At 49.2% G+C, this 144179-nt stretch overlaps 1 protein-coding gene across 2 annotated transcripts; it reads left to right on the top strand.

Annotated features, from left to right (window-relative positions):
- The first annotated feature begins 30911 nt into the window (after window positions 1–30911).
- loxl3b (lysyl oxidase-like 3b) lies at window positions 30912–139808 on the top strand. 2 transcript variants are annotated; one of them, XM_041197875.1, is made up of 11 exons: window positions 30912–30954; window positions 35167–35368; window positions 36850–37030; window positions 87460–87614; window positions 96502–96657; window positions 98409–98574; window positions 102072–102315; window positions 105408–105523; window positions 107600–107736; window positions 110962–111073; window positions 139502–139808. In XM_041197875.1, the coding sequence occupies exons 2-11, from the start codon at window positions 35168–35170 to the stop codon at window positions 139573–139575; spliced, it is 1542 nt and encodes a 513-aa protein (XP_041053809.1). In that variant the 5' UTR covers window positions 30912–30954; window position 35167; the 3' UTR covers window positions 139576–139808. The 2 variants fall into 2 exon arrangements, with proteins under 2 accessions (XP_041053809.1, XP_041053800.1); XM_041197866.1 differs by lacking the exon at window positions 96502–96657 and adding an exon at window positions 95661–95831.
- Window positions 139809–144179: the final 4371 nt, after the last annotated feature.

Genomic DNA, 144179 nt, shown 5'->3' with positions numbered 1-144179 from the left:
GTGAGTAACTGGATCCTCACCCTAAGTCTGTGAGTAACTGGATCCTCACCCTCAGTCTGTAGTAACTGGATCCTCACCCTCAACCTGTGAGTAACTGGATCTTCAACTTCAATCTGTGAGTAACTTTACCCTCACCCTCAGTCTGTGAATAACTGGATCCTCACCCTCAGTCCTAGAGTAACTGGATCCTCACCCTCAGTCTGTTAATAACTGGATCCTCACCGTCAGTCTATAGTAACTGGATCCTCACCCTCAGTCTGTGAGTAACTGGATCCTCACCCTCAGCCTGCAGTAACTGGATCCTCACCCTCAGTCTGTGAGTAACTGGATCCTCACCCTCAGTCTGAGAGTAACTGGACCCTCACCCTCAGTCTGTTGTAACTGGATCCTCACCCTCAGTCTGTAGTAACTGGATCCTCACCCTCAGTCTGTAGTAACTGGATCCTCACCCTCAGTCTGTGAGTAACTGGATCCGCACCCTCAGACTGTGAATAACTGGATCCTCACCCTCAGTCTGTAGTAACTGGATCCTCACCCTCAGTCTGTAGCAAATGGACCCTCACCCTCAGTATTTTAGTAACTGGACCCTCACGCTCAGTCTGTGAGTAACTGGATCCTCACCCTCAGTGTGTGAGTAACTGGATTCTCACCCTCAGTCTGTAGTAACTGGATCCTCACCCTCAGTCTGTAGTAAATGGATCCTCACCCTCAGTCTGAGAGTAACTGGATCCTCACCCTCAGTCTGTAGTAAATGGCCCCTCACCCTCAGTCTGTGAGTAACTGGACCCTCACCCTCAGTCTGTAGTAACTGGATCCTCACCCTCAGTCTGTAGTAACTGGATCCTCACCCTCAGCCTGTGAGTAACTGGATCTTCAACTTCAATCTGTGAGTAACTTTACCCTCACCCTCAGTCTGTGAATAACTGGTTCCTCACCCTCAGTCTGAGAGTAACTGGATTCTCACCCTCAATCTGTTAGTAACTGGATCCTCACCGTCAGTCTATAGTAACTGGATCCTCACCCTCAGTCTGTGAGTAACTGGATCCTCACCCTCAGTCTGTAGTAACTGGATCCTCACCCTCAGTCTGTAGTAAGTGGATCCTCACCCTCAGTCTGTGAGTAACTGGATCCTCACCCTCAGTCTGAGAGTAACTGGACCCTCACCCTCAGTCTGTAGTAACTGGATCCTCACCCTCAGTCTGTAGTAACTGGACCCTCACCCTCAGTCTGTAGTAACTGGATCCTTACCCTCAGTCTGTGAGTAACTGGACCCTCACCCTCAGTCTGTGATTAAGTGGATCCTCACCCTCAGTCTGTGAGTAACTGCACCCTCACCCTCAGTCTGAGAGTAACTGGATCCTCACCCTCAGTCTGTGAGTAACTGGATCCTCACCCTCAGTCTGTGAGTAACTGGATCCTCACCGTCAGTCTGTGAGTAACTGGATCTCTAACTGCAGACCCTGCGTCATTGGATCCTCACCCTCAGTCTGTGAGTAACTGGATCCTCACCCTCAGTCTGTAGTAACTGGATCTTCGCCCTCAGTCTGTGAGTAACTGGATACTCACCCTCAGTCTGTGAGTAACTGGATCCTCACCCTCAGTCTGTAGTAACTGGATCCTCACCCTCAGTCTGAGAGTAACTGGACCCTCACGCTCAGTCTGTGAGTAACTGGACCCTCACCCTCAGTCTGTAGTAACTGGATCCTCACCCTCAGTCTGTGAGTAACTGGACCCTCACCCTCAGCCTGTAGTAACTGGAACCTCACCCTCAGTCTGAGAGTAACTGGATCCTCGCCCTCAGTCTGTGAGTAACTGGACCCTCGCCCTCAGTTTGAGTGTAACTGGATCCTCACCCTCAGTCTGAGAGTAACTGGATCCTCACCCTCAGTCTGTAGTAACTGGAACCTCACCCTCAGTCTGAGAGTAACTGGATCCTCACCCTCAGTCTGAGTAACTGGATCCTCACCCTCAGTCTGTAGTAACTGCATCCTCACCCTCAGTCTGAGAGTAACTGGATCCTCACCCTCAGTCTGTAGTAACTGGATCCTCACCCTCAGTCTGTAGTAACTGGATCCTCACCCTGAGCCTGTGATTAACTGGATCCTCACCCTCAGTCTGTAGTAACTGGATCCTCACCCTGAGCCTGTGATTAACTGGATCCTCACCCTCAGTCTGTAGTTACTGGATCCTCATCCTCAGTCCGTAGTAACTGGATCCTCACCCTGAGTCTGTGATTAACTGGATCCTCACCCTCAGTCTGAGAGTAACTGGATCCTCACCCTGAGTCTGTGATTAACTGGATCCTCAGCATGAGTCTGTTGTAACTGGACCCTCCCCCTCAGTCTGTGAGTAACTGGATCCTCACCCTCAGTCTGTAGTAACTGGATCCTCATCCTCAGTCTGTGAGTAACTGGATGCTCACCCTCAGTCTGTGAGTAACTGGATCCTCAACCTCAGTCTATAGTAACTGGATCCTCACCGTCAGTCTGAGAGTAACTGGACCCTCACGCTCAGTCTGTGAGTAACTGGACCCTCACCCTCAGTTTGTCATAACTGGATCCTCACCCTCAGTCTGTGAGTAACTGGACACTCACCCTCAGTCTGTGAGTAAGTGGATCCTCACCCTCAGTCTGTGAGTAACTGGATCCTCACCCTCAGTCTGTGAGTAACTGGATCCTCACCCTCAGTCTGTGAGTAACTGGATCCTTACCGTCAGTCTGTGAGTCACTGGATCTCTAACTGCAGACCCTGCATCATTGGATCCTCACCCTCAGTCTGTGAGTAACTGGATCCTCACTCTCAGTCTGTGAGTAACTGGATCTCTAACTGCAGTCCATGAGAAACTGGATCCTCACCCTCAGTCTGTGAGTAACTGGATCCTCACCTTCAGTCTGTGAGTAACTGGATCCTCACCCTCAGTCTGTGAGTAACTGGATCCTCACTGTCAGTCTGAGAGTAACTGGATCCTCACCCTCAATCGAGAGTAACTGGATCCTCACCCTCAGTCTGTGAGTAACTGAATCCTCACCCTCAGTCTGTAGTGAATGGATCCTCACCCTCAGTCTGTGAGTAACTGGATCCTCACCCTCAGTCTGTGAGTAACTGGATCCTCACCCTCAGTCTGTAGTAACTGGATCCTCACCCTCACTCTGTGAGTAACTGGATCTTCAACTTCAATCTGTGAGTAACTGTACCCTCACCCTCAGTCTGTGAGTACCTGGATCCTCACCCTCAGTCTGTAGTAATTGGATCCTCACCCTCACTCTGTGAGTAACTGGATCTTCAACTTCAATCTGTGAGTAACTGTACCCTCACCCTCAGTCTGTGAGTAACTGGATCCTCACCCTCAGTCTGTAGTGAATGGATCCTCACCCTCAGTCTGTGAGTAACTGGATCCTCACCCTCAGTCTGTGAGTAACTGGATCCTCACCCTCAGTCTGTAGTAACTGGATCCTCACCCTCACTCTGTGAGTAACTGGATCTTCAACTTCAATCTGTGAGTAACTGTACCCTCACCCTCAGTCTGTGAGTAACTGGATCCTCACCCTCAGTCTGTAGTAATTGGATCCTCACCCTCAGTCTTTGAATAACTGGATCCTCACCCTCAGTCTGAGAGTAACTGGATCCTCATCCTCAGTCTGTGAGTAACTGGATCCTCACCCTCAGTCTGTAGTAACTGGATCCTCACCCTCAGTCTGTGAGTAACTGGATCCTCACCCTCAGTCTGAGAGTAACTGGACCCTCACCCTCAGTCTGTAGTAACTGGATCCTCACCCTCAGTCTGTGAGCAACTGGATCCTTACCCCCAGTCTGTGAGTAACTGGATCCTCACCCTCAGTCTGTGAGTAACTGGATCCTCACTGTCAGTCTGAGAGTAACTGGATCCGCACCCTCAGTCTGAGAGTAACTGGATCCTCACCCTCAGTCTGAGAGTAACTGGATCCTCACCCTCAGTCTGTGAGTAACTGGATCCTCACCCTCAGGCTGTAGTGAATGGATCCTCACCCTCAGTCTGTGAGTAACTGGATCCTCACCCTAAGTCTGTGAGTAACTGGATCCTCACTCTCAGTCTGTAGTAACTGGATCCTCACCCTCAGCCTGTGAGTAACTGGATCTTCAACTTCAATCTGTGAGTAACTTTACCCTCACCCTCAGTCTGTGAATAACTGGATCCTCACCCTCAGTCTGAGAGTAACTGGATCCTCACCCTCAATCTGTTAGTAACTGGATCCTCACCGTCAGTCTATAGTAACTGGATCCTCACCCTCAGTCTGTGAGTAACTGGATCCTCACCCTCAGTCTGTAGTAACTGGATCCTCACCCTCAGTCTGTGAGTAACTGGATCCTCACCCTCAGTCTGAGAGTAACTGGACCCTCACCCTCAGTCTGTAGTAACTGGATCCTCACCCTTAGTCTGTAGTAACTGGACCCTCACCTTCAGTCTGTAGTAACTGGATCCTTACCCTCAGTCTGTGAGTAACTGGACCCTCACCCTCAGTCTGTGATTAAGTGGATCCTCACCCTCAGTCTGTGAGTAACTGCACCCTCACCCTCAGTCTGAGAGTAACTGGATCCTCACCCTCAGTCTGTGAGTAACTGGATCCTCACCCTCAATCTGTGAGTAACTGGATCCTCACCGTCAGTCTGTGAGTAACTGGATCTCTAACTGCAGACCCTGCGTCATTGGATCCTCACCCTCAGTCTGTGAGTAACTGGATCCTCACTCTCAGTCTGTGAGTAACTGGATCTCTAACTGCAGTCCATGAGTAATTGGATTCTCACCCTCAATCTGTGAATCACTGGATTCTCACCCTCAGCCTGAGAGTAACTGGAACCTCACCCTCAGTCTGTGAGTAACTGGAACCTCTCTCTCATTCTGTGAGTAACTGGATCCTCACTCTCAGTCTGTGAGTAACTGGATCCTCACCCTCAGTCTGTGAGTAACTGGATCCTCACTGTCAGTCTGAGAGTAACTGGATCCTCACCCTCAATCGAGAGTAACTGGATCCTTACCCTCAGTCTGTGAGTAACTGAATCCTCACCCTCAGTCTGTAGTGAATGGAACCTCATCCTCAGTCTGTGAGTAACTGGATCCTCACCCTCAGTCTGTGAGTAACTGGATCCTCACTCTCAGTCTGTAGTAACTGGATCCTCACCCTCACTCTGTGAGTAACTGGATCTTCAACTTCAATCTGTGAGTAACTGTACCCTCACCCTCAGTCTGTGAGTAACTGGATCCTCACCCTCAGTCTGTAGTAATTGGATCCTCACCCTCAGTCTGTGAATAACTGGATCCTCACCCTCAGTCTGAGAGTAACTGGATCCTCACCCTCAGTCTGTTAGTAAGTGGATCCTCACCCTCAGTCTATAGTAACTGGATCCTCACCCTCAGTCTGTGAGTAACTGGACCCTCACCCTCAGTCTGTAGTAACTGGATCCTCACCCTCAGTCTGTGAGTAACTGGATCCTCACCCTCAGTCTGTGGGTAACTGGATCCTCACCCTCAGTCTGTGAGTAACTGGATCCTCACTGTCAGTCTGAGAGTAACTGGATCCGCACCCTCAGTCTGAGAGTAACTGGATCCTCATCCTCAGTCTGAGAGTAACTGGATCCTCACCCTCAGTCTGTGAGTAACTGGATCCTCACCCTCAGGCTGTAGTGAATGGATCCTCACCCTCAGTCTGTGAGTAACTGGATCCTCACCCTAAGTCTGTGAGTAACTGGATCCTCACCCTCAGTCTGTAGTAACTGGATCCTCACCCTCAACCTGTGAGTAACTGGATCTTCAACTTCAATCTGTGAGTAACTTTACCCTCACCCTCAGTCTGTGAATAACTGGATCCTCACCCTCAGTCCTAGAGTAACTGGATCCTCACCCTCAGTCTGTTAATAACTGGATCCTCACCGTCAGTCTATAGTAACTGGATCCTCACCCTGAGTCTGTGAGTAACTGGATCCTCACCCTCAGCCTGCAGTAACTGGATCCTCACCCTCAGTCTGTGAGTAACTGGATCCTCACCCTCAGTCTGAGAGTAACTGGACCCTCACCCTCAGTCTGTTGTAACTGGATCCTCACCCTCAGTCTGTAGTAACTGGATCCTCACCCTCAGTCTGTAGTAACTGGATCCTCACCCTCAGTCTGTGAGTAACTGGATCCGCACCCTCAGACTGTGAATAACTGGATCCTCACCCATCAGTCTGAGAGTAACTGGATCCTCAGCCTCAGTCTGTGAGTAACTGGATCCTCACCCTCAGTCTGTAGTAACTGGACGCTCACCCTCAGTCTGTGAGTAACTGGACCCTCACCCTCAGTCTGTGAGTAACTGGATCCTCACCCTCAGTCTGTAGTAACTGGATCCTCACCCTCAGTCTGAGTAACTGGACCCTCACCCTCAGTCTGTGAGTAACTGGATCCTCACCCTCGGTCTGTGAGTAACTGGATCCTCACCCTCAGTCTGTAGTAACTGGATCCTCACCCTCAGTCTGTAGCAAATGGACCCTCACCCTCAGTATTTTAGTAACTGGACCCTCACGCTCAGTCTGTGAGTAACTGGACCCTCACGCTCAGTCTGTGAGTAACTGGATCCTCACCCTCAGTGTGTGAGTAACTGGATTCTCACCCTCAGTCTGTAGTAACTGGATCCTCACCCTCAGTCTGTAGTAAATGGATCCTCACCCTCAGTCTGAGAGTAACTGGATCCTCACCCTCAGTCTGTAGTAAATGGCCCCTCACCCTCAGTCTGTGAGTAACTGGACCCTCACCCTCAGCCTTAGAGTAACTGGATCCACACCCTCAGCCTTAGAGTAACTGGATCCTCACCCTCAGTCTGTGAGTAACTGGATCCTCACCCTCAGTCTGTGAGTAACTGGATCCTCACCCTCAGTTTGTAGTAATTGGATCCTCACCCTCAGTCTGTGAATAACTGGATCCTCACCCTCAGTCTGAGAGTAACTGGATCCTCACCCTCAGTCTGTTAGTTACTGGATCCTCACCCTCAGTCTATTGTAACTGGATCCTCACCCTCAGTCTGTGAGTAACTGGACCCTCACCCTCAGTCTGTGAGTAACTGGATCCTCACCCTCAGTCTGTAGTAACTGGATCCTCACCCTCAGTCTGTGAGTAACTGGATCCTCACCCTCAGTCTGAGAGTAACTGGACCCTCACCCTCAGTCTGTAGTAACTGGATCCTCACCCTCAGTCTGTGAGCAACTGGATCCTTACCCCCAGTCTGTGAGTAACTGGATCCTCAACCTCAGTCTGTGAGTAACTGGATCCTCACTGTCAGTCTGAGAGTAACTGGATCCGCACCCTCAGTCTGAGAGTAACTGGATCCTCACCCTCAGTCTGAGAGTAACTGGATCCTCACCCTCAGTCTGTGAGTAACTGGATCCTCACCCTCAGGCTGTAGTGAATGGATCCTCACCCTCAGTCTGTGAGTAACTGGATCCTCACCCTAAGTCTGTGAGTAACTGGATCCTCACCCTCAGTCTGTAGTAACTGGATCCTCACCCTCAGCCTGTGAGTAACTGGATCTTCAACTTCAATCTGTGAGTAACTTTACCCTCACCCTCAGTCTGTGAATAACTGGATCCTCACCCTCAGTCCTAGAGTAACTGGATCCTCACCCTCAATCTGTTAGTAACTGGATCCTCACCGTCAGTCTATAGTAACTGGATCCTCACCCTCAGTCTGTGAGTAACTGGATCCTCACCCTCAGTCTGTAGTAACTGGATCCTCACCCTCAGTCTGTGAGTAACTGGATCCTCACCCTCAGTCTGAGAGTAACTGGACCCTCACCCTCAGTCTGTAGTAACTGGATCCTCACCCTCAGTCTGTAGTAACTGGACCCTCACCCTCAGTCTGTAGTAACTGGATCCTTACCCTCAGTCTGTGAGTAACTGGACCCTCACCCTCAGTCTGTGATTAAGTGGATCCTCACCCTCAGTCTGTGAGTAACTGCACCCTCACCCTCAGTCTGAGAGTAACTGGATCCTCACCCTCAGTCTGTGAGTAACTGGATCCTCACCCTCAGTCTGTGAGTAACTGGATCCTCACCGTCAGTCTGTGAGTAACTGGATCTCTAACTGCAGACCCAGCGTCATTGGATCCTCACCCTCAGTCTGTGAGTAACTGGATCCTCACTCTCAGTCTGTGAGTAACTGGATCTCTAACTGCAGTCCATGAGTAATTGGATTCTCACCATCAATCTGTGAATCACTGGATTCTCACCCTCAGCCTGAGAGTAACTGGATCCTCACCCTCAGTCTGTGAGTAACTGGATCCTCACTGTCAGTCTGAGAGTAACTGGATCCGCACCCTCAGTCTGAGAGTAACTGGATCCTCATCCTCAGTCTGAGAGTAACTGGATCCTCACCCTCAGTCTGTGAGTAACTGGATCCTCACCCTCAGGCTGTAGTGAATGGATCCTCACCCTCAGTCTGTGAGTAACTGGATCCTCACCCTAAGTCTGTGAGTAACTGGATCCTCACCCTCAGTCTGTAGTAACTGGATCCTCACCCTCAACCTGTGAGTAACTGGATCTTCAACTTCAATCTGTGAGTAACTTTACCCTCACCCTCAGTCTGTGAATAACTGGATCCTCACCCTCAGTCCTAGAGTAACTGGATCCTCACACTCAGTCTGTTAATAACTGGATCCTCACCGTCAGTCTATAGTAACTGGACCCTCACCCTCAGTCTGTGAGTAACTGGATCCTCACCCTCAGCCTGCAGTAACTGGATCCTCACCCTCAGTCTGTGAGTAACTGAATCCTCACCCTCAGTCTGAGAGTAACTGGACCCTCACCCTCAGTCTGTTGTAACTGGATCCTCACCCTCAGTCTGTAGTAACTGGATCCTCACCCTCAGTCTGTAGTAACTGGATCCTCACCCTCAGTCTGTGAGTAACTGGATCCGCACCCTCAGTCTGTGAATAACTGGATCCTCACCCATCAGTCTGAGAGTAACTGGATCCTCACCCTCAGTCTGTGAGTAACTGGATCCTCACCCTCAGTCTGTAGTAACTGGACGCTCACCCTCAGTCTGTGAGTAACTGGACCCTCACCCTCAGTCTGTGAGTAACTGGATCCTCACCCTCAGTCTGTATTAACTGGATCCTCACCCTCAGTCTGAGTAACTGGACCCTCACCCTCAGTCTGTGAGTAACTGGATCCTCACCCTCAGTCTGTGAGTAACTGGATCCTCACCCTCAGTCTGTAGTAACTGGATCCTCACCCTCAGTCTGTAGCAAATGGACCCTCACCCTCAGTATTTTAGTAACTGGACCCTCACGCTCAGTCTGTGAGTAACTGGATCCTCACCCTCAGTGTGTGAGTAACTGGATTCTCACCCTCAGTCTGTAGTAACTGGATCCTCACCCTCAGTCTGTAGTAAATGGATCCTCACCCTCAGTCTGAGAGTAACTGGATCCTCACCCTCAGTCTGTAGTAAATGGCCCCTCACCCTCAGTCTGTGAGTAACTGGACCCTCACCCTCAGTCTGTGAGTAACTGGATCCACACCCTCAGCCTTAGAGTAACTGGATCCTCACCCTCAGTCTGTGAGTAACTGGATCCTCACCCTCAGTCTGTGAGTAACTGGATCCTCACCCTCAGTCTGTAGTAATTGGATCCTCACCCTCAGTCTGTGAATAACTGGATCCTCACCCTCAGTCTGAGAGTAACTGGATCCTCACCCTCAGTCTGTTAGTTACTGGATCCTCACCCTCAGTCTATTGTAACTGGATCCTCACCCTCAGTCTGTGAGTAACTGGACCCTCACCCTCAGTCTGTGAGTAACTGGATCCTCACCCTCAGTCTGAGAGTAACTGGACCCTCACCCTCAGTCTGTAGTAACTGGATCCTCACCCTCAGTCTGTGAGCAACTGGATCCTTACCCCCAGTCTGTGAGTAACTGGATCCTCACCCTCAGTCTGTGAGTAACTGGATCCTCACTGTCAGTCTGAGAGTAACTGGATCCGCACCCTCAGTCTGAGAGTAACTGGATCCTCACCCTCAGTCTGAGAGTAACTGGATCCTCACCCTCAGTCTGTGAGTAACTGGATCCTCACCCTCAGGCTGTAGTGAATGGATCCTCACCCTCAGTCTGTGAGTAACTGGATCTTCAACTTCAATCTGTGAGTAAATGTACCCTCACCCTCAGTCTGTGAGTAACTGGATCCTCACCCTCAGTCTGTAGTAATTGGATCCTCACCCTCAGTCTGTGAATAACTGGATCCTCACCCTCAGTCTGAGAGTAACTGGATCCTCACCCTCAGTCTGTAGTAACTGGATCCTCACCCTCAGCCTGTGAGTAACTGGATCTTCAACTTCAATCTGTGAGTAACTTTACCCTCACCCTCAGTCTGTGAATAACTGGAACCTCACCCTCAGTCCTAGAGTAACTGGATCCTCACCCTCAATCTGTTAGTAACTGGATCCTCACCGTCAGTCTATAGTAACTGGATCCTCACCCTCAGTCTGTGAGTAACTGGATCCTCACCCTCAGTCTGTAGTAACTGGATCCTCACCCTCAGTCTGTGAGTAACTGGATCCTCACCCTCAGTCTGAGAGTAACTGGACCCTCACCCTCAGTCTGTAGTAACTGGATCCTCACCCTCAGTCTGTAGTAACTGGACCCTCACCCTCAGTCTGTAGTAACTGGATCCTTACCCTCAGTCTGTGAGTAACTGGACCCTCACCCTCAGTCTGTGATTAAGTGGATCCTCACCCTCAGTCTGTGAGTAACTGCACCCTCACCCTCAGTCTGAGAGTAACTGGATCCTCACCCTCAGTCTGTGAGTAACTGGATCCTCACCCTCAGTCTGTGAGTAACTGGATCCTCACCGTCAGTCTGTGAGTAACTGGATCTCTAACTGCAGACCCTGCGTCATTGGATCCTCACCCTCAGTCTGTGAGTAACTGGATCCTCACTCTCAGTCTGTGAGTAACTGGATCTCTAACTGCAGTCCATGAGTAATTGGATTCTCACCCTCAATCTGTGAATCACTGGATTCTCACCCTCAGCCTGAGAGTAACTGGATCCTCACCCTCAGTCTGTGAGTAACTGGAACCTCACTCTCATTCTGTGAGTAACTGGATCCTCACTCTCAGTCTGTGAGTAACTGGATCCTCACCCTCAGTCTGTGAGTAACTGGATCCTCACTGTCAGTCTGAGAGTAACTGGATCCTCACCCTCAATCGAGAGTAACTGGATCCTCACCCTCAGTCTGTGAGTAACTGAATCCTCACCCTCAGTCTGTAGTGAATGGATCCTCACCCTCAGTCTGTGAGTAACTGGATCCTCACCCTCAGTCTGTGAGTAACTGGATCCTCACTCTCAGTCTGTAGTAACTGGATCCTCACCCTCACTCTGTGAGTAAATGGATCTTCAACTTCAATCTGTGAGTAACTGTACCCTCACCCTCAGTCTGTGAGTAACTGGATCCTCACCCTCAGTCTGTAGTAATTGGACCCTCACCCTCAGTCTGTGAATAACTGGATCCTCACCCTCAGTCTGAGAGTAACTGGATCCTCACCCTCAGTCTGTTAGTAAGTGTTTCCTCACCCTCAGTCTATAGTAACTGGATCCTCACCCTCAGTCTGTGAGTAACTGGATCCTCACCCTCAGTCTGTAGTAACTGGATCCTCACCCTCAGTCTGTGAGTAACTGGATCCTCACCCTCAGTCTGAGAGTAACTGGATCCTCACCCTCAGTCTGTAGTAACTGGATCCTCACCCTCGGTCTGTGAGTAACTGGATCCTCACCCTCAGTCTGTGAGTAACTGGATCCTCACCCTCAGTCTGTGAGTAACTGGATCCTCACTGTCAGTCTGAGAGTAACTGGGTCCGCACCCTCAGTCTGAGAGTAACTGGATCCTCATCCTCAGTCTGAGAGTAACTGGATCCTCACCCTCAGTCTGTGAGTAACTGGATCCTCACCCTCAGGCTGTAGTGAATGGATCCTCACCCTCAGTCTGTGAGTAACTGGATCCTCACCCTAAGTCTGTGAGTAACTGGATCCTCACCCTCAGTCTGTAATAACTGGATCCTCACCCTCAGCCTGTGAGTAACTGGATCTTCAACTTCAATCTGTGAGTAACTTTACCCTCACCCTCAGTCTGTGAATAACTGGATCCTCACCCTCAGTCCTAGAGTAACTGGATCCTCACCCTCAGTCTGTTAATAACTGGATCCTCACCGTCAGTCTATAGTAACTGGATCCTCACCCTCAGTCTGTGAGTAACTGGATCCTCACCCTCAGCCTGCAGTAACTGGATCCTCACCCTCAGTCTGTGAGTAACTGGATCCTCACCCTCAGTCTGAGAGTAACTGGACCCTCACCCTCAGTCTGTTGTAACTGGATCCTCACCCTCAGTCTGTAGTAACTGGATCCTCACCCTCAGTCTGTAGTAACTGGATCCTCACCCTCAGTCTGTGAGTAACTGGATCCGCACCCTCAGTCTGTGAATAACTGGATCCTCACCCAACAGTCTGAGAGTAACTGGATCCTCACCCTCAGTCTGTGAGTAACTGGATCCTCACCCTCAGTCTGTAGTAACTGGACGCTCACCCTCAGTCTGTGAGTAACTGGACCCTCACCCTCAGTCTGTGAGTAACTGGATCCTCACCCTCAGTCTGTAGTAACTGGATCCTCACCCTCAGTCTGAGTAACTGGACCCTCACACTCAGTCTGTGAGTAACTGGATCCTCACCCTCAGTCTGTGAGTAACTGGATCCTCACCCTCAGTCTGTAGTAACTGGATCCTCACCCTCAGTCTGTAGCAAATGGACCCTCACCCTCAGTATTTTAGTAACTGGACCCTCACGCTCAGTCTGTGAGTAACTGGATCCTCACCCTCAGTCTGTAGTAAATGGATCCTCACCCTCAGTCTGAGAGTAACTGGATCCTCACCCTCAGTCTGTAGTAAATGGCCCCTCACCCTCAGTCTGTGACTAACTGGACCCTCACCCTCAGTCTGTAGTAACTGGATCCTCACCCTCAGTCTGTGAGCAACTGGATCCTTACCCCCAGTCTGTGAGTAACTGGATCCTCACCCTCAGTCTGTGCGTAACTGGATCCTCACTGTCAGTCTGAGAGTAACTGGATCCGCACCCTCAGTCTGAGAGTAACTGGATCCTCACCCTCAGTCTGAGAGTAACTGGATCCTCACCCTCAGTCTGTGAGTAACTGGATGCTCACCCTCAGGCTGTAGTGAATGGATCCTCACCCTCAGTCTGTGAGTAACTGGATCCTCACCCTAAGTCTGTGAGTAACTGGATCCTCACCCTCAGTCTGTAGTAACTGGATCCTCACCCTCAGCCTGTGAGTAACTGGAGCTTCAACTTCAATCTGTGAGTAACTTTACCCTCACCCTCAGTCTGTGAATAACTGGATCCTCACCCTCAGTCCTAGAGTAACTGGATCCTCACCCTCAATCTGTTAGTAACTGGATCCTCACCGTCAGTCTATAGTAACTGGATCCTCACCCTCAGTCTGTGAGTAACTGGATCCTCACCCTCAGTCTGTAGTAACTGGATCCTCACCCTCAGTCTGTGAGTAACTGGATCCTCACCCTCAGTCTGAGAGTAACTGGACCCTCACCCTCAGTCTGTAGTAACTGGATCCTCACCCTCAGTCTGTAGTAACTGGACCCTCACCCTCAGTCTGTAGTAACTGGATCCTTACCCTCAGTCTGTGAGTAACTGGACCCTCACCCTCAGTCTGTGATTAAGTGGATCCTCACCCTCAGTCTGTGAGTAACTGCACCCTCACCCTCAGTCTGAGAGTAACTGGATCCTCACCCTCAGTCTGTGAGTAACTGGATCCTCACCCTCAGTCTGTGAGTAACTGGATCCTCACCGTCAGTCTGTGAGTAACTGGATCTCTAACTGCAGACCCTGCGTCATTGGATCCTCACCCTCAGTCTGTGAGTAACTGGATCCTCACTCTCAGTCTGTGAGTAACTGGATCTCTAACTGCAGTCCATGAGTAATTGGATTCTCACCCTCAATCTGTGAATCACTGGATTCTCACCCTCAGCCTGAGAGTAACTGGATCCTCACCCTCAGTCTGTGAGTAACTGGAACCTCACTCTCATTCTGTGAGTAACTGGATCCTCACTCTCAGTCTGTGAGTAACTGGATCCTCACCCTCAGTCTGTGAGTAACTGGATCCTCACTGTCAGTCTGAGAGTAACTGGATCCTCACCCTCAATCAAGAGTAACTGGATCCTCACCCTCAGTCTGTGAGTAACTGAATCCTCACCCTCAGTTTGTAGTGAATGGATCCTCACCCTCAGTCTGTGAGTAACTGGATCCTCACCCTCAGTCTGTGAGTAACTGGATCCTCACCCTCAGTCTGTAGTAACTGGATCCTCACCCTCACTCTGTGAGTAAATGGATCTTCAACTTCAATCTGTGAGTAACTGTACCCTCACCCTCAGTCTGTGAGTAACTGGATCCTCACCCTCAGTCTGTAGTAATTGGATCCTCACCCTCAGTCTGTGAATAACTGGATCCTCACCCTCAGTCTGAGAGTAACTGGATCCTCACCCTCAGTCTGTTAGTAAGTGTTTCCTCACCCTCAGTCTATAGTAACTGGATCCTCACCCTCAGTCTGTGAGTAACTGGACCCTCACCCTCAGTCTGTGAGTAACTGGATCCTCACCCTCAGTCTGTAGTAACTGGATCCTCACCCTCAGTCTGTGAGTAACTGGATCCTCACCCTCAGTCTGAGAGTAACTGGATCCTCACCCTCAGTCTGTAGTAACTGGATCCTCACCCTCGGTCTGTGAGTAACTGGATCCTCACCCTCAGTCTGTGAGTAACTGGATCCTCACCCTCAGTCTGTGAGTAACTGGATCCTCACTGTCAGTCTGAGAGTAACTGGATCCGCACCCTCAGTCTGAGAGTAACTGGATCCTCATCCTCAGTCTGAGAGTAACTGGATCCTCACCCTCAGTCTGTGAGTAACTGGATCCTCACCCTCAGGCTGTAGTGAATGGATCCTCACCCTCAGTCTGTGAGTAACTGGATCCTCACCCTAAGTCTGTGAGTAACTGGATCCTCACCCTCAGTCTGTAATAACTGGATCCTCACCCTCAGCCTGTGAGTAACTGGATCTTCAACTTCAATCTGTGAGTAACTTTACCCTCACCCTCAGTCTGTGAATAACTGGATCCTCACCCTCAGTCCTAGAGTAACTGGATCCTCACCCTCAGTCTGTTAATAACTGGATCCTCACCGTCAGTCTATAGTAACTGGATCCTCACCCTCAGTCTGTGAGTAACTGGATCCTCACCCTCAGCCTGCAGTAACTGGATCCTCACCCTCAGTCTGTGAGTAACTGGATCCTCACCCTCAGTCTGAGAGTAACTGGACCCTCACCCTCAGTCTGTTGTAACTGGATCCTCACCCTCAGTCTGTAGTAACTGGATCCTCACCCTCAGTCTGTAGTAACTGGATCCTCACCCTCAGTCTGTGAGTAACTGGATCCGCACCCTCAGTCTGTGAATAACTGGATCCTCACCCATCAGTCTGAGAGTAACTGGATCCTCACCCTCAGTCTGTGAGTAACTGGATCCTCACCCTCAGTCTGTAGTAACTGGACGCTCACCCTCAGTCTGTGAGTAACTGGACCCTCACCCTCAGTCTGTGAGTAACTGGATCCTCACCCTCAGTCTGTAGTAACTGGATCCTCACCCTCAGTCTGAGTAACTGGACCCTCACACTCAGTCTGTGAGTAACTGGATCCTCACCCTCAGTCTGTGAGTAACTGGATCCTCACCCTCAGTCTGTAGTAACTGGATCCTCACCCTCAGTCTGTAGCAAATGGACCCTCACCCTCAGTATTTTAGTAACTGGACCCTCACGCTCAGTCTGTGAGTAACTGGATCCTCACCCTCAGTGTGTGAGTAACTGGATTCTCACCCTCAGTCTGTAGTAACTGGATCCTCACCCTCAGTCTGTAGTAAATGGATCCTCACCCTCAGTCTGAGAGTAACTGGATCCTCACCCTCAGTCTGTAGTAAATGGCCCCTCACCCTCAGTCTGTGAGTAACTGGACCCTCACCCTCAGTCTGTGAGTAACTGGATCCACACCCTCAGTCTGAGAGTAACTGGACCCTCACCCTCAGTCTGTAGTAACTGGATCCTCACCCTCAGTCTGTGAGCAACTGGATCCTTACCCCCAGTCTGTGAGTAACTGGATCCTCACCCTCAGTCTGTGCGTAACTGGATCCTCACTGTCAGTCTGAGAGTAACTGGATCCGCACCCTCAGTCTGAGAGTAACTGGATCCTCACCCTCAGTCTGAGAGTAACTGGATCCTCACCCTCAGTCTGTGAGTAACTGGATCCTCACCCTCAGGCTGTAGTGAATGGATCCTCACCCTCAGCCTGTGAGTAACTGGATCCTCACCCTAAGTCTGTGAGTAACTGGATCCTCACCCTCAGTCTGTAGTAACTGGATCCTCACCCTCAGCCTGTGAGTAACTGGATCTTCAACTTCAATCTGTGAGTAACTTTACCCTCACCCTCAGTCTGTGAATAACTGGATCCTCACCCTCAGTCCTAGAGTAACTGGATCCTCACCCTCAATCTGTTAGTAACTGGATCCTCACCGTCAGTCTATAGTAACTGGATCCTCACCCTCAGTCTGTGAGTAACTGGATCCTCACCCTCAGTCTGTAGTAACTGGATCCTCACCCTCAGTCTGTGAGTAACTGGATCCTCACCCTCAGTCTGAGAGTAACTGGACCCTCACCCTCAGTCTGTAGTAACTGGATCCTCACCCTCAGTCTGTAGTAACTGGACCCTCACCCTCAGTCTGTAGTAACTGGATCCTTACCCTCAGTCTGTGAGTAACTGGACCCTCACCCTCAGTCTGTGATTAAGTGGATCCTCACCCTCAGTCTGTGAGTAACTGCACCCTCACCCTCAGTCTGAGAGTAACTGGATCCTCACCCTCAGTCTGTGAGTAACTGGATCCTCACCCTCAGTCTGTGAGTAACTGGATCCTCACCGTCAGTCTGTGAGTAACTGGATCTCTAACTGCAGACCCTGCGTTATTGGATCCTCACCCTCAGTCTGTGAGTAACTGGATCCTCACTCTCAGTCTGTGAGTAACTGGATCTCTAACTGCAGTCCATGAGTAATTGGATTCTCACCCTCAATCTGTGAATCACTGGATTCTCACCCTCAGCCTGAGAGTAACTGGATCCTCACCCTCAGTCTGTGAGTAACTGGAACCTCACTCTCATTCTGTGAGTAACTGGATCCTCACTCTCAGTCTGTGAGTAACTGGATCCTCACCCTCAGTCTGTGAGTAACTGGATCCTCACTGTCAGTCTGAGAGTAACTGGATCCTCACCCTCAATCGAGAGTAACTGGATCCTCACCCTCAGTCTGTGAGTAACTGAATCCTCACCCTCAGTCTGTAGTGAATGGATCCTCACCCTCAGTCTGTGAGAAACTGGATCCTCACCCTCAGTCTGTGAGTAACTGGATCCTCACCCTCAGTCTGTTGTAACTGGATCCTCACCCTCACTCTGTGAGTAACTGGATCTTCAACTTCAATCTGTGAGTAACTGTACCCTCACCCTCAGTCTGTGAGTAACTGGATCCTCACCCTCAGTCTGTAGTAATTGGATCCTCACCCTCAGTCTGTGAATAACGGATCCTCACCCTCAGTCTGAGAGTAACTGGATCCTCACCCTCAGTCTGTTAGTAAGTGGATCCTCACCCTCAGTCTATAGTAACTGGATCCTCACCCTCAGTCTGAGAGTAACTGGATCCTCATCCTCAGTCTGAGAGTAACTGGATCCTCACCCTCAGTCTGTGAGTAACTGGATCCTCACCCTCAGGCTGTAGTGAATGGATCCTCACCCTCAGTCTGTGAGTAACTGGATCCTCACCCTAAGTCTGTGAGTAACTGGATCCTCACCCTCAGTCTGTAGTAACTGGATCCTCACCCTCAGCCTGTGAGTAACTGGATCTTCAACTTCAATCTGTGAGTAACTTTACCCTCACCCTCAGTCTGTGAATAACTGGATCCTCACCCTCAGTCCTAGAGTAACTGGATCCTCACCCTCAGTCTGTTAATAACTGGATCCTCACCGTCAGTCTATAGTAACTGGATCCTCACCCTCAGTCTGTGAGTAACTGGATCCTCACCCTCAGCCTGCAGTAACTGGATCCTCATCCTCAGTCTGTGAGTAACTGGATCCTCACCCTCAGTCTGAGAGTAACTGGACCCTCACCCTCAGTCCTAGAGTAACTGGATCCTCACCCTCAGTCTGTTAATAACTGGATCCTCACCGTCAGTCTATAGTAACTGGATCCTCACCCTCAGTCTGTGAGTAACTGGATCCTCACCCTCAGCCTGCAGTAACTGGATCCTCATCCTCAGTCTGTGAGTAACTGGATCCTCACCCTCAGTCTGAGAGTAACTGGACCCTCACCCTCAGTCTGTTGTAACTGGATCCTCACCCTCAGTCTGTAGTAACTGGATCCTCACCCTCAGTCTGTAGTAACTGGATCCTCACCCTCAGTCTGTGAGTAACTGGATCCGCACCCTCAGTCTGTGAATAACTGGATCCTCACCCATCAGTCTGAGAGTAACTGGATCCTCACCCTCAGTCTGTGAGTAACTGGATCCTCACCCTCAGTCTGTAGTAACTGGACGCTCACCCTCAGTCTGTGAGTAACTGGACCCTCACCCTCAGTCTGTGAGTAACTGGATCCTCACCCTCAGTCTGTAGTAACTGGATCCTCACCCTCAGTCTGAGTAACTGGACCCTCACCCTCAGTCTGTGAGTAACTGGATCCTCACCCTCAGTCTGTGAGTAACTGGATCCTCACCCTCAGTCTGTAGTAACTGGATCCTCACCCTCAGTCTGTAGCAAATGGACCCTCACCCTCAGTATTTTAGTAACTGGACCCTCACGCTCAGTCTGTGAGTAACTGGATCCTCACCCTCAGTGTGTGAGTAACTGGATTCTCACCCTCAGTCTGTAATAACTGGATCCTCACCCTCAGTCTGTAGTAAATGGATCCTCACCCTCAGTCTGAGAGTAACTGGATCCTCACCCTCAGTCTGTAGTAAATGGCCCCTCACCCTCAGTCTGAGAGTAACTGGACCCTCAGCCTCAGTCTGTGAGTAACTGGATCCACACCCTCAGCCTTAGAGTAACTGGATCCTCACCCTCAGTTTGTGAGTAACTGGATCCTCACCCTCAGTCTGTGAGTAACTGGATCCTCACCCTCAGTCTGTAGTAAATTAACCCTCACCCTCAGTACGTGAGTAACTGGACCCTCACCCTCAGTCTGTGAGTTTCTGGATCCTCACCCTCAGTGTGTGAGTAACTGGATCTTCACCCTCAATCTGTGAGTAACTGGATCCTCACCCTCAGTCTGTGAGTAACTGGATCCTCACCCTCAGTCTATGAGTAACTGGATCCTCACCCTCAGTCTTTGAGTAACTGGCTCCTCACCCTCAGTCTGTGATTAACTGGATCCTCACTCTCAGTCTGTGAGTAACTGGATCCTCACCCTCAGTCTGTAGTAACTGGATCCTCACCCTCAGTCTGTAGTAACTGGATCCTCACCCTCAGTCTGTGAGCAACTGGATCCTCACCCTCAGTCTGAGAGTAACTGGACTTTCACCCTCAGTCTGTAGTAACTGGATCCTCACCCTCAGTCTGTGAGTAACTGGATGCTCACCTTCATTCTGTAGTAACTGGATCCTCACCCTCAGTCTGTGAGTAACTGGATCCTCACCCTCAGTCTGTAGTAACTGGATCCTCGCCCTCAGTCTGTGAGTAACTGGATCCTCACCCTCAGTCTGTGAGTAACTGGATCCTCACCCTCAGTCTGTGAGTAACTGGATCCTCACCCTCGGTCTGCAGTAACTGGATCCTCACCCTCGGTCTGTGAGTAACTGGATCCTCACCCTGAGTCTGTGAGTAACTGGATCATCACCCTCAGTCTGTAGTAAATGGACTCTCACCCTCAGAATGTGAGTAACTGGACCCTCACCCTCAGTCTGTGAGTAACTGGATCCTCACCCTCAGTGTGTGAGTAACTGGATCCTCACCCTCAGTCTGTAGTAACTGGATCCTCACCCTCAGTCTGTGAGTAACTGGATACTCACCCTCAGTGTGTGAGTAACTGGATCTTCACCCTCAATCTGTGAGTAACTGGATCCTCACCCTCAGTCTGTGAGTAACTGGACCCTCACCCTCAGTCTGTGAGTAACTGGATCCTCACCCTCAGTCTGTAGTAACTGGATCCTCACCCTCAGTCTGTGAGTAACTGGATCCTCACCCTCAGTCTGAGAGTAACTGGACCCTCACCTTCAGTCTTTAGTAACTGGATCCTCACCCTCAGTCTGTGAGTAACTGGATCCTCACCCTCAGTCTGTGAGTAACTGGATCCTCACCCTCAGTCTGTGAGTTACTGGATCCTCCCCCTCAGTCTGTGAGTAACTGGATCCTCGCCCTCAGTCTGTGAGTAACTGGATCCTCGCCCTCAGTTTGAGAGTAACTGGATCCTCACCCTCAATCTGAGAGTAACTGGATCCTCACCCTCAGTCTGTAGTAACTGGAACCTCACCCTCAGTCTGAGAGTAACTGGATCCTCACCCTCAGTCTGTGAGTAACTGGATCCCCACCCTCAGTCTGAGTGTAACTGGATCCTCACCCTCAGTCTGTAGTAACTGTATCCTCACCCTCAGTCTGAGAGTAACTGGATCCTCACCCTCAGTCTGTAGTAACTGGATCCTCACCCTCAGTCTGAGAGTAAATGGATCCTCACCCTCAGTCTGAGAGTAACTGGATCCTCACCCTCAGTCTGTAGTAACTGGATCCTCACCCTCAGTCTGAGAGTAACTGGATCCTCCTCCTCTAGCAGTAACCCCTGAGATTTGATGCTGTGTCTCGATATTGGGTCAGTTGTGATGCCCTGCTGGGTCAAACAGGTTGTCCCCGTTGGCTGTGTCGGCATGGGTATGGATGGTGAATGCCATCCTGTCTCTGCCGTCTGTAGAGCCCACATATTCCTGTCTATATTTATTGGTGGTTCTGACTGCGAGAGAGTGCCAAGGACCCACGGGCTGTCCTGGGCGATGGAGATGAGCTGGTGAGTAACGTTCACCTTAGATGACACAATGACTCCTCAGCTCAAATAACACGGCCAGTCATGAAGCTTCAGCCATCACTTCCTGCCATCGCTGTTCCTTAGCTATTGCAAGAACTTGGCCGCTGTGCATGACAGGCTCTCGCTGGTTTGAGCAGCTGTCTCTTTTCCTCTGGGATTGGCACTGAATTGCACTAGGATTCCTTTCACATTCACTGTCTTTAAGGATTCAGGGCTGTAACATTGAGGCGACACTAAAGTTACTGAATGCAACAGGGAAACAGTGCCCCACGGAGTTTGACCATTCTCCAGCACCTCATCCGAGTGAGCTGTCTCCAGCTGGTAGTTACAACTTGAGTGTTGACAGGAATCAACCCTAAGCAGCATCCCATTCCCACCCCAACACCCTCCCCCATCCCTCTCTTACCTTGTTCACCTTCTCCCTTCTAATCTCCACCCCATCCCCCAATCACTTTCACCTCAATCCCCCCCTTCCTCCTCAATCCTCCCTCTCCAATCCCTCCTTCCCCCCAATTCCTCCCTCTCCAATTCCCCTTTCCCCCCAATCCTCCCTCTGTGATCCCCCTTCCCCCAATCCCCCTCCCCAATCCCCACTTGCCCCCAATCCTCCCTCTCCAATCCCCAGTCCCTCAGTCCTCCGTCCCCAATCCCTCCTTCCCTCAATCCTCCCTCCCCAATCCCCTCTTCCCTCAATCCTCCCCCCCAATCCCCCTTCCCACCCCTCCTTCCCTGAATCCTCCCTCCCCAATCCCCCCTTCCCCAATCATCCCTCCCCAATCCCCCCTTGCCCCAAATCCTCCCTTTCCAATTGCACCTCCCCAATCGTCCCTCCCCAATACCCCCTTTCCTCCAATCCTCCCTCTCCAATCCTACTTTCCCCCAACCCTCTCTCTCCATTCCCCCTTCCACTTCTCACTCCAACACTTCCACCCAATTCCCTCATCCCATTTCTCCCCCCAATCCTCCCCTCCCCAATACCTCCACCCCTAATCTCCCCAACTCACCAACCCACTCTTCCTCTTCAATTCACCCCTCCCCAACCGCGCCACCCCATTCCCCCTCTCCAATCCCCCCAGCGCCCGTTCACTCCGATCCTCCTACCACCCCCCATCCTCCAGGCAGACTGTATGATAGGCGAGGATGTATATGGACTGTGGGATAAGATTGAAACACTTGCCTCTGAGCTGCTCCCATTGATCCTGCATTTTACTCTGTTCCTGAACAAGCACCCTCCTTCTTGGGATACTTTCGTATATTCTCTACTGATCCCTCACTTCCCCATCTGAACTGGAGCAGTGAGAGCTGGATTTCCCAGTCAATGTGCCTGGATGATGAATCTAGTTGCTATTTCAAATCGCAGTTGGTATTCCCCGCTCCAGTTGGTATTCCGATGATCGAAATGGGTCAAAAATACCACCAAGCTGAAGGTACATCTGGCACATTCTGACCTCAATCCCACCCTCATTGACCCTCACCAGAAGTCTGCTACACAGCAACCTTGCCATTCCTGGCTGAGCTAGCCCTACTCCAGGATATTGACGTACCTCCATAGCTTACACAGGCCTTATCCAGATACTGAGATACCTCCATATCTTACACACGCTTTATCCACGATGCTGAGATACCTCCATGTCTTACACACGCTTTATCCACGATGCTGAGATACCTCCATATCTTACACAGGCTCTATCTGAGATACCTCCATATCTTATACAGGGTTTATCCAGGATACTGAGATACCTCCATATCTTATACAGGCTTTATCCAAGATACTGAGATACCTCCATATCTTATACAGGCTTTATTCCGGATACTGAGATACCTTCATATCTTACACAGGCTTTATCCAGGATACTGAGATACCTCCATATCTTACACAGGCTTTATCCAGGATACTGAAATACCTCCATATCTTACACAGGCTTTATCCAGGATACTGAGATACCTCCATATCTTATACAGGCTTTATCCAAGATACTGAGATACCTCCATATCTTATACAGGCTTTATTCAGGATACTGAGATACCTCCATATCTTACACAGGCTTTATCCAGGATACTGAGATACCTCCATATCTTACACAGGCTTTATCCAGGATACTGAAATACCTCCATATCTTACACAGGCTTTATCCAGGATACTGAGATACCTCCATATCTTATACAGGCTTTATTCAGGATACTGAGATACCTCCATATCTTACACAGGCTTCATCCAGGATACTGAGATATCTCCATATCTTACACAGGCTTTATCCAGTATACTGAGATACCCCCATATCTTACACAGGCTTCATCCAGGATACTGAGATATCTCCATATCTTACACAGGCTATTATGTCACAGCTGATGGCAAAGGCTGTATTCAAATCCCAGAGGGAAACTTGAAACAACTGTCACAACCAATCTTTGCAATTTGTAAATTTTGAGAGGCAGGATTTGAGTTCAGTATTAATAAGTCTCAAGAGGTGTTTTATAAAACTAAATTAAACATTTATTAATACAAGAAAGACTGTAAGCACATATGTAAGTCTACAAAATTATATAATATAATTCCTATAATAGCTACAAAAATCCTCTAATTAATCTGACTCCTGGTTATACTTCCGTTAAGGCAACAGTAAAACACATAGATTTAAACAGACCCCTGGCAAAGCACACGTTGGACAGTCACATTCAAAATGAGTTTCTTTCAGCTCTGGGTCCTTACAGACAGCGGCTTGAGGCTTACAGGCTGGAGGCTTTAGATCTTAGAATCCTTCTGCTTTTTACCAAGAGCCTTCTCTTCCTTTATATATATTTTCCTCTTTGAATGCAAATTTTCATTGTATCACTATGTCTTTTGAACATTATCTCTTCTAAAAATAAGACTCTTTCGTAATGCACTTTATTAGTAATCCTTGGGAAAAATAAACAAACACACTGTTTCTGAGCTTCACCTGGCTACGTGTAATATTTCATCCCCTCTCTGTGAATCCAGATTACACTAGGAGAGAGGGAGACAGTCACTGAGAAAGGAGATATGGCTGTGAATGCGGGTTTTAGTAAACACCTTGTCAAACACCAGGAAAGAAGGAGTTACACTGTTAGAGTATTACACTACACTATTATTGGAGTTATACTACCAAATTTCACTAGTTTGTTTAAAGAAAAAATGCAAATTGCCCCATGTTTACCTAATTAACATTTCAAACTCTTCTATACATCAAAGCCTCTAGACCAGCTGGTCTTAACCCAATTAAGACACACACACATATACACAGACACCACTAAACTCTATTTCAAAATAATTTCCAATAACATTATAGACATTATATCTTCTTGACAAGGCTTTAACCAGAATACAGAGGTATCTTCATATCTTACACAGGCTTTATCGGAGATACCTCCATATCTTACACAGGCTTTATCCAGGATACTGAGATACCTCCATATTTTACACTGGCTTTATCCAGGATACTGAGATACCTCCATATCTTACACAGGCTTTATCCAGGATACTGAGATACCTCCATATATTACACAGGCTTTATCCAGGATACTGAGATACCTCCATATCTTACACAGGCTTTATCCAGGATACTGAGATACCTCCAAATCTTACACAGGCTTTATCCAGGATACTGAGATACCTCCATATCTTACACAGGCTTTATCCAGGATATTGAGATACCTCCATGTCTTACACAGGCTTTATCCAGGATATTGAGATACCTCCATATCTTACACAGGCTTTATCCAGGATACTGAGATACCTCCGTATCTTACACAGGCTTTATCCAAGATACTGAGATACCTCCATATATTACACAGGCTTTATCCAGGATACTGAGATACCTCCATATCTTACACAGGCTTTATCCAGGATGCTGAGATACCTCCATATCTTACACAGGCTTTATCCAAGATACTGAGATACCTCCATTTCTTACATAGGCTTTATCCAGGATACTGAGCTACCTCCATATCTTACACAGGCTTTATCCAGGATATTGAGATACCTCCATATCTTACACTGGCTTTATCCAGGATATTGACGTACCTCCATATCTTACACAAGCTTCATCCACGATGCTGAGATATCTCCATCTTACACAGGCTTTATCCAGGATACTGAGATACCTCCATATCTTACACAAGCTTCATCCACGATGCTGAGCTACCTCCATATCTTACACAGGCTTTATTCAGGATACTGAGATACCTCCATATCTTACGTAGGCTTTATCCAGGATACTGAGATACCTCCATAACTTATACAGCCTTTATCCAGGATACTGAGATACCTCCAAATCTTACACAGGCTTTATCCACGATGCTGAGATACCTCCATATCTTACACAGGCTTTATCCATGATGACTAATAAGTTAATAAAGAGGGAGAAAATTGATTATGGAAGTAAATTGGCAAGAAATATAAAAACAAACAGCAAGAGCTTCTATGGGTATATAAAAAGAAAGGGAGTGTCTAAAGTGTGTGTGGAACCCTTGGAGGATGTGACTGGAGAATTTTGCATCGGTCTTCATGGTGGAGGACACGATAAACATCCCAAAGATATCAGATAAGCAAGGAGCTAATGGGAGGAAAGATCTTTTAACAGATTTGTGACATGGGTGATTTTAATCAGATTGGCAGCAGTAGTCTGGACGAGGAGTTCATAGAATAGTTTTGAGATAGTTTCTTAGAGCAGCATGATCTGGAACTAACTAGAGAGCAGGTATTGTGTAATGTGACAGGATTAATAAATGACCTCATCCCTAAAACCATTCTCCTGAATCTTTTCTTCACTCTCGTAAATGCCTACACATCCTTCCTGAAGTGTGGTGCCCAGACCTGGATGCAATACTCCAACTGAGGCTGAATTATGTTTTATACCAAACATGTTCGAGATTCTTGCTCCGTGTATGGACGAGAGCGGGGACTGTAGGAAGGATGAACAAACTGACCATAGCTCTGTGGTATAGGGAGCCATTCAAGTGGGGGGAGAAAAGAGAAATGTATTTGTAATCGGAGATGGTTTTAGTTCGGGGAATAGATACTGTTCTTTGTACCCAGGATCGAGAGTCCCGAAGGCTGTGTTGCCTACCTGGTGCCAGGGTTAAGGAGATCTCATCAGGGTTGTGGAGGAACTGGAGTTGGAGGGGAAAGATCTAGTTGTCATGGTCCACGTAGGTACCAACAATATAGGTAGAAGAAGGAAAGAGGTTCCGCTGAAGGAATACGAGCAACTAGGGGCTAAATTAAAAAGCAGAACCAAAAAGGTAATAATCTCCGGATTACTACCTGAGCCACGAGCTAATTGGCACAGGGTCAATAAGGTTAAAGAGGTAAATGCGTGGCTCAAAGATTGGTGTGGGAGAAATGGGTTCGAGTTCATGGGACATTGGCACCAGTACAGGGGAAAGAGGGAACTATTCCGTTCGGACAGGCCCCATTTGAATCATGCTGGGACCAGTGTCCTGGCGAATCACAAACTAAATCGTGGGGGGGAGGGTTCAGTTGCATGGAAATACAAAAAATCCAAGTTTAAGGAGAGGGGAAGAGTGCAGGTTAGTGACGAGGCTGATTGCTATCAAAAAGTGAAAGGAAGCGACAGAGTGTGTGAACACCATATTGCACCAAAGAATCATATAAGAGTAGGGAAAATTGACAATAGGTCAAACTTAAAGGCTTTGTATCTGAATGCACATACATTCGGAATAAAACTAATGAGTTAACAGCGCAAATAGAGATAAATAGGTATGATTTGGTGGTGATTACTGAGATGTGGTTACAGGGAGAACAGGTTTGGGAGTTGAATATCCAAGGGTACTCAGTGTTTCGGAAGGATAGGCAGGAAAGAAAAGGAGGTGGTGTAGCTTTGTTAGTAAAGGAAGAGATCAATGCTATACTGAGGAATGATATAGGCACTGGAGAGCAAGATGTAGAGTCAGTCTGGGTAGAAATAAGAAATAGCAAGGGAAAGAAGTCCCTGGTGGGAGTAACCTATAGGTCCCCAAACAGGAGTTTAGCAGTCGGGCACAGTATAAACCAGGAAATACTGGGAGCATGTAAGAAAGGCACGGCAATAATCATGGGTGATCTTAATATGCATATAGACTGGACTAGTCAAATTGGCAAGGGTAGCCTTGAGGGAGAATTCGTAGAATGTATTAGAGATTGTTTCTTGGAGCAATATGTTGTGGAACCAACCAGGGAGCAGGCTATTGTGGACTTGGTTTTGTTTAATGAGTTGGGATTAATTAATGATCTCATAGTAAAGGATCCTCTAGGGAAGAGTGATCATAGCATGATAGAATTTCAAGTTCAGTTTGAGAGCGAGAAACCTGAGTCCCACACTAGTGTTCTGGAGTTAAACAAAGGTAACTACATAGGTATGAGGGCAGATTTGGCCCTAGTGAGCTGGGCAGGAAGACTACAAGGTAGGATAGTTGATGAACAGTGGCAGATATTTAAGGAGATATTCAATTCCTCCCAAGTAAAGTATATTCCAAAGAAGAACAAAGATGGTGTGAGGGGGAAAAAGCATCCATGGCTAAGCAAGGAAGTTAAAGATAACTTAAAGGCAAAAACTAAGGCATACCAAATTGCAAAGGTCAGTGGCAGGCTGGAAGACTGGGAAACTTTTAAAGATCAACAAAGGGTTACTAAAAAAATATTAACAAGAGCAAAGGTAAATTATGAAAGAAAACTAATGTAAAATGTAAAAACTGATAGCAAAAGCTTCGACAAGTATATGAAAGGAAAGAGAGTAGCTAAAGTTGGTCCCTTGGAGGATGAGACTGGGGAGTTAATAGTTGGGAACGCAGAAATGGCAGAGACGCTTAATCAATATTTTGCCTCAGTTTTCACAGTGGAGGATACTAGTACCACCCCAATATTAACAGGTAGAGTAGAGGGTATAGAGAAGGGGGAACTTAGAACAATCACCATCACTAGAGAAAAAGTACTGAGCAAACTATTGGGATTAAAGGGTGACAAGTCCCCAGGACCTGATGGCTACATCCCAGGGTCTTAAAGGACGTGGCAGTGGAGATTGTGGATGCATTGGTAATAATATTCCAAACTTCCCTGGATTCTGGAAAGGTTCCAATGGATTGGAAAAATGCTAATATATATCACCCTTATTCAAAAAGGGGGGGAGGCAGAAAGTAGGAAACTATAGACCAGTTAACTTAACATCTGTTGTTGGGAAATTGTTGGAATCCATTATTAAGGAGGTAGTAATGGGGCATTTGGAAAGTCAAATTGCAGTTCATCAGAGTCAGCACGGTTTTATGTAGAGTAAATCATGTTTGACTAATTTGCTAGAGTTCTTTGAAGATGTGACAAGCAAAGTGGATAATGGGGATCCTGTAAATGTAGTACATCTGGACTTCCAGAAGGCCTTTGATAAGGTGCTGCACAAAAGATTAATATACATCGCACGGATCTAGGGGTAGTATATAATCTTGGATAGAGGACTGGCTAACCGACAGAAAGCAGAGACAAATGGGTCTTTTTCTGGATGGCAAGCTGTAACTTGTGGGCTACCACAGGGTTTGGTCCTTGTGCCCCAACTATTTACAATCCATATTGATGACTTGGATTCAGGGATAGAAGGTACTATAGCTAAATTTGCAGATGACACCAAAATAGGTGGGAAAGTAATTTCCAATGAAGAAATAAGAAATTTACAAATTGATATGGTTAGGTGAATGGGCCAAAATTTGGCAGATGGAGTTTGACGTGGATAAGTGTGAGGTTATCCATTTTGGTCGGAAGAATAAAAAGGCAACTTATTATTTAAATGGAGAGAAACTTCAGAATGCTTCAGTGCAGAGGGATCTGGGTGTCCTCATGCATGAATCGCTGAAAACTAGTATGCAGATAACAGCAGGTAATTAGGAAGGCAAATGGAATTTTGGCATTTATTGCTAAAGGAATAGAGTATGAAAATAGGGAAGTGTTGTTGCAACTGTACAAGGCATTGGTGAGATCCCACCTGGTGTACTGTGCACAGTTTTGGCCCCCTTACTTGAGGAAGGATATAATTGCATTGGAGGCAGTTCAGAGGAGGTTCACTAAATTGATTCCAGAGATCCGGGGCTTGTCTTGTGAGGAGAGATTGAGTAGTTTAGGCCTATACTAGCTGGAGTTTAGAAGGATGAGAGGAGATCTAATTGAGGTACATAAGATGCTAAAGGGGATAGATAAAGTAGATGTGGAGCAGATGTTTCCCCTGTGGGGCATTATAGAATGAGAGGCCATAGTTTTAGGCTAAGGGGTGGTAGATTTAAATCAGAGATGAGGAGGATATACTTTTCTCAAAGGGTCATGAATCTGTGGACTTCACTACCTCAGAGTGCAGTGGATGCCGGGACGCTGAATAAATTTAAGAAGGAGATAGGCAGGTTTTTAATTACTAACAGGTTGAAAGGTTATGGGGAGAGGGCGGGAAATTGGAGTTGAGACCGAAATGAGATCAGCCATGATGGTATTGAATGGTGGAGCAGACTCGAGGGGCTGAGTTGCCGACTCCTGCTCCTAGTTCTTATGATCTTATACAGGTTTAACATAACTCCTGTTCTGGAGACGAGTGATGTTCAATTCAAAACATTAACTCTGTTTATCTCTCTACATATGGCGCCAGACCTGCTGAGTATTTCCAGCACTTTCTGTTGCTATTTAACATACTTCCTTGCTCCTGTACTCCATATCCCTATTAATAAAGCCCAGGATAGTGTGTACTTTATTAATTGCTCCCTCCACCTGCCCTGCCACCTTCAATGATTTATGCACATATACACCAAGATCCCTTTGCTCCTGCTGCCCCTTTAGAGTTGTGCCCTTTATTTTACGTTGTCTCCCCACACTCTTGCTACCAAAATGAATCAATTCACACGTCGCTGCATTGAATTTCATCTGCTACCTTCCGTCCATTCCACCAACTTGTCTATGTCCTTTTGAAGTTCTATATTATCCTCCTCACACTCCACACTTCCAAGTTTTGTAATGCCCTCAAATTTTGAAATTGTCCCCTGTACACCAAGGTCTAACCATTAATATATATCAGGACGAGCAAGGGTTCCAATACCGACCCCATGGGGAACTCCACTACAAACCTTCCGGCAGCCCAGAAAACAACCACTAACCACGACCCTCGGTTTCCTGTCACTCAGCCAGTTTGTACCCATCTTGCTCCTGTCCCTTTTATTCCATGAGCGATAAGTTTTCTCACAGTCTGTTGGGTGTGGCACCGTATCAATGCCTTGTGGAAGTCTGTGTGCATTGCATCAACAGCATTGGCCTCATCAATTCCACCCCCACCCCCTTCAAAAAACTCCAGCAAGTTAGTTAAACACAGTTTGCTCTTAACAAGTCCATGCTGGATTTCCTTAATCGATCCGCATTTGCCCAACCGTTAATTTAGTCTCAAATTATTGTTTCTAGAAGACTCCCCGCCGCTGAGAATAAACTCACTGGTCTGCAGTTGCTGGGCTTATCTTTACGCCCTTTTTTGAACAAGGGGTTCACTTGCAACTCTCCAGCCCCCCTGGCACCACCCCTGCTTTTAAGGAAAACTGAAAACTTATGACCAGTGCCACAGCGATTTCCACCCTGATTTCCCTCAGTGAGAGGGAGGAAGTGAAGAGACTTGTGAGGGGGAGGGGAGGCGAGGGGGATTGTGTTGGGGGGAGCTGGGCACAATGTTTGCTCTGAGACAGTCTCTCCATGACACCACTTTTCTGACCTTTCTTTCCACAGGCGTTTAAGGAAGCGAAGAGCGAGCATTAAAAGAACCAGGAGATCTGCTCCAAGGTAATTGGGGAAGGTGGAGAATGGTTGGTCATTCTCACACTTCCCCACGGAGCCCTCCCCAGTGTACCCAGCTCTGAAACGATTCTATCGCTGCAGAATAAGGATGTTTCAAAAGCTCAGGCTGGGATTGCTGATACAGTGCTGTAACACGGGTCACTGTTACCATCCTGAAACCTGCTGTGACAGTGCTGTAACTGCGTAAAGGGAACTTTATTCTGTATCTGTTCTGTGCCCGCGTTGGGAGTGTTTGATGGGGACGGTGTAGAGGGAGCTTTACTCTGTATCTAACTCCGTGCTGTACCTGTCCTGGGAGTGTTTGATGGGGACAGTGTAGAGGGAGCTTTACTCTGTATCTAACTCCGTGCTGTACCTGTCCTGGGAGTGTTTGATGGGGACGGTGTAGAGGCAGCTTTACTCTGTATCTAACTCCGTGCTGTACCTGTCCTGGGAGTGTTTGATGGGGACGGTGTAGAGGGAGCTTTACTCTGTATCTAACTCCGTGCTGTACCTGTCCTGGGAGTGTTTGATGGGGACGGTGTAGAGGGAGCTTTACTCTGTATCTTACTCCGTGCTGTACCTGTCCTGGGAGTGTTTGATGGGGTCATTGTAGAGGCAGCTTTACTCTGTATCTAACCCCGTGCTGTACCTGTTCTGGGAGTGTTTGATGTGGACAGTGTAGAGGGAGCTTTACTCTGTATCTAACCCCGTGCTGTACCTGTCCTGGGAGTGTTTGATGGGGACAGTGTAGAGGAAGCTTTATTCTGTATCTAACCCCGTGCTGTACCTGTCCTGGGAGTGTTTGATGGGGACAGTGTAGAGGGAGCTTTACTCTGTATCTAACCCCGTGCTGTACCTGTCCTGGGAGTGTTTGATGGGGACAGTGTAGAGGGAGCTTTACTCTGTATCTAACCCCATGCTGTACCTGTCCTGGGAGTGTTTGATGGGGACAGTGTAGAGGGAGATTTACTCTGTATCTAACCCCGTGCTGTACCTGTCTGGGAGTGTTTGATGGGGACAGTGTAGAGGGAGCTTTACTCTGTATCTAACCCCGTGCTGTACCTGTCCTGGGAGTGTTTGATGGGGACAGTGTAGAGACAGCTTTACTCTGTATCTAACCCCGTGCTGTACCTGCCCTGGGAGTGTTTGATGGGGACAGTGTAGAGGGAGATTTACTCTGTATCTAACCCCGTGCTGTACCTGTCCTGGGAGTGTTTGATGGGGACAGTGTAGAGGGAGATTTACTCTGTATCTAACCCCGTGCTGTACCTGTCCTGGGAGTGTTTGATGGGGACAGTGTAGAGGGAGCTTTACTCTGTATCTATCCCTGTGCTGTACCTGTCCTGGGAGTGTTTGATGGGGACAGTGTAGAGAGAGCTTTACTCGGTATCTAACCCCGTGCTGTACCTGTCCCTGGGAGTGTTTGATGGGGACAGTGTAGAGGCAGCTTTACTCTGTATCTAACCCTGTGCTGTACCTGCCCTGGGAGTGTTTGACGGGGACAGTGTAGAGGGAGCTTTACTCTGTATCTAACCCCGTGCTGTACCTGTCCTGGGAGTGTTTGATGGGGACCGTGTAGAGGCAGCTTTACTCTGTATCTAACCCCGTGCTGTACCTGTCCTGGGAGTGTTTGATGAGGACAGTGTAGAGGGAGCTTTACTCTGTATCTAACCCCGTGCTGTACCTGTCCTGGGAGTGTTTGATGGGGACAGTGTAGAGGGAGCTTTACTCTGTATCTAACCCCGTGCTGTACCTGTCCTGGGAGTGTTTGATGGGGACAGTGTAGAGGGAGCTGGTTGTTGTTGTGGAATGTCAGTCATCTCAGCTCCGGGACATCACTGCAGAAGTTCCTTAGGGCAATGTCCTAGGCCCAACCATCTTTAGCTGCTTCATCAATGACCTTCCTTCTGTCATAAGGTCAAAAGTGGGGATGTTCGCTGATGATTGCACAAAGTTCAGCACCATTCACGACTCCTCAGATACTGAAGCAGTCCATGTCCAAATGCAGCAAGACCTGGACAATATCCAGACTTGGGCTGACAAGCGGCAAGTATCATTTGCGCCACACAAGTGTCAGGCAATGACCATCTCCAACAAGAGAGAATCCGACCATCGTCCCTCGATGTTCAATGGCATTACCATCACTGAATCCCCACACTATCAACATCCGAGGAGTTACCATTGACCAGAAGATGAACTGGACCAGCCATATAAATACTGTGGTTATAAGAGCAGGTCAGAGGCTGGGAATCCTGTGGCAAGTAACTCATCTCCTGACTCCCCAAAGCCTGTCCATCATCTACAAGGCACAAGTCAGGAGTGTGATGGAATACTCCCCACTTGCCTGGATGAGTGCAGCTCCCACAACACTCAAGAAGCTTGACACCGTCCAGGACAAAGCAGCCCACTTGATTGGCACCCCATCCACAAACATTCACTCCCTCCATCACCGACACACAGTAACAGCAGTGTGTGTACCATCCAAAAGATGCACTGCAGGAATTCACCAAGACTCCTTAGACATCACCTTCCAAACCCATGACCACTACCATCTAGAAGGACAAGGGCAACAGATAGATGGGGACACCACCACCTGGAAGTTCCCATCTAAGTCACTCACCATCCTGACTTGGAAATATATCGCCGTTCCTTCACTGTCGCTGGGTCAAGACCCTGGAACACCCACCCCTAACAACACTGTGGGTGTACCTGCACCACATGGACTGCAGCGGTTCAAGAAGGCAGCTCACCACCACCTTCTCAAAGGCAACTAGGGACAGGCAATAAATGCTGGGCCCAGCCAGCGATGCCCACATCTCGTGAATGAATAAAAAAAACACTGTCCTTTCACACTCTGGGACAGTGGGTCACACACTGTCCTTTCACACTCTGGGACAGTGGGTGTCACAGTGTCCGTTCACACTCTGGGACAGTGGGTGTCACACTGTCCGTTCACACTCTGGGCCAGTGGGTCACACACTGTCCTTTCACACTCTGGGACAGTGGGTCACACACTGTCCTTTCACACTCTGGGACAGTGGGTGTCACAGTGTCCGTTCACACAGTGGGTCAGTGACAGTGCTGGGGTAGACACGGCTGGTCTTCCTGCATAGTTTTCCTTTGTTTGACAGGGAAAGTGCCAAAGGTTGGGTTCCAGGAGATTTGCGATTTTTCCACGTTACCTGCAGTTCTGGCTATTGAGAGTGTGGCCCTGGAAGTTGTGATTGCATACAGGATTGGAGCTGGTCTGAATGCTCCTTTTGACTGTCGATGGAAGGGGCTGGGAGGTGTCTGTATCCTGCCGAGTCGGGGTGAGGAGTTTGGTTGGAGGCTGCTTTACTGATGGACTGTAGGTTTGTGACCCTCGGTTCTCCAACCTGCACTGGATGCTCGCCAGAATGGGCATTGCTTCCCCTCCTCATTGAACCCACAATGGAGTAAATCGGTTAACCTGATTCCTGTATCAGGCCTCCCCACTGAGACAGAGGGCAGGTACCCACTGTCCCAGACAAACTCACCACTGCTGTGTCCCCATGACACTGTGGGCAAATATCAGGAGGAAATGAGTGAGGGACACAATATCTCTGACTGTTGTTGTCTGGTTTCTAAGGAGATGAAGATGGGGGCATGGCCGGCCAATCAGCGACCAGTTCATGAGCTGGTCAGGGCTTCCTGCTGTCCTATCCCATTATGGATGTGGGGGGTTGGGGGGGGTTCTCCAAACGCATAGCATCCCAAGGGGACTGCCCCCATCCCCTTATCCTCCCTCCCCCCCCCAGCCCCTCAACACAGGACCCAAGAGGTAAATCAAGCTCAAAACAAATATTATTGCCTATTCCTCCAGCATGTTGGTGAAGGACTGGGTAAGGAGTCAGGTTTCCTTCTCTGAAGAATATGCCTGATCCAGTTGTGTTTTTACAACAATCTGGCACCAACTGTGCTCCCCTTCTGGTGCCAGACAATTAGTTATGAGATTGATTGGTACCTTGCCTGCTGATATTTAAACTGATGACCCCAACACGAGATACTCACTCATACTTGTAGAACCTTTGGTAAGAGAATGTGAGACGCTCCGTACTCCTGCTCGTTCCCCGCCCCCCCACCACCCCCCCCCACCCCCACCGCCAACCCTCTCCATTCCCTTTATCCCCACACCCCCACCGCACCCCACACTGATTACTGAAGCTCCATCAACAATCTCTCTCTTCCTTTCAGGATGGTGTCGGAACGTCAGCAGTCAACGTACCGAGCGCACTCGGTGACCTGCGCAGGGACCGAGGCCCACTTCTCCCTCTGCCAGTTTGAACTGGTGAAAGGCAACGGCACGACCCAGTGTCACGGAGGGATGCCAGCTGCTGTCAGCTGTGTCTCCGGACCCATGTTCAGCAAGGGCCGCAAGCGGATGAAGCAGCCCGAGGTGAGAGTCAACCACAGAGGGTGCAGGAAAGGGAGGGAGGGAGGGGAGGTAATGGTGGGTGGGTTGGGCAGCATCGGGGGAGGGATGATCAGAGCCGCCAGACAATCCAGAGAGGTGGCAGGCTCGATTGATGTTGGTCCAGTTTTCTCGACTTCCTGTGTATAAGATTGACTTTCCACCTTCACTGTGACTCCCCTCCATTCCTCATCCTGTCCTGACTCTGCCTGACATTCATGGGCACACTTCCAACACAGATTCCTGCAAGAGGAATTTGCCACTCCCTGAGTCTCTGCCTCCCTTGGTCTACGCCTCGCTCAGTCTACCCCTCTTTTAGTCTCTGCCTCCCTCAATTTACCCCTCTGTCAGGCTACCCCGCCTTCAGTCTATCCCTCCCTTAGTCAGCCCATCCCTCAGAATCACTGTCCCTCAGTCTCTCCCTCCTTCAGTTTACCCCTCCCTCAGTCTCACTGTCCCTCAGTCTCTCCCTCCTTTAGTCAGCCCATCCCTCAGAATCACTGTCCCTCAGTCTGTCCCTCCTTCAGTTTACTTCTCCCTCAGTCTCACTGTCCCTCAGTCTCTCCCTCCTTCAGTCTACCCCTTCCTCAGTCTCACTGTCCCTCAGTCTCTCCCTCCTTCAGTCTACCCCTCCCTCAGTCTCACTGTCCATCAGTCTATCCCTCCCTCAGTCTATCCCTCCCTCAGTCTCAGTGTCCCTCAGTCTCTCCCTCCTTCAGTCTACCCCTCCCTCAGTCTCACTGTCCCTCAGTCTCTTCCTCCTTCAGTCTACCCCTCCCTCAGCGAACATCCCCACTTCTGACCTTATGATGGAAGGAAGGTCATTGATGAAGCAGCTGAAGATGGTTGGGCCGAGGACACTACCCTGAGGAACTCCTGCAGTGATGTCCTGGAGCTGAGATGACTGACCTCCAACAACCACAACCATCTTCCTTTGTGCTGGGTATGACTCCAACCAGCAGAGAGTTTTCCCCCTGATTCCCATTGACTCCAGTTTTGCTACACTTGCCACACTTAGTCAAATGCTGCCTTGATTGTCAAGGGCAGTCACTCTCACCTCACCTCTTCAGCTCTTGTGTCCATGTTTGGACCAAGGCTGTAATAAGGGCAGAAGCTGAATGGCTTTGGCAAAACCCAAACTGAGATGGGTATGGTGGTGGTATGGAGGTTGATTGGATGGGTTTGGTGATCAGTCTCCCCTCATTTCCTCACCTACCTCAGTTTCCCCTACCTCGCTCACCCCTTCCCTCATTCTCTCAACCCTCAATCGGTCAGGCAGTAGATCCACCACATATTCTCAGGACACCCTGGGAGGGTCAATCAATCAACACTGGTGTTGTGAACCTTGCTACCTCCCCACTGTCCGTGCCAGCCTTGTACTCCCTGTTTGGTAGTGGCAGCTCTGATCTCTGCACCTCAGGCTCACTGATGCCATTTTCTATCCCCCTTACCCACCCGGGTTTCAGCCATCTGTGCGACTGAAGGCCGGTGCGAGGATTGGAGAAGGTCGAGTGGAAATTCTCAAAGACAATGAGTGGGGCACTATCTGTGATGACCGCTGGAATGCCCTGTCTGCCAGTGTGGTCTGCCGTGAGCTCGGATTCGGCAGCGCCAAGGAGGCGCTGACCGGGGCACGGATGGGAAAAGGTAAGCACCAGATGGAGCTGGTGGCGAGGGGCAGACGATCTGTAGGGGACCACAGAACAACTGGGGAAAAGGATCGATGGGAGAGAAGCAATGGGAGAGATGGGGCAATGGGAGAGATGGGGCAATGGGAGAGATGGGGCAATGGGAGAGATGAGGCAATGGGAGTGAAGGGGCAATGGGAGAGATGTCGCAATAGGAGAGATGGGGCAATGGGAGTGAAGGGACAATGGGAGAGATGTGGCAATAGGAGAGATGGGGCAATGGGAGTGAAGGGACAATGGGAGAGATGTGGCAATAGGAGAGATGTGGCAATGGGAGAGATGGGGCAATGGGAGACAACGGGCAATGAGAGACAAGGGGCAATGGGAGTGAAGGGGTTTTGGGAGAGCTGGGGCAATGGGAGAGAAGAGGCAATGGGAGAGATGGGGCAATGGGAGAGATGGGGCAATGGGAGTGAAGGGGCATTGGGAGAGAAGAGGCAATGGGAGAGATGTGGCAATGGGAGAGAAGAGGCAATAGGAGAGATGGGGCAATAGGAGAGAAGAGGCAATGGGAGAGATGAGGCAATGGGAGAGATGGGGCATTGGGAGAGATGGGGCAATGGGAGTGAAGGGGCAATGGGAGTGAAGGGGCATTGGGAGAGAAGAGGCAATGGGAGAGATGGGGCAATGGGAGAGAAGAGGCAATGGGAGAGATGGGGCAATGGGAGAGACGGGGCAATGGGAGTGAAGGGGCAATGGGAGAGATGTGGCAATGGGAGTGAAAGGGCAATGGGAGTGAAGTAGCAATGGGAGAGAAGGGGCAATGGGAGAGATGTGGCAATAGGAGAGATGGGGCAATGGGAGAGCTGGGGCAATGGAAGAGCTGGGGCAATGGGAGAGATGAAGCAATGGGAGTGAAGGGGCAAGGGGAGAGATGTGGCAATATGAGAGATGTGGCAATAGGAGAGGTGGGGCAATGGGAGTGAAGGGACAATGGGAGAGATGTGGCAATGGGAGAGATGGGGCAATGGGAGAGATGGGGCAAAGGGAGACAACGGGCAATGAGAGACAAGGGGCAATGGGAGAGATGTGGCAATGGGAGTGAAGGGGTTTTGGGAGAGCTAGGGCAATGGGAGAGAAGAGGCAATGAGAGAGAAGGGGCATTGGCAGAGATGGGGCTAAGGGAGTGAAGTGGCATTGGAGTGAAGTGGCATTGGAGTGAAGTGGCATTGGAGTGAAGTGGCATTGGAGTGAAGTGGCATTGGAGTGAAGTGGCATTGGGAGTGAAGGGGCAATGGGAGAGATGGGGCAATGGGAGTGAAGGGACAATGGGAGAGATGAGGCAATGGGAGTGAAGGGTCAATGGGAGAGATGGGGCAATGGGAGTGAAGGGGCAATGGAAGAGATGAGGCAATGGGAGAGATGTGGCAATGGGAGAGATGTGGCAATGGGAGTGAAGGGACAATGGACGAGATGTGGCAATGGGAGTGAAGGGGCAGTGGGAGAGCTGGAGCAATGGGAGAGAAGGGGCAATGGGAGTGAAGGGACAATGGGAGAGATGGGGCAATAGGAGTGAAGGGGCAATGGAAGAGGTGGGGCAGTGGGAGTGAAGGGACAGTGGGAGAGATGTGGCAATAGGAGAGATGTGGCAATGGGAGAGATGGGGCAATGGGAGAGATGGGGCAATGGGAGAGATGGGGCAATGGGACTGAAGGGACAATGGAAGAGATGGGGCAATGGGAGAGAAGGGGCATTGGCAGAGATGGGGCTAAAGGAGAGAAGTGACAATGGAGAGAAGTGACAATGGAGGGAATTGACAATGGAGAGAAGTGGCAATGGGAGCGAAGTGGCAATGGGAGCGAAGTTTCAATGGGAGAAATGGGGCAATGGGAGAGAAGGGGCATTGGTAGAGATGGGGCTAAGGGAGTGAAGTGACAATGGAGAGAAGTGACAATGGAGAGAAGTGGCAATGGGGGAAATGGGGCAATGGGAGAAATGGGGCAATGGGAGAGATGGGGCAATGGGTGTGAATAGACAATGGAAGAGATGGGGTAATGGGAGAGAAGGGGCAATGGGAGAGAAGGGACAATGGGAGAGATGGGACAATGGGCGAGATGGGGCAATGGGAGAGATGTAATAGGAGAGATGGGGCAATGGGAGTGAAGGGACAATGGGAGAGATGTGACAATGGGAAAGATGGGACAATGGGAGGGATGGGGCATTGGGAGAGATTTGGCAATGGGAGTGAAGGGGCAGTGGGAGAGATGCGGCAATGGGAGTGAAGGGGCAATGGGAGAGATGGCAACGGGAGTGAAGGGGCAATGGGAGAGATGAGGCAATGGGAGGGAAGGGGCAATGGGAGTGAAGGGGCAGTGGGAGAGATGGGTCAATGGGAGAGGAGGGGCAATGGGAGAGGAAGGACAATGGGAGAAAAGGGAAAATGCGAGAGATGGGGCATTTGCAGAGATGTGGCAATGGGAGTGAAGGGGCAATGGGAGTGAAGGGGCAATGGGAGAGATGAGGCAATGGGAGTGAAGGGGCAATATTAGTGAAGGGGCAGTGGAAGAGATGGGGCAATGGGAGAGGAGGGGCAATGGGAGAGGAAGGACAATGGGAGAAAAGGGAAAATGCGAGAGATGGGGCATTTGCAGAGGTGTGGCAATGGGAGTGAAGAGGCAGTGGGAGAGATGGAGCAATGGGAGAGATGGGGCAGTGGGAGAGATGGGGCAGTGGGAGAGATGGGGCAATGGGAGAGATGGGGCAATGGGAGAGATGGGGCAATGGGAGAGATGGGGCAATGGGAGTGAAGAGGAAATGGGAGTGATGTGGCAATGGGAGAGAAGGGGCACTGGGAGAGAAGGGGCAATGGGAGAGATGTGGCAATGGGATTGAAGGGGAAATGGGAGAGAAGGGGCAATGGGAGAGAAGGGGCAATGGGAGAGAAGGGGCAATGGGAGAGATGTGGCAGTGGGAGAAAAGGGGCAATGGGAGAGATGTGGCAATAGGAGAGATGGGGCAATGGGAGAGATGGGGCAATGGGAGAGATGGGGCAATGGAAGAGATGGGGCAATGGGAGTGAAGGGACAGTGGGAGAGATGAGGCATTGGGAGTGAAGGGGCAATGGGAGAGATGAGGCAATGGGAGAGCTGGAGCCAATAGGAGAGCTGGGACAGTCGGAGAGCTGGAGCAATGGGAGAACTTGGGCAATGGGGGTTAAGGGGCAATGGTAGTGAAGGGGCAGTGGGAGAGATGGGACAATGGGAGAGATGGGACAATGGGAGAGATGGGGCAATGGGAGAGATGGGGCAATGGGAGAGAAGGGGCAATGGGTGAGATGTGGGAATGGGAGTGAAGGGACAATGGGAGAGATGTGATAATGGAGAGATGGAATAATGGGAGAGAAGGAGTAATAGGGCAATGGGGGGAAAGGGACAAGGTGAGAGATAGGTCAGTGGGAGAGAAGGAGCAACAGGGTTGAAGACCTTTGTGAATTCCTGCAGTACATCTTGGAGATGGTACACACTGCTGGCACTGTACGTTGGTGGTGGAGGGAATGAATGTTTGTGGATGTGGTGACCATTAAGCAGATGCTTTGTCCTGGACAGTGTCAAGCTTCTTGAGTGTTGTTGAAGCTGCACTCATCCAGGCAAGTGGGGAGTATTCCATCATTCTCCTGAATTTTGCCTTGATTGTATAGAGACTCTGGGGAGTCAGGAGGTGAGTTACTCGCTGCAGGGTTCCTAGTCTCTGAGCAGCTCTTGCAGCCACAGGATTTATATGACTAGTCCAGTTCAGTTTCTAATCAATGGTAACCCCCAGGATGTTGATAGTGGGGGATTCATGATTGGTGATGCCATTGAATGTCAAGGGGCAATATTTAGATTCTCTCTTGTTGGAGATGGTCATTGTCTGGCACTTGTGTAGCACGAAGTTTGCCACTTATCAGCCCAAGCCCAAATATTGTCCAGGTCTTGCTGCATTTGGACGTAGACTGCTTCAGTATCTGAGGAGTTGTGAATGGTGCTGAACATTGTGCAATCATCAGCGAACATCCCCACTTCTGACCTTATGATGGAAGGAAGGTCATTGACTGTTTTTGTTGGAGCAGAGAAGACTGAGGGGGCGACCTGATCAAGGTGTACAAGATTATGAGGGGCATGGACAGGGTGGATAGGGAGCAGCTGTTCCCCTTAGTTGAAGGGTCAGTCACAAGGGGACATAAGTTCAAGATGTGGGGCAGGAGGTTTAGGGGGGATGTGAGAAAAAACTTTTTTACCCAGAGGGTGGTGAGGGTCTGGAATGCGCTGCCTGGGAGGGTGGTGGAGGCGGGGTTGCCTCACATCCTTTAAAAAGTACCTGGATGAGCACTTGGCACATCATAACATTCAAGGCTATGGGCCAAGTGCTGGTAAGTGGGATTAGGTGGTTACGTCTACTGTTTCTCACGTGTTGGTGCAGACTCGATGGGCCGAAGGGCCTCTTCTGTACTGTGTGATTCTGTGATGAAGCAACTGAAGATGGTTGGGCCTAGGACACTACCCTGAGGAACTCCTGTAGTGATGTCCTGGAACTGAGATGATTGACTTCCAACAACAGGAGTGTGATGGAATACTCCCCACTTGCCTGGATGAGTGCAGCTCCCACAACAACCAAGAAGCTTGACACCGTCCAGGACAAAGCAGCCCACTTGATTGGCACCACATCCACAAACATTCACTCCCTCCACCACCGACGCACAGTAACAGCAGTGTGTGTACCATCTACAAGATGCACTGCAGGAATTCACCAAGGCTCCTTCGACAGCACCTTCCAAACCCACAACCACTACCATCTAGAAGGACAAGGGCAGCAGATAGATGGGAAAACCTCCACCTGGAAGTTCCCCTCCAAGTCACTCACCATCCTGACTTGGAAATATATCACCATTCCTTCACTGTCGCTGGGTCAAAATCCTGGAACTCCCTCCCTAACAGCACTATGGGTGTACCTACACCACATGGACTGCAGCGGGTCAAGAAGGCAGCTCACCACCACCTTCTCAAGGGCAACTAGGGAGACAGTAAATGCTGGCCCAGCCAGCGAAACCCACATCCCGTGAATGAATAAAAAAAAACCATGACCATCTTCCTTTGTGCTAGCTATGACTCCAACCAGTGGAGAGTTTTACCCCTGATTCCCATTGATTCCAGCTAGGGCTCTTTGATACCACTTAATACCTATCAAATGCGGCCTTGATGTCAAGGGCAGTCACTCTCACCTCACCTTGGGAGTTCAGCTCTTTTGTCCATGTTTGAACCAAGGCTGTAATGAGGTCAGGAGCTGAGTGGCCCTGGCGGAACCCAAACTGGGCGTCAGTGAGCAGGTTATTGCTAAGCAAGTGCCGCTTGATAGCACTGTTGATGACCCTTTCCATTACTTTACTGATGATGGAGAGTAGACCGATAGGGCAGTAATTGGCTAGGATGTATTTGTCTTGCTTTTTGTGTACAGGACATACCTGGGCAATTTTCCCCATAGCCGGGTAGATGCCAGTGTTGTAGTTGTTCTTGAAAAGCTTGACTAGAGGTGCGGCAAGTTCTGGAGCACAAGTCACCAGTGCTGTTGCCGGAATATTGTCAGGGCCCATAGCCTTTGCAGTATCCATTGCCTTTAGCTGTTTCTTGATATCATGTGGAGTGAGGTGAATAGGTTGAAGACTGGCATCTTTGATTCTGGGGACCTCTGGAGGCCAAGATTTATCACCTGGCTAAAGATTGTTGTGAATGCTTCAGCCTTATCTTTTGTACTGATGTGCTGGGCCCCTCCATCATTGAGGATGGGGATATTTGTGGAGCCTCCTCCTCCAGTGAGTTGTTCAGTTGTCCACCGCCTTTCATGACTGGATGTGACAGGACTGCAGAGCTTAGATCTGACCCATTCATTGTGGAATCGTTTAGCTCTGTCTATCACTTGCTGCTAATGCTGTTTGGTGCGCAAGTTGTCCTGTGTTGTAGCTTCACCAGGTTGACACCTCATTTTTAGGTATGTCTGGTGCTGCTCCTGGCATGCCCTCCTGCACTCTTCATTGAATCAGGGTCGCTCCCCTGGCTTGATGGTAATGGTAGAGTGGGGGATATGCTGGGCCATGAGGTTACAGATTGTGTTTGAGTACAATTCTGCTGCTGCTGATGGCCCACAGCACCTCATGGATGCCCAGTCTTGAGTTGCTAGATCTGTTCAAGATCTATCCTATTTAATTCCGTGGTAGTGCCACACAGCATTATGGAGGGTATCCTCAATGTGATGATGTGTCTTCGTCTCCACAATGCCTGTGTGGTGGTCACTCCTACCAATACTGTCATGGACAGATGCATCTGCAGCAGGCAGGTTGGTGAGGATGAGTTCAAGTATGTTTTTCCCTCTTGTTGGTTCCTTCACCACCTGCCACAGACCCAGTCTAGCAGCTATGTCATTTAGGACTCAACCAACTTGGTCAGTAGTGGTGCTACTGAGACATTCAGTGATGGGCATTGAGGTCCCCCACCCAGAGTACATTCTGCACCCTCGCCACCCTCAGTGCTTCCTTCAAGTGGTGTTCAACATGGAGGAGCCCTGATTCATCAGCAGGAGGTTTCCTTGCCTGTGTTTGACCTGAGGCCATGAGACTTCATGGGATCTGGAGTCGATGTTGAGGATTCCCAGTCAACTCCCTCCTGACTGTATACCACTGTGCCCCCACCTCTGCTGGGTCTGTCCTGCTGGTGGGACAGGACATACCCAGGGATGGTGATGATGGTGTCTGGGACATTATCTGTCAGGTATGATTCTGTGAGGATGACTATGTTAGGCTGTTGCTTGACTAGCCTATGAGACTGCTCTCCCAATTTTGGCACTAGCTCCCAGTTGTTAGTAAGGAGGACTTTGCAGGCTCGACAGGGCTGAGATTGCCGTTGTCGTTTCCAGTGCCTAGGTTGATGCCAGGCTTCATTCGTTTGAGACATCCACATTGCTGTGGGTCTGGAGTCACATGTAGGCCAGACCAGGTTAGGACAGCAGATTTCCTTCCCTAAAGGGCATTAGTGAACCAGATGGGTTTTTGCAACAATCGACAATGGTTTCATGGTCATCATCAGACTTTTAACTGAATTGAAATTTCACCATCTGTCGTGGTGGGATTCAACCCTGGATTCCCTGGATCACCCTCAGTCTCTGGGTTATAATACCGCACTGCAACAATATCATCCTTGTAAATCATTTTTGCACCTTCTTCAGTACCTTTGTACACTTTAATAGTGTAGGTGCCAAGAAAGACCATGAAGATGGTTCGAGTTCCCAGGGTGTATTAAGGTCTTCAATATCAGATAGTCTCTATTAGATCCAACAGGAGATCCACCTTACCTAGAGAGTGGTGAAAATGTGGAACTTGCTATCACAGCGAAGAGGAGAATAGCCCAGATACATTTTAGGGGAAGCTAAATAAACAAGAGAGAGAAATGAAAGAGACTATGATCATAGGGTGAGATGAAGTAAGTGGGAGGAGTATCATGCGGAGCACAAACAGCAGCACCATCCAGCAAGAATGGAATGGTCTGAAGGTGTATAATTCTAGGTGTTACACTGTGAATTTACCAGAGGTTGTTACAGTGTAGGATATACTGAGAGTGTTACAGTGTGGGATATACTGAGAGCGTTACAGTGTGGGATATGCCAGACAGTGTTACTGTGTAGGATATACTGAGAGTGTTACAGTGTGGAATATGCCAGACAGTGTTACAGTGTGGGATATACTAGAGAGTGTTACAGTGTGGGATATGCCTCAGAGTCTTACAGTGTGGGATATACTGGAGAGTGTTACAGTGTGGGATATGCCAGTGTTACAGTGTAGGATATACTGAGAGTGTTACAGTGCAGGATATACTAGAGAGTGTTACAGTGTGGGATATGCCAGAGAGTGTTACAATGTGGGATATACTGAGAGCGTTACAGTGAGGATATATCAGAGAGTTTTACAGTGTGGGATATATCAAGAATGTTACAGTGTGGGATATACTGGACAATGTTACAGTATGGGACATACCAGACAGTGTTACAGTGTGGGATATACCAGAGAGTGTTACAGTGTGATATAATAGAGAGTGTTACATTGTGGGATACACTAGAGATGTTACACTGCAGGACCTACAGCCTCACCTGTCTATTTTCCTGCACAATGACTTTCCCATTCCTACACTGATATTTCAGGTGTTACAGGCTGTAATAGTTGCTCGTTGAGCCACTCGGTGGAGGGGTGTGGGATATATCAGAGTAGTACAATGAGTGGTATGGGATATATCAGTGTTACACTGAGGGGTGTGGGATATATCAGAGTGTTACAGTGAGGGATATGGGATATATCAGAGTGTTACAGTGAGGAGTGTGGGATATATCAGTGTTACAATGAGGTGTTTGGGGTATATCAGAGTGTTACAGTGTGGGATATGGGATATATCAGAGTGTTACAGTGAGGGGTGTGGGACATATCAGAGTGTTACAGTGAGGGGTGTTGGATATATCAGAGTGTTACAGTGAGGGGTGTGGGATATATCAGAGTGTTACAATGAGGGGTGTGGGATATATCAGAGTGTTACAGTGACGGGTGTGGGGTATATCAGAGTGTTACAGTGAGGGGTGTGGGGTATATCAGTGTTACACTGAGGGGTGTGGGATATATCAGAGTGTTACAGTGAGGGATATGGGATATATCAGAGTGTTACAGTGAGGGGTGTGGGATATATCAGTGTTACAGTGAGGGATGTGGGATATATCAGTGTTACAGTGATGGGTGTGGGGTATATCAAAGTTACAATGAGGGATGTGGGATATATCTGTGTTACAGTGAGGGGTGTGGGGTATATCAGTGTTACAGTGAGGGATGTGGGATATATCAGTGTTACAGTGAGGGGTGTGGGGTATATCAGTGTTACAGTGAGGGGTGTGGGATATATCAGTGTTACAGTGAGGGGTGGGTGTGGGGTATATCAGTGTTACAGTGAGGGATGTGGGATATATCAGTGTTACAGTGAGGGGTGTGGGGTATATCAGTGTTAAAGTGAGAGATGTGGGATATATCAGTGTTACAGTGAGGGGTGTGGGATATATCAGTGTTACAGTGAGGGGTGTGTGGTATATCAGAGTGTTACAGTGAGGGGTGTGGGGTATATCAGAGTGTTACAGTGAGGGGTGTGGGATATATCAGAGTGTTACAGTGAGGGGTGTGGGGTATATCAGAGTGTTACAGTGAGGGGTGTGGGATATATCAGAGTGTTACAGTGAGGGGTGTGGGATATATCAGTGTTACAGTGAGTGGTGTGGGATATATCAGTATTACAGTGAGGGGTGTGGGATATATCAGAGTGTTACAGTGAGTGGTGTGGGATATATCAGAGTGTTACAGTGAGGGGTGTGGGATATATCAGTATTACAGTGAGGGGTGTGGGATATATCAATGTTACAGTGAGGGGTGTGGGATATATCAGTATTACAGTGAGGGGTGTGGGATATATCAGAGTGTTACAGTGAGGGGTGTAGGATATATCAGTATTACAGTGAGGGGTGTGGGATATATCAGTGTGTTACAGTGAGGGGTGTGGGATATATCAGTATTACAGTGAGGGGTGTGGGATATATCAGTGTTACAGTGAGGGGTGTGGGATATATCGGTATTACAGTGAGGGGTGTGGGATATATAAGTATTACAGTGAGGGGTGTGGGATATATCAGTATTACAGTGAGGGGTGTGGGATATATCAGTATTACAGTGAGGGGTGTGGGATATATCAGTATTACAGTGAGGGGTGTGGGATATATCAGTATTACAGTGAGGGGTGTGGGATATATCAGTATTACAGTGAGGGGTGTGGGATATATCAGTATTACAGTGAGGGGTGTGGGATATATCAGTATTACAGTGAGGGGTGTGGGATATATCAGTATTACAGTGAGGGGTGTGGGATATATCAATGTTACAGTGAGGGGTGTGGGATATATCAGAGTGTTACAGTGAGGGGTGTGGGATATATCAGAGTGTTACAGTGAGGGGTGTGGGATATATCAGTATTACAGTGAGGGGTGTGGGATATATCAGTGTGTTACAGTGAGGGGTGTGGGATATATCAGTATTACAGTGTGGCGTGTGGGATATATCAGTGTTACAGTGAGGGGTGTGGGATATATCAGTATTACAGTGAGGGGTGTGGGATATATAAGTATTACAGTGAGGGGTGTGGGATATATCAGTATTACAGTGAGGGGTGTGGGATATATCAGTATTACAGTGAGGGGTGTGGGATATATCAGTATTACAGTGAGGGGTGTGGGATATATCAATGTTACAGTGAGGGGTGTGGGATATATCAGAGTGTTACAGTGAGGGGTGTGGGATATATCAGAGTGTTACAGTGAGGGGTGTGGGATATATCAGTATTACAGTGAGGGGTGTGGGATATATCAGTGTGTTACAGTGAGGGGTGTGGGATATATCAGTATTACAGTGTGGCGTGTGGGATATATCAGTGTTACAGTGAGGGGTGTGGGATATATTAGTATTATAGTGAGGGGTGTGGGATATATAAGTATTACAGTGAGGGGTGTGGGATATATCAGTATTACAGTGAGGGGTGTGGGATATATCAGTATTACAGTGAGGGGTGTGGGATCTATCAGTATTACAGTGAGGGGTGTGGGATATATCAGTATTACAGTGAGGGGTGTGGGATATATCAGTATTACAGTGAGGGGTGTGGGATATATCAGTGTTACAGTGAGGGGTGTGGGATATGTCAGTGTTACAGTGAGGGGTGTGGGATATATCAGTATTACAGTGAGGGGTGTGGGATATATCAGTATTACAGTGAGGGGTGTGGGATATATCAGTATTACAGTGAGGGGTGTGGGATATATCAGTATTACAGTGAGGGGTGTGGGATATATCAGTATTACAGTGAGGGGTGTGGGATATATCAGTATTACAGTGAGGGGTGTGGGATATATCAGTATTACAGTGAGGGGTGTGGGATATATCAGTATTACAGTGAGGGGTGTGGGATATATCAGTATTACAGTGAGGGGTGTGAATTACTGTGTGTGATTCACTCCTCCCAGACAGGGTCCTTTTCCTGGTTTTGACTGCACCATGTCTAGCCTGGCTGAACTCACAATAAACCTTCTCTTCAGAAAGAGACTCTGTCTGATTCTAAAATACTTGCGATCCTGGCACCGACCTCTCTCATTGGCTGCATTCCTGAGGCTGGAAAATTCATTTAATTCTTTTTCCTTCATGAACCTCTCATTCTTGGCAGGTTGTTTTAACGCTGCCAGCTTGTTCATAACATAAGCATGATTCCCATTCACAGACTCCAGTGTCAGTTGTGTGCTGGGCTGTGAGACTGCAGGCCTGTCCAGAATGCTCACAAAGCAGAAAAGAAAGAATTCAGACTTTTACAGCCCCTCTCACTGCCCAGAGCACTGTCCAGATGAGCAGGTACTGTTCTGAAGGGTAGTGACTGCTCTAAGTGTAGGAAAGGCAGCAGTCAGAGCAATGTCCCTCAAACCACAATGTGATCATCGGATTTAATGATAATGTTGAGGGGTTCCTATTGCCTTAGGACATGGGGAGAAATCATCTGCGCTACTTTCAAATGTGTCCGTGGGATATTTTACATATTTCAAAAGACTTAAGGGTCTTAACTTAAACTCTGAACAGATTGTTACAGTGAGGGGTGTGGGGTATATCAGAGTGTTACAGTGAGGGGTGTATATCAGAGAGTGTTACAGTGAGGTGTGTGGGGTATATCTGTGTGTTGCAGTGAGGCTTGTGGGGTATATCAGAGAGTGTTACCGCGAGGCGTGTGGGGTATATCAGAGAGTGTTACAGTGCGGAGTGTTGGGTATATTAGAGACTGTTGCATTGTGGGGTATATCAGAGAGTGTTACAGTGCGGGGTGTGGGGTATTTCAGAGAGTGTCACACTGAGGGGTGTGGGGTATATCAGAGAGTGTTACAGTGAGGGTTGCGGGGTATATCAGAGAGTGTCACACTGAGTGGTGTGGGGTATATCAGGGAGTGTTACAGTGAGAGGTGCGGGGTATGTCAGAGAGTGTCACACTGAGTGGTGTGGGGTATATCAGGGAGTGTTACAATGAGGGGTGTGGGGTATATCAGAGAGTGTTACAGTGAGGAGTATGGGATATATCAGAGGGTGTTACAGTGAGGAGTGTGGGGTATATCAGAGTGTTACAGTGAGGGCTGTGGGATATATCAGAGAATGTTACAGTGAGGGGTGTGGGGTATATCAGAGTGTTACAGTGAGGAGTGTGGGGGATATCAGAGTGTTACAGTGAGGGGTGTGGAGTAAAACAGAGAGTGTTACAATGAGGGGTGTGGGGTATATCAGAGTGTTACAGTGAGGGCTGTGGGATATATCAGAGAGTGTTACAGTTAGGAGTGTGGGGTTTATCAGAGTGTTACAATGAGGAGTGTGGGGTATATCAGAGTGTTCCAGTGAGGGGTGTGGGGTATATCAGAGTGTTACAGTGAGGGGGTATATCAGTGTGTTACAGGGAGGGGTGTGGGGTATATCAGAGTGTTACAGTGAGGGGTGTGTGGGTATATCAGAGTGTTACAGTGAGGAGTGTGGGGTATATCAGAGAGTGTTACAGTGAGGAGTGTGGGGTATATCAGAGAGTGTTACAGTGAGGAGTGTGGGTTAAATCAGAGTGTTACAGTGAGGGGTGTGCGATATATGAGAGAGTGTTAGAGTGAGGAGTGTGGGGTATATCAGAGTGTTACAGTGAGGAGTGTGGTGTATATCAGAGTGTTACAGTGAGGGTTGTGAGATATATTAGAGTGTGTTGCGTGAGGGGTGTGGGATATATCAGAGTGTTACTGTAAGGCGTGGTTGGTATATCAGCGAGTGTTACAGTGAGGAGTGTGGGGTTTATCAGAGTGTTACAGTGAGGGGTGTGGGTTGTTTCAGTGTGTTGCAGTGAGGCTTGTGGGGTTTATCAGAGAGTGTTACAGTGAGGGATGTGGGGTATATTAGAGTGTGTTGCTGTGAGGGGTGTGGGATATATCAGAGTGTTACACTGAGGGGTGTGGGGTATATCAGAGTGTTTCAGTGAGGGGTGTGGGGGATCTCAGAGTGTTGCATTGAGGCGTGTGGGGTGTATCAGAGAGTTTTACAGTGAGGAGTGTGGGCTATATCAGAGAGTGTTACAGTGAGGGGTGTGGGGTATATCAGTGTGTTGCTGTGAGGCGTGTCGGGTATATCAGAGAGTGTTACAGTGAGGAGTGTGGGGTATTTCAGAGAGTGTTACAGTGAGGAGTGTGGGGTATATCAGAGAGTGTCACAGTGAGGGGGTATATCAGTGTGTTGCAGGGAGGGGTGTGGGAAATATCACTTTGTTGCTGTGAGGGGTGTGGGATATATCAGAGTGTTACAGTGAGGGGTGTGCGATATATGATAGAGTGTTAGAGTGAGGAGTGTGGGGTATATCAGAGTGTTACAGTGAGGAGTGTGGTGTATATCAGAGTGTTACAGTGAGGGTTGTGAGATATATTAGAGTGTGTTACACTGAGGGGTGTGGGGTATTTCTGAGTTATAGTGAAGGGCGTGGGGTACATCAGAGTGTTACTGTGAGGGGTGTGGGTATATCAGAGTGTTACAGTGAGGATTGTGGGGTATATCAGAGTGTGTTACAGTGAGGGGTGTGGGGTATATCAGAGTGTTACATTGAGGGGTGTGTGTGTATATCAGAGTGTTACAGTGAGGAGTGTGGGGTATATCAGAGAGTGTTACAGTGAGGAGTGTGGGGTATATCAGAGAGTGTTACAGTGAGGAGTGTGGGTTACATCAGAGTGTTACAGTGAGGGGTGTGCGATATATGAGAGAGTGTTAGAGTGAGGAGTGTGGGGTATATCAGAGTGTTACAATGAGGAGTGTGGTGTATATCAGAGTGTTACAGTGAGGGTTGTGAGATATATTAGAGTGTGTTGCGTGAGGGGTGTGGGATATATCAGAGTGTTATAGTGAGGCGTGGTTGGTATATCAGCGAGTGTTACAGTGAGGAGTGTGGGGTATATCAGAGTGTTACAGTGAGGGGTGTGGGGTATTTCAGTGTGTTGCAGCGAGGCTTGTGGGGTTTATCAGAGAGTGTTACAGTGAGGGATGTGGGGTATATCAGAGTGTGTTACATTGAGGGTGTGGGGTATATCAGTGTGTATCAGTGAGGGGTGTGGGATATATCAGAGTGTTACACTGAGGGGTGTGGGGTATATCAGAGTTACAGTGAGGGTTGTGGGGTATATCAGAGTGTTACAGTGAGGGGTGTGCGATATATCAGCGTGTTACAGTGAGGAGTGTGGGATATATCAGAGAGTTTACAGTGAGGGCTGTGGGGTATATCAGAGTGTTACAGTGAGGGGGTATATCAGTGTGTTACAGGGAGGGGTGTGGGGTATATCAGAGTGTTACAGTGAGGGGTGTGTGGGTATATCAGAGTGTTACAGTGAGGAGTGTGGGGTATATCAGAGAGTTGTACAGTGAGGAGTGTGGGGTATATCAGAGAGTGTTACAGTGAGGAGTGTGGGGTATTTCAGAGAGTGTTACAGTGAGGAGTGTGGGGTATATCAGAGAGTGTTACAGTGAGGAGTGTGGGGTATATCAGAGAGTGTTACAGTGAGGAGTGTGGGGTATATCAGAGAGTGTTACAGTGAGGAGTGTGGGGTATATCAGAGAGTGTTATAGTGAGGAGTGTGGGTTATATCAGAGTGTTACAGTGAGGGGTGTGCGATATATGAGAGCGTGTTAGAGTGAGGAGTTTGGGGTATATCAGAGTGTTACAGTGAGGAGTGTGGTGTATATCAGAGTGTTACAGTGAGGGTTGTGAGATATATTAGAGTGTGATGCGTGAGGGGTGTGGGATATATCAGAGTGTTACAATGAGGCGTGGTTGGTATATCAGCGAGTGTTACAGTGAGGAGTGTGGGGTATATCAGAGTGTTACAGTGAGGGGTGTAGGGTATTTCAGTGTGTTGCAGTGAGACTTGTGGGGTTTATCAGAGAGTGTTACAGTGAGGGATGTGGGGTATATCAGAGTGTTACAGTGAGGGGTGTGGGGTATATCAGAGTGTTACAGTGAGGGGTGTGTAGGTATATCAGAGTGTTACAGGGAAGCGTGTGGGGTATATCAGAGTGTTTCAGTGAGGGGCGTGGGGGATATCAGAGTGCTACCGTGAGGTGTGTGGAGTATATCATATATTGTTACAATGCGTGGTGTGGGGTATATCAGAGAGTTACACTGAGGGGTGTGGGGTATATCAGAGTTACAGTGAGGGGTGTGGGGTATATCAGAGTGTTACAGTGAGCGGTGAGTGATATATCAGCATGTTACAGTGAGGAGCGTGGGATATATCAGAGAGTTTACAGTGAGGGGTGTGGGGTATATCAGAGTGTTACAGTGAGGGGGTATATCAAAGTGTTACAGGGAGAGGTGTGGGGTATATCAGAGTGTTTCAGTGAGGGGTGTGGGGGATATCAGAGTGTTGCATTGAGGCGTGTGGGGTATATCAGAGAGTTTTACAGTGAGGAGTGTGGGCTATATCAGAAAGTGTTACAGTGAGGTGTATGGGGTATATCAGTGTGTTGCTGTGAGGCGTGTCGGGTATATCAGAGAGTGTTACAGTGAGGAGTGTGGGGTATAACAGAGCGTGTTAGAGTGAGGGGTGTGGTGTATATTAGAGTGTTAGAGTGAGGGGTGTGGGGTATATCAGAGTGTTACAGTGAGGGGTGTGTGGGTATATCAGAGTGTTACAGTGAGGGATGTGGGGTATATCAGTGTGTTTCAGTGAGGGGTTTGTGGGTATATCAGAGTGTTACAGTGAGGGGTGTGTGGGTATATCAGAGTGTTACAGTGAGGATTGTGGGGTATATCAGAGAGTGTTCCAGTGAGGGGTGTGGGGTATATCAGAGTGTTACAGTGAGGGGTGTGTGGGTGTATCAGAGTGTTTCAGTGAGGGGCGTGTGGGATATCAGAGTGCTACCGTGAGGGGTGTGGAGTATATCATATATTGTTACAATGAGTGGTGTGGGGTATATCAGAGAGTGTTTGACTGAGGAGTGTGGGGCATATCAGATCGTTAGAGTGAGGAGTGTGGGGTATATCAGAGTGTTACAGTGAGGGTTGTGAGATATATCAGAGTGTGTTGTGTGACGGGTGTGGGATATATCAGAGTGTTACAGTGAGGAGAGTAGGGTATTTCAGAGAGTGTTACAGTGAGGAGTGTGGGGTATATCAGAGAGTGTTACAGTGAGGAGTGTGGGGTACATCAGAGAGTGTTACAGTGAGGAGTGTGGGGTACATCAGAGAGTGTTACAGTGAGGAGTGTGGGGTATATCAGAGAGTGTTACAGTGAGGAGTGTGGGGTATATCAGAGAGTGTTATAGTGAGGAGTGTGGGTTATATCAGAGTGTTACAGTGAGGGGTGTGCGATATATGAGAGAGTGTTAGAGTGAGGAGTTTGGGGTATATCAGAGTGTTACAGTGAGGAGTGTGGTGTATATCAGAGTGTTACAGTGAGGGTTGTGAGATATATTAGAGTGTGTTGCGTGAGGGGTGTGGGATATATCAGAGTGTTACAGTGAGGCGTGGTTGGTATATCAGCGAGTGTTACAGTGAGGAGTGTGGGGTATATCAGTGTTACAGTGAGGGGTGTGGGGTATTTCAGTGTGTTGCAGTGAGGCTTGTGGGGTTTATCAGAGAGTGTTACAGTGAGGGATGTGGGGTATATCAGAGTGTTACAGTGAGGGGTGTGGGGTATATCAGAGTGTTACAGTGAGGGGTGTGTAGGTATATCTGAGTGTTACAGGGAAGGGTGTGGGGTATATCAGAGTGTTTCAGTGAGGGGCGTGGGGGATATCAGAGTGCTACCGTGAGGTGTGTGGAGTATATCATATATTGTTACAATGAGTGGTGTGGGGTATATCAGAGAGTGTTTCACTGAGGAGTGTGGGGCATATCAGAGCGTTAGCGTGAGGAGTGTGGGGTATATCAGAGTGTTACAGTGAGGGTTGTGAGTTATATCAGAGTGTGTTGTGTGACGGGTGTGGGATATATCAGAGTGTTACAGTGAGGAGTGTGGGGTATTTCAGAGAGTGTTACAGTGAGGAGTGTGGGGTATATCAGAGAGTGTTACAGTGAGGAGTGTGGGGTATATCAGAGATTGTTACAGTGAGGAGTGTGGGGTATATCAGAGAGTGTTATAGTGAGGAGTGTGGGTTATATCAGAGTGTTACAGTGAGGGGTGTGCGATATATGAGAGAGTGTTAGAGTGAGGAGTGTGGGGTATATCAGAGTGTTACAGTGAGGAGTGTGGTGTATATCAGAGTGTTACAGTGAGGGTTGTGAGATATATTAGAGTGTGTTGCGTGAGGGGTGTGGGATATATCAGAGTGTTACAGTGAGGCGTGGTTGGTATATCAGCAAGTGTTACAGTGAGGAGTGTGGGGTATATCAGAGTGTTACAGTGAGGGGTGTGGGGTATATCAGAGAGTGTTCCAGTGAGGAGTGTGGAGTATATCAGTGAGTGTTACAGTGAGGAGTGTGGGGCATATCAGAGCGTTAGAGTGAGGAGTGTGGCGTATATCAGAGTGTTACAGTGAGGGTTGTGAGATATGTCAGAGTGTGTTACAGTGAGGAGTGTGGGGTATTTCAGAGAGTGTTACAGTGAGGAGTGTGGGGTATATCAGCGAGTGTTACAGTGAGGAGTGTGGGGTATATCAGAGAGTGTTACATTGAGGAGTGTGGGGTAAATCAGAGAGTGTTACAGTGAGGAGTGTGGGGTATATCAGAGAGTGTTACAGTAAGGAGTGTGGGTTATATCAGAGTGTTACAGTGAGGGGTGTGCGATATATGAGAGAGTGTTAGAGTGAGGATTGTGGGGTATATCAGAGTGTTACAGTGAGGAGTGTGGTGTATATCAGAGTGTTACAGTGAGGGTTGTGAGATATATTAGAGTGTGTTGCGTGAGGGGTGTGGGATATATCAGAGTGTTACAGTGAGGCGTGGTTGGTATATCAGCGAGTGTTACAGTGAGGAGTGTGGTGTATATCAGAGTGTTACAGTGAGGGGTGCAGGGTATTTCAGTGTGTTGCAGTGAGACTTGTGGGGTTTATCAGAGAGTGTTACAGTGAGGGATGTGGGGTATATCAGAGTGTTACAGTGAGGGGTGTGGGGTATATCAGAGTGTTACAGTGAGGGGTGTGTAGGTATATCAGAGTGTTACAGGGAAGGGTGTGGGGTATATCAGAGTGTTTCAGTGAGGGGCGTGGGGGATATCAGAGTGCTACCGTGAGGTGTGTGGAGTATATCATATATTGTTACAATGCGTGGTGTGGGGTATATCAGAGAGTTACACTGAGGGGTGTGGGGTATATCAGAGTTACAGTGAGTGGTGTGGGGTATATCAGAGTGTTACAGTGAGCGGTGAGTGATATATCAGCATGTTACAGTGAGGAGCGTGGGATATATCAGAGAGTTTACAGTGAGGGGTGTGGGGTATATCAGAGTGTTACAATGAGGGGGTATATCAGAGTGTTACAGGGAGAGGTGTGGGGTATATCAGAGTGTTTCAGTGAGGGGTGTGGGGGATATCAGAGTGTTGCATTGAGGCGTGTGGGGTATATCAGAGAGTTTTACAGTGAGGAGTGTGGGCTATATCAGAAAGTGTTACAGTGAGGTGTGTGGGGTATATCAGTGTGTTGCTGTGAGGCGTGTCGGGTATATCAGAGAGTGTTACAGTGAGGAGTGTGGGGTATAACAGAGCGTGTTAGAGTGAGGGGTGTGGTGTATATTAGAGTGTTAGAGTGAGGGGTGTGTGGGTATATCAGAGTGTTACAGTGAGGGATGTGGGGTATATCAGTGTGTTTCAGTGAGGGGTTTGTGGGTATATCAGAGTGTTACAGTGAGGGGTGTGTGGGTATATCAGAGTGTTACAGTGAGGATTGTGGGGTATATCAGAGAGTGTTCCAGTGAGGGGTGTGGGGTATATCAGAGTGTTACAGTGAGGGGTGTGTGGGTGTATCAGAGTGTTTCAGTGAGGGGCGTGTGGGATATCAGAGTGCCACCGTGAGGGGTGTGGAGTATATCATATATTGTTACAATGAGTGGTGTGGGGTATATCAGAGAGTGTTTGACTGAGGAGTGTGGGGCATATCAGATCGTTAGAGTGAGGAGTGTGGGGTATATCAGAGTGTTACAGTGAGGGGTGTAGGGTATTTCAGAGAGTGTTACAGTGAGGAGTGTGGGGTATATCAGAGAGTGTTACAGTGAGGAGTGTGGGGTACATCAGAGAGTGTTACAGTGAGGAGTGTGGGGTACATCAGAGAGTGTTACAGTGAGGAGTGTGGGGTATATCAGAGAGTGTTACAGTGAGGAGTGTGGGGTATATCAGAGAGTGTTATAGTGAGGCGTGTGGGTTATATCAGAGTGTTACAGTGAGGGGTGTGCGATATATGAGAGAGTGTTAGAGTGAGGAGTTTGGGGTATATCAGAGTGTTACAGTGAGGAGTGTGGTGTATATCAGTGTGTTACAGTGAGGGTTGTGAGATATATTAGAGTGTGTTGCGTGAGGGGTGTGGGATATATCAGAGTGTTACAGTGAGGCGTGGTTGGTATATCAGTGAGTGTTACAGTGAGGAGTGTGGGGCATATCAGAGCGTTAGAGTGAGGAGTGTGGCGTATATCAGAGTGTTACAGTGAGGGTTGTGAGATATGTCAGAGTGTGTTACAGTGAGGAGTGTGGGGTATTTCAGAGAGTGTTACAGTGAGGAGTGTGGGGTATATCAGCGAGTGTTACAGTGAGGAGTGTGGGGTATATCAGAGAGTGTTACATTGAGGAGTGTGGGGTATATCAGAGAGTGTTACAGTGAGGAGTGTGGGGTATATCAGAGAGTGTTACAGTAAGGAGTGTGGGGTATATCAGAGTGTTACAGTGAGGGGTGTGGGGTATATCAGAGTGTTACAGTGAGGGGTGTGTAGGTATATCAGAGTGTTACAGGGAAGGGTGTGGGGTATATCAGAGTGTTTCAGTGAGGGGCGTGGGGGATATCAGAGTGCTACCGTGAGGTGTGTGGAGTATATCATATATTGTTACAATGAGTGGTGTGGGGTATATCAGAGAGTGTTTCACTGAGGAGTGTGGGGCATATCAGAGCGTTAGCGTGAGGAGTGTGGGGTATATCAGAGTGTTACAGTGAGGGTTGTGAGATATATCAGAGTGTGTTGTGTGACGGGTGTGGGATATATCAGAGTGTTACAGTGAGGAGTGTGGGGTATTTCAGAGAGTGTTACAGTGAGGAGTGTGGGGTATATCAGAGAGTGTTACAGTGAGGAGTGTGGGGTATATCAGAGATTGTTACAGTGAGGAGTGTGGGGTATATCAGAGAGTGTTATAGTGAGGAGTGTGGGTTATATCAGAGTGTTACAGTGAGGGGTGTGCGATATATGAGAGAGTGTTAGAGTGAGGAGTGTGGGGTATATCAGAGTGTTACAGTGAGGAGTGTGGTGTATATCAGAGTGTTACAGTGAGGGTTGTGAGATATATTAGAGTGTGTTGCGTGAGGGGTGTGGGATATATCAGAGTGTTACAGTGAGGCGTGGTTGGTATATCAGCAAGTGTTACAGTGAGGAGTGTGGGGTATATCAGAGTGTTACAGTGAGGGGTGTGGGGTATATCAGAGAGTGTTCCAGTGAGGAGTGTGGAGTATATCAGTGAGTGTTACAGTGAGGAGTGTGGGGCATATCAGAGCGTTAGAGTGAGGAGTGTGGCGTATATCAGAGTGTTACAGTGAGGGTTGTGAGATATGTCAGAGTGTGTTACAGTGAGGAGTGTGGGGTATTTCAGAGAGTGTTACAGTGAGGAGTGTGGGGTATATCAGCGAGTGTTACAGTGAGGAGTGTGGGGTATATCAGAGAGTGTTACATTGAGGAGTGTGAGGTATATCAGAGAGTGTTACAGTGAGGAGTGTGGGGTATATCAGAGAGTGTTACAGTAAGGAGTGTGGGTGATATCAGAGTGTTACAGTGAGGCGTGTGGGTTGTTTCAGTGTGTTGCAGTGAGGCTTGTGGGGTTTATCAGAGAGTGTTACAGTGAGGGATGTGGGGTATATTAGAGTGTGTTGCTGTGAGGGGTGTGGGATATATCAGAGTGTTACACTGATTGGTGTGGGGTATATCAGAGTGTTTCAGTGAGGGGTGTGGGGGATCTCAGAGTGTTGCATTGAGGCGTGTGGGGTGTATCAGAGAGTTTTACAGTGAGGAGTGTGGGCTATATCAGAGAGTGTTACAGTGAGGGGTGTGGGGTATATCAGTGTGTTGCTGTGAGGCGTGTCAGGTATATCAGAGAGTGTTACAGTGAGGAGTGTGGGGTATTTCAGAGAGTGTTACAGTGAGGAGTGTGGGGTATATCAGAGAGTGTCACAGTGAGGGGGTATATCAGTGTGTTACAGGGAGGGGTGTGGGATATACCAGTGTGTTGCTGTGAGGGGTGTGGGATATATCTGAGTGTTACACTGAGGGGTGTGGGGTATATCTGAGTTACAGTGAAGGGTGTGGGGTACATCAGAGTGTTACTGTGAGGGGTGTGTGGGTATATCGGAGTGTTACAGTGAGGGGTGTGGGGTATATCAGTGTGTTTCAGTGAGGGGTGTGTGGGTATATCAGAGTGTTACAGTGAGGGATGTGTGGGTATATCAGAGTGTTACAGTGAGGAGTGTGGGGTATATCAGAGAGTGTTACAGTGAGGGGTGTGGGGTATATCAGAGTGGTACAGTGAGGGGTGTGTGTGTATATCAGAGTGTTACAGTGAGGGGTGTGGGGTATATCAGTGTTTTTCAGTGAGGGGCGTGGGGGATATCAGAGTGCTAAGGTGAGGGTTGTGTGGTATATCAGAGGGTTACAGTGAGGGGTGGTGGATATATCAGAGTGTTCCAGTGATGGGTGTTGGGTATATCAGCAGGTGTTACAGTGAGGGTTGTGAGATATGTCAGAGTGCGTTGCGTGAGGGGTGTGGGATATATCAGAGTGTTACAGTGAGGGGTGTGGTATATATCGGAGTGTTACAGTGAGTGGTGTGGGGTATATCAGAGTGTTACAGTGAGGGGTGTGGGATATATCAGAGTGTTACAGTGATGGGTGTTGGGTATATCAGAGGGTTACAGTGAGGGGTGTTGGATATATCAGAGTGTTCCAGTGATGGGTGTTGGGTATATCAGCAGGTGTTACAGTGAGTGGTGTGGGGTATATCAGAGTGTTACAGTGAGGGGTGTGGGATTTATCAGCGAGTGTTACAGTGAGGAGTGTGGGGTATATCAGAGCGTGTTAGAGTGAGGGGTGTGGGGTATATCAGAGTGTTACAGTGAGGGGTGTGCTATATATCAGTGTGTTGCAGTGAGGGGTGTGGGATATATCAGAGTGTTACACTGAGGGGTGTGGGGTATATCAGAGTTACAGTGAGGGTTGTGGGGTATATCAGAGTGTTACAGTGAGGGATGTGCGATATATCAGCGTGTTACAGTGAGGAGTGTGGGATATATCAGAGAGTTTACAGTGAGGGGTGTGGGGTATATAAGAGTGTTACAGTGAGGGGGTTTATCAGAGTGTTACAGGGAGGGGTGTGGGGTATATCAGAGTGTTACAGTGAGGAGTGTGGGGTATATCAGAGAGTGTTACAGTGAGGAGTGTGGGTTAAATCAGAGTGTTACAGTGAGGGGTGTGCGATATATGAGAGAGTGTTAGTGTGAGGAGTGTGGGGTATATCAGAGTGTTACAGTGAGGAGTGTGGTGTATATCAGAGTGTTACAGTGAGGGTTGTGAGATATATTAGAGTGTGTTGCGTGAGGGGTGTGGGATATATCAGAGTGTTACTGTAAGGCGTGGTTGGTATATCAGCGAGTGTTACAGTGAGGAGTGTGGGGTATATCAGGGTGTTACAGTGATGGGTGTGCGATATATGAGAGAGTGTTAGAGTGAGGAGTGTGGGGTATATCAGAGTGTTACAGTGAGGAGTGTGGTGTATATCAGAGTGTTACAGTGAGGGTTGTGAGATATATTAGAGTGTGTTACACTGAGGGGTGTGGGGTATTTCTGAGTTACAGTGAAGGGCGTGGGGTACATCAGAGTGTTACTGTGAGGGGTGTGGGTATATCAGAGTGTTACAGTGAGGATTGTGGGGTATATCAGAGTGTGTTACAGTGAGGGGTGTGGGGTATATCAGAGTGTTACATTGAGGGGTGTGTGGGTATATCAGAGTGTTACAGTGAGGAGTGTGGGGTATATCAGAGAGTGTTACAGTGAGGAGTGTGGGGTATATCAGAAAGTGTTAGAGTGAGGGGTGTGAGTATATCAGAGTGTTACTGTGAGAGGTGTGTGGGTATATCAGAGTGTTACAGGGAGGGGTGTGGGGTATATCAGAGTGTTTCAGTGAGGGGTGTGGGTGATATCAGAGTGTTACAGTGAGGGGTGTGGAGTATATCAGAGTGTTACAATGAGCGGTGTGGGGTATATCAATGTGTTGCGGTGAGGCGTGTGGGGTAGATCAGCGAGTGTAACAGTGAGGCGTGTGGGGTATATCAGAATGTGACAGTGAGGGGTGTGGGGTATTTCAGTGTGTTGCAGTGAGGCGTGTGGGGTTTATCAGAGAGTGTTACAGTGAGGGGTGTGGGGTATATCAGATTGTGTTACAGTGAGGGGTGTGGGGTATATCAGAGCGTTACAGTGAGGGGTGTGGGGTATATCAGAGAGTGTTACAGTGAGGGGTGTGGGGTATATCAGATTGTGTTACAGTGAGGGGTGTGGGATATATCAGAGTGTTACAGTGAGGGGTGTGGGGTATATCAGAGTGTTACAGTGTGGGGGTATAGCAGAGTGTTACAGGGAGGGGTGTGGGCTATATCAGAGTGTTGCAGTGACTCGTGTGGGGTATTTCAGAGAGTGTTACAGTGAGGAGTGTGGGGTCTATCGGAGAGTGTTACAGTGAGGCGTGTGGGGTATATCAGTGTGCTGCAGTGAGGCGTGTCGGGTATATCAGAGAGTGTTACAGTGAGGAGTGTGGGGTATTTCAGAGAGTGTTACAGTGAGGAGTGTGGGGTATATCAGAAAGTGTCACAGTGAGGAGTGTGGGGTATATCAGAGAGTGTTACAGTGAGGAGTGCGGGGTATATCAGAGAGTGTTACAGTGAGGGGTGTGGGGTATATCAGTGTGTTGCTGTGAGGGGTGTGGGATATATCAGAGTGTTACACTGAGGGGTGTGGGGTAAAACAGAATTACAGTGAGGGGTGTGGGGTATATCAGAGTGTTACAGTGAGGGGTGTGGATATATCAGAGTGTTACAGTGAGGAGTGTGGGGTATATCAGAGAGTGTTACAGTGAGGGGTGTGGTGTATTTCAGAGTGTTACAGTGAGGGGTGTGTGGGTATATGAGTGTTACAGGGAGGGGTGTGGGGTATATCAGTGTGTTGCAGTGAGGCGTGTCGGGTATATCAGAGACTTTTACAGTGAGGAGTGTGGGGTGTACCAGAGAGTATCACAGTGAGGTGTATGGGGTATATCAGAGAGTGTTACAGTGCGTGGTGTGGGGTGTATCAGTGTGTTGCAGTGAAGCGTGTGGGGTATATCAGAGCATGTTACAGTGAGGGGTGTGAGGTATACCTGAGTTTTACAGTGAGGGGTGTGGGGTATATCAGAGTGTTACAGTAAGGGGTGTGGGGTATATCAGAGTGTTACAGTGTGGGGGTATAGCAGAGTGTTACAGGGAGGGGTGTGGGCTATATCAGAGTGTTGCAGTGATGCGTGTGGGGTATTTCAGAGAGTGTTACAGTGAGGAGTGTGGGGTCTATCGGAGAGTGTTACAGTGAGGCGTGTGGGGTATATCAGTGTGCTGCAGTGAGGCGTGTCGGGTATATCAGAGAGTGTTACAGTGAGGAGTGTGGGGTATTTCAGAGAGTGTTACAGTGAGGAGTGTGGGGTATATCAGAAAGTGTCACAGTGAGGAGTGTGGGGTATATCAGAGAGTGTTACAGTGAGGAGTGCGGGGTATATCAGAGAGTGTTACAGTGAGGGGTGTGGGGTATATCAGTGTGTTGCTGTGAGGGGTGTGGGATATATCAGAGTGTTACACTGAGGGGTGTGGGGTAAAACAGAATTACAGTGAGGGGTGTGGGGTATATCAGAGTGTTACAGTGAGGGGTGTGGATATATCAGAGTGTTACAGTGAGGAGTGTGGGGTATATCAGAGAGTGTTACAGTGAGGGGTGTGTGGGTATATCAGAGTGTTACAGGGAGGGGTGTGGGGTATATCAGTGTGTTGCAGTGAGGCGTGTCGGGTATATCAGAGACTTTTACAGTGAGGAGTGTGGGGTGTATCAGAGAGTATCACAGTGAGGTGTATGGGGTATATCAGAGAGTGTTACAGTGCGTGGTGTGGGGTGTATCAGTGTGTTGCAGTGAAGCGTGTGGGGTATATCATAGCATGTTACAGTGAGGGGTGTGAGGTATACCTGAGTTTTACAGTGAGGGGTGTGGGGTATATCAGAGTGTTACAGTAAGGGGTGTGGGGTATATCAGAGTGTTACACTATGGGGTGTGGGGTATATCAGAGTGTTATAGTGAGGGGTGTGGGGGATATCAGAGAGTGTTACAGTGAGGAGTGTGCGGTCTATCAGAGAGCGTTACAGTGAGGGGTGTGGAGTATATTAGAGAGTGTTACAGTGAGAGGTGTGGCATATATCAGAGAGTGTCTCAATGAAGGCTGTGGTGTATATCAGAAAGTTTTACAGTGAGGAGTGTGGTGTATATCAGTGTGTTGCAGTGAGGCGTGTGGGGTATATCAGAGAGTGTTACAGTGAGGGGTGTGAGGTATATCAGAGTGTTTCAGTGAGGGGTGTGGGTGATATCAGTGTTACAGTGAGGCATGTTGGGTATATCAGAGAGTGTTACAGTGAGGGGTGTGGGGTATATCAGAGTGTTACAGTGAGGGGTGTGTCCGTATATCAGAGAGCGTTACAGTGAGGAGTGTGGTGTATATGAGAGTGTTACAGTGAGGGGTGTGGGGTATATCAGAGTGTTACGGTGAGGGTTGTGAGATCTATCAGAGTGTGTTTCGTGAGGGGTGTGGGATATATCAGAGTGTTACAGTGAGGGGTGTGAGGTATATCAGAGTGTTACAGTTAGAGGTGTGGGGTATATCAGTGTGTTGCAGTGAGACGGGTCGTGTAAATCAGAGTGTGTTACAGTGATGGGTGTGAGGTATATCAGAGTGTTACAGTGAGGAGTGTGGGGTACATCAGTGTGTTGCAGTGAGGCGTGTCGGGTATATCAGAGACTGTTACAGTGAGGAGTGTGGGGTGTATCAGAGAGTGTTACAGTGCGTAGTGTGGGGTGTATCAGTGTGTTGCAGTGAAGCGTGTGGTGTATATCAGAGTGTTACAGTGAGGAGTGTGGGGTATTTCAGAGATGTTACAGTGAGGAGTGTGGGGTATATCAGAGAGTGTTACAGTGAGGAGTGTGGGGAATATCAGAGAGTGTTACAGTGAGGAGTGTGGGGTATATCAGAGAGTGTTACAGTGAGGAGTGTGGGGTATATCAGAGAGTGTTACAGTGAGGAGTGTGGGTTATATCAGAGTGTTACAGTGAGGGGTGTGCGATATATGAGAGAGTGTTAGAGTGAGGAGTGTGGGGTATATCAGAGTGTTACAGTGAGGAGTGTGGTGTATATCTGAGTGTTACAGTGAGGGTTGTGGGGTATATCAGAGTTACAGTGAGGGGTGTGGGATATATCAGAATGTGACAGTGAGGGGTGTGGGGTATTTCAGTGTGTTGCAGCGAGGCGTGTGGGGTAGATCAGCGAGTGTTACAGTGAGGCGTGTGGGGTATATCAGAATGTGACAGTGAAAGGTGTGGGGTATTTCAGTGTGTTGCAGTGAGGCGTGTGGGGTTTATCAGAGAGTGTTACAGTGAGGGGTGTGGGGTATATCAGATTGTGTTACAGTGAGGGGTGTGGGGTATATCAGAGTGTTACAGTGAGGGGTGTGGGATATATCAGAGTGTTACAGTGTGGAGTGTGGGGTATATCAGAGAGTGTTACAGTGAGGGGTGTGGGGTATATCAGAGTGTTACAGTGTGGGGGTATAGCAGAGTGTTACAGGGAGGGGTGTGGGCTATATCAGATTGGTGCAGTGATGCGTGTGGGGTATTTCAGAGAGTGTTACAGTGAGGAGTGTGGGGTCTATCGGAGAGTGTTACAGTGAGGGGTGTGGGGTATATCAGATTGTGTTACAGTGAGGGGTGTGGGGTATATCAGAGTGTTTCAGTGAGGGGTGTGGGTGCTATCAGTGTGTTGCAGTGAGGCGTGTGGGGTATATCAGAGAGTGTTACAGTGAGGGGTGTGGGATATATCAGTGTGTTGCAGTGAGGCGTGTGGGGTTTATCAGAGAGTGTTACAGTGAGGGGTGTGGGGTATATCAGAGTGTTACAGTGTGGGGGTATAGCAGAGTGTTACAGGGAGGGGTGTGGGCTATATCAGAGTGTTGCAGTGATGCGTGTGGGGTATTTCAGAGAGTGTTACAGTGAGGAGTGTGCGGTATATCAGAGAGCGTTACAGTGAGGGGTGTGGAGTATATTAGAGAGTGTTACAGTGAGAGGTGTGGCATATATCAGAGAGTGTTTCAATGAAGGGTGTGGTGTATATCAGAAAGTTTTACAGTGAGGAGTGTGGTGTATATCAGTGTGTTGCAGTGAGGCGTGTGGGGTATATCAGAGAGTGTTACAGTGAGGGGTGTGGGATATATCAGTGTGTTGCAGTGAGGCGTGTGGGGTTTATCAGAGAGTGTTACAGTGAGGGGTGTGGGGTATATCAGAGTGTTACAGTGTGGGGGTATAGCAGAGTGTTACAGGGAGGGGTGTGGGCTATATCAGAGTGTTGCAGTGATGCGTGTGGGGTATTTCAGAGAGTGTTACAGTGATGAGTGTGCGGTATATCAGAGAGCGTTACAGTGAGGGGTGTGGAGTATATTAGAGAGTGTTACAGTGAGAGGTGTGGCATATATCAGAGAGTGTTTCAATGAAGGGTGTGGTGTATATCAGAAAGTTTTACAGTGAGGAGTGTGGTGTATATCAGTGTGTTGCAGTGAGGCGTGTGGGGTTTATCAGAGAGTGTTACAGTGAGCGGTGTGGGGTATATCAGATTGTGTTACAGTGAGGGGTGTGGGGTATATCAGAGTGTTACAGTGAGGGGTGTGGGATATATCAGAGTGTTACAGTGTGGAGTGTGGGGTATATCAGAGAGTGTTACAGTGAGGGGTGTGGGGTATATCAGAGTGTTACAGTGTGGGGGTATAGCAGAGTGTTACAGGGAGGGGTGTGGGCTATATCAGAGTGTTGCAGTGATGCGTGTGGGGTATTTCAGAGAGTGTTACAGTGAGGAGTGTGCGGTATATCAGAGAGTGTTACAATGAGGGGTGTGGGGTATATCAGAGAGTGTTACAGTGAGGGGTGTGAGGTATATCAGAGTGTTTCAGTGAGGGGTGTGGGTGATATCAGTGTGTTGCAGTGAGGCGTGTGGGGTATATCAGAGAGTGTTACAGTGAGGGGTGTGGGATATATCAGTGTGTTGCAGTGAGGCGTGTGGGGTTTATCAGAGAGTGTTACAGTGAGGGGTGTGGGGTATATCAGATTGTGTTACAGTGAGGGGTGTGGGGTATATCAGAGTGTTACAGTGAGGGGTGTGGGATATATCAGAGTGTTACAGTGTGGAGTGTGGGGTATATCAGTGAGTGTTACAGTGAGGGGTGTGGGATATATCAGTGTGTTGCAGTGAGATGTGTCGGGTATGTCAAAGAGTGTTACAGTGAAGTGTGTGCGGTATATCAGAGAGTGTTACAATGAGGGGTGTGGGGTATATCAGAGAGTGTTGCAGTGAGGGGTGTGAGGTATATCAGAGTGTTTCAGTGAGGGGTGTGGGTGATATCAGAGTGTTGCAGTGAGGAGTGTGGGGTATATCAGGGAGTGTTACAATGAGGAGTGTGGTGTATATCAGAGAGTGTTACCGTGAGGAGTGTGGGGTATATCAGAGAGTGTTACAGTGAGGGGTGTGGGATATATCAGTGTGTTACAGTGTGGAGTGTGGGGTATATCAGTGAGTGTTACAGTGAGGGGTGTGGGATATATCAGTGTGTTGCAGTGAGGTGTGTCGGGTATGTCAAAGAGTGTTACACTGAAGTGTGTGCGGTATATCAGAGAGTGTTACATTGAGGGGTGTGGGGTATATCAGAGAGTGTTTCAGTGAGGGGTGTGAGGTATATGAGAGTGTTTCAGTGAGGGGTGTGGGTGATATCAGAGTGTTGCAGTGAGGAGTGTGGGGTATATCAGGGAGTGTTACAGTGAGGAGTGTGGTGTATATCAGAGAGTGTTACCGTGAGGAGTGTGGGGTATATCAGAGAGTGTTATAGTGAGTGGTTTGGGGTATATCAGAGAGTGTTACAGTGAGGAGTGTGCGGTATATCAGTGTTACAGTGAGGGGTGTGGGGTATATCAGAGTGTTACAGTGAGGAGTGTGGGGCATATCAGAGTGTTTCAGTGAGGGGTGTGGGGTATATTAGAGAGTGTTACAGTGAGGGGTGTGGGGTATATTAGAGAGTGTTACAGTGACAGGTGTGTGATACATCAGAGAGTGTTACAGTGAGGGGTGTGGGGTATACTATTGTGTTGCTGTGAGTCGTGTGGGGTATATCAGAGAGTGTTACTGTAAGGAGTGTGGACTATATCAGAGAGTGTTACAGTGATGGGTGTGAGGTATATCAGAGTGTTACAGTGAGGAGTGTGGGGTACATCAGTGTGTTGCAGTGAGGCGTGTCGGGTATATCAGAGACTGTTACAGTGAGGAGTGTGGGGTGTATCAGAGAGTGTTACAGTGCGTAGTGTGGGGTGTATCAGTGTGTTGCAGTGAAGCGTGTGGTGTATATCAGAGTGTTACAGTGAGGAGTGTGGGGTATTTCAGAGATGTTACAGTGAGGAGTGTGGGGTATATCAGAGAGTGTTACAGTGAGGAGTGTGGGGAATATCAGAGAGTGTTACAGTGAGGAGTGTGGGGTATATCAGAGAGTGTTACAGTGAGGAGTGTGGGGTATATCAGAGAGTGTTACAGTGAGGAGTGTGGGTTATATCAGAGTGTTACAGTGAGGGGTGTGCGATATATGAGAGAGTGTTAGAGTGAGGAGTGTGGGGTATATCAGAGTGTTACAGTGAGGAGTGTGGTGTATATCTGAGTGTTACAGTGAGGGTTGTGGGGTATATCAGAGTTACAGTGAGGGGTGTGGGATATATCAGAATGTGACAGTGAGGGGTGTGGGGTATTTCAGTGTGTTGCAGCGAGGCGTGTGGGGTAGATCAGCGAGTGTTACAGTGAGGCGTGTGGGGTATATCAGAATGTGACAGTGAAAGGTGTGGGGTATTTCAGTGTGTTGCAGTGAGGCGTGTGGGGTTTATCAGAGAGTGTTACAGTGAGGGGTGTGGGGTATATCAGATTGTGTTACAGTGAGGGGTGTGGGGTATATCAGAGTGTTACAGTGAGGGGTGTGGGATATATCAGAGTGTTACAGTGTGGAGTGTGGGGTATATCAGAGAGTGTTACAGTGAGGGGTGTGGGGTATATCAGAGTGTTACAGTGTGGGGGTATAGCAGAGTGTTACAGGGAGGGGTGTGGGCTATATCAGATTGGTGCAGTGATGCGTGTGGGGTATTTCAGAGAGTGTTACAGTGAGGAGTGTGGGGTCTATCGGAGAGTGTTACAGTGAGGGGTGTGGGGTATATCAGATTGTGTTACAGTGAGGGGTGTGGGGTATATCAGAGTGTTTCAGTGAGGGGTGTGGGTGCTATCAGTGTGTTGCAGTGAGGCGTGTGGGGTATATCAGAGAGTGTTACAGTGAGGGGTGTGGGATATATCAGTGTGTTGCAGTGAGGCGTGTGGGGTTTATCAGAGAGTGTTACAGTGAGGGGTGTGGGGTATATCAGAGTGTTACAGTGTGGGGGTATAGCAGAGTGTTACAGGGAGGGGTGTGGGCTATATCAGAGTGTTGCAGTGATGCGTGTGGGGTATTTCAGAGAGTGTTACAGTGAGGAGTGTGCGGTATATCAGAGAGCGTTACAGTGAGGGGTGTGGAGTATATTAGAGAGTGTTACAGTGAGAGGTGTGGCATATATCAGAGAGTGTTTCAATGAAGGGTGTGGTGTATATCAGAAAGTTTTACAGTGAGGAGTGTGGTGTATATCAGTGTGTTGCAGTGAGGCGTGTGGGGTATATCAGAGAGTGTTACAGTGAGGGGTGTGGGATATATCAGTGTGTTGCAGTGAGGCGTGTGGGGTTTATCAGAGAGTGTTACAGTGAGGGGTGTGGGGTATATCAGAGTGTTACAGTGTGGGGGTATAGCAGAGTGTTACAGGGAGGGGTGTGGGCTATATCAGAGTGTTGCAGTGATGCGTGTGGGGTATTTCAGAGAGTGTTACAGTGATGAGTGTGCGGTATATCAGAGAGCGTTACAGTGAGGGGTGTGGAGTATATTAGAGAGTGTTACAGTGAGAGGTGTGGCATATATCAGAGAGTGTTTCAATGAAGGGTGTGGTGTATATCAGAAAGTTTTACAGTGAGGAGTGTGGTGTATATCAGTGTGTTGCAGTGAGGCGTGTGGGGTTTATCAGAGAGTGTTACAGTGAGCGGTGTGGGGTATATCAGATTGTGTTACAGTGAGGGGTGTGGGGTATATCAGAGTGTTACAGTGAGGGGTGTGGGATATATCAGAGTGTTACAGTGTGGAGTGTGGGGTATATCAGAGAGTGTTACAGTGAGGGGTGTGGGGTATATCAGAGTGTTACAGTGTGGGGGTATAGCAGAGTGTTACAGGGAGGGGTGTGGGCTATATCAGAGTGTTGCAGTGATGCGTGTGGGGTATTTCAGAGAGTGTTACAGTGAGGAGTGTGCGGTATATCAGAGAGTGTTACAATGAGGGGTGTGGGGTATATCAGAGAGTGTTACAGTGAGGGGTGTGAGGTATATCAGAGTGTTTCAGTGAGGGGTGTGGGTGATATCAGTGTGTTGCAGTGAGGCGTGTGGGGGTATATCAGAGAGTGTTACAGTGAGGGGTGTGGGATATATCAGTGTGTTGCAGTGAGGCGTGTGGGGTTTATCAGAGAGTGTTACAGTGAGGGGTGTGGGGTATATCAGAGTGTTACAGTGTGGGGGTATAGCAGAGTGTTACAGGGAGGGGTGTGGGCTATATCAGAGTGTTGCAGTGATGCGTGTGGGGTATTTCAGAGAGTGTTACAGTGATGAGTGTGCGGTATATCAGAGAGCGTTACAGTGAGGGGTGTGGAGTATATTAGAGAGTGTTACAGTGAGAGGTGTGGCATATATCAGAGAGTGTTTCAATGAAGGGTGTGGTGTATATCAGAAAGTTTTACAGTGAGGAGTGTGGTGTATATCAGTGTGTTGCAGTGAGGCGTGTGGGGTATATCAGAGAGTGTTACAGTGAGGGGTGTGGGATATATCAGTGTGTTGCAGTGAGGCGTGTGGGGTTTATCAGAGAGTGTTACAGTGAGGGGTGTGGGGTATATCAGAGTGTTACAGTGTGAGGGTATAGCAGAGTGTTACAGGGAGGGGTGTGGGCTATATCAGAGTGTTGCAGTGATGCGTGTGGGGTATTTCAGAGAGTGTTACAGTGATGAGTGTGCGGTATATCAGAGAGCGTTACAGTGAGGGGTGTGGAGTATATTAGAGAGTGTTACAGTGAGAGGTGTGGCATATATCAGAGAGTGTTTCAATGAAGGGTGTGGTGTATATCAGAAAGTTTTACAGTGAGGAGTGTGGTGTATATCAGTGTGTTGCAGTGAGGCGTGTGGGGTTTATCAGAGAGTGTTACAGTGAGCGGTGTGGGGTATATCAGATTGTGTTACAGTGAGGGGTGTGGGGTATATCAGAGTGTTACAGTGAGGGGTGTGGGATATATCAGAGTGTTACAGTGTGGAGTGTGGGGTATATCAGAGAGTGTTACAGTGAGGGGTGTGGGGTATATCAGAGTGTTACAGTGTGGGGGTATAGCAGAGTGTTACAGGGAGGGGTGTGGGCTATATCAGAGTGTTGCAGTGATGCGTGTGGGGTATTTCAGAGAGTGTTACAGTGAGGAGTGTGCGGTATATCAGAGAGTGTTACAATGAGGGGTGTGGGGTATATCAGAGAGTGTTACAGTGAGGGGTGTGAGGTATATCAGAGTGTTTCAGTGAGGGGTGTGGGTGATATCAGTGTGTTGCAGTGAGGCGTGTGGGGTATATCAGAGAGTGTTACAGTGAGGGGTGTGGGATATATCAGTGTGTTGCAGTGAGGCGTGTGGGGTTTATCAGAGAGTGTTACAGTGAGGGGTGTGGGGTATATCAGATTGTGTTACAGTGAGGGGTGTGGGGTATATCAGAGTGTTACAGTGAGGGGTGTGGGATATATCAGAGTGTTACAGTGTGGAGTGTGGGGTATATCAGTGAGTGTTACAGTGAGGGGTGTGGGATATATCAGTGTGTTGCAGTGAGATGTGTCGGGTATGTCAAAGAGTGTTACAGTGAAGTGTGTGCGGTATATCAGAGAGTGTTACAATGAGGGGTGTGGGGTATATCAGAGAGTGTTGCAGTGAGGGGTGTGAGGTATATCAGAGTGTTTCAGTGAGGGGTGTGGGTGATATCAGAGTGTTGCAGTGAGGAGTGTGGGGTATATCAGGGAGTGTTACAATGAGGAGTGTGGTGTATATCAGAGAGTGTTACCGTGAGGAGTGTGGGGTATATCAGAGAGTGTTACAGTGAGGGGTGTGGGATATATCAGTGTGTTACAGTGTGGAGTGTGGGGTATATCAGTGAGTGTTACAGTGAGGGGTGTGGGATATATCAGTGTGTTGCAGTGAGGTGTGTCGGGTATGTCAAAGAGTGTTACACTGAAGTGTGTGCGGTATATCAGAGAGTGTTACATTGAGGGGTGTGGGGTATATCAGAGAGTGTTGCAGTGAGGGGTGTGAGGTATATCAGAGTGTTTCAGTGAGGGGTGTGGGTGATATCAGAGTGTTGCAGTGAGGAGTGTGGGGTATATCAGGGAGTGTTACAGTGAGGAGTGTGGTGTATATCAGAGAGTGTTACCGTGAGGAGTGTGGGGTATATCAGAGAGTGTTATAGTGAGTGGTTTGGGGTATATCAGAGAGTGTTACAGTGAGGAGTGTGCGGTATATCAGTGTTACAGTGAGGGGTGTGGGGTATATCAGAGTGTTACAGTGAGGAGTGTGGGGCATATCAGAGTGTTTCAGTGAGGGGTGTGGGGTATATTAGAGAGTGTTACAGTGAGGGGTGTGGGGTATATTAGAGAGTGTTACAGTGACAGGTGTGTGATACATCAGAGAGTGTTACAGTGAGGGGTGTGGGGTATACTATTGTGTTGCTGTGAGTCGTGTGGGGTATATCAGAGAGTGTTACTGTAAGGAGTGTGGACTATATCAGAGAGTGTTACAGTGAGGGGTGTGGGGTATATCAGTGTGTTGCAGTGCACCGTGTGGGGTATATCAGAGAGTGTTACAGTGAGGAGTGTGGGGTATATCAGAGTGTTACTCTGAGGGGTGTGGGGTATATCAGAGTTACAGTGAGTGGTGTGGAATATATCATAGTGTTACAGTGAGAAGTGTGGGGTATATCAGAGTGTTACAGTGAGGGGTGTGGGGTATATCAGAGAGTGTTAGAGTGAGGGGTGTGGGGTATATCAGAGTGTTACTGTGAGGGGTGTGTGGGTATATCAGAGTGTTACAGGGAGGGGTGTGGGGTATATCAGAGTGTTTCAGTGAGGGGTGTGGGTGATATCAGAGTGTTACAGTGAGGGGTGTGGAGTATATCAGAGTGTTACAATGAGCGGTGTGGGGTATATCAATGTGTTGCAGCGAGGCGTGTGGGGTAGATCAGCGAGTGTAACAGTGAGGCGTGTGGGGTATATCAGAATGTGACAGTGAGGGGTGTGGGGTATTTCAGTGTGTTGCAGTGAGGCGTGTGGGGTTTATCAGAGAGTGTTACAGTGAGGGGTGTGGGGTATATCAGAGTTTTACAGTGTGGGGGTATAGCAGAGTGTTACAGGGAGAAGTGTGGGCTATATCAGAGTGTTGCAGTGATGCGTGTGGGGTATATCAGTGTGCTGCAGTGAGGTGTGTCGGGTATATCAGAGAGTGTTACAGTGAGGAGTGTGGGGTATTTCAGAGAGTGTTACAGTGAGGAGTGTGGGGTATATCAGAAAGTGTCACAGTGAGGAGTGTGGGGTATATCAGAGAGTGTTACGGTGAGGGGTGTGGGGTATATCAGTGTGTTGCTGTGAGGGGCGTGGGATATATCAGAGTGTTACACTGAGGGGTGTGGGGTAAAACAGAATTACAGTGAGGGGTGTGGGGTATATCAGAGTGTTACAGTGAGGGGTGTGGATATATCAGAGTGTTACAGTGAGGAGTGTGGGGTATATCAGAGAGTGTTAAAGTGAGGGGTGTGGTGTATATCAGAGTGTTACAGTGAGGGGTGTGTGGGTATATCAGAGTGTTACAGGGAGGGGTGTGGGGTCTATCGGAGAGTGTTACAGTGAGGGGTGTGGGGTATATCAGTGTGTTGCAGTGAGGCGTGTCGGGTATATCAGAGACTTTTACAGTGAGGAGTGTGGGGTGTATCAGAGAGTATCACAGTGAGGTGTATGGGGTATATCAGAGAGTGTTACAGTGCGTGGTGTTGGGTGTATCAGTGTGTTGCAGTGAAGCGTGTGGGGTATATCAGAGCGTGTTACAGTAAAGGGTGTGGGGTATATCAGAGTGTTACACTATGGGGTGTTGGGTATATCAGAGTGTTATAGTGAGGGGTGTGGGGGATATCAGAGAGTGTTACAGTGAGGAGTGTGCGGTATATCAGAGAGCGTTACAGTGAGGGGTGTGGAGTATATTAGAGAGTGTTACAGTGAGAGGTGTGGCATATATCAGAGAGTGTTTCAATGAAGGGTGTGGTGTATATCAGAAAGTTTTACAGTGAGGAGTGTGGTGTATATCAGTGTGTTGCAGTGAGGCGTGTGGGGTTTATCAGAGAGTGTTACAGTGAGCGGTGTGGGGTATATCAGATTGTGTTACAGTGAGGGGTGTGGGGTATATCAGAGTGTTACAGTGAGGGGTGTGGGATATATCAGAGTGTTACAGTGTGGAGTGTGGGGTATATCAGTGAGTGTTACAGTGAGGGGTGTGGAATATATCAGTGTGTTGCAGTGAGGCGTGTCGGGTATATCAAAGAGTGTTACAGTGAAGTGTGTGCGGTATATCAGAGAGTGTTACAATGAGGGGTGTGGGGTATATCAGAGAGTGTTACAGTGAGGGGTGTGAGGTATATCAGAGTGTTTCAGTGAGGGGTGTGGGTGATATCAGAGTGTTGCAGTGAGGAGTGTGGGGTATATCAGGGAGTGTTACAGTGAGGAGTGTGGTGTATATCAGAGAGTGTTACCGTGAGGAGTGTGGGGTATATCAGAGAGTGTTACAGTGAGGGGTGTGGTGTATAGCAGTGTGTTGCAGTGAGGCGTGTGGCCGTATATCAGAGAGTGTTACAGTGAGGGGTGTGGGGTATATCAGAGTGTTACAGTGAGGGGCGTGGGGTATATCAGAGTGTTACGGTGAGGGTTGTGAGATCTATCAGAGTGTGTTGCGTGAGGGGTGTGGGATATATCAGAGTGTTACAGTGAGGAGTGTGGGGTATATCAGTGTGTTGCAGTGCAGCGTGTGGGGTATATCAGAGAGTGTTACAGTGAGGAGTGTGGGGTATTTCAGAGAGTGTTACAGTGAGGGGTGCGGTGTATAGCAGTGCGTTGCAGTGAGGAGTGTGGTGTATATCAGAGAGTGTTACCGTGAGGAGTGTGGGGTATATCAGAGAGTGTTACGGTGAGGGGTGTGGTGTATAGCAGTGTGTTGCAGTGAGGCGTGTGGCCGTATATCAGAGAGTGTTACAGTGAGGGGTGTGGGGTATATCAGAGTGTTACAGTGAGGGGCGTGGGGTATATCAGAGTGTTACAGTGAGGAGTGTGGGGCATATCAGAGTGTTTCAGTGAGGGGTGTGGGGTATATTATTGTGTTGCTGTGAATCGTGTGGGGTATATCAGAGAGTGTTACTGTAAGGAGTGTGGACTATATCAGAGAGTGTTACAGTGAGGGCTGTGGGGTATATCAGAGTGTTACAGTGAGGGGTGTGGCCGTATATCAGAGAGCGTTACAGTGAGGAGTGTGGTGTATATGAGAGTGTTACAGTGAGGGATGTGGGGGATATCAGAGAGTGTTACACTGAGGTGTGTGGGGTATATCAGAGCGTTACAGTGAGGTGTGTGGTGTATATGAGAGTGTTACAGTGAGGTGTGTGGGATATATCAGAGTGTTACAGTGAGGGGTGTGGGGTATATCAGAGTGTTTCAGTGAGGGGTGTGGGGTATATCTGAGTGTTACAGTGAGAGGTGTGTGATATATCAGAGATTGTTACAGTGAGGGGTGTGGGGTATATTATTGTGTTGCTGTGAGTAATGTGGGGTATATCAGAGAGTGTTACTGTAAGGAGTGTGGACTATATCAGAGAGTGTTACAGTGAGGAGTGTGGGGTATATCAGAGTGTTACAGTGAGGTGTGTGGGGTATGTCAGAGAGTGTTAGAGTGAGGGGTGTGGGGTAGATCAGAGTGTTACTGTGAGGGGTGTGTGGGTATATCAGAGTGTTACAGGGAGGGGTGTGGGGTATATCAGTGTGTTTCAGTGAGGGGTGTGGGTAATATCAGAGTGTTACAGTGAGGGGTATGGAGTATATCAGAGTGTTACAATGAGCGGTGTGGGGTATATCAATGTGTTGCAGCGAGGCGTGTGGGGTATATCAGCGAGTGTAACAGTGAGGCGTGTGGGGTATATCAGAATGTGACAGTGAGGGGTGTGGGGTATTTCAGTGTGTTGCAGTGAGACGTGTGTGGTTTATCAGAGTGTTACAGTGAGGAATGTGGGGTATATCAGATTGTGTTACAGTGAGGGGTGTGGGGTATATCAGAGTGTTACAGTGTGGGGGTATAGCAGAGTGTTACAGGGAGGGGTGTGGGCTATATCAGAGTGTTGCAGTGAGGCGTGTGGGGTATTTCAGAGAGTGTTACAGTGAGGAGTGTGGGGTCTTTCAGAGAGTGTTACAGTGAGGCGTGTGGGGTATATCAGTGTGTTGCTGTGAGGGGTGTGGGATATATCAGAGTGTTACACTGAGGGGTGTGGGGTATTTTAGAGAGTGTTACAGTGATGCGTGTGGGGTATTTCAGAGAGTGTTACAGTGAGGAGAGTGGGGTCTATCGGAGAGTGTTACAGTGAGGCGTCTGGGGTATATCAGTGTGTTTCAGTGAGGGGTGTGGGGTATATCTGAGTGTTACAGTGAGAGGTGTGTGATATATCAGAGATTGTTACAGTGAGGGGTGTGGGGTATATTATTGTGTTGCTGTGAGTCATGTGGGGTATATCAGAGAGTGTTACTGTAAGGAGTGTGGACTATATCAGAGAGTGTTACAGTGAGGGGTGTGGGGTATATCAGTGTGTTACAGTGAGGTGTGTGGGGTATGTCAGAGAGTGTTAGAGTGAGGGGTGTGGGGTAGATCAGAGTGTTACTGTGAGGGGTGTGTGGGTATATCAGAGTGTTACAGGGAGGGGTGTGGGGTATATCAGAGTGTTTCAGTGAGGGGTGTGGGTAATATCAGAGATTGTTACAGTGAGGGGTATGGGGTATATTATTGTGTTGCTGTGAATCATGTGGGATATATCAGAGAGTGTTACTGTAAGGAGTGTGGACTATATCAGAGAGTGTTACAGTGAGGAGTGTGGGGTATATCAGAGTGTTACAGTGAGGTGTATGGGGTATGTCAGAGAGTGTTAGAGTGAGGGGTGTGGGGTAGAACAGAGTGTTACTGTGAGGGGTGTGTGGGTATATCAGAGTGTTACAGGGAGGGGTGTGGGGTATATCAGAGTGTTTCAGTGAGGGGTGTGGGTAATATCAGAGTGTTACAGTGAGGGGTGTGGAGTATATCAGAGTGTTACAATGAGCGGTGTGGGGTATATCAATGTGTTGCAGCGAGGCGTGTGGGGTATATCAGCGAGTGTAACAGTGAGGCGTGTGGGGTATATCAGAATGTGACAGTGAGGGGTGTGGGGTATTTCAGTGTGTTGCAGTGAAACGTGTGTGGTTTATCAGAGTGTTACAGTGAGGAGTGTGGGGTATATCAGATTGTGTTACAGTGAGGGGTGTGGGGTATATCAGAGTGTTAGAGTGAGGGGTGTGGGATATATCAGAGTGTTACAGTGCGGAGTGTGGGGTATATCAGAGAGTGTTACAGTGAGGGGTGTGGGGTATATCAGAGTGTTACAGTGTGGGGGTATAGCAGAGTGTTACAGGGAGGGGTGTGGGCTATATCAGAGTGTTGCAGTGAGGCGTGTGGGGTATTTCAGAGAGTGTTACAGTGAGGAGTGTGGGGTCTATCAGAGAGTGTTACAGTGAGGCGTGTGGGGTATATCAGTGTGTTGCTGTGAGGGGTGTAGGATATATCAGAGTGTTACACTGAGGGGTGTGGGGTAAAACAGAATTACAGTGAGGGGTGTGGGGTATATCAGAGTGTTACAGTGAGGGGTGTGGGGTATAGCAGAGTGTTACAGTGAGGAGTGTGGGGTATATCACAGAGTGTTACAGTGAGGGGTGTGGTGTATATCAGAGTGTTACAGTGAGGGGTGTGTGGGTATATCAGTGTTACAGGGACGGGTGTGGGGTCTATCGGAGAGTGTTACAGTGAGGGGTGTGGGGTATATCAGTGTGTTGCAGTGAGGCGTGTCGGGTATGTCAGAGACTGTTACAGTGAGGAGTGTGGGGTGTATCAGAGAGTATTACAGTGAGGTGTATGGGGTATATCAGAGAGTGTTACAGTGCGTGGTGTGGGGTGTATCAGTGTGTTGCAGTTAAGCGTGTGGGGTATATCAGAGCATGTTACAGTGAGGGGTGTGAGGTATACCAGAGTTTTACCGTGAGGGGTGTGGGGTATATCAGAGTGTTACAGTAAGGGGTGTGAGGTATATCAGAGTGTTACACTATGGGGTGTGGGGTATATCAGAGTGTTATAGTGAGGGGTGTGGGGGATATCAGAGTGTTACAGTGAGGGGTATGGAATATATCAGAGAGTGTTACAGTGAGGCGTGTCGGGTATATCAGAGTGTGTTACAGTGATGGGTGTGAGGTATATCAGAGTGTTACAGTTAGGGGTGTGGGGTGTATAAGTGTGTTGCAGTGAGGCATGTTGGGTATATCAGAGTGTTTTACAGTGATGGGTGTGAGGTATATCAGTATGTTACACTGAGGGGTGTGGGGTATATCAGTGTGTTGCAGTGAGGTGTGTCGGGTATATCAGAGTGTGTTACAGTGATGGGTGTGAGGTATATCAGAGTGTTACAGTGAGGAGTGTGGGGTATATCAGTGTGTTGCAGTGAGGCGTGTTGGGTATATCAGAGACTGTTACAGTGAGGAGTGTAGGGTGTATCAGAGAGTGTTACAGTGAGGAGTATGGGGTATATCTGAGAGTGTTACAGTGCGTGTTGTGGGGTGTATCAGTGTGTTGCAGTGAAGCGTGTGGTGTATATCAGAGTGTTACATTGAGGGGTGTGTGGGTATATCAGAGTGTTACAGTGAGGGGTGTGCGACATATCAGAGAGTGTTAGAGTGAGGAAAGTGGGGTATATTAGAATGTTACAGTGAGGAGTGTGGGGTATTTCGGAGAGTGTTACAGTGAGGAGTGTGGGGTATATCAGGGTTACAGTGAGGGGTGTGGGGTATATCAGTGTGTTGCTGTGAGCGGTGTGGGATATATCAGAGTGTTACACTGAGGGGTGTGGGGTATATCAGAATTACAGTGAGGGGTGTTGGGTATATCAGAGTGTTACAGTGTGGGGTGTGGCCGTATATCAGAGAGTGTTACAGTGAGGGGTGTGGTGTATAGCAGTGTGTTGCAGTGAGGCGTGTGGCCGTATATCAGAGAGTGTTACAGTGAGGGGTGTGGGGTATATCAGAGTGTTACAGTGAGGGGTGTGGCCGTATATCAGAGAGTGTTACAGTGAGGAATGTGGTGTATATGAGAGTGTTACAGTGAGGGGCGTGGGGTATATCAGAGTGTTACGGTGAGGGTTGTGAGATCTATCAGAGTGTGTTGCGTGAGGGGTGTGGGATATATCAGAGTGTTACAGTGAGGGGTGTGGGGTATATCAGAGTGTTACAGTGAGGAGTGTGGGGCATATCAGAGTGTTTCAGTGAGGGGTGTGGGGTATATCAGAGTGTTACAGTGAGGGATGTGGGGTATATTAGAGAGTGTTACAGTGAGGGGTGTGCGGTATTTTAGAGAGTGTTACAGTGACAGGTGTGTGATATATCAGAGAGTGTTACAGTGAGGGGTGTGGGGTATATTATTGTGTTGCTGTGAATCGTGTGGGGTATATCAGAGAGTGTTACTGTAAGGAGTGTGGACTATATCAGAGAGTGTTACAGTGAGGGCTGTGGGGTATATCAGAGTGTTACAGTGAGGGGTGTGGCCGTATATCAGAGAGCGTTACAGTGAGGAGTGTGGTGTATATGAGAGTGTTACAGTGAGGGATGTGGGGGATATCAGAGAGTGTTACACTGAGGTGTGTGGGGTATATCAGAGCGTTACAGTGAGGTGTGTGGTGTATGAGAGTGTTACAGTGAGGTGTGTGGGATATATCAGAGTGTTACAGTGAGGGATGTGGGGTATATCAGAGTGTTTCAGTGAGGGGTGTGGGTATATCTGAGTGTTACAGTGAGAGGTGTGTGATATATCAGAGATTGTTACAGTGAGGGGTGTGGGGTATATTATTGTGTTGCTGTGAGTCATGTGGGGTATATCAGAGAGTGTTACTGTAAGGAGTGTGGACTATATCAGAGAGTGTTACAGTGAGGGGTGTGGGGTATATCAGTGTGTTACAGTGAGGTGTGTGGGGTATGTCAGAGAGTGTTAGAGTGAGGGGTGTGGGGTAGATCAGAGTGTTACTGTGAGGGGTGTGTGGGTATATCAGAGTGTTACAGGGAGGGGTGTGGGGTATATCAGAGTGTTTCAGTGAGGGGTGTGGGTAATATCAGAGATTGTTACAGTGAGGGGTGTGGGGTATATTATTGTGTTGCTGTGAGTCATGTGGGGTATATCAGAGAGTGTTACTGTAAGGAGTGTGGACTATATCAGAGAGTGTTACAGTGAGGAGTGTGGGGTATATCAGAGTGTTACAGTGAGGTGTGTGGGGTATGTCAGAGAGTGTTAGAGTGAGGGGTGTGGGGTAGATCAGAGTGTTACTGTGAGGGGTGTGTGGGTATATCAGAGTGTTACAGGGAGGGGTGTGGGGTATATCAGTGTGTTTCAGTGAGGGGTGTGGGTAATATCAGAGTGTTACAGTGAGGGGTATGGAGTATATCAGAGTGTTACAATGAGCGGTGTGGGGTATATCAATGTGTTGCAGCGAGGCGTGTGGGGTATATCAGCGAGTGTAACAGTGAGGCGTGTGGGGTATATCAGAATGTGACAGTGAGGGGTGTGGGGTATTTCAGTGTGTTGCAGTGAGACGTGTGTGGTTTATCAGAGTGTTACAGTGAGGAGTGTGGGGTATATCAGATTGTGTTACAGTGAGGGGTGTGGGGTATATCAGAGTGTTAGAGTGAGGGGCGTGGGATATATCAGAGTGTTACAGTGTGGGGGTATAGCAGAGTGTTACAGGGAGGGGTGTGGGCTATATCAGAGTGTTGCAGTGAGGCGTGTGGGGTATTTCAGAGAGTGTTACAGTGAGGAGTGTGGGGTCTTTCAGAGAGTGTTACAGTGAGGCGTGTGGGGTATATCAGTGTGTTGCTGTGAGGGGTGTGGGATATATCAGAGTGTTACACTGAGGGGTGTGGGGTAAAACAGAATTACAGTGAGGGGTGTGGGGTATATCAGAGTGTTACAGTGAGGAGTGTGGGGTATATCACAGAGTGTTACAGTGAGGGGTGTGGTGTATATCAGAGTGTTACAGTGAGGGGTGTGTGGGTATATCAGTGTTACAGGGACGGGTGTGGGGTCTATCGGAGAGTGTTACAGTGAGGGGTGTGGGGTATATCAGTGTGTTGCAGTGAGGCGTGTCGGGTATGTCAGAGACTGTTACAGTGAGGAGTGTGGGGTGTATCAGAGAGTATTACAGTGAGGTGTATGGGGTATATCAGAGAGTGTTACAGTGCGTGGTGTGGGGTGTATCAGTGTGTTGCAGTTAAGCGTGTGGGGTATATCAGAGCATGTTACAGTGAGGGGTGTGAGGTATACCAGAGTTTTACCGTGAGGGGTGTGGGGTATATCAGAGTGTTACAGTAAGGGGTGTGAGGTATATCAGAGTGTTACACTATGGGGTGTGGGGTATATCAGAGTGTTATAGTGAGGGGTGTGGGGGATATCAGAGTGTTACAGTGAGGGGTGTGGAATATATCAGAGAGTGTTACAGTGAGGCGTGTCGGGTATATCAGAGTGTGTTACAGTGATGGGTGTGAGGTATATCAGAGTGTTACAGTTAGGGGTGTGGGGTGTATAAGTGTGTTGCAGTGAGGCATGTTGGGTATATCAGAGTGTTTTACAGTGATGGGTGTGAGGTATATCAGTATGTTACACTGAGGGGTGTGGGGTATATCAGTGTGTTGCAGTGAGGTGTGTCGGGTATATCAGAGTGTGTTACAGTGATGGGTGTGAGGTATATCAGAGTGTTACAGTGAGGAGTGTGGGGTATATCAGTGTGTTGCAGTGAGGCGTGTTGGGTATATCAGAGACTGTTACAGTGAGGAGTGTAGGGTGTATCAGAGAGTGTTACAGTGAGGAGTATGGGGTATATCTGAGAGTGTTACAGTGCGTGTTGTGGGGTGTATCAGTGTGTTGCAGTGAAGCGTGTGGTGTATATCAGAGTGTTACATTGAGGGGTGTGTGGGTATATCAGAGTGTTACAGTGAGGGGTGTGCGACATATCAGAGAGTGTTAGAGTGAGGAAAGTGGGGTATATTAGAATGTTACAGTGAGGAGTGTGGGGTATTTCGGAGAGTGTTACAGTGAGGAGTGTGGGGTATATCAGGGTTACAGTGAGGGGTGTGGGGTATATCAGTGTGTTGCTGTGAGCGGTGTGGGATATATCAGAGTGTTACACTGAGGGGTGTGGGGTATATCAGAATTACAGTGAGGGGTGTTGGGTATATCAAAGTGTTACAGTGAGGGGTGTGGATATATCAGAGTGTTACAGTGAGGGGTGTGGTGTATATCAGAGTGTTACAGTGAGGGGTGTGTGGATATATCAGAGTGTTACAGTGAGGGGTGTGGGGTATATCAGAGTGTTTCAGTGAGGGGCGTTGGGTATATCAGAGAGTGTTTCACTGAGGAGTGTGGGGTATATCAGAGCGTTCGAGTGTGGAGTGTGTGGTTTATCAGAGTGTTACAGTGAGGGTTGTGAGATATATCAGAGTGTGTTGTGTGAGGGGTGTGGGATATATCAGAGTGTTACAGTGGGGGCTGTTGGGTATATCAACGAGTGTTACAGTGAGGGGTGTGGGGTATATCAGAGTTTTACGGTGTGGGGTGTATCAGAGTGTTGCAATGAGGGGTGTGGGGTATATCAGAGACTGTTACACTGAGGAGTGTGGGGTACATAAGAGTGTTACAGTGAGGGGTGTGGAGTATATCAGAGAGTGTTACAATGAGGGGTGTGGGGTATATCAGAGAGTGTTACACTGAGGAGTGTGGGGTATATAAGAGTGTTACAGTGAGGGTTGTGAGATATATCAGAGTGTGTTGCGTGAGGGGTATGGGATATATCAGAGTGTTACAGTGAGGGGTGTGGGGTATATCAGAGTGTTACAGTGAGGAGTGTGGGGTATATCAGAGTGTTTCAGTGAGGGGTGTGAGGTATATCAGAGTGTTACAGTGAGGGGTGTGGGGTATATCAGAGTGTTACAGTGAGGAGTGTGGGGTATATCAGAGTGTTACAGTGAGGTGTGTGGGGTATATTAGAGAGTGTTACAGTGAGAGATGTGGGGTATATCAGTGTTACAGTGAGGGTTGTGGGGTATATTATTGTGTTGCTGTGAGGCGTGTGGGCTGCATCAGAGAGTGTTACTGCAAGGAATGTGGACTATATCAGAGAGTGTTACAGTGAGGAGTGTGGGGTATATCAGAGTGTTATTCTGAGGGGTGTGGGGTATATCAGAGTTACAGTGAGGGGTGTGGGATATATCATAGTGTTACAGTGAGAAGTGTGGGGTATATCAGAGTGTTACAGTCATGGGTGTGGGGTATATCAGAGAGTGTTAGAGTGAGGTGTGTGGGGTATATTAGAGTGTTACTGTGAGGGGTGTGGAGGTACATCAGAGTGTTACAGGGAGGGGTGTGGGGTATATCAGAGTGTTACACTGAGGTGTGTGGGGTATATCAGAATTACTGTGAGGGGTGTGGGGGTATATCAGAGTGTTACAGGGAGGGGTGTGGGGTATATCAGAGTGTTTCAGTGAGGGGTGTGGGGGATATCGGAGTGTTACAGTGAGGGGTATGGAGTATATCAGATAGTGTTACAGTGAGGGGTGTGGGGTATATAAGAGCGTTAGCGTGAGGAGTGTGGGGTATATCAGAGTGTTACAGTGTGGAGTTGGGGTATATCAGAGTGTTGCAATGAGGGTTGTGAGATATATCAGAGTGTGTTGCGTGAGGTGTGTGGGATATATCAGAGTGTTACAGTGAGGCATGTGGGGTATATCAGAATGTTACAGTGAGGGGTGTGGGGTTTTTCAGTGTGTTGCAGTGAGGCGTGTGGGGTTTATCAGGGAGTGTTACAGTGAGGGGTGTGGGGTATATCAGAGTGTGTTACAGTGAGGGGTGTGGGGTATATCAGAGTGTTACAGTGAGGGCCGTGGGATATATTAGAGTGTTACAGTGAGGAGTGTGGGGTATATCAGAGAGTGTTACACTGAGGGATGTGGAGTATATCAGAGTGTTACAGGGAGGGGTGTGGGGTATATCAGAGTGTTACAGTGAGGAGTGTGGGGTATATCAGAGTGTTACAGTGAGGTGTGTGGGGTATATTAGAGAGTGTTACAGTGAGAGATGTGGGGTATATCAGTTTTACAGTGAGGGGTGTGGGGTATATTATTGTGTTGCTGTGAGGCGTGTGGGCTGCATCAGAGAGTGTTACTGCAAGGAGTGTGGACTATCTCAGAGAGTGTTACAGTGAGGAGTGTGGGGTATATCAGAGTGTTATTCTGAGGGGTGTGGGGTATATCAGAGTTACAGTGAGGGGTGTGGGATATATCATAGTGTTACAGTGAGAAGTGTGGGGTATATCAGAGTGTTACAGTGAGGGGTGTGGGGTATATCAGAGAGTGTTAGAGTGAGGGGTGTGGGGTATATCAGAGTGTTACTGTGAGGGGTGTGGAGGTATATCAGAGTGTTACAGGGAGGGGTGTGGGGTATATCAGAGTGTTACACTGAGGGGTGTGGGGTATATCAGAATTACTGTGAGGGGTGTTGGGTATATCAGAGTGTTACAGTGAGGGGTGTGGATATATCAGAGTGTTACAGTGAGGAGTGTGGGGTATATCAGAGAGTGTTACAGTGAGGGGTGTGGTGTATATCAGAGGGTTACAGTGAGGGCTGTGGGGTATATCAAAGTGTGACAGTGAGGGTTGTGAGATATATTAGAGTGTGTTGCGTGAGGGGTGTGAGATATATCAGTATTACAGTGAGGGTTGTGGGGTATATCAGCGAGTGTTACAGTGAGGAGTGTGGGGTATATCAGAGTGTTACAGTGAGGGGTGTGGGGTATATCAGAGAGTGTTACAGTGAGGGGTGTGGGGTATATTAAAGAGTGTTGCAGTGAGGAGTGTGGAGTATATCAGAGAGTGTTACCGTGAGAGGTTTGGGGTATATCAGAGAGTGTTACAGTGAGGGGTGTGCGGTATATCAGAGAGTGTTACAGTGAGGGGTGTGGGGTATATCAGAGAGTGTTACAGTGAGGTGTGTGGGGTATTTTAGAGAGTGTTACAGTGAGGAGTTTGGAGTATATCGGAGTGTGTTACAATGAGGGGTGTGGGATACATCAGAGAGTGTTACAGTGAGGGGTGTGGGGTATATTAGAGAGTGTTACAGTGTGAGGTGTGGCATATATCAGAGAGTGTTACAATGAGGGGTGTGGTGTATGTCAGAACATGTTACAGTGAGGAGTGTGGCGTATATCAGTGTGTTGCAGTGAGGCGTGTCGGGTATATCAGAGAGTGTTACAGTGAAGCGTGTGGTGTATATCAGAGAGTGTCACAGTGAGGAGTGTTGGGTAGATCAGAGAGTGTTACAGTGAGGGGTGTGGGGTATATCAGTGTGTTGCAGTGAGGGGTGTGGGGTATATCAGAGTTACAGTGAGGGGTGTGGAGTATATCAGAGTGTTACAGTGAGGGGTGTGGCCGTATATCAGAGAGTGTTACAGTGAGGGGTGTGGGGTATATCAGAGAGTGTTACACTGAGGAGTGTGGGGTATATCAGAGCGTTACAGTGAGGAGTGTGGTGTATATCAGAGTGTTACAATGAGGGGTGTGGGGTATATCAGAGTGTTACAGTGAGGAGTGTGGGGTATATCAGAGTGTTATTCTGAGGGGTGTGGGGTATATCAGAGTTACAGTGAGGGGTGTGGGATATATCATAGTGTTACAGTGAGAAGTGTGGGGTATATCAGAGTGTTACAGTGTCGGGTGTGGGGTATATCAGAGAGTGTTAGTGTGAGGGGTGTGGGGTATATCAGAGTGTTACTGTGAGGGGTGTGGGGGTATATCAGAGTGTTACAGGGAGGGGTGTGGGGTATATCAGAGTGTTTCAGTGAGGGGTGTGGGGGATATCGGAGTGTTACAGTGAGGGGTATGGAGTATATCAGATAGTGTTACAGTGAGGGGTGTGGGGTATATAAGAGCGTTAGCGTGAGGAGTGTGGGGTATATCAGAGTGTTACAGTGTGGAGTTGGGGTATATCAGAGTGTTGCAATGAGGGTTGTGAGATATATCAGAGTGTGTTGCGTGAGGCGTGTGGGATATATCAGAGTGTTACAGTGAGGGGTTTAGGGTATATCAGCGAGTGTTACAGTGAGGAGTGTGGGGTATATCAGAGTGTTACAGTGAGGCGTGTGGGGTATATCAGAGTGTTACAGTGAGGCGTGTGGGGTATATCAGAATGTTACAGTGAGGGATGTGAGATATATCAGAGTGTGTTGCGTGAGGGGTGTGGGATATGTCAGAGTGTTACAGTGAGGGGTGTGGGGTATATCAGAGTGTTACAGTGAGGCGTGTGGGGTATATCAGAATGTTACAGTGAGGGATGTGAGATATATCAGAGTGTGTTGCGTGAGGGGTGTGGGATATGTCAGAGTGTTACAGTGAGGGGTGTGGGGTATATCAGAGTGTTACAGTGAGGCGTGTGGGGTATATCAGAATGTTACAGTGAGCGGTGTGGGGTATTTCAGTGTGTTGCAGTGAGGCGTGTGTGGTTTATCAGAGAGTGTTACAGTGAGGGGTGTGGGGTATATCAGAGTGTGTTACAGTGAGGGGTGTGGGGTATATCAGTGTGTTGCAGTGAGGGGTGTGTGATTTATCAGAGTGTTACACTGAGGGGTGTGGGGTATATCAGATGTACAGCGAGGGGTGTGGGGTATATCAGAGTGTTACAGTGAGGGCTGTGGGATATATCAGAGTGTTACAGTGAGGAGTGTGGGGTATATCAGAGAGTGTTACAGTGAGGGATGTGGGGTATATCAGAGTGTTACAGGGAGAGGTGTGGGGGATATCAGAGTGTTACAGTGAGGTTTGTGGAGTATATCAGATAGTGTTACAATGAGGGGTGTCTGCTTTAGCAGAGAGTGTTACACTGAGGAGTGTGGGGTATATCAGAGCGTTACAGTGACGAGTGTGGGGTATATCTGAGTGTTACAATGGGGGTTGTGAGATACATCAGAGTGTGTTGCATGAGGGGTGTGGGATATATCAGAGTGTTACAATGAGGGGTGTGGGGTGTATCAGAGAGTGTTACAGTGAGGTGTGTGGGGTATATCAGAGAGTGTTACAGTGAGGGGTTTGGGGTATATCTGTGTGTTACAGTGAGGCGTGTAGACTATTTCAGAGAGTGTTACTGTGAGGAGTGTGGACTATATCAGAAAGTATTACAGTGAGGCGTGTGGGTATATCAGAGTGTTACAGTGTGGGGTGTGATGTATATCAGAGTGTTACAGTGACGGGTGTGGGGTATATCAGAGTGTTACAGTGAGGGGTGTGGGGTATATCAGAGTGTTACAGTGAGGGGTGTGGGGTATATCAGAGTGTTACAGTGTGGGGTGCGTGGTATATTATAGAGGGTTACAGTGAGGGGCGTGGGGTATATCAGAGAGTGTTACAGTGAGGGGTGTGGGATATATCAGAGAGTGTTACAGTGAGGAGTGTGGGGTTTATCAGAGTGTTACAGTGCGGTATGTGTGGTATATTAGAGGGGGTTAAAGTGAGGTGTGTGGGGTATATCAGAATGTTACAGTGAGGGGTGTGGGGTATATCAGAGAGTGTTACAGTGAGGGGTGTGGGGTATATCAGAGAGTGTTACAGTGAGGAGTGTGGGGTATATTAGAGTGTTACAGTGAGGGGTGTGGGGTATATCAGTGTGTTGCAGTGATGAGTGTGGGGTATATCAGAAAGTGTTACAATGAGGGGTGTGTGATATTTTCCTAGTGTTACTGTGAAGTGTTTACATGGGCTTAGCTCATGTATACAGCAGAGAACGAGGCCATTCAGCCCAAGCAGTAAGCTTGTTCTATCTCTGTGATAAATTAAGTAATGATTGAATCTATCTGCCACACTCCACCGTTGGTATTTTCCTATCTAACCCTTAATTCCCATCACAGCATTCATTTTTTTATTTATTTGCCTGTGAGATGGTTTGACTGGTTTGTTTCTTGATTTTTAATTTCGGACTCTGTCTTTGCCTTCCTAATGTTTTTTTTGCCTTTTCCCCTACTGTCTGTGCTTTCCCTTAGTCTGCACTCCTCTACTCTCCATGTGTTTAATGCTGCCTCTTTCCTAACCTTCAACTCTTCCCTATTGTCTTTGTTCATCCATGAATCTCACTAGCGTTTAGTTTGTTAATTTCCTCTGGCTGAATATCTTTCTCCTGCACTCGGACTTTCTGTTGTGGGTTCCAGTGAGTTGTGTTTGCTGTCGCTCTGAGTGTATCCCACTAACCTCGCACTGTTTTGCAGGGATGGGCCCAATCTATCTCAACGAGGTGAAGTGTACAGGCTTCGAAAAGTCGATCTGGGATTGTGCAGCGAAGAATATTTCAGAGGACGACTGCAAACACACTGAAGATGCAGCCGTTCGCTGCAATGTCCCCTATATGGGCTTTGAGACCACGGTCAGGCACTTCTGTTCAATGACCTATATTGAGCGTGTGTGTGAGTGTCTGTTTCTGTGTGTGTGTGTCTGAGTGTGTCTGTGTGTGTCTGAGTGTGTGTGTGTGTCTGTGTGTGTGTGTGTGTGTGTCTGTGTGTATCTGAGTGTATGTCTGTCTGAGTGTGTGTGTGTGTGTGTCTGAGTGTGTGTGTGTGTCTGTGTGGGTGTGTGTGTGTGTGAGTGTGTGTGTGTGTCTGAATGTGTGTGTGTCTGACTGTGTGAGTGTGTGTGTGTCTGAGTGTGTGTGTGTCTGAGTGTGTGTGTGTCTGACTGTATGAGTGTGTGTGTATCTGAGTGTGTGTGTGTGTGTGTGTGTGTGTGTGTGTGTCTGAGTGTGTGTGTGTCTGAGTGTGTGTGTGCCTGAGTGAGTGTGTGTGTGTGTGTGTGTGTGTGTCTGAGTGTGTGTGACTGAGTGTTGGTGTGTGTGTGTGAGTGTGTGTGTGTGTCTGACTGTGTGTGTGTCTGAGTGTGTGTGTGTGTCTGACTGTATGAGTGTGTGTGTATCTGAGTGTGTGTGTATCTGAGTGTGTGTGTGTCTGACTGTGTGTGTGTCTGATTGTGTGTGTGTCTGAGTGTGTGTGTGTCTGACTGTGTGTGTGCGCCGCGCGCGTGTTTGGGTGTCAGAGTGTGAGACGGGGGGAGAGGTGGAAGGGGACGGGAGGTGAGGCAAAGGGGAAAGGTGGAGGGGGTGAGGAGGAGGAATGGTCCGGAGGAAAGGTGATGGAGAGAGAGGAGGGAGACAAGAGGGAGAAGGTGGAGGGGGGCAAGAGAGAGAGATAGACGGAAGGTGATAAGGAAGAAGGGGGTGAGGGAGAGGGAGGAGGGGAGAGATGGAGGGTGAAGGGTGTGGCAGGGAGAGTTGAAGAGGGAGGGGAGAAGTGGAGGGGAGAGAAAGGAGAGGAGGGTGTGGGGAGTAGATGAGGGCAGGGGGCAGAGAAAGTGAGAGGGGATGGGGAGAGGGAGAGGGAGAGGGGAGGGGGGAGAATGGGAGGGAGGGGGGAGAGTGGGAGGTGAGGGGAGGGGGGAGAGTGGGAAGTGAGGGGAGGGGGGAGAATGGGAGGGAGGGGGGAGAGTGGGAGGTGAGGGGAGGGGGGAGAGTGGGAGTGAGGGGAGGGGGGAGAGTGGGAGTGAGGGGAGGGGGAGACTAAGAGTGAGGGGAGGGGGGAGAGTGGGAGTGAGGGGAGGGGGGAGAGTGGGAGTGAGGGGAGGGGGGAGAGTGGGAGTGAGGGGAGGGGGAGACTAAGAGTGAGGGGAGGGGGGAGAGTGGGAGTGAGGGGAGGGGGGGAGAGTGGGAGTGAGGGGAGGGGGGAGAGTGGGAGTGAGGGGAGGGGGAGACTAAGAGTGAGGGGAGGGGGGAGAGTGGGAGTGAGGGGAGGGGGGAGAGTGGGAGTGAGGGGAGGGGGAGAGTGGGAGGTGAGGGGAGGGGGAGAGTGGGAGGTGAGGGGAGGGGGGAGAGTGGGAGTGAGGGGAGGGGGGAGAGTGGGAGTGAGGGGAGGGGGGAGAGTGGGAGTGAGGGGAGGGGGGAGAGTGGGAGTGAGGGGAGGGGGGAGAGTGGGAGGTGAGGGGAGGGGGAGAGTGGGAGTGAGGGGAGGGGGAGAGTGGGAGTGAGGGGAGGGGGGAGAGTGGGAGTGAGGGGAGGGGGGAGAGTGGGAGTGAGGGGAGGGGGAGAGTGGGAGTGAGGGGAGGGGGAGAGTGGGAGTGAGGGGAGGGGGGAGAGTGGGAGTGAGGGGAGGGGGAGACTAAGAGTGAGGGGAGGGGGGAGAGTGGGAGGTGATGGGAGGGGGGAGACTGGGAGTGAGGGGAGGGGGAGACTGGGCGTGAGGGGAGGGGGAGACTGGGCGTGAGTGGAGGGGGGAGACTGGGAGTGAGTGGAGGGGGGAGACTGGGAGTGAGGGGAGGGGGAGACTGGGCGTGAGGGGAGGGGGAGACTGGGCGTGAGGGGAGGGGGGAGAGTGGGAGGTGAGGGGAGGGGGGAGAGTGGGAGTGAGGGGAGGGAGGAGAGTGGGAGGTGAGTGGAGGGGGGAGACTGGGAGGTGAGTGGAGGGGGGAGACTGGGAGTGAGTGGAGGGGGGAGACTGGGAGTGAGGGGAGGGGGGAGACTGGGAGTGAGTGGAGGGGGGAGACTGGGAGTGAGTGGAGGGGGGAGACTGGGAGTGAGTGGAGGGGGGAGACTGGGAGTGAGTGGAGGGGGGAGACTGGGAGTGAGTGGAGGGGGGAGACTGGGAGTGAGTGGAGGGGGGAGACTGGGAGTGAGTGGAGGGGGGAGACTGGGAGTGAGTGGAGGGGGGAGACTGGGAGTGAGTGGAGGGGGGAGACTGGGAGTGAGTGGAGGGGGGAGACTGGGAGTGAGTGGAGGGGGGAGACTGGGAGTGAGTGGAGGGGGGAGACTGGGAGTGAGGGGAGGGGGGAGACTGGGAGTGAGTGGAGGGGGGAGACTGGGAGTGAGGGGAGGGGGGAGACTGGGAGTGAGTGGAGGGCAGTAATGCAGCCTCACCATAGAACTCTTTAAAAAAGGAACTTTCCAAATATCTGGGCCAAAGTCAAATAGCAGAGAACCAGCCGCAGATAGAGTTAGGATTCGGATCCAGACATCTGCTTGCTATGTCTAACCATTAACTCCTACATCACAGAGCTCACCATTCCCACAACACTCAGTGATTCAAACAGAGTTCGTAACAGAATCCAGCTCCTCGGGGTAAGGAGAGTTGAGGAATTATGCAGCTAGCAGAAACAGGCCGGTGGGGAGGGTGTGTTAGACAACAGCTCATCACCAATTATCCAACCACATCAACAGGTTGGAAGTCAGTGTAGAGACAGCTTTACTCTGTATCTAACCCCGTGCTGTACCTGTCCTGGGTGTGTTTGATGGGGACAGTGTAGAGGGAGCTTTACTCTGTATCTAACCCCGTGCTGTACCTGTCCTGGGAGAGTTTGATGGGGACAGTGTAGAGACAGCTTTACTCTGTATCTAACCCCGTGCTGTACCTGTCCTGGGAGTGTTTGATGGGGACAGTGTAGAGACAGCTTTACTCTGTATCTAACCCCGTGCTGTACCTGTCCTGGGAGTGTTTGATGTGGACAGTGTAGAGGGACCTTTACTCTGTATCTAACCCCGTGCTGTACCTGTCCTGGGAGTGTTTGATGGGGACAGTGTAGAGACAGCTTTACTCTGTATCTAACCCCGTGCTGTACCTGTCCTGGGAGTGTTTGATGGGTACAGTGTAGAGGGTGCTTTACTCTGTATCTAACCCCGTGCTGTACCTGTCCTGGGAGTGTTTGATGGGGACAGTGTAGAGGGAGCTTTACTCTGTATCTAACCCCGTGCTGTACCTGTCCTGGGAGTGTTTGACGGGGACAGTGTAGAAGGAGCTTTACTCTGTATCTAACCCCGTGCTGTACCTGTCCTGGGAGTGTTTGATGGGGACAGTGTAGAGACAGCTTTACTCTGTATCTAACCCCGTGCTGTACCTGCCCTGGGAGTGTTTGATGGGGACAGTGTAGAGGGAGCTTTACTCTGTATCTAACCCCGTGCTGTACCTGTCCTGGGAGTGTTTGATGGGGACAGTGTAGAGGGACATTTACTCTGTACCTAACCCTGTGCTGTACCTGTCCTGGGAGTGTTTGATGGGGACAGTGTAGAGACAGTTTTACTCTGTATCTAACCCCGTGCTGTACCTGTCCTGGGAGTGTTTGATGGGGACAGTGTAGAGGGAGTTTTACCCTGTATCTAACCCTGTGCTGTACCTGCCCTGGGAGTGTTTGATGGGGACAGTGTAGAGACAGTTTTACTCTGTATCTAACCCCGTGCTGTACCTGTCCTGGGAGTGTTTGATGTGGACAGTGTAGAGGGAGTTTTACTCTGTATCTAACCCCATGCTGTACCTGTCCTGGGAGTGTTTGATGGGGACAGTGTAGAGACAGCTTTACTCTGTATCTAACCCTGTGCTGTACCTGCCCTGGGAGTGTTTGATGGGGACAGTGTAGAGGGACATTTACTCTGTATCGAACCCCGTGCTGTACCTGTCCTGGGAGTGTTTGATGGGGCAGTGTAGATTGAGTAGGATATAGCATTTGCAAGCTCCACGAGATGAATGAATGTTGCGTGTCACTGTGGTATGTATGAGCTCCATTGAGTTGTGGATTCTTGTGAGGGTTAAATATTTGCTAATGAACTGATGGGTACGATCGTTAACACTACAGAATCCAATGCCCTTGAACTCGAGGGTAGTTTACAATTGAAATTGTGTGTCCTGATACACCAGTTTGACATCAATGAGTCAGAGAGAGAGATATGAAATGTACACTTGATAACACTGTGCTCTGAGGTGTACACTCTCGGTTACACTGTACGTTCTGAGGTGTACACACTCGGTTACACTGTATGTTCTGAGGTGTACACTCGGTTACACTGTACGTTCTGAGGTGTACACTCTCGGTTACACTGTACGTTCTGAGGTGTACACTCGGTTACACTGTATGTTCTGAGGTGTACACTCTCGGTTACACTGTATGTTCTGAGGTGTACACTCAGTTACACTGTACGTTCTGAGGTGTACACTCTCGGTTACACTGTACGTTCTGAGGTGTACACTCTCGGTTACACTGTACGTGCTGAGCTGTACACTCTCGGTTACACTGTACGTTCTGAGGTGTACACTCTCGGTTACACAGTACGTGCTGAGGCGTACACTCTCGGTTACACTGTATGTGCTGAGGCGTACACTCTCGGTTACACTGTATGTTCTGAGGCATACACTCTCGGTTACACTACGTTCTGAGGCATACACTCTCGGTTACACTGTGCTCTGAGGTGTACACTCTCGGTTACGCTGTACGTTCTGAGGTGTACACTCTCGGTTACACTGTACTTTCCGAGGTGTGCACTCTCGGTTTCACTGTACGTTCCGAGTTGTGCACTCTCGGTTACACTGTACGTTCCGAGGTGTACACTCTCGGTTACATTTTGCGCTCTTGCTTAACCTCTGGTTCTGTCCCTCAAGCTTTGTGTCACTGCAGCCCAATGATCACCAGCAGCTTCAAGAACTAAAGTTGTGACTGGTTACTTTAGTGACCTAAGGTAGTGTCCTTTCTCGCTGGCCGCTTGAGTGACGAGGGTTGGTTGGGGTTGGGGTGGGAGGGGTTTGGGATGTTTGACCTCAGAAGTTACGCCTTAAGGAGTGATGAGTCTGATAGTGGGAGAGCTGAACGCAAGTTCCCAGTTATTCATTCGATGGTTTTCCCAGCCCAGTTCAGGGACTGCCAGAGGCAAAATCAGCTCACCCACCTGGTTAGATCCAGTAATTCCTCTTCGTCCCAACTTATCCCATCGAGGGGGGATCCCACTGTCAAGATTCCCTCAATAATGGGATTCCCTTTTCCATGGTGGAGGGGGGGGGGTTCCACTAATGGGATTTCCTCTTGGGACTTATTCTCCCAGAACCTTCCCGGTAATGAGGACCCCCCATGATACCCACACCAGTAAGAGTAACACAGGGTGACAGCACACGTTTACACTTGTGTAAGGCCAACGAGAGTGGATTCTTCCTTGGAACTCAGTGTGGAAAACAAACAGCACAGCATGGAACCACGCAGAGTGATCACAGTGCATGGTCACCTCAACAGGGCTCATTCATACCTGGGCAACAAGCACAGCACAGGAGCCTTTATACAAAGAATGGAATAATCACTGTCAGTGGCTCTTCAGACAAATTCACCCCAGTATCTATTTCCCTTTGTAACTCACTCCCAGTATCTAGAATTCACTCTTACTCCCAGTATCTAGTAATCACTGTTACTCATTCCCAGATCTATTACCTTCTGTTACTCACTTCCAGTATCTGTTACCCTCTGTTACTTACTCCTATATCTATTACCCTCTATTACTCACTCCCATATCTTTTACCCTGTTACTCACTCCCATATCTATTACCCTCTGTTACTCATTCCTATATCTTTTACCCTCTGTTACTCACTCCCATATCTTTTACCCTCTGTTACTCACTCCTATATCTATTACCCTCTATTACTCACTCCCATATCTTTTACCCTGTTACTCACTCCCATATCTATTACCCTCTGTTACTCATTCCCATATCTTTTACCCTCTATTACTCACTCCCATATCTTTTACCCTGTTACTCACTTCCATATCTTTTACCCTCTGTTACTCACTCCTATATCTATTACCCTCTGTTACGCACTCCCATATCTTTTACCCTCTGTTACTCACTCCCGTACCTATTACCCTCTGTTACTCCCAGTATCTATTACCCTATGTTACTCACTGCCAGTGTCTATTACCCTCTGTTACTCACTCCCAGTATCTATTACCCTCTGTTACTCACTCCCAGTATCTATTACCCTCTGTTACTCACTCCCAGTATCTATTACCTTCTGTTATTCACTCCTAGTTTTGGTTGCTGACCCTCCCTATTACTCACTTGTAGAGCCCTTACTGCTGTTATTCTTTGTGGAAGCTGTTTTTTTTCCCTCTGGTTGTTTATATTTTGTTTACCTTTGCTGGTTTGGTTTCTCTAATGCTGTAGTAGTATTGTGTAGTATTGTAAATGGGTGATCAACTTTGCAGTCCAGTATCCTCATGTGATACTGGGTATCTACAGAGCTTACTCAGTGCTTGTTTGTGTATAATATGTACTGTGCCCCACCCTCTAAACCACACAGCTGTCCTGTGGCTAGTGGACCTGCCTGTTGAGTAACACGTTGCCAGTGACCCCTGACCCTTGTGGCCCATCTAGAATTGTTACTGTGCAAGGGCAGGGTCTCAGCTGACTGGCCCAGCCCTCAGGGTGGGTAGCTGCTTTGCTGCTGATGGGAGTTTAGTTGAGGTCCCATCCTCATTCAACAACCCTTATTCCAGTCGTTATAACTTATAACTGTGGCATTGGCCCCATTTGCCGCCCCTGGATGTTTCTGGAAGCTGAGGGAATCTCTTTAGAGCTTTGTCTCTGTGGAGTCCATAAGACCATAAGACATAGGAGCAGAAATTAGGCCATTCGACCCATCAAGTCTGCTCCGCCATTCAATCATGGCTGATAAGTTTCTCAGCCCCATTCTCCCGCCTTCTCCCCGTAACCTTTGATCCTCTTACCAATCAAGAACCTATCTATCTCGGTCTTAAATACATTCAATGACCTGGCCTCCACAGCCTTCTGTGGCAATGAATTCCATAGATTCACCACCCTCTGGCTAAAGAAATTTCTCCTCATCTCTGTTCTAAAAGGTCTTCCCTTTACTCTGAGGCTGTGCCCTCGGGTCCTAGTCTCTCCTACTAATGGAAACATCTTCCCCACGTCCACTCTATCCAGGCCCAAGCTGGTGTTAGTTAGCTGGACATTACAAAGACTGTGCAGCACAGAAAAGGCCATTTGGCCCCTTTGGTCCTTACCAGTGTCCAGTGTTTCTGCTCCAAACAAGTCTTCTCCCACTCCACCACCCCCCTCCACACCCAACCCACTTCCTCTCACTCCATTAAAATATCCTTCAATTCCTTTCTCCCCCTCATGTGTTCATCCAACTTCCCTGTAACTGTATCTCTGCTGTTTGCCTCCACCACTCTCTGAGGTAGCGGGGGTCCCGTATTCTCCCCATTCTTTGGGTAAAGGAGTTTCTCCTGGATTCCCAATTGATTTATTAGTGACTATTTCATATCGATGACCCCTGATTCTGGTCTTCCCCACAAGTGGGAACATCTTCTCTACGCCTACCCCTCGAACCCTTTCCTAATCTTAAACATCACTAACCAGGTCACCCACCAGCCCCCTCTATCAGCCTGATAGATATCCCCTCTCATTCTGACACCGTTCTATAGACCGTCTTTGTGAAACTTCTCCAGTGCCCTCCATGTCCTTTTTCTGATCTGAAGTGAAGTGTGCCCAGGTCTCTGAGTGTGGCTATTATACACAACACTGCCTCTGCCTTTGCGGTACTCTGCCCAGTGACCCAGCCTTTGGCCTGCAGCTTAACATCTTAATCCGCCTAACGCTCGCAGATCCGGATCAGTGGAGGACGGACTCGTTTCGAGGGCAGAGTGGAGGTTCTGACAACAATAGCTAATGGAACTCAGCAGTGGGGCCTGCTATGCGGAGAAGGCTGGGGGACTCTGGAGGCCATGGTGGCTTGTCGGCAGCTGGGCATTGGATACGCCAACCATGGTGTCCAAGTATGTACGTCTTGACCCTCCTGCTCACACCCCCACACCCCAGAACCTGTGCAGGTCACGATGTAGCGAGCTCTCCGCTAACCTGGTTCAGTCCTCTTAGACCCACACTTCACCTGCACTGTTGTAGGCCAATCATTTAAACTAGTGGAGCCGGGGCAGGTCAGAGGTTAAACACTAAATGGAGTGGGCAGGGTGGGGCAAAGAGAGAGGGAGTGGGGGGGGGGTGGGGGGAAAGGAGAGAGAGTTTGAGGGGGGAGAGGAAAGGAGAGGGAGACAGAGGAGGGAGTGCAGGGGAGAAGAAAGGAGAGAGAGGAGAGAGAGAGGGGGAAAGAAAGGAGAGGGAAGGGAATGGAGTGAGTGAGGGGAGTGACAGAGGTTGGGAGATAATGAGGGGGTGAGAATGATAGAGGGCTGGGGGGTGGAGGGAGGCTGAGAGATAGAGAATGCAAGTGTGTGTGAGTGTGGGAAGGAACTGAGAGAGAGAGAGAGAGAGAGCAAGATTAGAGAGATTGAAGATGAGAGAGGGAGTGAGAGAGGGGTGAGACACAGAAGGGAGGGAGTGAGAGAGAGTGAGAGACGGATGGAAGGAGAACGAGAGACAGAGAGAAAGGAGGGTGCACAGGGTTGGGGCAGGGACCTGCATGCTGACAACGGTGAGAATTTTCCACAGATCCGGATCGTCGGTGGGAGAACGACCTACGAGGGTCGTGTGGAAATTCTGCACGACAAAAAGTGGGGGATAATATGCAGTGACAGGTGGACCACGAATGAAGCGATGGTGGCGTGTCGACAGTTGGGTCTAGGCTATTCCCTGCATGCAGTCACGGTATGTACAACCCAGGGAAGCCAGCGGAGCAAGCAGGAACAGTGCGAATGTAGATGTGCATTAGGGGAGGGAGGTTATTTATGCCTTCCTCAAGTCCCCACTGGTTTCTGGTGCCCTGTGCCCCATGGAGTAGCGTGTGATTAGGAGAGTTTGCAGGCTGATGAACCGGGCGACAGGATTTTCTGTGAACCAAGGTTCGTATCCTTTCACCCTGTCACCATGGAAGTGTGCGTAGCTAGCAGCCGCTAGCACAGGGCCTGGGAGGGGACGGTTTTTTTTTATGGGTTCAATTAGGGGCCCCTCACAAGGATCGTCAAGAGACAAGGATCCCCCCTCCCCCCCCCCCCGGGTTTCCGAGCTGAATTCCACTTCTCTGTCCTTAGTGGATCTCAAGACCTGAATCCCTGGAGGTGCAGGAAAGGGTTGGGTGGGGGGTGGGGGGAATGTCACCACGTGGGTCGCAGGCCGGCTGAGGAGTGATTGAAAACCAGAAGCAGTGACCCTGAGCTCAGCCGTGAGATAACCCTGAGGGACTGAGGCCGTGAGCCTCTGGGCAGTGTGGCCTTCTCCTTGCTGGGAACCCCTGGCCAGGCCTGCTCCTAATTGCCCACACTCACCTACTGTGGGTTTGCAGACACACGTGGGTCCAGACTGGGCGAGGGGAGGACAGCAGATTCCCGTTCCCTGTAAGACATTTAATCAAGCGAGTGGCATAGCTTCACGTTCTGGGGCTGGTCCACAAATTACCGGCTTCACTGAATTCACTTTCAGCCCCGGTGGGATTTGAACTCTCCGCCCCCCGGTTACTGGTTCAGTGTTTGCACTTCAAGGCTAAGGTACCCAATATCAACTGAGTGAGCGACCCTCTTCCCAACAGGTTTCCCCTTTCCCCTTTCCCCTTTCAGTCCCCACTTCTGCCCTCTGCAGATACCATGGAATGAGCAGTTCACCTATCGCGGCATTACGCCTGAGAAATATTAGTCGAGACCGTGGCCCTACCTTTGCTTTCCGGGCCCCACATTGCAAACACACGCGGGTGTGTCAGTTGTCTGCTTTGGGGGTGTTTCCCACAGGGTTGGCTGCATTCGTCCCAGTGAGCCAGGAGGGCAGGCACATGGCTGGTCTCCTTCGGCCTCAATCTTCCTGTTTTCTTCACGCTGGTCTCCAGTAAGGAAGGGAAATCTCAGAGCCCCCTCTGCAAGAACATAGGATACCAGAGGGGGAGGCTATTCGGCCCCTCAGTCCTGTTCTGCCATTCTTTAAGGTGGTGGATGATCTTCTGCCTCAACCCTACTTTCCTGCCTGCTCCCCCATATCCCTTCGAGATCAAAAATCTACCCCAGCCTTGAATATACTCAATGACTGAGGGTCCACAGCCCCCCCGGAGTAGAGAGTTCCAAAGATTCACTAGCCTCTGCGTGAAGAAATTTCTCCCCATTTCAGTCCTAAATGGCCGACCCTTTGTCCTGAGACTGTGACCCCCTAGCTCGAGACTCTAGACAGCAAGTTTGAATTGAATATCCAGTTCCCCTGCACTCAATTGATGAAACTACAGCCTAACACCAGGGTATTAGAATCATAGAATTCCACAGCACTGGTAGAGGCCAATTGGCCGATTGTACCTGTGCCTAGGTTGCTGAATAAGCGCATCCACGTCTCATTTACCTTCTAGATTCTTGTGTTGGGAACTAGGGCTGATGAATGTTAGCACACTTAACCTTTGACCCCCCCCTCCCCCCATTGTTTCCAAGGAAACCTGGTACTGGGATGCCGACACTGGTGCCAAAGAGATGGTTCTGAGCGGAGTGAAGTGTACTGGAAATGAGATGACGCTAAGCCAGTGTCAGAACCATGGAGCCAATGTGAAATGCAAGAAGACTGGGGCACGTTTTGCTGCTGGAGTGATATGTTCTGAGAGTAAGGATCCTCCTGTGTCTCTGTCTTGTGATTGGGGGGGGGGGGTGGGATGGCTCTTCCTTGTTTTCAAATCGCTCCATGCCCTACCCTCGGGGCCCCACAACCCTCCGAGATCTCCCTGCTCCTCTACTTCTGGCATCTTGACCATCCTTAATTTTAATCGCTCCACCATTGGCAATGGTGCCGTCAGCCGCCTGGGCCCCAAGCTCTGGAATTCCCTCCCTAAACCTCTCCGCCTCTCTGCCCCGCTCTTCTCCTCGAAGACATTGTTAAAACCTACCTCTTCGACCAAGCTTTTCCTTACTTGGCTCGGTGTCATATTATGTTCGATAATCGCTCCTGTGAGCTGCCCTGAGTTGTTTTCATCTTTAAAGGGGCTATAAAAATGCAAGTTGTTGTTGTACCACTGCTACAGACACCACCCAATGCCTCCCCCCCCCCCCACTCCGCCCATCGCAGGAAGTAGTTTCTCTCTAACCACACAAAAGTTAAAATCCTTCAATCTTAAACCCCCTCAATTACGCCACCCCTTAATCTTCTAATGCAGGCCGAGTCTATGTAACTCACCCTCATAATCTATTAATTTTGTTTATATTTATTACTTCACGGGATGTGGGTGTCACCGGAGAGGCCAGCATTTATTACCGTCCCTAACTGCCCTTTGAGGGCCATTAAGAGCCAACCGCATTGCTGTGGGTCTGGAGTCAGATGTAGGCCAGACCAGGTGATGACAGCAGATTTCCTTCTCTGAAGGACATTAGCGAGACAGATGGGATTTTACAACAATCGATAATGATTTCGTGGTCACCATTACTGAGACTGGCTTTATATTCCAGATTTTATTAACTGAATTTAAATTTGACGAGCCATCATGGTGGGATTTGAACCCATGTCCCCAGAGCATTACTATAACAAAAACAGAAAATGTTGGAAAAAACTCAGCAGGTCTGGCAGCATCTGTGGAGAGAGAAACAGAGTTAACTTTTCGAGTCCGTATTTCTCTCCTTCAGAACGGAAGAGAGGTAGAAATGTGCTGGATTTTATATTGTTGAAGAGAAGGGGTAGAGCAGGTGGAGCAACATAGAAGTTCAGGGGAAGGTGGGAGCTCCAGAGAGATTTGAGAAACATGTCATGGACACAAGACAAAGGGAGTGGGAATGATAGTGTCAAAGACTAAGGCAGGTGCTAATAGTGGCGTCAAGGTCAGCTAGCAGAATCTGTTGATAGCAGAGCAAAGGTCTCTGAAAGCAAAATATGAGACCAAGATACAGACTGGCCCTTGTGTGGGGGGGGAAGGGGGTTTCCTCTGCATTACTAGTCCAGTGACATCACCACTGTGCCACCATCTCCCCAATTAATTTAAATTTAACCCTTTTAGCCCTGGAATCATCCTGGTGAATCTGAACTACACCTCCCCGAAGGCCAGATATATCCTTCTGAGATGTGGTGTCCAGAATTGAAAGCAGTTAGTGCAGCATCATTGGCAAGGATTGCAGCTCAGATGTATCATCGGTCAGACTGGCACTCCCTCTGCATTACCATTTCTGAAACCCAATCTCTGATTAACCTTGTTAACGTTTTGAGTTCGTATGACTCTTCTTCATACGGACTCGAAACGTTGGCTCTGCTTTTCTCTCCACGGATGCTGTTAGACCTGCTGAGTCTTTCCAGTACTTCCTGTTTCTGTTTCAGATTTCCAACATCCGCAGTTTTTTGCTTTTATCTCCTTAAGCTTCTCTGCTCCAGTGGAAACATTCCCAGTTTCTCGACTCTTTACACATCCTCGCAGTTTCTCATTTTTTTTATATTCATTGTTGGGATGTGGGCTTTGCTGGCTGGGCCAGCATTTATTGCCCATCCCTAATTGCCCTTGAGTAGGTGGTGGTGTGCCTCCTACAACTGAGTGGCTTGCAAGACCACTTCAGAGCGCAGTTATGCTGTGGGTCTGGAGCCACATGTAGGTCAGACCAGGTAAGGACAGCAGATTTCCATACCTTAAGGACATTAGTGAACCACATGGGTTTATATAACAATCCAATAGTTTCATGATCATTATGACTGAGACTAGTATTTGATTTCAGATTTTATTAATTAATTGAATTTAAATTCTCCTTGCTGTTGTGGTGGGATTTGAACTCATATCTCTGGAGTATTCATCCAGGTCTCAGGATGATTAACCATTACCACTACGCTACCGTTTCTCTAAATCCTTGGTATCATCTTGGTGAATCTACACTGTGCAGTCTCAGTGGCTTTAATGTTCTCTCTATAACACGGTCTCTGAACCTGTACTCTGTAACCTTGCCCAAGGAATGCTTTGTGTATGTTTGTTATGACTCTATGCCTTGGAGGGTCTATGTCCAGCTCAAACCAGCTCAGGATCAAGCACTCCCATGGGCTGGGTACAGTCCAGAACTCCCTAATACACTGACAATGTGCTCCTCCATTTTATATTTGTTTCAGCATGAAGTGCTGTTAGGTTAGTTACAGCCTGTTCCGCAATAGTACAGAGTGACCTTTCAATTACAGATAGTGCACTAATCCAACAATTCCCAGTTCAGGCACAGAACAGCTCAGGAATGCTCCAGTCCAGATCCCATCCTGATCACTATGCAGGGACCATGTGCTGGTGAGCGAGTGTGGGCAATGCACGAGGACTGGATTGGGACTGGAGGTGATGACTCAAGCCCAGTGATTGGATGGACTATTGCTACCCACTGCCCAGAATGATATGTAGGTTGGCCACGGCTGGGGGAGTAAACACTTGTTGGTGTCTGGGAGACTGAGTCCCAACATGACTCAGGATCTTCAGGGTGGGGGTGGAATTGTGAGGGGAGAAGAGTGGCATAAAAGACATTCCCCAACTTTTGTTCAGTATCATTGTCCAGTGCCACCTGTCACTGCTGCTCTGGCACAGTGCCCCAGTGCGATCTTCCACTGCTGCTCTGGCACAGTGCTGCAGTGCGATCTGCCACTGCTGCTCTGGCACAATGCTCCAGTGCGATCTGCCACTGCTGCTCTGATGCAGTGCCCCAGTGCGATCCGCCACTGCTGCTCTGGCACAGTGCTGCAGTGCGATCTGCCACTGCTGCTCTGGCACAATGCTCCAGTGCGATCTACCACTGCTGCTCTGATGCAGTGCCCCAGTGCGATCTTCCACTGCTGCTCTCACGCAAATGCCCCAGTGCGATCTTCCACTGCTGCTCTGGCACAGCGCTCCAGTGTGATGTCACAACTGCCCAGGTGCAGTGCTCCAGTGTGATTTGTAACTGTTGCTCTGGCCCACTGTTCCAGCAGTGATGTCACTGCTCCTCTGGCACAGTGCTCCAGTGTGGCGTCGCTACTGCCCTGGCACAGTGCTCCAGTGCAATCTGCCACCGCTCCTCTGGCACAGTGCTCCAGTGTGACGTCGCAACTGCTCTGGCACAGTGATTCATAACTGCTGCTCTGGTAGATGCTCCAGCTTTTGAACATTATACGCCCTATGTCTTCCACAGCTTCGTCTGACTTGATCTTGGATGCACGGCTTGTCCAGCAGACTGCCTACATTGAGGACCGACCCCTTCACATGCTGTACTGCGCTGCCGAGGAGGACTGCCTCTCCAGCACTGCCAGGAATGCCAACTGGCCATACGGGCACCGCAGGCTCCTCCGCTTCTCCTCCGAAATCCACAACATCGGCCGGGCGGACTTCAGACCCAAGGCCGGCCGGCACTCCTGGGTCTGGCATGAATGTCACGGGTAAGAGTGGGGAGGCATTGGCAGACGGGGAAAAGGCTCCGTGGTTACCTGGGGGGTCAGGGAAACTCAAAGGGACCAGAGGAAGGAGAGTATTAAAGGCCAGCGAGAATAAGCCAGAGCTCGTGGGGTTAAACTGTGGGCCTCAGGTGGGGAAAGGCACTGGGCAGGCTCAGTACCCCTAGTCCGGAGGAATGGTTCAAGCTGAGAGCATTGAGACAAACACAAGGGACAAGGGAATAGAGGAAGAGGGGAGGCCAGGTGAGAGTGTTTGATGGGGACAGTGTAGAGGGAGCTTTACTCTGTATCTAACCCCGTGCTGTACCTGTCCTGGGAGTGTTTGATGGGGACAGTGTAGAGGGACATTTACTCTGTATCTAACTCCGTGCTGTACCTGTCCTGGGAGTGTTTGATGGGGACAGTGTAGAGGGAGCTTTACTCTGTATCTAACTCCGTGCTGTACCTGCCCTGGGAGTGTTTGATGGGGACAGTGTAGAGGGACATTTACTCTGTATCTAACTCCGTGCTGTACCTGTCCTGGGAGTGTTTGATGGGGACGGTGTAGAGGGAGATTTACTCTGTATCTAACCCCGTGCTGTACCTGTCCTGGGAGTGTTTGATGTGGACAGTGTAGAGGGAGCTTTACTCTGTATCTAACCCCGTGCTGTACCTGTCCTGGGAGTGTTTGATGGGGACAGTGTAGAGGGAGCTTTACTCAGTATCTAACCCCGTGCTGTACCTGTCCTGGGAGTGTTTGATGGGGACAGTGTAGAGGGGGCTTTACTCTGTATCTAACCCTGTGCTGTACCTGTCCTGGGAGTGTTTGATGGGGACGGTGTAGAGGGAGATTTACTCTGTATCTAACCCCGTGCTGTACCTGTCCTGGGAGTGTTTGATGGGGACAGTGTAGAGGGAGCTTTACTCTGTATCTAACCCCGTGCTGTACCTGTCCTGGGAGTGTTTGATGGCGACAGTGTAGAGAGAGCTTTACTCTGTATCTAACCCCGTGCTGTACCTGTCCTGGGAGTGTTTGATGGCGACAGTGTAGAGAGAGCTTTATTCTGTATCTAACCCCGTGCTGTACCTGTCCTGGGAGTGTTTGATGGGGACAGTGTAGAGGGAGATTTACTCTCTATCTGCCCTGTGCTGTACCTGCCCTGGGAATGTTTGATGGGGACAGTGTAGAGAGAGCTTTACTCTGTATCTAACCCTGTGCTGTACCTGCCCTGGGAGTGTTTGATGGGGACAGTGTAGAGGGAGATTTACTCTGCATCTAACCCCGTGCTGTATCTGTCCTGGGAGTGTTTGATGGGGACAGTTTAGAGGGACATTTACTCTGTATCTAACCCCGGGCTGTACCTGTCCTGGGAGTGTTTGATGGGGACAGTGTAGAGGGAGCTTTACTCTGCATCTAACCCCGTGCTGTACCTGTCCTGGGAGTGTTTGATGGGGACAGTGTAGAGGGAGATTTACTCAGTATCTAAACCCATGCTGTACCTGTCCTGGGAGTGTTTGATGGGGACGGTGTAGAGGGAGATTTACTCTGTATCTAACCCCGTGCTGTACCTGTCCTGGGAGTGTTTGATGGGGACGGTGTAGAGGGACATTTACTCTGTATCTAACCCCGTGCTGTACCTGTCCTGGGAGTGTTTGATGGGGACAGTGTAGAGGGAGCTTTACTCTGTATCTAACCCCGTGCTGTACCTGTCCTGGGAGTGTTTGATGTGGACAGTGTAGAGGGAGCATTACTCTGTATCTAACCCCGTGCTGTACCTGTCCTGGGAGTGTTTGATGGGGACATTGTAGAGGAAGCTTTACTCTGTATCTAACCCCGTGCTGTACCTGTCCTGGGAGTGTTTGATGTGGACAGTTTAGAGGGACATTTACTCTGTATCTAACCCCGGGCTGTACCTGTCCTGGGAGTGTTTGATGGGGACAGTGTAGAGGGAGCTTTACTCTGCATCTAACCCCGTGCTGTACCTGTCCTGGGAGTGTTTGATGGGGACAGTGTAGAGGGAGATTTACTCAGTATCTAAACCCATGCTGTACCTGTCCTGGGAGTGTTTGATGGGGACGGTGTAGAGGGAGATTTACTCTGTATCTAACCCCGTGCTGTACCTGTCCTGGGAGTGTTTGATGGGGACGGTGTAGAGGGACATTTACTCTGTATCTAACCCCGTGCTGTACCTGTCCTGGGAGTGTTTGATGGGGACAGTGTAGAGGGAGCTTTACTCTGTATCTAACCCCGTGCTGTACCTGTCCTGGGAGTGTTTGATGTGGACAGTGTAGAGGGAGCATTACTCTGTATCTAACCCCGTGCTGTACCTGTCCTGGGAGTGTTTGATGGGGACATTGTAGAGGAAGCTTTACTCTGTATCTAACCCCGTGCTGTACCTGTCCTGGGAGTGTTTGATGTGGACAGTGTAGAGGGAGCTTTACTCAGTATCTAACCCCGTGCTGTACCTGTCCTGGGATTGTTGGATGGGGACAGTGTAGAGGGACATTTACTCTGTATCTAACTCCGTGCTGTACCTGTCCTGGGAGTGTTTGATGGGGACGGTGTAGAGACAGCTTTACTCTGTATCTAACCCCGTGCTGTACCTGTCCTGGGAGTGTTTGATGTGGACAGTGTAGAGGGAGCATCACTCTGTATCTAACCCCGTGCTGTACCTGTCCTGGGAGTGTTTGATGGGGACAGAATAGAGGGAGCTTTACTCTGTATCTAACCCCGTGCTGTACCTGTCCTGGGAGTGTTTGATGGGGACAGTGTAGAGGGAGCTTTACTCTGTATCTAACCCCGTGCTGTACCTGTCCTGGGAGTGTTTGATGGGGACAGTGTAGAGGAAGCTTTACTCTGTATCTAACCCTGTGCTGTACCTGTCCTGGGAGTGTTTGATGGGGACAGTGTAGAGGCAGCTTTACTCTCTATCTAACCCCGTGCTGTACCTGTCCTGGGAGTGTTTGATGGGGACAGTGTAGAGTGAGCTTTACTCTGTATCTACCCTGTGCAGGTTGTTGGATTATATTCTTGGGCGGTGAGTCTGAGTGGGTCAGGATTGTGAGTTTGGCCTAAGATCCTCTTCGTCTCCCCACAGACACTACCACAGCATGGACATCTTCACCCATTACGATATCCTCACATTGAATGGCAGTAAGGTGGCAGAGGGACATAAGGCCAGCTTCTGCCTGGAGGACAGCGATTGTGATGACAGTGAGTAATGTTACAACAGCGCCTTCCCTGTAAGTCAGGCAGAGGTCCAAGGTTGAAGGACATTGATCTTGCCGGCCAGACTACGCTGCTGTGTCAATGCTGGTCTTTTAGGAAGAGGACCGGTATCCATGGAAACCAGCCGTTCTTGCAGCTTCGCCAGTCCCAGTCTAGCCTCTGGCAGTGTCACCATTCCATATTCAGGTGGGCCTGTCTCCGTGTGTGAGGGGTGGACTCTGCTATATACCTCACAAATCCTGTCAGGTCCACCTCGAAAACTCTGGATGCTGTTCACAACCTCACCCAGCAACTGGTCCCCCCTCTCCTCAGCCCTCAGAGTGCAGGACCACAATGTGGGAATAGCATTGGGAGTCAGCCGGATTAACACGGGGACTTGGCACCTTCCTCGCTAGGATCTGGTGGGAATAACACTGGGAGTTGGCAGGATCAACACTGGGAGATATTGGGATGATCACTGGGAAACAGTGGGATTAACAACAGGAAATGAGCAGGATTTACACTGGGAGATGACAGGTTTAACACTGGGAGATGGCAGGATTAACGCTGGGAGATGGCAAGATTAACGCTGGGAGATGGCAGGATTAACGCTGGGAGATGGCAGGTTTAACGCTGGGAGATGACAGGGAATGGTTGCAATATTAAATCTTACCTGACCCTGGAGCTTCAGTGCTGATTACCTTGAGTGGGGGACTGTTAAATCTGTTTGCACTTAACACCAGCTCAGCTATAACACTGACTTTGGGAAGCAGGTAGAGATCGAGCCCTGAATGTGATAGTGAGGAATCTTCACACTTTTGAATGAGTCTAGAATACCCACTGTGCCTGGACACTATCTTTCACCCTTCAGGTGTTTGGAGTCTGGAGAGATGGTGTTGTCTCTCTGATGGGGCAGCCAACCCCTGGCATTCACATCGCAACACAGAGGTTTGTCAGGGACTTGGAATTCCCCCTGGGTACTGGCTAAGTTTGTGAGGATTCTGTCATTTTCTGATCTTCCTTTTCATGGATCAGTGAGGCAGGCATCTCCATCCACATCCGAAACTTGCTTTCAAATACAACCCAGACTAGCGTGTTGAAAGTTTCTGAGTGGGACTGTTTTGCACACTGTCCCTTCAAGTCAGGAACCCAAGATAAGGCAACACAAAAAACATCTGCAGTGGGAGGCAAGCCTACCAACCTTCGCACATTCCTTATACACTCCCCTACACCCTGCCTTTAACCTTCTCCCATAGCCCTTGTACAGTCTCCCCACTCATGAACAAATGTAGTTTCCTGATTGTACACTGTCCAATCCTCAAAAATATTTGAGTAAGATTCCAGAATATTGGTCCATTTCCATTATCTGTGACCCAGCACTGATAGCTGCCTTCTCCACCAGAAACATTGTGTCCTCACAGGAGCATGTGCTGCCTCTTCATTGGGGCTCTTGGTGTTTGATGGAGGTGGCATTTCAATGAGGTGTTGGGAGAGCGTTAGAAGTATCAACTGGAGAAGGCCATTCAGTCCATCGAGCCTACTCCACCATTCAGTAAGATCATGGATGGTGTTCTACCTCAACTCCTCTTGACTGTACTGTCCACATATCCCTTAGAATCCCAAAATTTATTGACTTTATCTTGGATATATCCACAGCTCTCTGGGCTGGAGAATCCCAAAGATTCACAACCTTCTGACTGAAGAAATTTGTCCTCATCTCAGATCTAAATATCCAGACGATTATCCTGAGACTGAGCGCTCCAGTTCCAGTCAAAGCAAGCAACCTCTCAGCATGTATCCTGTCAAAACCCCCCAAATAAATTTATACTTTCATCCTTCTACACCGCAGAGAGTATGGGGTGAAACACTGAGCGTAGAGAAACTCTGTCATGCCAGGAACGTCTTGAGATAATTTGACCACAGTGTTGCCAAGTCTCCATCCACAACTAACTAACTGCTGACTGTCTAATGGGGAAACCATTTACACTACTCAAACCAACAAGCTATGATATTGATGTTCAGAGTGGAAGATTTGGCCAATCTCTGTGCTCCTGTGTCTAACGAGCTTTTTGTCACCTTCAGATGTGGCCAAGAGATATGAGTGTGCTAACTTCGGGGAGCAGGGGATCACCGTGGGCTGCTGGGACTCTTATCGTCATGACATTGACTGCCAGTGGATTGACATCACAGACATCAAGCCTGGAAACTACATCATGCAGGTAAACCAGGAACCAGCAAGGAGGGCAGGGATTGGAGAGACCAGTTAATAGGTCATCATTCTGCGACTTGGTCACACACTGTCCTTTCACACTCTGGGACAGTGGGTCACACGCTGTCCTTTCACACTCTGGGACAGTGGGTCACGCACTGACCTTTCACAGTCTGGGACAGTGGGTCACACTGTACTTTCACACTCTGGGACAGTGGGTCACACACTGTCCTTTCACACTCTGGGACAGTGGGTCATACACTGTCCTTTCACACTCTGGGACAGTGTGTCACACACTGTCCTTTCACACTCTGGGACAGTGGGTCACACACTGTCCTTTCACACTCTGGGACAGTGGGTCACACTCTGGGACAGTGGGTCACACGCTGTCCGTTCACACTTTGGGACAGTGGATCACATGCTGTCCTTTCACACTCTGGGACAGTGGGTCACACACTGTCCTTTCACACTCTGGGACAGTGGGTCACACTCTGGGACAGTGGGTCACACGCTGTCCTTTCACATTCTGGGACAGTGGGTCACACTCTGGGACAGTGGGTCACACGCTGGGACAGTGAGTCACACGCTGTCCTTTCACACTCTGGGACAGTGGGTCACACATTGTCCTTTCATACTCTGGGACAGTGGGTCACACGCTGGCCTTTCACACACTGGGACAGTGGGTCACACGCTGGCCTTTCACACACTGGGACAGTGGGTCACACGCTGTCCTTTCACACTCTGGGACAGTGGGTCACACGCTGGCCTATCACACTCTGGGACAGTGGGTCACACGCTGGCCTTTCACACTCTGGGACAGTGGGTCACACGCTGTCCTTTCACACTCTGGGACAGTGGGTCACACGCTGGCCTTTCACACTCTGGGACAGTGGGTCACACGCTGTCCTTTCACACTCTGGGACAGTGGGTCACACGCTGGCCTTTCACACTCTGGGACAGTGGGTCACAGGCTGTCCTTTCACACTCTGGGACAGTGGGTCACAGGCTGTCCTTTCACACTCTGGGACAGTGGGTCACACACTGTCCTTTCACACTCTGGGACAGTGAGTCACACGCTGTCCTTTCACACTCTGGGACAGTGGGTCACACGCTGGCCTTTCACACTGTGGGACAGTGGGTCACACGCTGGCCTTTCACACTCTGGGACAGTGGGTCACACGCTGTCCTTTCACACTCTGGGACAGTGGGTCACACGCTGTCCTTTCACACTCTGGGACAGTGGGTCACACGCTGTCCTTTCACACTCTGGGACAGTGGGTCACACGCTGACCTTTCACAATCTGGGACAGTGGGTCACACGCTGTCCTTTCACACTCTGGGACAGTGGGTCACACGCTGGCCTTTCACACTCTGGGACAGTGGGTCACACACTGACCTTTCACACTCTGGGACAGTGGGTCACACACTGACCTTTCACACTCTGGGACAGTGGGTCACACACTGTCATTTCACACTCTGGGACAGTGCGTCACACACTGTCCTTTCACACTCTGGGACAGTGCGTCACAGACTGTCCTTTCACACTCTGGGACAGTGCGTCACACACTGACCTTTCACACGCTGGGACAGTGGGTCACACACTGTCCTTTCACACTCTGGGACAGTGGGTCACACACTGTCCTTTCACACTCTGGGACAGTGCGTCACACACTGTCCTTTCACACTCTGGGACAGTGCGTCACAGACTGTCCTTTCACACTCTGGGACAGTGCGTCACACACTGACCTTTCACACGCTGGGACAGTGGGTCACACACTGTCCTTTCACACTCTGGGACAGTGGGTCACACATTGTCCTTTCACACTCTGGACAGTGGGTCACACACTGTCCTTTCACACTCTGGACAGTGGGTCACACACTGTCCTTTCACACTCTGGGACAGTGGGTCACACACTGGCCTTTCACACTCTGGACAGTGGGTCACACACTGGCCTTTCACACTCTGGGACAGTGAGTCACACATTGTCCTTTCACACTCTGGACAGTGGGTCCCACACTGGCCTTTCACACTCTGGACAGTGGGTCACACACTGGCCTTTCACACTTTGGCAGTGGGTCACACACTGTCCTTTCACACTCTGGGACAGTGGGTCACACATTGGCCTTTCACACTCTGGGACAGTGGGTCACACACTGTCCTTTCACACTCTGGGACAGTGGGTCACACACTGGCCTTTCACACTCTGGACAGTGGGTCACACACTGGCCTTTCACACTCTGGGACAGTGAGTCACACATTGTCCTTTCACACTCTGGACAGTGGGTCCCACACTGGCCTTTCACACTCTGGACAGTGGGTCACACACTGGCCTTTCACACTTTGGCAGTGGGTCACACACTGTCCTTTCACACTCTGGGACAGTGGGTCACACATTGGCCTTTCACACTCTGGGACAGTGGGTCACACGCTGGCCTTTCACACTCTGGGACAGTGGGTCAGACGCTGGCCTTTCACACTCTGGGACAGTGGGTCACACGCTGTCCTTTCACACTCTGGGACAGTGGGTCACACGCTGGCCTTTCACACTCTGGGACAGTGGGTCACACACTGTCCTTTCACACTCTGGGACAGTGGGTCACACATTGTCCTTTCACACTCTGGACAGTGGGTCACACACTGTCCTTTCACACTCTGGACAGTGGGTCACACACTGTCCTTTCACACTCTGGGACAGTGGGTCACACACTGGCCTTTCACACTCTGGACAGTGGGTCACACACTGGCCTTTCACACTCTGGGACAGTGAGTCACACATTGTCCTTTCACACTCTGGACAGTGGGTCACACACTGGCCTTTCACACTTTGGCAGTGGGTCACACACTGTCCTTTCACACTCTGGGACAGTGGGTCACACATTGGCCTTTCACACTCTGGGACAGTGGGTCACACGCTGGCCTTTCACACTCTGGGACAGTGGGTCAGACGCTGGCCTTTCACACTCTGGGACAGTGGGTCACACGCTGTCCTTTCACACTCTGGGACAGTGGGTCACACGCTGGCCTTTCACACTCTGGGACAGTGGGTCACACACTGTCCTTTCACACTCTGGGACAATGGGTCACACGCTGTCCTTTCACACTCTCGGACAGTGGGTCACACACTGTCCTTTCACACTCTGGGACAGTGGGTCACACACTGTCCTTTCACACTCTGGGACAGTGGGTTGGACACTGTGTTGTAAATGATCACTAATGCTTGGGTTTAATTGACAGGTTGTGATCAACCCAAACCATGAGGTTTCTGAGAGTGACTTCACCAACAATGCCATGAAGTGTAATTGTAAATACGACGGACATCGAATTTGGATGCACAACTGTCACATAGGTAACCACTTCTCTCCAAAAGCTGCTGCTATTTGTCTCCTGCTTCCATGTAAAACGCAGTCTGATTGGTCAAACACAATTTCTGCTAGCAAGATGGAATATTTTTCATCTCACAACCATCCAGCTGTTGGTAACACTCAGAATTTCTGTCAACCTCTGACACCGCACAGAGTTGCAGTTACCCCCTTCAGTTGTCCCACTGTCACACGTTCAGTGATTTCCAATATCCTAATCCACAGCTGTGGCTATTTGTGCTAAAGTGGTGCAGTTTACCTCTTCATAAGCAGGCAACTCCAGTGGATGTCACTGTGCATATGGACAGCGTGAAGAGACACTTGAAATATTGTGAGCAGTCCAGGTCCCTGAATTAGACACAGGATAGAGAGGTAAAAGCTAAAAACTGCAGATACTGGAAATCCAAAACAAAAACAAAAATACCTGGAAAAACTCAGCAGGTCTGACAGCATCTGCAGAGAGGAACACAGTTAATGATTCGAGTCTGAATGACCCTTCAACAGAATTAAGTAAAAATAGAAGAGAGGTGAAATATAAGCTGGTTTAAGGCGGGGTGGGACAGGTAGAGCTGGATAGAGGGCCAGTGATAGGTGGAGATAGCCAAAAGATGTCACAGACAAAAGGACAAAGAGGTGTTGAAGGTGGTGATATTATCCAAAGAACGTGCTAATTAAGGGTAGAAAGCAGGACAAGCAAGCATTCTTCTGAACTCCAGCGAATATAATCCTAACTGACTCAATCTCTCCTCATATGTCAGTTCCACCATCCCAGGAATCAGTTGGGTAAACCTTCGCTGCACTCCCTCTATAGCAAGAACATCCTTCCTCAGATAAGGAGACCAAAACTGCACACAATATTCCAGGTGTGGTCTCACCAAGGCCCTGTACAATTGCAGCAAGACATCCCTGCTCCTGTACTCGAATCCTCTCGCTATGAAGGCCAGCATACCATTTGCCTTCTTTACCGCCTGCTGCACCTACACGCTTACCTTCAGCGACTGGGGTACGAGGACACCCAGGTCTCGCTGCACATTCGCCTCTCTCAATTTATAGCCATTCAGATAATAATCTGCCTTCCTATTTTTGCTACCAAAGTGGATAATCTCACATTTATCCACATTATACTGCATCTGCCATGCAATTGCCCACTCACTCAGCTTGTCCAAATCACACTGAAGAATTTGCCCACTCACTCAGCTTGTCCAAATCACACTGAAGAATTTGCCCACTCACTCAGCTTGTCCAAATCACACTGAAGCATCTCTGCATCCTCCTGACAGCTCACCCTCCCACCCAGCTTCAGACAGGCAAGAAGGAAAAGGAGGTGGTGTGGTGTTGTTAGTGAAGGATAAAATCAGTGCCATAGTGAGAGGGGCTATTGGATCAGAAAATCTAGATGTAGAATCAGTCTGGGTGGAGCTAAGAAGCAACAAGGGGCAAAAAACATTAGTGGGAGTTGTCTATAGGCCTCCAAACTGTAGTGATACTGTAGGGACGGCATTAAACAGGAAATTAGGGTGCTACAGTAATCATGGGCGACCTTAATCTACGTAGAGACTGGGCAAAACCAAGTTAGCAATAAATCCTGTAGTGTGTAGAAGATGGTTTTTTGGGTCCAGTATGTCGAGGAACCGACTAGGGAACAGGCTATCCAAGATTTGCTTTGTGCAATGAGAAGGGTTTAATTAATAATCTTGTTGTGCTGGATGCTTTAGGGAACAGTGACCATAACATGATAGAATTCTTCATCAGGATGGAGCCCAAACTGAAACTAGGGTCCTAAATCTTAACAAAGGGAACTACAAAGGTATGAGCTGTGAGTTGGCTAAGATAGATTGGGGAATTTCGGTAAAAGGCATAACGGCGCACAGACAGTGGCTCAAATTTAAGGAATGCGTTGCAACAGTGATACATTCCTTTCTCACGCAAAAACACATCAGGAAAAGCAGCCCAACCATGGCTAACAAAAGAAATTGACGATAGTATTAGATCCAAAGAGGAGTCATATAAAGTTGTTAGAAAAACCAGCAAACGTTAGGATTAGGAGCAGTAACAGTGAGGGGTGTGGGGTATATCAGTGTGTTACAATGAGGGGTGTGGTGTATATCTGAGAGTGTTACAGTGAGGGGTGTGGGGTATATCAGAGTGTTACAGTGAGGGGTGTGGGATATATCAGTGTTACAGTGAGGGGTGTGGGGTATATCAGTGTGTTACAGTGAGGGGTGTGAGATATATCAGAGTGTTACAGTGAGGGGTGTGGGATATATCAGGGTGTTACAATGAGGGGTGTGAGATATATCAGAGTGTTACAGTGAGGGGTGTGGGATATATCAGGGTGTTACAGTGAGGGGTGTGAGATATATCAGAGTGTTACAGTGAGGGGTGTGGGATATATGAGTGTGTTACAGTGAGGGGTGTGGGGTATATCAAAGTGTTACAGTGAGGGGTGTGGGGTATATCAGAGTGTTACAGTGAGGGGTGTGGGGTATATCAGGATGTTACAGTGAGGTGTGTGGGGTATATCAGTGTGTTACAGTGAGGGGTGTGGGGTATATTACAGAGTGTTACAGTGAGGAGTGTGGAGTATATCAGAGAGTGTTACAGTGAGGGGTGTGGGGTATATCAGGGTGTTACAGTGAGGGGTGTGGGGTATATCAGTGTGTTACAGTGAGGGGTGTGGGGTATATCAGTGTGTTACAGTGAGGGGTGTGGGGTATATCAGGGTGTTACCGTGAGGGGTGTGGGGTATATCAGTGTGTTACAGTGAGGGGTGTGGGGTATATCAGAGTGTTACAGTGAGGGGTGTGGGGTATATCAGGGTGTTACAGTGAGGGGTGTGGGGTATATCAGTGTGTTACAGTGAGGGTTGTGAGATATATCAGAGTGTTACAGTGAGGGGTGTGGGGTATATCAGTGTGTTACAGTGAGGGGTGTGGGATATATCAGAGTGTTACAGTGAGGGGTGTGGGGTATATCAGTGTGTTACAGTGAGGGGTGTGGGATATATCAGAGTGTTACAGTGAGGGGTGTGAGGTATATCAGAGTGTTACAGTGAGGGGTGTGGGGTATATCAGTGTGTTACAGTGAGGGGTGTGGGATATATCAGAGTGTTACAGTGAGGGGTGTGGGATATATCAGAGTGTTACAGTGAGGGGTGTGGGGTATATCAGGGTGTTACCGTGAGGGGTGTGGGGTATATCAGTGTGTTACAGTGAGGGGTGTGGGGTATATCAGGGTGTTACCGTGAGGGGTGTGGGGTATATCAGTGTGTTACAGTGAGGGGTGTGGGGTATATCAGAGTGTTACAGTGAGGGGTGTGGGGTATATCAGAGTGTTACAGTGAGGGGTGTGGGATATATCAGTGTGTTACAGTGATTGTTGTGGGGTATATCATTGTGTTACAGTGATGGGTGTGGGGTATATCAGTGTGTTACAGTGAGGGGTGTGGGATATATCAGTGTGTTACAGTGAGGGGTGTGGGGTATATCAGTGTGTTACAGTGAGGGGTGTGGGATATATCATTGTGTTACAGTGAGGGGTGTGGGGTATATCAGTGTGTTACAATGAGGGGTGTGGGGTATATCATTGTGTTACAGTGAGGGGTGTGGGGTATATCAGTGTGTTACAATGAGGGGTGTGGGATATATCAGTGTGTTACAGTGAGGGGTGTGGGGTATATCAGTGTGTTACAGTGAGGGGTGTGGGATATATCAGAGTGTTACAGTGAGGGGTGTGGGATATATCAGTGTTACAGTGAGGGGTGTGGTGTAAATCAGAGAGTGTTACCATGAGGGGTGTGGGGTATATCAGTGTGTTACAGTGAGGGGTGTGGGATATATCAGGGTGTTACAGTGAGGGGTGTGAGATATATCAGAGTGTTACAGTGAGGGGTGTGGGATATATCAGGGTGTTACAGTGAGGGGTGTGAGATATATCAGAGTGTTACAGTGAGGGGTGTGGGATATATGAGTGTGTTACAGTGAGGGGTGTGGGGTATATCAAAGTGTTACAGTGAGGGGTGTGGGGTATATCAGAGTGTTACAGTGAGGGGTGTGGGGTATATCAGGGTGTTACAGTGAGGTGTGTAGGGTATATCAGTGTGTTACAGTGAGGGGTGTGGGGTATATTACAGAGTGTTACAGTGAGGAGTGTGGAGTATATCAGAGAGTGTTACAGTGAGGGGTGTGGGGTATATCAGGGTGTTACAGTGAGGGGTGTGGGGTATATCAGGGTGTTACAGTGAGGGGTGTGGGGTATATCAGAGTGTTACAGTGAGGGGTGTGGGGTATATCAGGGTGTTACAGTGAGGTGTGTGGGGTATATTACAGAGTGTTACAGTGAGGAGTGTGGAGTATATCAGAGAGTGTTACAGTGAGGGGTGTGGGGTATATCAGGGTGTTACAGTGAGGGGTGTGGGGTATATCAGGGTGTTACAGTGAGGGGTGTGGGGTATATCAGTGTGTTACAGTGAGGGGTGTGGGGTATATCATGGTGTTACCGTGAGGGGTGTGGGGTATATCAGTGTGTTACAGTGAGGGGTGTGGGGTGTATCAGAGTGTTACAGTGAGGGGTGTGGGGTATATCAGGGTGTTACAGTGAGGGGTGTGGGGTATATCAGTGTGTTACAGTGAGGGTTGTGAGATATATCAGAGTGTTACAGTGAGGGGTGTGGGGTATATCAGTGTGTTACAGTGAGGGGTGTGGGGTATATCAGAGTGTTACAGTGAGGGGTGTGGGGTATATCAGGGTGTTACAGTGAGGGGTGTGGGATATATCAGTGTGTTACAGTGAGGGGTGTGGGGTATATCATTGTGTTACAGTGAGGGGTGTGGGGTATATCAGTGTGTTACAGTGAGGGGTGTGGGATATATCAGTGTGTTACAGTGAGGGGTGTGGGATATATCAGAGTGTTACAGTGAGGGGTGTGGGATATATCAGTGTTACAGTGAGGGGTGTGGTGTAAATCAGAGAGTGTTACCATGAGGGGTGTGGGGTATATCAGTGTGTTACAGTGAGGGGTGTGGGATATATCAGGGTGTTACAGTGAGGGGTGTGAGATATATCAGAGTGTTACAGTGAGGGGTGTGGGATATATCAGGGTGTTACAGTGAGGGGTGTGAGATATATCAGAGTGTTACAGTGAGGGGTGTGGGTTATATGAGTGTGTTACAGTGAGGGGTGTGGGGTATATCAAAGTGTTACAGTGAGGGGTGTGGGGTATATCAGAGTGTTACAGTGAGGGGTGTGGGGTATATCAGGGTGTTACAGTGAGGTGTGTGGGGTATATCAGTGTGTTACAGTGAGGGGTGTGGGGTATATTACAGAGTGTTACAGTGAGGAGTGTGGAGTATATCAGAGTGTTACAGTGAGGGGTGTGGGGTATATCAGGGTGTTACAGTGAGGGGTGTGGGGTATATCAGGGTGTTACAGTGAGGGGTGTGGGGTATATCAGAGTGTTACAGTGAGGGGTGTGGGGTATATCAGGGTGTTACAGTGAGGTGTGTGGGGTATATCAGTGTGTTACAGTGAGGGGTGTGGGGTATATTACAGAGTGTTACAGTGAGGAGTGTGGAGTATATCAGAGAGTGTTACAGTGAGGGGTGTGGGGTATATCAGGGTGTTACAGTGAGGGGTGTGGGGTATATCAGGGTGTTACAGTGAGGGGTGTGGGGTATATCAGTGTGTTACAGTGAGGGGTGTGGGGTATATCATGGTGTTACCGTGAGGGGTGTGGGGTATATCAGTGTGTTACAGTGAGGGGTGTGGGGTGTATCAGAGTGTTACAGTGAGGGGTGTGGGGTATATCAGGGTGTTACAGTGAGGGGTGTGGGGTATATCAGTGTGTTACAGTGAGGGTTGTGAGATATATCAGAGTGTTACAGTGAGGGGTGTGGGGTATATCAGTGTGTTACAGTGAGGGGTGTGGGATATATCAGAGTGTTACAGTGAGGGGTGTGGGGTATATCAGTGTGTTACAGTGAGGGGTGTGGGATATATCAGAGTGTTACAGTGAGGGGTGTGAGGTATATCAGAGTGTTACAGTGAGGGGTGTGGGGTATATCAGTGTGTTACAGTGAGGGGTGTGGGATATATCAGAGTGTTACAGTGAGGGGTGTGAGATATATAAGAGTGTTACAGTGAGGGGTGTGGGGTATATCAGGGTGTTACCGTGAGGGGTGTGGGGTATATCAGTGTGTTACAGTGAGGGGTGTGGGGTATATCAGGGTGTTACCGTGAGGGGTGTGGGGTATATCAGTGTGTTACAGTGAGGGGTGTGGGGTATATCAGAGTGTTACAGTGAGGGGTGTGGGGTATATCAGGGTGTTACAGTGAGGGGTGTGGGATATATCAGTGTGTTACAGTGAGGGGTGTGGGGTATATCATTGTGTTACAGTGAGGGGTGTGGGGTATATCAGTGTGTTACAGTGAGGGGTGTGGGATATATCAGTGTGTTACAGTGAGGGGTGTGGGGTATATCAGTGTGTTACAGTGAGGGGTGTGGGATATATCATTGTGTTACAGTGAGGGGTGTGGGGTATATCAGTGTGTTACAATGAGGGGTGTGGGGTATATCATTGTGTTACAGTGAGGGGTGTGGGGTATATCAGTGTGTTACAATGAGGGGTGTGGGATATATCAGTGTGTTACAGTGAGGGGTGTGGGGTATATCAGTGTGTTACAGTGAGGGGTGTGGGATATATCAGAGTGTTACAGTGAGAGGTGTGGGATATATCAGTGTTACAGTGAGGGGTGTGGTGTAAATCAGAGAGTGTTACAGTGAGGGGTGTGGGGTATATCAGTGCGTTACAGTGAGGGGTGTGGGATATATCAGAGTGTTACAGTGAGGGGTGTGGGATATATCAGGGTGTTACAGTGAGGGGTGTGAGATATATCAGAGTGTTACAGTGAGGGGTGTGGGATATATGAGTGTGTTACAGTGAGGGGTGTGGGGTATATCAAAGTGTTACAGTGAGGGGTCTGGGGTATATCAGAGTGTTACAGTGAGGGGTGTGGGGTATATCAGGGTGTTACAGTGAGGTGTGTGGGGTATATCAGTGTGTTACAGTGAGGGGTGTGGGGTATATTACAGAGTGTTACAGTGAGGAGTGTGGAGTATATCAGAGAGTGTTACAGTGAGGGGTGTGGGGTATATCAGGGTGTTACAGTGAGGGGTGTGGGGTATATCAGAGTGTTACAGTGAGGGGTGTGGGGTATATCAGTGTGTTACAGTGAGGGGTGTGGGGTATATCAGAGTGTTACAGTGAGGGGTGTGGGGTATATCAGGGTGTTACAGTGAGCGGTGTGGGGTATATCAGTGTGTAACAGTGAGGGTTGTGAGATATATCAGAGTGTTACAGTGAGGGGTGTGGGGTATATCAGTGTGTTACAGTGAGGGGTGTGGGATATATCAGAGTGTTACAGTGAGGGGTGTGGGGTATATCAGTGTGTTACAGTGAGGGGTGTGGGGTATATCAGTGTGTTACAGTGAGGGTTGTGAGATATATCAGAGTGTTACAGTGAGGGGTGTGGGGTATATCAGTGTGTTACAGTGAGGGGCGTGGGATATATCAGAGTGTTACAGTGAGGGGTGTGGGGTATATCAGTGTGTTACAGTGAGGGCTGTGGGATATATCAGAGTGTTACAGTGAGGGGTGTGAGGTATATCAGAGTGTTACAGTGAGGGGTGTGGGGTATATCATTGTGTTACAGTGAGGGGTGTGGGGTATATCAGTGTGTTACAGTGAGGGGTGTGGGATATATCAGTGTGTTACAGTGAGGGGTGTGGGGTATATCAGTGTGTTACAGTGAGGGGTGTGGGATATATCATTGTGTTACAGTGAGGGGTGTGGGGTATATCAGTGTGTTACAGTGAGGGGTGTGGGGTATATCATTGTGTTACAGTGAGGGGTGTGGGGTATATCAGTGTGTTACAATGAGGGGTGTGGGATATATCAGTGTGTTACAGTGAGGGGTGTGGGGTATATCAGTGTGTTACAGTGAGGGGTGTGGGATATATCAGAGTGTTACAGTGAGGGGTGTGAGGTATATCAGAGTGTTACAGTGAGGGGTGTGGGGTATATCATTGTGTTACAGTGAGGAGTGTGGGGTATATCAGTGTGTTACAGTGAGGGGTGTGGGGTATATCAGAGTGTTACAGTGAGGGGTGTGGGGAATATCATAGCGTTACAGTGAGGGGTGTGGGGAATATCAGTGTGTTACAGTGAGGGGTGTGGGGTATATCAGTGTGTTACAGTGAGGGGTGTGGGGTATATCAGTGTGTTACAGTGAGAGGTGTGGGATATATCAGTGTGTTACAGTGAGGGGTGTGGGGTATATCAGAGTGTTACAGTGAGGGGTATGGGGTATATCAGCGTGTTACAGTGAGGGGTGTGGGGTATATCAGTGTGTTACAGTGAGGGGTGTGGGATATATCAGTGTGTTACAGTGAGGGGTGTGGGGTATATCAGAGTGTTACAGTGACGGGTGTGGGGAATATCAGTGTGTTACAGTGAGGAGTGTGGGGTATATCAGAGTGTTACAGTGAGGGGTGTGAGATATATCAGTGTTACAGTGAGGGTTGTGAGATATAACAGTGTTACAATGAGGGGTGTGGGGTATATCAGGGTGTTACAGTGAGTGGTGTGGGATATATCAGTGTGTTACAGTGAGGGGTGTGGGGTATATCAGTGTGTTACAGTGAGGGGTGTGGGATATATCAGTGTGTTACAGTGAGGGGTGTGGGATATATCAAAGTGTTACAGTGAGGGGTGTGGGGTATATCAGAGTGTTACAGTGAGGGTTGTGGGGTATATCAGAGTGTTACAGTGAGGGGTGTGGGATATATCAGTGTGTTACAGTGAGGGGTGTGGGATATATCAAAGTGTTACAGTGAGGGGTGTGGGGTATATCAGAGTGTTACAGTGAGGAGTGTGGGGTATATCAGAGTGTTACAGTGATGGGTGTGGGATATATCAGAGTTACAGTGAGGGGTGTGGGATATATCAGAGTGTTACAGTGAGGAGTGTGGGGATATATCAGTGTGTTACAGTGAGGAGTGTGGGGTATATCAGAGTGTTACAGTGAGGGGTGTGGGGTATATCAGTGTGTTACAGTGAGGGGTGTGGGATATATCAGAGTGTTACAGTGAGGGGTGTGAGATATATAAGAGTGTTACAGTGAGGGGTGTGGGGTATATCAGGGTGTTACCGTGAGGGGTGTGGGGTATATCAGTGTGTTACAGTGAGGGGTGTGGGGTATATCAGGGTGTTACCGTGAGGGGTGTGGGGTATATCAGTGTGTTACAGTGAGGGGTGTGGGGTATATCAGAGTGTTACAGTGAGGGGTGTGGGGTATATCAGGGTGTTACAGTGAGGGGTGTGGGATATATCAGTGTGTTACAGTGAGGGGTGTGGGGTATATCATTGTGTTACAGTGAGGGGTGTGGGGTATATCAGTGTGTTACAGTGAGGGGTGTGGGATATATCAGTGTGTTACAGTGAGGGGTGTGGGGTATATCAGTGTGTTACAGTGAGGGGTGTGGGATATATCATTGTGTTACAGTGAGGGGTGTGGGGTATATCAGTGTGTTACAATGAGGGGTGTGGGGTATATCATTGTGTTACAGTGAGGGGTGTGGGGTATATCAGTGTGTTACAATGAGGGGTGTGGGATATATCAGTGTGTTACAGTGAGGGGTGTGGGGTATATCAGTGTGTTACAGTGAGGGGTGTGGGATATATCAGAGTGTTACAGTGAGAGGTGTGGGATATATCAGTGTTACAGTGAGGGGTGTGGTGTAAATCAGAGAGTGTTACAGTGAGGGGTGTGGGATGAATAAGTGCGTTACAGTGAGGGGTGTGGGATATATCAGAGTGTTACAGTGAGGGGTGTGGGATATATCAGGGTGTTACAGTGAGGGGTGTGAGATATATCAGAGTGTTACAGTGAGGGGTGTGGGATATATCAGGGTGTTACAGTGAGGGGTGTGAGATATATCAGAGTGTTACAGTGAGGGGTGTGGGATATATGAGTGTGTTACAGTGAGGGGTGTGGGGTATATCAAAGTGTTACAGTGAGGGGTGTGGGGTATATCAGAGTGTTACAGTGAGGGGTGTGGGGTATATCAGTGTGTTACAGTGAGAGGTGTGGGATATATCAGTGTGTTACAGTGAGGGGTGTGGGGTATATCAGAGTGTTACAGTGAGGGGTGTGGGGTATATCAGCGTGTTACAGTGAGGGGTGTGGGGTATATCAGTGTGTTACAGTGAGGGGTGTGGGATATATCAGTGTGTTACAGTGAGGGGTGTGGGGTATATCAGAGTGTTACAGTGACGGGTGTGGGGAATATCAGTGTGTTACAGTGAGGAGTGTGGGGTATATCAGAGTGTTACAGTGAGGGGTGTGAGATATATCAGTGTTACAGTGAGGGTTGTGAGATATAACAGTGTTACAATGAGGGGTGTGGGGTATATCAGGGTGTTACAGTGAGTGGTGTGGGATATATCAGAGTGTTACAGTGAGGGGTGTGGGGTATATCAGAGAGTTACAGTGAGGGGTGTGGGATATATCAGTGTGTTACAGTGAGGGGTGTGGGATATATCAAAGTGTTACAGTGAGGGGTGTGGGGTATATCAGAGTGTTACAGTGAGGGTTGTGGGGTATATCAGAGTGTTACAGTGAGGGGTGTGGGATATATCAGTGTGTTACAGTGAGGGGTGTGGGATATATCAAAGTGTTACAGTGAGGGGTGTGGGGTATATCAGAGTGTTACAGTGAGGAGTGTGGGGTATATCAGAGTGTTACAGTGAGGGGTGTGGGATATATCAGAGTTACAGTGAGGGGTGTGGGATATATCAGAGTGTTACAGTGAGGAGTGTGGGGATATATCAGTGTGTTACAGTGAGGAGTGTGGGGTATATCAGTGTGTTACAGTGAGGGGTGTGGGGTATATCAGTGTGTTACAGTGAGGGGTGTGGGATATATCAGAGTGTTACAGTGAGGGGTGTGAGATATATAAGAGTGTTACAGTGAGGGGTGTGGGGTATATCAGGGTGTTACCGTGAGGGGTGTGGGGTATATCAGTGTGTTACAGTGAGGGGTGTGGGGTATATCAGGGTGTTACCGTGAGGGGTGTGGGGTATATCAGTGTGTTACAGTGAGGGGTGTGGGGTATATCAGCGTGTTACAGTGAGGGGTGTGGGGTATATCAGGGTGTTACAGTGAGGGGTGTGGGATATATCAGTGTGTTACAGTGAGGGGTGTGGGGTATATCATTGTGTTACAGTGAGGGGTGTGGGGTATATCAGTGTGTTACAGTGAGGGGTGTGGGATATATCAGTGTGTTACAGTGAGGGGTGTGGGGTATATCAGTGTGTTACAGTGAGGGGTGTGGGATATATCATTGTGTTACAGTGAGGGGTGTGGGGTATATCAGTGTGTTACAATGAGGGGTGTGGGGTATATCATTGTGTTACAGTGAGGGGTGTGGGGTATATCAGTGTGTTACAATGAGGGGTGTGGGATATATCAGTGTGTTACAGTGAGGGGTGTGGGGTATATCAGTGTGTTACAGTGAGGGGTGTGGGATATATCAGAGTGTTACAGTGAGAGGTGTGGGATATATCAGTGTTACAGTGAGGGGTGTGGTGTAAATCAGAGAGTGTTACAGTGAGGTGTGTGGGGTATATCAGTGTGTTACAGTGAGGAGTGTGGGGTATATCAGAGTGTTACAGTGAGGGGTGTGGGGTATATCAGTGTGTTACAGTGAGGGGTGTGGGATATATCAGAGTGTTACAGTGAGGGGTGTGAGATATATAAGAGTGTTACAGTGAGGGGTGTGGGGTATATCAGGGTGTTACCGTGAGGGGTGTGGGGTATATCAGTGTGTTACAGTGAGGGGTGTGGGGTATATCAGGGTGTTACCGTGAGGGGTGTGGGGTATATCAGTGTGTTACAGTGAGGGGTGTGGGGTATATCAGAGTGTTACAGTGAGGGGTGTGGGGTATATCAGGGTGTTACAGTGAGGGGTGTGGGATATATCAGTGTGTTACAGTGAGGGGTGTGGGGTATATCATTGTGTTACAGTGAGGGGTGTGGGGTATATCAGTGTGTTACAGTGAGGGGTGTGGGATATATCAGTGTGTTACAGTGAGGGGTGTGGGGTATATCAGTGTGTTACAGTGAGGGGTGTGAGATATATCATTGTGTTACAGTGAGGGGTGTGGGGTATATCAGAGTGTTACAATGAGCGGTGTGGGGTATATCATTGTGTTACAGTGAGGGGTGTGGGGTATATCAGTGTGTTACAATGAGGGGTGTGGGATATATCAGTGTGTTACAGTGAGTGTTGTGTGGTATATCAGTGTGTTACAGTGAGGTGTGTGGGATATATCAGAGTGTTACAGTGAGTGTTGTGGGATATATCAGTGTTACAGTGAGGGGTGTGGTGTATATCAGGGTTACAGTGAGGGGTGTTGGGTATATCAGTGTGTTACAGTGAGGGGTGTGGGATATATCAGAGTGTTACAGTGAGGGGTGTGGGATATATCAGGGTGTTACAGTGAGGGGTGTGAGATATATCAGAGTGTTACAGTGAGGGGTGTGGGATATATCAGGGTGTTACAGTGAGGGGTGTGAGATATATCAGAGTGTTACAGTGAGGGGTGTGGGATATATGAGTGTGTTACAGTGAGGGGTGTGGGGTATATCAAAGTGTTACAGTGAGGGGTGTGGGGTATATCAGAGTGTTACAGTGAGGGGTGTGGGGTATATCAGGGTGTTACAGTGAGGTGTGTGGGGTATATCAGTGTGTTACAGTGAGGGGTGTGGGGTATATTACAGAGTGTTACAGTGAGGAGTGTGGAGTATATCAGAGAGTGTTACAGTGAGGGGTGTGGGGTATATCAGGGTGTTACAGTGAGGGGTGCGGGGTATATCATTGTGTTACAGTGAGGGGTGTGGGGTATATCAGTGTGTTACAGTGAGGGGTGTGGGATATATCAGTGTGTTACAGTGAGGGGTGTGGGGTATATCAGTGTGTTACAGTGAGGGGTGTGGGATATATCATTGTGTTACAGTGAGGGGTGTGGGGTATATCAGTGTGTTACAATGAGGGGTGTGGGGTATATCATTGTCTTACAGTGAGGGGTGTGGGGTATATCAGTGTGTTACAATGAGGGGTGTGGGATATATCAGTGTGTTACAGTGAGGGGTGTGGGGTATATCAGTGTGTTACAGTGAGGGGTGTGGGATATATCAGAGTGTTACAGTGAGAGGTGTGGGATATATCAGTGTTACAGTGAGGGGTGTGGTGTAAATCAGAGAGTGTTACAGTGAGGGGTGTGGGGTATATCAGTGTGTTACAGTGAGGGGTGTGGGATATATCAGAGTGTTACAGTGAGGGGTGTGGGATATATCAGGGTGTTACAGTGAGGGGTGTGAGATATATCAGAGTGTTACAGTGAGGGGTGTGGGATATATGAGTGTGTTACAGTGAGGGGTGTGGGGTATATCAAAGTGTTACAGTGAGGGGTGTGGGGTATATCAGAGTGTTACAGTGAGGGGTGTGGGGTATATCAGGGTGTTACAGTGAGGTGTGTGGGGTATATCAGTGTGTTACAGTGAGGGGTGTGGGGTATATTACAGAGTGTTACAGTGAGGAGTGTGGAGTATATCAGAGAGTGTTACAGTGAGGGGTGTGGGGTATATCAGGGTGTTACAGTGAGGGGTGTGGGGTATATCAGGGTGTTACAGTGAGGGGTGTGGGGTATATCAGAGTGTTACAGTGAGGGGTGTGGGGTATATCAGTGTGTTACAGTGAGGGGTGTGGGGTATATCAGAGTGTTACAGTGAGGGGTGTGGGGTATATCAGGGTGTTACAGTGAGCGGTGTGGGGTATATCAGTGTGTAACAGTGAGGGTTGTGAGATATATCAGAGTGTTACAGTGAGGGGTGTGGGGTATATCAGTGTGTTACAGTGAGGGGTGTGGGATATATCAGAGTGTTACAGTGAGGGGTGTGGGGTATATCAGTGTGTTACAGTGAGGGGTGTGGGATATATCAGAGTGTTACAGTGAGGTGTGTGAGGTATATAAGAGTGTTACAGTGAGGGGTGTGGGGTATATCAGGGTGTTACCGTGAGGGGTGTGGGGTATATCAGTGTGTTACAGTGAGGGGTGTGGGGTATATCAGGGTGTTACCGTGAGGGGTGTGGGGTATATCAGAGTGTTACAGTGAGGGGTGTGGGGTATATCAGGGTGTTACAGTGAGGGGTGTGGGGTATATCAGTGTGTTACAGTGAGGGTTGTGAGATATATCAGAGTGTTACAGTGAGGGGTGTGGGGTATATCAGTGTGTTACATTGAGGGGCGTGGGATATATCAGAGTGTTACAGTGAGGGGTGTGGGGTATATCAGTGTGTTACAGTGAGGGGTGTGGGATATATCAGAGTGTTACAGTGAGGGGTGTGAGGTATATCAGAGTGTTACAGTGAGGGGTGTGGGGTATATCATTGTGTTACAGTGAGGGGTGTGGGGTATATCAGTGTGTTACAGTGAGGGGTGTGGGATATATCAGTGTGTTACAGTGAGGGGTGTGGGGTATATCAGTGTGTTACAGTGAGGGGTGTGGGATATATCATTGTGTTACAGTGAGGGGTGTGGGGTATATCAGTGTGTTACAATGAGGGGTGTGGGGTATATCATTGTGTTACAGTGAGGGGTGTGGGGTATATCAGTGTGTTACAATGAGGGGTGTGGGATATATCAGTGTGTTACAGTGAGGGGTGTGGGGTATATCAGTGTGTTACAGTGAGGGGTGTGGGATATATCAGAGTGTTACAGTGAGGGGTGTGAGGTATATCAGGGTGTTACAGTGAGGGGTGTGGGGTATATCATTGTGTTACAGTGAGGAGTGTGGGGTATATCAGTGTGTTACAGTGAGGGGTGTGGGGTATATCAGAGTGTTACAGTGAGGGGTGTGGGGTATATCAAAGTGTTACAGTGAGGGGTGTGGGGTATATCAGAGTGTTACAGTGAGGGGTGTGGGGTATATCAGGGTGTTACAGTGAGGTGTGTAGGGTATATCAGTGTGTTACAGTGAGGGGTGTGGGGTATATTACAGAGTGTTACAGTGAGGAGTGTGGAGTATATCAGAGAGTGTTACAGTGAGGGGTGTGGGGTATATCAGGGTGTTACAGTGAGGGGTGCGGGGTATATCAGGGTGTTACAGTGAGGGCTGTGGGGTATATCAGAGTGTTACAGTGAGGGGTGTGGGGTATATCAGTGTGTTACAGTGAGTGTTGTGGGGTATATCAGGGTGTTACAGTGAGCGGTGTGGGGTATATCAGTGTGTTACAGTGAGGGTTGTGAGATATATCAGAGTGTTACAGTGAGGGGTGTGGGGTATATCAGTGTGTTACAGTGAGGGGTGTGGGATATATCAGAGTGTTACAGTGAGGGGTGTGGGGTATATCAGTGTGTTACAGTGAGGGGTGTGGGATATATCAGAGTGTTACAGTGAGGGGTGTGAGGTATATAAGAGTGTTACAGTGAGGGGTGTGGGGTATATCAGGGTGTTACCGTGAGGGGTGTGGTGTATATCAGTGTGTTACAGTGAGGGGTGTGGGGTATATCAGGGTGTTACCGTGAGGGGTGTGGGGTATATCAGAGTGTTACAGTGAGGGGTGTGGGGTATATCAGGGTGTTACAGTGAGGGGTGTGGGGTATATCAGTGTGTTACAGTGAGGGTTGTGAGATATATCAGAGTGTTACAGTGAGGGGTGTGGGGTATATCAGTGTGTTACAGTGAGGGGCGTGGGATATATCAGAGTGTTACAGTGAGGGGTGTGGGGTATATCAGTGTGTTACAGTGAGGGGTGTGGGATATATCAGAGTGTTACAGTGAGGGGTGTGAGGTATATCAGAGTGTTACAGTGAGGGGTGTGGGGTATATCATTGTGTTACAGTGAGGGGTGTGGGGTATATCAGTGTGTTACAGTGAGGGGTGTGGGATATATCATTGTGTTACAGTGAAGGGTGTGGGGTATATCAGTGTGTTACAGTGAGGGGTGTGGGATATATCATTGTGTTACAGTGAGGGGTGTGGGGTATATCAGTGTGTTACAATGAGGGGTGTGGGGTATATCATTGTGTTACAGTGAGGGGTGTGGGGTATATCAGTGTGTTACAATGAGGGGTGTGGGATATATCAGTGTGTTACAGTGAGGGGTGTGGGGTATATCAGTGTGTTACAGTGAGGGGTGTGGGATATATCAGAGTGTTACAGTGAGGGGTGTGAGGTATATCAGAGTGTTACAGTGAGGGGTGTGGGGAATATCATAGCGTTACAGTGAGGGGTGTGGGGAATATCAGTGTGTTACAGTGAGGGGTGTGGGGTATATCAGAGTGTTACAGTGAGGGGTGTGGGGAATATCATAGCGTTACAGTGAGGGGTGTGGGGAATATCAGTGTGTTACAGTGAGGGGTGTGGGGTATATCAGTGTGTTACAGTGAGGGGTGTGGGATATATCAGTGTGTTACAGTGAGGGGTGTGGGGTATATCATTGTGTTACAGTGAGGGGTGTGGGGTATATCAGTGTGTTACAGTGAGGGGTGTGGGATATATCAGTGTGTTACAGTGAGGGGTGTGGGGTATATCAGTGTGTTACAGTGAGGGGTGTGGGATATATCATTGTGTTACAGTGAGGGGTGTGGGGTATATCAGTGTGTTACAATGAGGGGTGTGGGGTATATCATTGTGTTACAGTGAGGGGTGTGGGGTATATCAGTGTGTTACAATGAGGGGTGTGGGATATATCAGTGTGTTACAGTGAGGGGTGTGGGGTATATCAGTGTGTTACAGTGAGGGGTGTGGGATATATCAGAGTGTTACAGTGAGAGGTGTGGGATATATCAGTGTTACAGTGAGGGGTGTGGTGTAAATCAGAGAGTGTTACAGTGAGGGGTGTGGGGTATATCAGTGTGTTACAGTGAGGGGTGTGGGATATATCAGAGTGTTACAGTGAGGGGTGTGGGATATATCAGGGTGTTACAGTGAGGGGTGTGAGATATATCAGAGTGTTACAGTGAGGGGTGTGGGATATATCAGGGTGTTACAGTGAGGGGTGTGAGATATATCAGAGTGTTACAGTGAGGGGTGTGGGATATATGAGTGTGTTACAGTGAGGGGTGTGGGGTATATCAAAGTGTTACAGTGAGGGGTCTGGGGTATATCAGAGTGTTACAGTGAGGGGTGTGGGGTATATCAGGGTGTTACAGTGAGGTGTGTGGGGTATATCAGGGTGTTACAGTGAGGTGTGTGGGGTATATCAGTGTGTTACAGTGAGGGGTGTGGGGTATATTACAGAGTGTTACAGTGAGGAGTGTGGAGTATATCAGAGAGTGTTACAGTGAGGGGTGTGGGGTATATCAGGGTGTTACAGTGAGGGGTGTGGGGTATATCAGGGTGTTACAGTGAGGGGTGTGGGGTATATCAGAGTGTTACAGTGAGGGGTGTGGGGTATATCAGTGTGTTACAGTGAGGGGTGTGGGGTATATCAGAGTGTTACAGTGAGGGGTGTGGGGTATATCAGGGTGTTACAGTGAGCGGTGTGGGGTATATCAGTGTGTTACAGTGAGGGTTGTGAGACATATCAGAGTGTTACAGTGAGGGGTGTGGGGTATATCAGTGTGTTACAGTGAGGGGTGTGGGATATATCAGAGTGTTACAGTGAGGGGTGTGGGGTATATCAGTGTGTTACAGTGAGGGGTGTGGGATATATCAGAGTGTTACAGTGAGGGGTGTGAGGTATATAAGAGTGTTACAGTGAGGGGTGTGGGGTATATCAGGGTGTTACCGTGAGGGGTGTGGGGTATATCAGTGTGTTACAGTGAGGGGTGTGGGGTATATCAGGGTGTTACCGTGAGGGGTGTGGGGTATATCAGAGTGTTACAGTGAGGGGTGTGGGGTATATCAGGGTGTTACAGTGAGGGGTGTGGGGTATATCAGTGTGTTACAGTGAGGGTTGTGAGATATATCAGAGTGTTACAGTGAGGGGTGTGGGGTATATCAGTGTGTTACGGTGAGGGGCGTGGGATATATCAGAGTGTTACAGTGAGGGGTGTGGGGTATATCAGTGTGTTACAGTGAGGGGTGTGGGATATATCAGAGTGTTACAGTGAGGGGTGTGAGGTATATCAGAGTGTTACAGTGAGGGGTGTGGGGTATATCATTGTGTTACAGTGAGGGGTGTGGGGTATATCAGTGTGTTACAGTGAGGGGTGTGGGATATATCAGTGTGTTACAGTGAGGGGTGTGGGGTATATCAGTGTGTTACAGTGAGGGGTGTGGGATATATCATTGTGTTACCGTGAGGGGTGTGGGGTATATCAGTGTGTTACAATGAGGGGTGTGGGGTATATCATTGTGTTACAGTGAGGGGTGTGGGGTATATCAGTGTGTTACAATGAGGGGTGTGGGATATATCAGTGTGTTACAGTGAGGGGTGTGGGGAATATCATAGCGTTACAGTGAGGGGTGTGGGGAATATCAGTGTGTTACAGTGAGGGGTGTGGGGTATATCAGTGTGTTACAGTGAGGGGTGTGGGGTATATCAGTGTGTTACAGTGAGAGGTGTGGGATATATCAGTGTGTTACAGTGAGGGGTGTGGGGTATATCAGAGTGTTACAGTGTGGGGTGTGGGGTATATCAGCGTGTTACAGTGAGGGGTGTGGGGTATATCAGTGTGTTACAGTGAGGGGTGTGGGATATATCAGTGTGTTACAGTGAGGGGTGTGGGGTATATCAGAGTGTTACAGTGAGGGGTGTGGGGAATATCAGTGTGTTACAGTGAGGAGTGTGGGGTATATCAGAGTGTTACAGTGAGGGGTGTGAGATATATCAGTGTTACAGTGAGGGTTGTGAGATATAACAGTGTTACAATGAGGGGTGTGGGGTATATCAGGGTGTTACAGTGAGTGGTGTGGGATATATCAGAGTGTTACAGTGAGGGGTGTGGGGTATATCAGTGTGTTACAGTGAGGGGTGTGGGATATATCAGTGTGTTACAGTGAGGGGTGTGGGATATATCAAAATGTTACAGTGAGGGGTGTGGGGTATATCAGAGTGTTACAGTGAGGAGTGTGGGGTATATCAGAGTGTTACAGTGAGGGGTGTGGGATATATCAGAGTTACAGTGAGGGGTGTGGGATATATCAGAGTGTTACAGTGAGGGGTGTGGGGTATATCAGTGTGTTACAGTGAGGGGTGTGGGATATATCAGTGTGTTACAGTGAGGGGTGTGGGATATATCAAAGTGTTACAGTGAGGGGTGTGGGGTATATCAGAGTGTTACAGTGAGGAGTGTGGGGTATATCAGAGTGTTACAGTGAGGGGTGTGGGATATATCAGAGTTACAGTGAGGGGTGTGGGATATATCAGAGTGTTACAGTGAGGAGTGTGGGGATATATCAGTGTGTTACAGTGAGGAGTGTGGGGTATATCAGAGTGTTACAGTGAGGAGTGTGGGGTATATCAGAGTGTTACAGTGAGGGGTGTGGGATATATCAGAGTTACAGTGAGGGGTGTGGGATATATCAGAGTTACAGTGAGGGGTGTGGGATATATCAGAGTGTTACAGTGAGGGTTGTGAGATATATCAGGGTGTTACAGTGAGGGGTGTGGGGTATATCAGAGTGTTACAGTGAGGGTTGTGAGATATATCAGGGTGTTACAGTGAGGGGTGTGGGGTATATCAGAGTGTTACAGTGAGGGGTGTGGGGTATATCAGAGTGTTGCAGTGAGGGGTGTGGGATATATCAGAGTTACAGTGAGGGGTGTGGGATATATCAGAGTGTTACAGTGAGTGGTGTGGGGTATATCAGTGTGTTACAGTGAGGGGTGTGGGATATATCAGTGTGTTACAGTGAGGGGTGTGGGATATATCAGAGTGTTACAGTGAGGGGTGTGGGGTATATCAGAGTGTTACAGTGAGGAGTGTGGGGATATATCAGAGTGTTACAGTGAGGAGTGTGGGGTATATCAGAGTGTTACAGTGAGGAGTGTGGGGTATATCAGAGTGTTACAGTGAGGGGTGTGGGATATATCAGAGTTACAGTGAGGGGTGTGGGATATATCAGAGTTACAGTGAGGGGTGTGGGATATATCAGAGTGTTACAGTGAGGGTTGTGAGATATATCAGGGTGTTACAGTGAGGGGTGTGGGGTATATCAGAGTGTTACAGTGAGGGTTGTGAGATATATCAGGGTGTTACAGTGAGGGGTGTGGGGTATATCAGAGTGTTACAGTGAGGGGTGTGGGGTATATCAGAGTGTTACAGTGAGGGGTGTGGGATATATCAGGGTGTTACAGTGAGGGGTGTGGGATATATCAGGGTGTTACAGTGAGGGGTGCGGGATATATCACAGTGTTACAGTGAGGTGTGTGGGATATATCAGGGTGTTACAGTGTGGGGTGTGGGGTATATCAGAGTGTTACAGTGAGGGTTGTGAGATATATCAGGGTGTTACAGTAAGGGGTGTGGGGTATATCAGAGTGTTACAGTGAGGGTTGTGAGATATATCAGGGTGTTACAGTGAGGGGTGTGGGGTATATCAGAGTGTTACAGTGAGGGGTGTGGGGTATATCAGAGTGTTACAGTGAGGGGTGTGGGGTATATCAGAGTGTTACAGTGAGGGGTGTGGGGTATATCAGAGTGTTACAGTGAGGGGTGTGGGATATATCAGGGTGTTACAGTGAGGGGTGTGGGGTATATCAGAGTGTTACAGTGAGGGGTGTGGGGTATATCAGAGTGTTACAGTGAGGGGTGTGGGATATATCAGGGTGTTACAGTGAGGGTGTGGATATATCAGTGTTACAGTGAGGGGTGTGGGGTATATCAGAGTGTTACAGTGAGGGGTGTGGGATATATCAGAGTGTTACAGTGAGGGGTGTGGGATATATCAGAGTGTTACAGTGAGGGGTGTGGGGTATATCAGGGTGTTACAGTGAGGGGTGTGGGGTATATCAGAGAGTGTTACAGTGAGGGGTGTGGGGTATATCAGAGTGTTACAGTGAGGGGTGTGGGGTATATCAGGGTGTTACAGTGAGGGGTGTGGGATATATCAGAGTGTTACAGTGACGGGTGTGGGATATATCAGAGTGTTACAGTGAGGGGTGTGGGGTATATCAGAGAGTGTTACAGTGAGGAGTGTGAGGTATATCAGGGTGTTACAGTGACGGGTGTGGGATATATCAGAGTGTTACAGTGAGGGGTGTGGGGTATATCAGTGTGTTACAGTGAGGGGTGTGGGGTATATCAGAGTGTTACAGTGAGGGGTGTGGGGTATATCAGTGTGTTACAGTTAGGGGTGTGGGGTATATCAGTGTGTTACAGTGAGGGGTGTGGGGTATATCAGTGTGTTACAGTGAGGGGTGTGGGGTATATCAGAGTGTTACAGTGAGGGGTGTGGGGTATATCAGAGTGTTACAGTGAGGGGTGTGAGATATATCAGGGTGTTACATTGAGGGGTGTGGGGTATATCAGAGTGTTACAGTGAGTGGTGTGGGGTATATCAGTGTGTTACAGTGAGGGGTGTGGGGTATATCAGTGTGTTACAGTGAGGGGTGTGGGGTATATCAGTGTGTTACAGTGAGGGGTGTGGGTTATATCAGAGTGTTACTGTGAGGGGTGTGGGGTATATCAGAGTGTTACAGTGAGGAGTGTGGGATATATCAGAGTGTTACAGTGAGGGGTGTGGGATATATCAGGGTGTTACAGTGAGGGGTGTGGGATATATCAGGTTTGTTACAGTGAGGGGTGTGGGATATATCAGGGTGTTACAGTGAGGGGTGTGGGATATATCAGAGTGTTACAGTGAGGGGTGTGGGGTATATCAGAGTGTTACAGTGAGGGGTGTGGGGTATATCAGAGTGTTACAGTGAGGGGTGTGGGGTATATCAGAGTGTTACAGTGAGGGGTGTGTGTTCTTTCAGGGTGTTACATTGAGGGGTGTGGGGTATATCAGAGTGTTACAGTGAGGGGTGTGGGGTATATCAGGGTGTTACAGTGAGGGGTGTGGGGTATATCAGAGAGTGTTACAGTGAGGGGTGTGGGGTATATCAGAGTGTTACAGTGAGGGGTGTGGGGTATATCAGGGTGTTACAGTGAGGGGTGTGGGATATATCAGAGTGTTACAGTGACGGGTGTGGGATATATCAGAGTGTTACAGTGAGGGGTGTGGGGTATATCAGAGAGTGTTACAGTGAGGAGTGTGAGGTATATCAGGGTGTTACAGTGACGGGTGTGGGATATATCAGAGTGTTACAGTGAGGGGTGTGGGGTATAACAGTGAGGGGTGTGGGGTATATCAGAGTGTTACAGTGAGGGGTGTGGGGTATATCAGTGTGTTACAGTGAGGGGTGTGGGGTATATCAGTGTGTTACAGTGAGGGGTGTGGGGTATATCAGTGTGTTACAGTGAGGGGTGTGGGGTATATCAGAGTGTTACAGTGAGGGGTGTGGGGTATATCAGAGTGTTACAGTGAGGGGTGTGGGGTATATCAGAGTGTTACAGTGAGGGGTGTGAGATATATCAGGGTGTTACATTGAGGGGTGTGGGGTATATCAGAGTGTTACAGTGAGGGGTGTGGGGTATATCAGTGTGTTACAGTGAGGGGTGTGGGGTATATCAGTGTGTTACAGTGAGGGGTGTGGGGTATATCAGTGTGTTACAGTGAGGGGTGTGGGTTATATCAGAGTGTTACTGTGAGGGGTGTGGGGTATATCAGAGTGTTACAGTGAGGAGTGTGGGATATATCAGAGTGTTACAGTGAGGGGTGTGGGATATATCAGGGTGTTACAGTGAGGGGTGTGGGATATATCAGGGTGTTACAGTGAGGGGTGTGGGATATATCAGGGTGTTACAGTGAGGGGTGTGGGATATATCAGAGTGTTACAGTGAGGGGTGTGGGGTATATCAGAGTGTTACAGTGAGGGGTGTGGGGTATATCAGAGTGTTACAGTGAGGGGTGTGGGGTATATCAGAGTGTTACAGTGAGGGGTGTGAGATATATCAGGGTGTTACATTGAGGGGTGTGGGGTATATCAGTGTGTTACAGTGAGGGGTGTGGGGTATATCAGTTTGTTACAGTGAGGGGTGTGGGGTATATCAGAGTGTTACAGTGAGGAGTGTGGGATATATCAGAGTGTTACAGTGAGGGGTGTGGGATATATCAGGGTGTTATAGTGAGGGGTGTGGGATATATCAGAGTGTTACAGTGAGGGGTGTGGGGTATATCAGAGTGTTACAGTGAGGGGTTTGGGGTATATCAGAGTGTTACAGTGAAGGGTGTGAGATATATCAGAGTGTTACAGTGAGGGGTGTGGGATATATCAGAGTGTTACAGTGAGGGGTGTGGGATATATCAGAGTGTTACAGTGAGGGGTGTGGGATATATCAGAGTTGATAGAAAGTAATAAGCCTGGAGCAAAAACAAAAATTGTTGGAGAAACTCACAGCTCTGACAGCAACTTTTAGTTCTGAACAAAAGTCTTACGGACTCGAAACGTTAGCTCTGTATTCCTCTCCACAGAGACTGTCAGACCTGCTGAGTTTTTCCAGCACTTTTTGTTTTTGTCTCAGATTTCCAGCAGCTGCAGTATTTTGCCTTTATCTTAGTGAGATTGAGGATTGGGAGCAGTTTAGAATTTAGCAAAGGAGGACCAAGAGATTTATTGAGAGGGTAAAGTTGGAGCATGGGAGTAAACTTGCAAGGAGCATATAAGCAGGCTGTGAAAGCTTCTATAATTATGTAAAAGAAAAGGATTAGTGAAGACAAATGTCTAAATGGGAGAATTTCTAAAAGAGAAACGAGGAAATGGCAGAGCAATTAAACAACTACTTTAGTTCTGTCTTCACAGGGGAAGACACAAATAACTTCCCAGAAATACCCGGGAGCCAAGGGTCAAGTGAGAAGAGGGAATTGAAGGAAATTAGTATTACTAAAAAAATAGTGCTGGACAAATTAATGGGACTAAAAGCTGATAAATCCCCAGGGCCTGATAATCTACATCTTAGGGTACTAAAGCAGTTGGCCATGGAAATAGTGGATGTGTTAGTTGTCATCTTCCAAAACTCTGTAGATTCTGGAACAGTCCCAGCAGATGGTGCCCAGAGGGTGAAAAATGTAACCCCACTATTTAAAAAAGGGAGGGAGAAAACAGTGAATTACAGACCGGTTAGTCTAACCTCAGCAGTAGGGAAAATGCTAATGTCTATTATAAAGGATGTGATAACAGGAGACTTTGTCTAATCCCATTGATATTAAAGGGAAATCATTTTGACAAACCTACTGGAATTTTTTGAGGACATAACTAGGAGAATAGATAAGGGAGAACCAGTGGATGTGGTGTATTTGGATTTTCAGAAAGCTTTTGATAAAGTCCCACTTGAGAAGTTAGTGTGTAAAATTAAAGCGTATGGGACTGGGAGTAATATATTGGCATGGATTGAGAATTGGTTAGCAGACAGGAAACAGAGTGGCAGGCAGTGAATAGAAGGGGACCAGCATGGACCATTACTTGGGCCCCAGCTATTCACAATATATATCAATGATTTGGCTGAGGGAACCAAATATACTATTTCCAAGTTCACTGACAATATGAAACTGGGTGGGAATGTGAGTGGTGAGGAGGGTGTTAAGAAGCTACAAAGCAATTTAAACAGGCTAAGTGGGTGGGTAAATACATTGCAGATGCAGTACAATGTGGATAAGTGTGAAGTTGTCCACTTTGGTAGGAAAAACAGAATGGTAGAGTATTATTTAAATGGCAATTGGGGAATGTTGATGTGCAAAGGGACCTGAGGTGCCCTTGTAAACCAATCACTGAAAGCAAGCATGCAGGTGCAGTAAGCGGTTAAGAAGGCAAATGATATGTTGGCCTTCATTGTGCGAGGACTTGAGTACAGGAGCAAAGGTGTCTTACTGCAGCTGTACAGGGCCTTGGTGAGACCACACCTGGAATATTGTGTGCAGTTTTGGTCTCCTTACCTAAGAAAGGATATACTTGCCATAGAGGGAGTGCAGCAAAGGTTCACAGTCTGACACCTGGGATGGCAGGATTATCGTGTGAGGAGAGATGGGGACAAATAGGCGTGTATTCACCGGAGTTTAGAAGAATGAGAGGGGATCTCATTGAAACATAAAAAATTCTGACAGGCAGACTGGATGTAAGGATGATATTTCCTCTGGCCAGGGTTTCTAGAACAGGAGGTTACAGCCTCAGGATACAGGGTAGACCATTTAGGGCTGGGATGAGGAGAAACTTCTTTACTCAGAGGGTGGTGAACCTGTGGAATTCTCTACCACAGAGGGCTGTGGAAGCCAAGTCACTGAATATATTTAAGAGGGAAATATTTCTGGATTCTAAAGGTGTCAGGAGGTAAGGGGAGAGAGTGGGAGTACGGCATTGAGCTAGAGGATCAGCCATGATCATATTGAATGGTAGAGCAGGTTCGAAGGACCATCAGTGCGAAAGATAAGGCTGAAGTATTTGCAACAATCTTCAGCCAGAAGTGCCGAGTGGAAGATCCATCTCGGCCTCCTCCGGAGGTCCCCAGCATTACAGATGCCAAACTTCAGCCAATTCGATTCACTCCACGTGATATTAAGAAACAGCTGAAGGCACTGGATACTGCAAAGACTATGGGCCCTGACAATATTCCAGCAATAGTACTGAAGACTTGTGCTCCAGAACTTGCTGCACCCCCAGCCAAGCTGTTCCAGTACAGCTACAACACTGACATCTACCCGGCTATGTGGAAAATTGCCCAGGTACGTCCTGTACACAAAAAGCAGGACAAATCCAACTCAGGAAATTACCACCCCACCAGTCTACTCTCCATCACCATTAAAGCGATGGAAGGGGTCATCAACAGTGCTACCAAGTGGCACTTGCTTAGCAATTTATCTACTCACTGATGCCCAGTTTGGGTTCCGCCAGGGCCATTCATTTCCTGACCTCATTACAGCCTTGGTTCAAACATGGACAAAAGAGCTGAACTCCCGAGGTGAGGTGAGAGTGACTGCCCTTAACATCAAGGCAGCATTTGACCGAGTGTGGCATCAAGGAGCCCTAACAAAACTGGAGTCAATAGGAATCAGGGGGAAAACTCTCTGCTGATTGGAGTCATACCCAGCACAAAGGAAGATGGTTGTGGTTGTTGGAGGTCAGTTATCTCAGCTCCAGGACATCACTGCAGGAGTTCCTCAGGGTAGTGTCCTAGGTCCGACCATCTTCAGCTGCTTCATCAATCACCTTCCTTCCATCATAAGGTCAAAAGTGGGGATGTTCACTGATGATTGCACAATGTTCAGCACCATTCGCAACTCCTCAGATACTGAAGCAGTCCATGTCCACGACCTGGACAACATTCAGTCTTGGGCTGACAAGTGGCAAGTAACATTCACGCCACACAAGTGCCAGAAAATGACCATATTCAATAAGAGAGAATCTAACCATCGCCTCTTGACATTCAATGGCATTACCATCACTGAATCCCCCACTATCAACATCCTGGGGATTACCATTGACCAGAAACTGAACTGGACTAGCCATATAAATACTGTGGCTACAAAAGCAGGTCAGAGGCTAGGAATCGTGTGACGAGTAACTCACCTCCTGACTCCCCAAAGCCTGTGCACCATCTACAAGGCACAAGTCAGGAGTGTGATGGAATACTTCCCACTTGCCTGGATGAGTGCAGCTCCCACAACACTCAAGAAGCTTGACACCGTCCAGGACAAAGCAGCCCCGCTTGATTGGCACCACATCCACAAACATTCACTCCCTCCACCACCGACACACAGTAGCAGCAGTGTGTACCATCTACAAGATGCACTGCAGGAATTCACCAAGGCTCCTTAGACAGCACCTTCCAAACCCATGACCACTACCATCTAGAAGGACAAGGGCAGCAGATAGATGGGAACACCACCACCTGGAAGTTTCCCTCCAAGTCACTCACCACCATGACTTGGAAATATATCGCCGTTCCTTCACTGTCGCTGGGTCAAAATCCTGGAACTCCCTCCCTAACAGCACTGCGGGTGTACCTACACCACATGGACTGCAGCGGTTCAAGAAGGCAGCTCACCACCACCTTCTCAAGGGCAACTAGGGATGGGCAATAAATGCTGGCCCAGCCAGCGAAGCCCACATCCTGTGAATGAATAAAAATTGACCTACTCCTCCTATTTTCTATGTTTCTATTAGAGATGGAGCGATAGTGAGAGAGAGAATAGAGATGGAGTGATGGTGGGAAAAATAAATTAGAAATGGAGTGATGGAGAGTGAAATTAGAGATGGAGTGATGTTGAGAGTTTAGAGATGGAGTAAAGTGAGAGAGATGGAGATTAGAGATGGAGTGAGAGAAAGAAATTAGAGATGGACTGATAGAGAGTGAGATTAGAGATGGAGTGATGGTGAGAGAGAGATTAGAGATGGTGTCATAGCTCACTTCCTTTTAAGTACCCAAATTGATCCTGGATTTCTGATTGGGACAGCATTCCCATGTTGGAATTCCCTTTTCCTGGATTCCCAGTGAGCCGGTTCAGTTCAATTTCTAAGATCCTCCCCTCATCCTGGATTTCCTCACTAGAGAGAGCAGTCAATCCCTCTCAATTACCCTCACCTTAATCCTGTCATCTGCAGAGAATATTACCCAGGTTTAACCCCCCCACCCCCTCACCACCCCCCCATCCCCCCCCTCCCCGCTCTTGTTGCTCCTCCCCAGACTCTATGTATGACCCTGGTGCCTCTGTCTGGACTCTCCAGAGCTGGCCGTCCGAGACTAGGTCTGGGATCAGACTGAGCAGTCTGTTAAGGCACAGGGTCTTATCTGTAGAATTGTACAGCATTAGAGGCCATTCAGCCCATCATACCTCTTTTGAAAGAGTTACGCAGTAAGGCCCTTAGACTTAAATAGGATACTACGGATGCTGGAAATCTGAAATAGAAATGGAAAACGCTGTTAATACTCTGCAGGTCTGGCAGTGTCTGTGGAGTGGGAAACAGAGTAAATGCTTCAGGTTGATGACTCCATTCTAATGGAGGGTCACCGAATGTAAACGTTAACTCTGTTCCTCTCTCTGCACAGAGGCTGCTGAGTATTTCCAGTCTTTTCTAATTTTATAGCCCCACAGTCCCTGCTGCTTTACCACAGTCTGGAAAGTATTTGTAATGTATTTTTAAGTATTTGTGCAATTCCCTTTATATGAAATTTACTATTTAATTTTCTTCCAGTGCCCTTTCTGGTGGAGCATTCCGGAAAATAATGACTTGTGTAAAAATTGATTTCTTCCTCTCGGCCTCTGGTTATCTTAACCCACCCTCCGTCTTTTCTGCTTTCTCCCCCCAGGCGATGCTTTCAGTGAAGAAGCAGAGAGAGAATTTGAGAAATATCCGGGACAGTTGAATAATCTGATTCCCTAAGCGCTGTCCCACCAGCATCTCGCCAAGGAATCGGCTCCTTACAACCATCTCCATGCAGGAGTCCTCCTGGACTGAACCTAGGGCTCAGCTCTCTCCCAATGGACAAACTCTCTTCAACCCCCTCCAAACACTGAACCCGACCCCTGAACATTGCCCGCTGGGTTTGTGACAACCCCCACCTACACCCCCCTCGACCCCAGACACACACACACACACCCTACCCCCCCCCGACCCGAGACACACACACACACACACACACACACCCCCTACCCCCCCGACCCCAGACACACACACACACACCCTACCCCACACCCCGACCCCAGACACACACACACACACCCTATCCCACCCCCGACCCCAGACACACACACACACCCCATACCCCCCCTGACCCCAGACATACACACACACCCTACCCCACCCCCGACCCCAGACACACACACACACACACACACCCTACCCCACACCCCGACCCCAGACACACACACACACACACCCTATCCCACCCCCGACCCCAGACACACACACACACCCCATACCCCCCCTGACCCCAGACATACACACACACCCTACCCCACCCCCGACCCCAGACACACACACACACACACACACACCCTACCCCACACCCCGACCCCAGACACACACACACACACCCTATCCCACCCCCGACCCCAGACACACACACACACACACACACACACCCTACCCCACACCCCGACCCCAGACACACACACACACACCCTATCCCACCCCCGACCCCAGACACACACACACACACACACCCTACCCCACACCCCGACCCCAGACACACACACACACACCCTATCCCACCCCCGACCCCAGACACACACACACACACACACCCTACCCCACACCCCGACCCCAGACACACACACACACACCCTATCCCACCCCCGACCCCAGACACACACACACACACCCTATCCCACCCCCGACCCCAGACACACACACACACACCCTATCCCACCCCCGACCCCAGACACACACACACACACCCTATCCCACCCCCGACCCCAGACACACACACACACACACACACACACACCCTACCCCACACCCCGACCCCAGACACACACACACACACCCTATCCCACCCCCGACCCCAGACACACACACACACCCCATACCCTCCCTGACCCCAGACATACACACACACCCTACCCCACCCCCGACCCCAGACACACACACACACACACACACACACCCTACCCCACACCCCGACCCCAGACACACACACACACACCCTATCCCACCCCCGACCCCAGACACACACACACACACCCTACCCCACACCCCGACCCCAGACACACACACACACACACACCCTATCCCACCCCCGACCCCAGACACACACACACACATCCTATCCCACCCCCGACCCCAGACACACACACACACACCCTATCCCACCCCCGACCCCAGACACACACACACACACCCTATCCCACCCCCGACCCCAGACACACACACACACCCCATACCCCCCCCAACCCCAGACACACAACCCCATACCCCCCCGACCCCAGACACACACACACACACACACCCTACCCCACCCCTGACCCCAGACACACACACACCCCCTACCCCACCCCTGACCCCAGACACACACACACACCCCATACCCCCCCCAACCCCAGACACACACACACACCCCCTACCCGACCCCAGACACACACACACACACCCTATCCCACCCCCGACCCCAGACACACACACACACACCCTATCCCACCCCCGACCCCAGACACACACACACACCCCATACCCCCCCCAACCCCAGACACACAACCCCATACCCCCCCGACCCCAGACACACACACACACACACACCCTACCCCACCCCTGACCCCAGACACACACACACCCCCTACCCCACCCCTGACCCCAGACACACACACACACCCCATACCCCCCCCAACCCCAGACACACACACACACACCCCCTACCCGACCCCAGACACACACACACACACACACACACCCTACCCCACACCCCGACCCCAGACACACACACACACACCCTATCCCACCCCCGACCCCAGACACACACACACCCTATCCCACCCCCGACCCCAGACACACACACACACACCCTATCCCACCCCCGACCCCAGACACACACACACACCCCCTACCCCACCCCTGACCCCAGACACACACAAACACACACCCCCTACCCCACCCCTGACCCCAGACACACACGCACACCCCATACCCCCCCCAACCCCAGACACACACACACACACACCCCCTACCTGACCCCAGACACACACACACACCCTACCCCAACCCTGACCCCAGACACACACACACACCCTACCCGACCCCAGACACACACACACACCCCATACCCCCCCCAACCCCAGACACACACACACACACCCTACCCCACCCCTGACCCCAGACACACACACACACACACCCCCTACCCCACCCCTGACCCCAGACACACACACACACACCCCATACCCCCCCAACCCCAGACACACACACACACACACACACACACCCTACCTGACCCCAGACACACACACACACACACCCCCTACCCCACCCCTGACCCCAGACACACACACACACCCCATACCCCCCCAACCCCAGACACACACACACACACCCCCTACCCCACCCGACCCCAGGCACACACACACACACACCCCCTACCCCACCCGACCCCAGACACACACACACACACACACCCCCTAACCCACCCCCCCCGACCCCAGCCACACACACACAGGCCATGTTCTGGACTATTGGATTTCCCATTAAACAGACGAGCAAAGTGACTGCTTAACTGACAGCTGGAGTGGAGTGAGTTACAGGGGGGCACACAGCCACCACACCGATAAAAACAGGGTGTACCTACACCAGGTGGACTGCAGCAGGTCAGCAAGGCAGCTCACTGCCACTTCTCAAGGGCAGCTGAGGCTGGGCAGTAAATGCTGGCTCAGACAGTGACACCCACAACCTGTGAATGGGGCAATCACTGTCAGATCTGATCACCGTGTTACCCACCCCCGTCCGGTCACCGTGTGTCCACCCCTGTCCCGTCACCGTGTGTCCACCCCCGTCCGGTCACCGTGTGTCCACCCTCGTCCGGTCACCGTGTGTCCACCCCTGTCCCGTCACCGTGTTACACACCCCTGTCCCGTCACCGTGTTACACACCCCCGTCCGGTCACCGTGTTACACACCACTGTCCCGTCACCGTGTTACACACCCCTGTCCCGTCACCGTGTTACACACCCCTGTCCCGTCACCGTGTTACACACCCCCGTCCGGTCACCGTGTGTCCACCCCTGTCCCGTCACCGTGTTACACACCCCCGTCCGGTCACCGTGTGTCCACCCCTGTCCCGTCACCGTGTTACACACCCCCGTCCGGTCACCGTGTTACACACCCCTGTCCCGTCACCGTGTTACACACCCCTGTCCCGTCACCGTGTTACACACCCCTGTCCCGGCCCTGTGTGTCCACCCCTGTCCCGTCACCGTGTGTCCACCCCTGTCCCGTCACCGTGTGTCCACCCCTGTCCCGTCACCGTGTTACACACCCCTGTCCCGTCACCGTGTGTCCACCCCTGTCCCGTCACGGTGTGTCCACCCCTGTCCCGTCACCGTGTTACACACCCCCGTCCCGTCACGGTGTGTCCACCCCCGTCCCGTCACCGTGTTACACACCCCCGTCCGGTCACCGTGTTACCCACCCCCGTCCGGTCACCGTGTGTCCACCCCCGTCCCGTCACCGTGTGTCCACCCTTGTCCCCTCACCGTGTTACACACCCCCGTCCGGTCACCGTGTGTTCACCCCTGTCCCGTCACCGTGTTACACACCCCTGTCCCGTCACCGTGTTACACACCCCTGTCCCGTCACCGTGTGTCCACCCCTGTCCCGTCACCGTGTTACACACCCCTGTCCCGTCACCGTGTTACACACCCCTGTCCCGTCACCGTGTGTCCACCCCTGTCCCGTCACCGTGTTACACACCCCTGTCCTGTCACCGTGTTACACACCCCTGTCCCATCACCGTGTGTCCACCCCTGTCCCGTCACCGTGTTACACACCCCCGTCCGGTCACCGTGTGTCCACCCCTGTCCCGTCACCGTGTGTCCACCCCTGTCCCGTCACCGTGTGTCCACCCCTGTCCCGTCACCGTGTTACACACCCCTGTCCCGTCACCGTGTGTCCACCCCGTCCCGTCACCGTGTGTCCACCCCTGTCCCGTCACCGTGTTACACACCCCTGTCCCGTCACCGTGTTACACACCCCTGTCCCGTCACCGTGTGTCCACCCCTGTCCCGTCACTGTGTGTCCACCCCTGTCCCGTCACCGTGTTACACACCCCCGTCCGGTCACCGTGTTACACACCCCTGTCCCGTCACCGTGTTACACACCCCTGTCCCGTCACCGTGTGTCCACCCCTGTCCCGTCACCGTGTGTCCACCCCTGTCCGGTCACCGTGTTACACACCCCTGTCCCGTCACCGTGTGTCCACCCCTGTCCCGTCACGGTGTGTCCACCCCTGTCCCATCACCGTGTTACACACCCCTGTCCCGTCACCATGTGTCCACCCCTGTC

This window comes from Carcharodon carcharias, chromosome 1 (assembly GCF_017639515.1).
Source record: "Carcharodon carcharias isolate sCarCar2 chromosome 1, sCarCar2.pri, whole genome shotgun sequence".
Lineage (NCBI taxonomy): Eukaryota > Metazoa > Chordata > Chondrichthyes > Lamniformes > Lamnidae > Carcharodon > Carcharodon carcharias.
Note: the sequence above shows the minus strand (reverse complement) of the source record. Positions and strands in the feature narration are given on the sequence as shown.

Bases quoted from the DNA above. Each gene is read 5' to 3' on its own strand.
- loxl3b (XM_041197866.1), top strand. From the start codon at position 35,168: ATGGTGTCGGAACGTCAGCAGTCAACGTACCGAGCGCACTCGGTGACC. The intron at 107,737-110,961 runs GTAAACCAGGAA...TTTAATTGACAG, and splicing joins CTGGAAACTACATCATGCAG to GTTGTGATCAACCCAAACCA. The intron at 111,074-139,501 runs GTAACCACTTCT...TTCTCCCCCCAG, and splicing joins GATGCACAACTGTCACATAG to GCGATGCTTTCAGTGAAGAA.